General features: G+C 35.5%; 11 protein-coding genes, 1 long non-coding RNA gene and 1 pseudogene across 19 annotated transcripts; 5 read left to right on the top strand and 8 right to left on the bottom strand.

Moving 5' to 3' along the window:
• The first annotated feature begins 19,287 nt into the window (after positions 1 to 19,287).
• On the top strand, positions 19,288 to 23,498 carry LOC123920054. 4 transcript variants are annotated; one of them, XR_006813397.1, is made up of 6 exons: positions 19,288 to 20,535; positions 20,869 to 20,922; positions 21,035 to 21,344; positions 22,046 to 22,081; positions 22,241 to 22,312; positions 23,060 to 23,498. It is a non-coding gene; the product is annotated as an uncharacterized LOC123920054 (long non-coding RNA). The 4 variants fall into 4 exon arrangements; XR_006813399.1 differs by having other exon boundaries at positions 19,299 to 19,798; positions 20,458 to 20,535; positions 20,756 to 20,922; positions 22,046 to 22,312; XR_006813398.1 differs by having other exon boundaries at positions 19,874 to 20,535; positions 21,035 to 21,126; positions 21,263 to 21,344; positions 22,046 to 22,312.
• Positions 23,499 to 40,956: 17,458 nt separating this feature from the next.
• Positions 40,957 to 44,151, bottom strand: LOC123920053 (annotated as a pseudogene).
• Positions 44,152 to 49,935: 5,784 nt separating this feature from the next.
• Positions 49,936 to 99,865, bottom strand: LOC123920051 (receptor-like protein 6). The gene is made up of 8 exons (XM_045972143.1): positions 98,846 to 99,865; positions 98,070 to 98,701; positions 90,772 to 92,121; positions 90,533 to 90,603; positions 89,484 to 89,546; positions 51,245 to 51,315; positions 50,206 to 50,268; positions 49,936 to 49,990 (listed from the first exon to the last, which is right to left on the bottom strand). Exons 1-3 carry the CDS (start codon positions 99,542 to 99,544, stop codon positions 91,683 to 91,685), a joined length of 1,770 nt encoding a protein of 589 aa, XP_045828099.1. The 5' UTR covers positions 99,545 to 99,865; the 3' UTR covers positions 49,936 to 49,990; positions 50,206 to 50,268; positions 51,245 to 51,315; positions 89,484 to 89,546; positions 90,533 to 90,603; positions 90,772 to 91,682.
• Positions 62,826 to 68,024, bottom strand: LOC123920052. Of its 2 annotated transcripts, none has more exons than XM_045972145.1 (9): positions 67,704 to 68,024; positions 67,411 to 67,490; positions 67,243 to 67,315; positions 66,756 to 66,844; positions 66,560 to 66,647; positions 66,341 to 66,445; positions 64,235 to 64,286; positions 63,562 to 63,672; positions 62,826 to 63,065 (listed from the first exon to the last, which is right to left on the bottom strand). In XM_045972145.1, coding segments are annotated over exons 1-7 (462 nt in total). In that variant the 5' UTR covers positions 67,730 to 68,024; the 3' UTR covers positions 62,826 to 63,065; positions 63,562 to 63,672; positions 64,235 to 64,285. The 2 variants fall into 2 exon arrangements, with proteins under 2 accessions (XP_045828101.1, XP_045828100.1); XM_045972144.1 differs by having other exon boundaries at positions 63,562 to 63,667.
• Positions 70,059 to 71,546, top strand: LOC123922277. Its single transcript, XM_045975009.1, has one exon. It carries the CDS (start codon positions 70,059 to 70,061, stop codon positions 71,544 to 71,546), a length of 1,488 nt encoding a protein of 495 aa, XP_045830965.1.
• On the bottom strand, positions 91,129 to 91,608 carry LOC123922276 (putative receptor like protein 25). Its single transcript, XM_045975008.1, has one exon. The coding sequence runs from the start codon at positions 91,606 to 91,608 to the stop codon at positions 91,129 to 91,131; it is 480 nt and encodes a 159-aa protein (XP_045830964.1).
• Positions 99,866 to 102,748: 2,883 nt separating the features above from the next.
• Positions 102,749 to 106,087, top strand: LOC123921863 (adenylate kinase isoenzyme 6 homolog). Of its 2 annotated transcripts, none has more exons than XM_045974565.1 (4): positions 102,749 to 102,892; positions 104,966 to 105,216; positions 105,547 to 105,692; positions 105,796 to 106,087. In XM_045974565.1, exons 2-4 carry the CDS (start codon positions 105,016 to 105,018, stop codon positions 105,980 to 105,982), a joined length of 534 nt encoding a protein of 177 aa, XP_045830521.1. In that variant the 5' UTR covers positions 102,749 to 102,892; positions 104,966 to 105,015; the 3' UTR covers positions 105,983 to 106,087. The 2 variants fall into 2 exon arrangements, with proteins under 2 accessions (XP_045830521.1, XP_045830522.1); XM_045974566.1 differs by lacking the exon at positions 102,749 to 102,892 and adding an exon at positions 103,619 to 103,787.
• A 1,836-nt stretch (positions 106,088 to 107,923) lies between these two features.
• Positions 107,924 to 111,576, top strand: LOC123881750 ((R)-specific enoyl-CoA hydratase-like). 3 transcript variants are annotated; one of them, XM_045930486.1, is made up of 5 exons: positions 107,939 to 108,035; positions 108,572 to 108,900; positions 110,817 to 110,932; positions 111,018 to 111,070; positions 111,173 to 111,576. In XM_045930486.1, the coding sequence occupies exons 2-5, from the start codon at positions 108,625 to 108,627 to the stop codon at positions 111,232 to 111,234; spliced, it is 507 nt and encodes a 168-aa protein (XP_045786442.1). In that variant the 5' UTR covers positions 107,939 to 108,035; positions 108,572 to 108,624; the 3' UTR covers positions 111,235 to 111,576. The 3 variants fall into 3 exon arrangements, with proteins under 3 accessions (XP_045786443.1, XP_045786442.1, XP_045786441.1); XM_045930485.1 differs by having other exon boundaries at positions 107,947 to 108,087; XM_045930487.1 differs by having other exon boundaries at positions 107,924 to 108,087; positions 111,018 to 111,576.
• A 155-nt stretch (positions 111,577 to 111,731) lies between these two features.
• Positions 111,732 to 113,281, bottom strand: LOC123881751 (lamin-like protein). Its single transcript, XM_045930488.1, has 2 exons — positions 113,071 to 113,281; positions 111,732 to 112,143 (listed from the first exon to the last, which is right to left on the bottom strand). The coding sequence occupies exons 1-2, from the start codon at positions 113,249 to 113,251 to the stop codon at positions 111,806 to 111,808; spliced, it is 519 nt and encodes a 172-aa protein (XP_045786444.1). The 5' UTR covers positions 113,252 to 113,281; the 3' UTR covers positions 111,732 to 111,805.
• A 6,182-nt stretch (positions 113,282 to 119,463) lies between these two features.
• Positions 119,464 to 120,944, bottom strand: LOC123919734 (lamin-like protein). The gene is made up of 2 exons (XM_045971721.1): positions 120,764 to 120,944; positions 119,464 to 119,795 (listed from the first exon to the last, which is right to left on the bottom strand). Exons 1-2 carry the CDS (start codon positions 120,942 to 120,944, stop codon positions 119,464 to 119,466), a joined length of 513 nt encoding a protein of 170 aa, XP_045827677.1.
• A 1,866-nt stretch (positions 120,945 to 122,810) lies between these two features.
• On the top strand, positions 122,811 to 125,638 carry LOC123923321 ((R)-specific enoyl-CoA hydratase-like). The gene is made up of 3 exons (XM_045976009.1): positions 122,811 to 123,425; positions 124,238 to 124,353; positions 124,443 to 125,638. Exons 1-3 carry the CDS (start codon positions 123,150 to 123,152, stop codon positions 124,546 to 124,548), a joined length of 498 nt encoding a protein of 165 aa, XP_045831965.1. The 5' UTR covers positions 122,811 to 123,149; the 3' UTR covers positions 124,549 to 125,638.
• Positions 125,639 to 125,918: 280 nt separating this feature from the next.
• Positions 125,919 to 127,110, bottom strand: LOC123922275 (lamin-like protein). The gene is made up of 2 exons (XM_045975007.1): positions 126,993 to 127,110; positions 125,919 to 126,253 (listed from the first exon to the last, which is right to left on the bottom strand). The coding sequence occupies exons 1-2, from the start codon at positions 127,108 to 127,110 to the stop codon at positions 125,919 to 125,921; spliced, it is 453 nt and encodes a 150-aa protein (XP_045830963.1).
• A 2,116-nt stretch (positions 127,111 to 129,226) lies between these two features.
• LOC123924630 (la-related protein 1A) lies at positions 129,227 to 136,764 on the bottom strand. Its single transcript, XM_045977577.1, has 15 exons — positions 136,512 to 136,764; positions 136,079 to 136,403; positions 134,964 to 135,504; positions 134,659 to 134,827; positions 134,369 to 134,459; positions 134,158 to 134,229; positions 132,888 to 133,399; positions 132,338 to 132,407; positions 132,138 to 132,239; positions 131,711 to 132,042; positions 131,020 to 131,163; positions 130,859 to 130,922; positions 130,292 to 130,437; positions 129,982 to 130,086; positions 129,227 to 129,898 (listed from the first exon to the last, which is right to left on the bottom strand). Exons 2-15 carry the CDS (start codon positions 136,337 to 136,339, stop codon positions 129,730 to 129,732), a joined length of 2,778 nt encoding a protein of 925 aa, XP_045833533.1. The 5' UTR covers positions 136,340 to 136,403; positions 136,512 to 136,764; the 3' UTR covers positions 129,227 to 129,729.
• Positions 136,765 to 144,179: the final 7,415 nt, after the last annotated feature.

The following is a 144,179-nucleotide window of genomic DNA, read 5'->3' as shown; positions in this document are numbered from 1 at the left end:
CTTTATCCATTGTACCAGAAAGTACTTTCCCTGGAGCTCACCCAAAATAACAGAACAGGGTGCCTGCTCTGATGCCAATTGAAATTCTGGTATCACTAGAATGATGTTGCCTAAGATGTCCCAACAACTACTTTATGATTAACGTTGTTTCTATTGTTGGCACATCTTATATAACATAAAAAAACTGACAGAAAATAAATAAATGACACAAGTAATTGTTAACCCAGTTCAGCCAACTGCCTACTCTGGGGGATACCAATCCAGGAAGGAAATCCACTAATAGCTCTAGTTACTAAGACCTCCAGCAAACCCTAGGATTTACGTCTTACACTAAGACCTCCAGCAAACCCCTAGTTTACGCCTTATAACCTCGACACTACTCATGCAACTTCTGCCTAGGAACTCCTAGACATGAGATCCCATCTCACTTCCACTCACACAACACAACCTGTGTTGTTCAAACAATGTTAGGAATGATGTGGCGACAACTTGCCAAGACAACACTTCACTTTTGCTTAAAAGCTTCAAGTGAATCACACACGGTAAACTCCGTACTTCAAAGCTTAGGAGTCACCTTAAAATAATAAACTTACTTCTTAACTCGTGTTATAGAATCCACAAGCAAGAATTACAATCAAACAATAAAAGACTCAACAAAGACTCAATATGTGTAACTAATATTTTTCAAAATGAGATACTTAGTCTTGAGCTTGGTCTTCATATATATAATGATTAGGCACGCTCCTCTTTCTTCACAAATGCTCAGACGCTCCTTGAGAATCATAAAGGATGATCTGATACTTTTTCAATCTTCATTAAGGATATATCAAGACTTTCCAAAAGTGTTTAAAGGACTTTATGTGATAGGATAAGTCATCCAGCTATTTCATTAAGTTTGTCTTATCCTTAAAACTCCTGATCAGATCAGATCTTCAATATGCGTGCTCTTAAGTGGATTTCCATATATAGCAGATGCTCTCATAAATGCGCGAGATTTCCTTCAGCAAAAAGGATGTTGTAACATGTTTTCCAACATCTTGTTAGTATATTTGTTTTAGCAAAATTAAGCCTGTTGGGTTTTTGTAAGTTGGCTACATTTTGCAAAAACATATTTTAGCCAAGTGTTGAGACAAGTGTGCTGACCCCAAGTGTTGTGACAAATGTTGTGACACTTTGGAACAACACCTGACTCTGTTCTGCGCGCGCCAGCTGGATGTTATTATTTTCTACTCAATCTTTTGAAGATCTGTTTGAAGAATTATTTCAAGGTTTCTTACAGAGGAAGGCGCACATGTTTAATGTGTTTCATGAGGCAGCTAAACCCTAGTTTTATTTTCCAAAGGAATTATATTTTTGGAAAATATAATTTTGCGGTTCAAAAATATAACTATTGATTTCAGAAATATATCACTGCTGCCGCAATTCTAGAAGCCCTAATTTTGTCTTGAAGCCCAAGTCGTTCTATTACTATAAATACGAAGGCAAGCATATGGTTTCAAGCATCTAAAATCGTGTATTACAAAGCGTGTGTTTTTAGGGATTTTAGAGTGTTAATTGTGAGCCTATCTTGTGTCTCATTGATGCAAGCTTAGGACCTGAGTGTTATTGAGTTGTAAGTGTGAACTTCTCCTAAGCTTTGAAGTACGGAGATTGTTCTATTGTGTTGTGTGGTTTACTCGCAAGCTTTTAAGCAAGAGTGAATCCTAGTTTCTTAGGAGTGTGTCTCCACCTGTTGTGATTGTGAAATTGAATAGCAGCGCTGTCTGTGTTGCTAAGGTGGGAATTGGGACGGGGTCTCATATCTAGGAGTTCCTAGGTAGAAGGGTCATTGGGTAGTGATTAAGTGAGAAGTTGTAAACGGGTGAGTTTAGCTTCGAAGTAATACTGCTGATAGTGGACTTCATTCCTGGATTGGTATCCCCCAGAGTAGGCTTTAGGCTGAACTGGGTTAACAACTCTCGTGTGTTATTTACTTTACTGTTTGTATTGTTTTATGTTATTTACTCTGTTTATAGACAAGTGTTGGCGCACCTGTGACAACATCTGTCTACAACAGACAAGTGTTGCTACACCTTGAGCAACACCTGTCCACTGTGTGCCAGGAATTTCAATTGGCATCAGAGCAGGCACCCTGTTCTGAATTTTAGGGTGAGCTCCAGGGAAATCGTTTCTGGCAAGGATGGACAAAGAAGGAGGCTTTGTTACCAGACCACCTCTCTTGGTTGGCGCTTCAAACTATGACTATTGGAAGTCCCGCATGATGGCCTTCCTAAAACAAATTGATAGCAAGACATGGAAGGCAATTCTGAGAGGATGGACTCCACCTGTGAAGATGGACAAAGATGGTAAACCAACTCTTGAGTTGAAATCTGCTGAAGAATGGTCCAAAGAAGAAGATGAGCTTGCTCTTGCAAACTCAAAAGCATTGTATGCACTATATAATGGTGTTGACAAGCACATATTCAGACTCATCAAAAAGTGTGTCTGTGCTAAGGAAGCTTGGACAATTCTTGAGACTGTTCATGAAGGTACCTCTAAAGTGAAGCTGTCTAAGCTACAACTCCTAACAACTAAGTTTGAGAATCTAAGAATGAATGATGATGAAACCATTCAGGATTTTCACATGACCATACTTGATTTTGACAATCAATTTGATGCCTTGGGTGAAAAGATACCTGAAGAAAAGCTGGTAAGAAAAATGCTCAGGTCTCTACCTAAGAAGTTTGACATGAAAGTCACAGCTATAGAAGAAGCAAAGGATATCACAGATATGAAGCTAGATGAACTGGTTGGTTCACTACAAACCTATGAGGTAGCCACAAATGAAAAGATGGATAAGAAAAACAAAAGTATTGCTTTTGTTTCAAATGCTGAGGAAGAAGATCAACTGAGTGACACAGAATCTGAACAAAGCATCTCTGATGCAATGGTTCTTTTGGGAAAACAATTTAATAAGGTGCTAAAAAGAATGGACAAACGCTCTAAGACAGGTGCAGCTGACATTGGTCGTAACACTTACAGGAATTTCAGAAAACCTGCAACAGATGAGAAATCAGCTCCAAATAAAGGTGTTCAATGCCATGAATGTGAGGGGTTTGGTCACATCAGAAGTGAATGTGGAACCTTTCTGAAGAAACAAAAGAAGGGGTTAACTGTAACTTGGTCAGATGAAGATTCTGAAGGAGAAGCCGATACTGCAAAAGCTATACATGTATTGACAAGTGTTTGCACATCTGACACTGAATCATGTGAAGAAGAACTAACCTTTGATGAGCTTGCTGAATCATATAAAAAGCTGTGTCTGAAGAGTGCAGAAGTCTGCAGAGTCTCTGAAGAGCAAAAAGAGACAATCACCAAGCTGCAAACTGAGAAAGCTGCTAATTTGTCAAGAATCTCTGAATTTAGTACTAAATGGGAAGATAGTTTAAAGATCATTGAGGAACAGAAGGCAACCATCATCAACTTAGAAGCTGACAAGATCAAACAACTAACTGAGATAGCCCATCTGAATGAAGAGGTAACTGAATTAAACTCTCATCTTGAGAATTTAAAGAAGCATGTTCTTAGGCTATTCAAAGGAAGTGATCTAGATGAAATCCTGGAAACTTTGCCTGCCCCTAGTAGATCCAAAACAGGCATTGGGTATGAATACAAAAATGTTAATAGGATTATGGATTACAACAGAGAAGGGAAATTTATGCCTGAGATAAGTAAACAACCGTCTCCAAAAATGCATGACAGGATGTCGTCACACCTGTCTCCTAGACAGCAGAGACAAGTGTTGCCACATGTGGCACCACATCAGCAAAGATGGCAGAGACCTAGGTTTATACCTAGACCAAGAAGCAGGTATCATTCATGGAGATGTCATCACTGTGGGAGAAAGGGGCACATAAGGCCTTATTGCTACAAACTGTATGGTTATCCAAGTGAAATTCCACAAGAATCTGATCAATCCATCACTAAAACAAAGATGGAATGGAAGCAAAAAGATGATGCAACCAATACCAAGGAGTATACAGCTGAAAGCAGTGGGAAAAGTTTGATTGCCCATACATCTCTCAGAGCATCATCAAAAGAAGATTGGTACTTTGATAGTGGCTGTTCCAGACACATGACTGGTGTTGAAAAATATTTAAAAGAAGTAAAATCTTATGCCACAAGTTTTGTGACATTTGGAGATGGAGCAAAGGGGGAAATCAAAGGTATTGGAAGACTTATTGACCATGGTCTACCAAAACTTGAAAATGTTCTCCTTGTAAAAGGACTAGCTGCCAATCTAATCAGTATAAGCCAACTATGTGATCAAGGCATGAAAGTCAACTTTACAAAAAATGAATGTCTGGTCAGCAATAATGAAGGAGACATCCTTATGAGGGGAGTTAGATCAAAAGACAACTGCTACTTGTGGATCCCTCTTGAAGAAGGTAATGTATCTACATGTCTCTTAACTAAAAATGAAGAGGTTAAGTTGTGGCATCAAAAATTAGGACACCTTAACCTGAAGAGCATGAAGAGAGTCATATCAGAAGAAGCTGTCAGAGGACTACCAATTTTACAGATACAGGAAGGAAATATCTGTGGTGAATGTCAGATTGGGAAGCAAACCAAAGTGTCGCACCAAAAGTTGCAACACTTGTCCACCTCTAGAGTTCTTGAGTTACTACATATGGATCTGATGGGGCCCATACAAGTTGAGAGTCTTGGAGGTAAGAAGTATGTTCTTGTTATTGTTGATGACTTCTCTAGGTATACTTGGGTGAATTTCATTAGGGAAAAATCTGAGACTTTTGAAGAATTCAAAAATCTTTGTGTACAACTTCAAAAAGAGAAAGACTGTGGTATTGTAAGAATCAGAAGTGACCATGGTAAGGAATTTGAAAACTCTAAATTTGCTGATTTTTGTGCTGCTGAAGGAATAATTCATGAATTCTCTTCACCAATTACACCTCAACAAAATGGTGTGGTTGAAAGAAAGAATAGAACCTTACAAGAATCTGCTAGAGTAATGTTGCATGCCAAAAATGTTCCTTACAAGTTCTGGGCTGAAGCCATGAATACAGCATGTTACATTCACAATAGAGTAACATTAAGGAAAGGTACTGCTACAACGTTGTATGAACTATGGAAGAATAGGAAGCCTACTGTGAAGTACTTCCATGTGTTTGGGTCAAAATGTTATATTTTGGCAGATAGAGAACCTAGGAGAAAATTGGATCCCAAAAGTGATGAGGGGATATTTTTAGGTTACTCAACCAACAGCAGAGCGTACAGGGTTTTTAACTCCAGAACAAAAACTATGATGGAATCAATTAATGTTGTTGTTGATGACAGTGATACAACAAGTGCAGATCCAGCTGAAGAGACAGATGTCATAACACCTGTCCCAACACCTGATGATGATCAAACTGAACCTGAACCTGATCAACATTCTGAGTCTACTACAGAGGTTCCTAGACCAAACAAGGGACCATCTACTAGAACACAGAAGAATCATCCTCTGGAACTTGTCATTGGAAATCCAAATCAAGGAATTGCAACAAGAAGATCAAAAGAAGCAATCTCCAATTCATGTTTCATATCAAAGATTGAACCAAAGAATGTTAAAGAGGCTTTGACTGATGAATACTGGATCAATGCTATGCAGGAGGAACTAACTCAGTTCAAAAGAAGTGAGGTATGGGATCTAGTACCTAGACCAGATGGTATAAACGTTATTGGCACAAAGTGGGTGTACAAGAACAAAACTGATGAAAATGGTGATATTACTAGAAATAAAGCCAGACTTGTAGCACAAGGATACACCCAGATAGAAGGAGTAGATTTTGATGAGACTTTTGCTCCAGTTGCTCGCTTGGAGTCCATAAGATTACTCTTGGCTGTGGCATGCATTTTGAAATTCAAGCTATATCAAATGGATGTAAAAAGTGCATTCCTAAATGGCTATCTAAATGAAGAGGTATATGTTGAGCAACCAAAAGGGTTTGTAGATCCAAGCTTTCCTAACCATGTTTACAAACTAAAGAAAGCACTTTATGGATTGAAACAAGCCCCTAGAGCATGGTATGAAAGGTTGACTGAATTCCTTGTCAGCCATGGATACAAGAAAGGTGGAAATGATAAAACCTTGTTTGTAAGAGAAGAGAAAGGGAAGCTAATGATAGCTCAGATATATGTGGATGATATTGTATTTGGTGGAATGTCGCGACAAATGGTGGAACACTTTGTGCATCAAATGCAATCTGAATTTGAAATGAGTCTTGTAGGTGAGCTAACTTATTTTTTAGGTCTTCAGGTCAAACAAATGGAAGACACCATATTTATCTCTCAAGAAAAATATGCAAGAAACATTGTGAAGAAATTTGGAATGGAGGGTGGTAGTCACAAAAGGACACCTGCACCTACACACTTGAAGCTTACCAAAGATGAGAAAGGGGTTGATGTGGATCAAAGTCTCTATAGAAGTATGATTGGGAGCTTACTATATCTCACAGCTAGCAGGCCTGATATCATGTTTGCAGTTGGAGTTTGTGCTAGATACCAATCTGAACCCAAGATGAGTCATCTGACTCAAGTGAAGAGGATCTTCAAATATGTCAATGGCACATGTGGCTATGGAATTCTATACTCTCATGGTAATGATTCTACTTTAATTGGATATTGTGATGCAGATTGGGCTGGAAGTGCTGATGATAGAAAGAGCACCTCTGGTGCATGTTTCTTCTTGGGAAACAATCTAGTATCTTGGTTTAGTAAGAAGCAAAATAGTGTGTCTCTATCAACAGCTGAGGCAGAATATATAGCAGCTGGGAGTAGTTGCTCTCAATTGTTATGGATGAGACAAATGTTGAAAGAGTATAGTGTGGAGCAAGATGTCATGACACTTTACTGTGACAATCTTAGTGCTATAAACATTTCTAAAAATCCTATACAACATAGTAGGACTAAGCACATTGATATACGTCATCATTTTATAAGGGAGCTTGTAGAAGAAAAAATTGTTTCACTTGAGCACATTGGATCTGAAGAACAATTAGCAGACATTTTTACTAAAGCTTTGGACGCAAGTCAATTTGAAAAATTGAGGGGCAAATTGGGAATTTGCCTATTTGAAAATCAATAGCAGTTATTGCAAGGAGAGTGTACAGCAGTTACTTTATCTTCCCCCCTACACTCTCTGCACGTTTACAAAGGGAAATCATTACAACATTTATTTTATTTCCAAAACACGCAACCAACTGCTCAACTTCCTGTGTTCGTTCCAAACACAAACAGAACTGCATCTTCTCTCGCTCAAAATCTCTCCAACTTCTTCACCAATTCTGTTCTAATCTTTACATTTCTCAGAAAAACTTACTCAATAATCATGTCTGATTCTGCAAAATCCTCACCAACGAAGAATGAAGGCGTTCCATCACCACAAATGGCGATAAATGCTATTCCTCTCAACACCATACCTGCCACAAGTCCAACGATAAGGAGAAAATCTGTTGCAAAGAAGGATAAATCATCTCGAACAAGTACAAATCCTTCATCTCCCTCCCCTTCAATTAAGAAAACGAAGAAGAAGAGCAAGAAATCGAAGTCTGAATCAAGAAGAAGTTTTACAATGTCTGAACTGCATGTTGATCCACTTCCATCGAGTGGTGTTGCTACTCCTGTCGTAAAAGCTGCAGAGGTTAATGTTGACACATCTGGTAAGAATTCTCTTAATCAAAACCTTAATGTTCCAAATCCTGCTGAAACCCTAGGTTTAGAGAAACCTACTGTAACTGATAATTTGGGGAAAAGTACTCCTAACTCCCCTATTGCTGTTAATACTGATGTTGATGCTGCTACTGAGACTAATGTTGATGTCTCTACTGAGTCGCCCACAAAAATTGACACTGAGACACATGTTATGCCAAGTGCTGCAACACATGGCGATACGCCAAATGTGGTGCCAGATGTTACCACATCTTTGGCACAGGAAAATTTGGTTGACTATTCTGAGTCTGATGAGAGTCCCCCACCTAAGGCTACTGATAAAGAAACTGTTCCTGATAACGCTGTGAATGATAATCCAGAGGTTATACTTGTTAATGAAACTACTACCAGTGATAAGGCTGTCCCTACAAACTCTGAGGCTAGTGTGGCTAGGAGGACTAGAAGTAGGGTTAATAAAGGTGTAGAGACTGCTAGTACACCTGTCCAAACACCCAAACCCTCTAAGGCTGGAAAGGGTACTGGTAAAAAGCCTGTGTATGGACCTCCAAAACCTGTCAGTAAAGTGGTCCCTAGGTCAGAGACCAAGAAAAGAAAAGCTCCTCCAACTAGTGATTCTGATTTTGAACCTGAGACAGATGTTGCTGCATCTGGCAGCACATCTAGGAAGAGTGTAGGAAGGAAGAAGGTTCCCCAATCTGTTCCCTATGCTCCTTTAGACAACATATCATTTCATCTGGAAAATGGTTCTGCAAGGTGGAAATTTGTGTATCACAGGAGGCTGGCTCTAGAAAGGAATTTGAAAGATGATATTCTTGAATGTCCCCTTGTTGTTGAAGCTCTTGAGTATGCAGGTTTGATGAAAACAGTGGTTGGTTTGGACAAGTGCTATGACAGGCTTGTCAAGGAATTTTTGATTAATGTGGCTGCAGACTGTAATGATCCAAAAAGCCCTGAATATAGGCAAGTTTTTGTACGAGGAAAGTGTGTTCAATTCTCTCCAACTGTGATCAATCAATATTTGCAAAGGGATTCTGAAGAAGTGGCTCCTCTGAAAGCCACAGATAATGAAATCTGCAAAGTCCTCACTGGTGGAAAAATTAAAGTGTGGCCAAGCAAGGCAAAGTTGTCTGCAACTTCCCTCTCACCATTCTATGCTGTTTTAAATAGGATTGCTGCCCATAATTGGGTACCAACCACTCACTCAGGTGATATTGCAAGAGGATTGGGTAGGTTCATCTATGCTGTGGGTACCAAGGCCAATTTTGACTATGGAGCTTATTTCTTTCAAGAAACTTTAAGTCATGCTTTAACATATGCTGTTGAGAAACCAGTTGCTTTTCCCACTCTGCTATGCAACATTATGCTTGAACAACACCCAGATATACTAAGAAGTTCTGATGTTCCTTGCAAAAGGAAAGGGGTGTTGGTGATTGAGCAGAGACTGCTGGATGGGACAAATGTTGCAGCAGGTGTTGGGACATCTGTCCAGGCTGGAGTACTCTCTAGGAAGCAGATGATTGCAGACTTGACTGAGACCAGCAGAGCTCTTGAGGCCAGGAAGCTGAAAATAGACCGTGTGATTGAGGCACTCAAGGCTGAGGAAGCTGCTGAAATGGCTGAGGGTGAGCCTGATGGACAAGAAGGAAAAGAGGCTAGTGAGTCTGAGGATGGTTCTGAGGATGTGATGGAGGACTCTGATGAAAGTTCTTCAATCTGATTTCTGATGTTTCCTTATATTTGTTTCTGATGTACTTTTGGTGTTTCTTTTGTTGTTCCTTAATGGGCTAGGCCCTGAATTTCTAGCACCTGTGTGTGCTCTATGGTCTGTAATAACTGCACACTGATATTCTCTATGCTCTGGTACACTATGATTTCCTATTCCTGATGTTTGTCTAAATTGTGGCTAAAAAGGGGGAGTAGTGTGTGTGTGGTCAGATGTTCTCACATCTGGTGACTGTTGACTGTTTTTGCATGATTTGTTCGTATGCTCGTATTGAGGGGGAGTGTGAGTAATATGCATGTACTGAGGGGGAGTAGTGAATATTCTTTCTCTATCTGGTGTGTGTATGCATGAATTCAGGGGGAGTGTGAGTGATATTATCTCTTGATCGCCTGAATGTATTTGATGACAAATGTTGTGCCAAGTGTTATGGCACCTGACTATTGAGTCCACTATCTACTATGACTGAGAATTTATTTTTCTCAGATGCTTATGGGAATTTATTTTTCCTTGTGTTGTTCCATGAGGCTAGTTGTCTTTATTCCGCTGTTGCATTGTCTCTGATACTACTTATCTCTCTTGGAAGTAGTTTTATTATGTGTTACTTTCTTTCCTAGTTGTGTGATCATGTTGACTCGAAGGAAAGGTAATACTGTATCTCTCTATATACTGGTCTAATATTGTTTTAGCCAAAATTTGCCAAAGGGGGAGATTGTTGGGTTTTTGTAAGTTGGCTACATTTTGCAAAAACATATTTTAGCCAAGTGTTGAGACAAGTGTGCTGACCCCAAGTGTTGTGACAAATGTTGTGACACTTTGGAACAACACCTGACTCTGTTCTGCGCGCGCCAGCTGGATGTTATTATTTTCTACTCAATCTTTTGAAGATCTGTTTGAAGAATTATTTCAAGGTTTCTTACAGAGGAAGGCGCACGTGTTTAATGTGTTTCATGAGGCAGCTAAACCCTAGTTTTATTTTCCAAAGGAATTATATTTTTGGAAAATATAATTTTGCGGTTCAAAAATATAACTATTGATTTCAGAAATATATCACTGCTGCCGCAATTCTAGAAGCCCTAATTTTGTCTTGAAGCCCAAGTCGTTCTATTACTATAAATACGAAGGCAAGCATATGGTTTCAAGCATCTAAAATCGTGTATTACAAAGCGTGTGTTTTTAGGGATTTTAGAGTGTTAATTGTGAGCCTATCTTGTGTCTCATTGATGCAAGCTTAGGACCTGAGTGTTATTGAGTTGTAAGTGTGAACTTCTCCTAAGCTTTGAAGTACGGAGATTGTTCTATTGTGTTGTGTGGTTTACTCGCAAGCTTTTAAGCAAGAGTGAATCCTAGTTTCTTAGGAGTGTGTCTCCACCTGTTGTGATTGTGAAATTGAATAGCAGCGCTGTCTGTGTTGCTAAGGTGGGAATTGGGACGGGGTCTCATATCTAGGAGTTCCTAGGTAGAAGGGTCATTGGGTAGTGATTAAGTGAGAAGTTGTAAACGGGTGAGTTTAGCTTCGAAGTAATACTGCTGATAGTGGACTTCATTCCTGGATTGGTATCCCCCAGAGTAGGCTTTAGGCTGAACTGGGTTAACAACTCTCGTGTGTTATTTACTTTACTGTTTGTATTGTTTTATGTTATTTACTCTGTTTATAGACAAGTGTTGGCGCACCTGTGACAACATCTGTCTACAACAGACAAGTGTTGCTACACCTTGAGCAACACCTGTCCACTGTGTGCCAGGAATTTCAAAGCCAATTCAAATATCCAACAAACTCTTTTCAAACTAGCCACAGTCTCTAGTGCTAGAAAACCGAAAGTGTCAAACGCAAGGTATAAACACATGCTGATTGTCAGAGCACGCTTTCTCATGTTTAATCACTTTATTTGCAGCAGCTTTGAGGGTCGTCTGTCTTACAGTAAAATCTGCAGTCGTCAATTTCACAAGTGGAGAAACTCTAATCAAGTCCACACATGCATGTTTTCCTCTTATCCAACCGTATACCCGAACATCGGCTGATCTCAATGTAAATCTCCCTCTAATGGGTCATAAATTCACTTATAATTTAATTTTACTATGCCAATATGTGTTCTTATAATTGTTGTTGTCATCACTGCCTTGTTGGTAAAGCTTAAAAACACAAAAGTGCATAAATATTTTTTTAATAGAAATGGAAAATACTAGATAACATACTACTAGATACTGTAACAATTACCGTGAAAAAAACTATAGTAATCATTATCCTAATCAAATACGCGTGGGCGCGTGGCAACTGGTGTCGTGCATGTCGTGCGTCAAATTGTGTCGTGCTGTATAGCACTACTCATTGTTTGAATAGTTTTTTTTCCTGTTGTTTCACTCTAACTCTTTTCTTTAATTTATTATTTTTTCCCATTTTACAGGTTTCTTGGTTATTTCTTTCCTTTGATTATTTGATCTTTTCAGGTTTGAGGTTTCTTACTATTTGTATATTGCAATCGAAGTTAATTTTTTTTATCATTATTTTTTGTGTTTTGTTTTTACAACCGGTATTTGGTCCATTGGACAACCTATTTTATTTTTCAACAGGATCTAATCTTCAAGTTTGATGAAACTTTAATTTGGAGGATAAAAAAAAAAGACAAAACTGCATTAACTTGTGCCCAGAATCACAGATGGTGCAATATTTTCTTTTTCTGGGACATTTTTTTAATCTGATTATATATTTGGCAGTCCGCACTCTACAAGCTTTCCTATGTTATTTGATATTAAATTGTAAAACTATTGTATTTTACTTTGTCAAAAAAAAAAATAAAAGAACAACAAGTTATTGCATTTTTATATTCGCTGTTTGAAATATATTTATTTGTGATTCGATTTATGGCTTTGAATTTTTTTTATTTCTTAATTATTTGATATTTTAGTTTTCAAACTGTTCCATCAATTGTGTAAAAAAATTCTTTTCCATCAATTGAAGAATGACAGACAACTTGATGTTTTCTTATATAAGCTTAATTGAAATTGTAAGGTTACATAAGATATATTATATATAAAAATTATTCCATCAATTGAAGAATGTTAGACATTTTTGGTACGGGCACAAATTGTTTATTTTGTACTTCGGATAGATATTTGTATTTTTATTTTACATAATTAATTTTATAATATAATATATATTTTAATTATACAAATTACGTTTTGATTAGAATCTTCTAATTTATTTAGTTTTGACAAAAGTAAAACTAAACAAATTCATTAATAATCAATTTCAATAATGCATATTGGAACATCATCATAATATTGAAAAATAGCAATAAATATAGTCACCCATACCAGAGCCACTACATGGACTTTTTTCCTTAAAAACTCTAACGAAGAGTTGTAAAAATAACATAATAAACTACTCCAGGATAAACTCTTCTCTTCTAATTGAACCATACAAAATTAGCTTATATGCATTTATTCAAAACCTGGTCAAAAGACCATAAACGATGTAAACTCTCTCTACACCAAGTTCAAATTAAAATATAAAATGATAAATAATTTTTTTAATTAATAGAAATGAACTGAATGTATATATATTCAGTAACATATATAAGTTTATTATTATTTTTTATAGATATATAAGTTTGATAGATATATAAGTTTATTATAATTTATGAATTTGTGAAAAATCAATTTATTTTTATTACTTTCAACATAAAAGTTTATACTAATTAATAGTTTTTTAACTTAATTTCCGAGACAATTGTTAGTGCTTTAATATTTGTTTCCTTATCAATTTATTTGTAATTAATTTGGTACAATAATTTTGGGAAAATTTGGTACAATGATTTGGTTCATAGTAGTTACTTTTTTACCCTAAAAAAGGAAGCAAAATATATGAATTTTTAATATTGGGATTCGATTAAGTATAATATAGGAATTGTTATTATATGCTTTAACATGGCATTACGACAACAAATAAATAAGGTCATCCGCATACTTATACATTTATTAAAAAAAAGGACAGATATACGCTCGAAATTATTTTGACTTTTGTTTTAATGTTATTTTTAGATGACTTAGAAAGATCAAAATCTATCTATCTATATCTATCTATATATTATATGTTTTAGAGTTTCTCTCTCATGCTCAATTTCGTAGGTGGCGTCCTCTCATTTCTTTTACCGGTCAAAATCTCACGTGGCAATATCTCAATTCATTTTGCTGATGTGTCATTCTTCTATGTTTTTTCCTTTAGTCATTAGTGCTCAATTATAAATATAGAAATTGCTCAATCAACTTTTATGAACAAATGTCTATATTAATATTTTGATACAATTGAAATTTTACATATGAAAACTTTTGATTATTGACCAACTTATTTTTGGAATATATATTGATTAAATTAAATCAATGCTAAAATGTATGGAAATTTCAAAAATTAATGACCAAAAATCTACTATAGTTTCTATATATACGGGTCAAAAATGAAATAAATTTCACAAGTAATTTGAAAAACAAAAATATCAAAATGAACATCTATGGAATACGGGGAGCTATATTTCTATCCATATACCAATATTGGGACCACTTTTTCTTAAAATTTGTACGGAACCTTTATTTATACTCAGGGGTTTATTTTTTTGTAATTTTTACGGAGTTAGATTTCTACAGATGTTTTAATACGAGATTTATTAATACGGGGCGAATGACCTCTTTTCTTTTTTTTTTCTTTTTTTTTTCTATGGGAACCTATATTTCTACACGTATTAATGCTAGATACCTATTTTTTATAATTTTTACTGGGACTTATATTTACACTCATATTAATAATAGTGCATTTTTTTATAGTTACATTTGTTTTTAGTGTAAACTCTGATACACTTACTTATTTACTTTAAAAAGTTGAAATTTTAGTTATTATATATTACTTAACAAAAAATACATTAACTAAAAATAAGAATAGAAAAACTAAAATTAAATTTAGAAAAACTAATATCTCAACTAATTGACTTTAACCTTAATCATATATAATAATAATCTAATTTTTTTATATGATGATCAACGAGATTCTTGCAGAGACTGATGAAGATGACTACGAGGGATAAATAACATGTGGATTGGGAACAGAGGAGTGGATAAAATATTCAAGTTTAATTCTACAATCAGAAAATTGTACTAATTTTGAGTTATAATTCTTTATTTGCAGGTCCATATACGGAAGAACAACATTGTTTGTTATTCAAATTAGGATTAAGTATTATCAATTGATGTTAGAGTTTTAAGTATTTATTTATATTTTTTATATTTTATTGTCATTTTTTTTAATCATATGTTTACTTATTAAAAAAGAATTGTTGTTCATATTATTTTTTATTGGATTTAAATCATGCTTATAAATGTTTTTTTACTATTATTTATAAATAAATGTTGTACTCTATTTTTTTACTCATTATTTTTTTATTTGTCTAATTTTTCATGTGATATTTAACAAATGTGGAATTGAGAAATTGATATGCTTAAAAAAATTTATTCTTAAACTTCATACTTATCAAGTAGAGAAAAAGGTGTCATTGTCTGAAATATAAAAGGAATGAAGTAATTGACTTCATAGATTATTTTTCTATTTCATTTTATTATTCTATTAATTATGGTTTACCTTAACGTGGTTTTTATAATAAAAAAAATACATAGTGATTTGTACCAAACAAAATATTAATATACAGGGGTATTGATAAAAAAAAAACCTACATGGAGGTATTAAGCAAAAAATAACTTACACGGGGTGAGACATACATTTGTAGATTTTATTATATAAAAAATACGATATCAATTGAAAGCAGGGAAAATAACAATGATTTTATATATAAAAAAAAGAATTAAAAGCAATAATATCATGTATTACTTTATTTTTATTCTCCATACATCACTGTAAAATAAACAAATAAAAATAAAAACAAATAGATACATTTTTTAAAATTTGCACATTAACAAATGAGATATGCTTAAAAAAATTATATAATTTTTTTTTTGTGTCAAGCAAATGACAAACAATTCTACTGTTCATTACTTTTAAATAAATAATATTAAAATTAAAATCGCCCCATTTTGCTTCTCAAATGTGAAATTTTTTCATACGGGGACATGAGATAAAATACTCCTGAAGAAAACAAATGTCTAAAGGAGAGAAATGACGATTAAGAACAAATATATTAACCGTTAGATTAATTTTTGCATAATGACCTTTTTTTTATGAAAATGAAAGAACAAATATATGAACATGTGAGTTGGGAACGGGGAGTGGAGTATCACTCTCCATTATGCCATTTCTCCTTAAAATCTCCAAAATTTGGATCTTTTATTATATTTAAATAAACTATTACATTAAATATAAAATTAATTTTACAAATAATTAAAAAAATCACAATATTAAAATTTTAATAATCCATATTTTTCATGTGTGAAAAAAAATGATCTATATTTTTCATAGAACATTAACCCGGGCGATAGCACGAGTAAGTTATACTAGTTAGGGTTTAGAAGCATGCATAACTTAACTCCAAAGACAATTCTTGTCCCTCCCTCAACCATTCTTCACCAATCTCTCTTTCAAATTACCAAATCTGAATGATGAAGTGTTGATTAATGAGTGTTGAGCCCACCGTAGAAGCTAGGATTAGGGTTGTGCAAGAAATGTTAACCCGCCCAAAAACCGACAAATCCAAACCAACTGTAACCGATATGGGCGGGTCGAGTCGGATCTCGGGTATTAAAAAGGCTTAATTCAGTTCTATATGAATTAGTATGGTCGGGTGCGGTTCATAAAAATTAAATTCACAGGTACCCAGACCCGCCCGAAAAGTATTTTATTTAAAGGAAAAGAGCACATACACGTTTGGGAGGTCTGTGAGTCTGTCATAATCCTACTTTCAAGTCTATTGCCTACTACCTTTTCTTTCTTGAGACTCACAATATGTCAAAAGTGTGACAACTTTCAAAGACTTTATTACCATACACTGACACATGCATTTATGATTTATCATATCCTCAATACAAGTGGTACTAAAATTATACTACTAGTGGTATTATAGTGGTTGAGTGGTGAGGTATATCATTACCAGTAAACAAAGTTTTCTTTCATTTTAACTTAAAAAAAAAATGCTTACCGTGTATATTCAATATATGAAGTATTTTCTTTAGATCTAAAAAATTTATTCCATGTTCTTACTATTTTCAATTATCTGCTTACTAGTCTTGCTCCCTTCTACCCACTCAAAGTTGATATAAGAAGACCCAAAGAAGACACTGAATGCGACAGAGCTGATAAATTACATGCAAGTGATTCAAGTATTCAACCTCCCTCCTAACTCTGAATAATATGGTTGGTTACAGTGACATGTTCTTTCTTCTTTAAAGTCATGAGTCAAAATAAAACAACCACTTCTTGTCGCCGGATCCAGATCTAATTTGCAAAGGCTGTCAAAAAATTTTGTTTTGTTTAATTTGTTTCTTACCCGTGTAAAACCATCCGACAAACCCGCTATCCGATCCAACCGCCAACCGCCAACCGCCAACCGCCTAAACAGATCAAGGAAATGGTCAGAAATGGGTGAAGATTTATGTCTCTCGGTTATCGTCGGATTTTGGTTTTACGGCCCGAAACCGCCCAAATCCGACCGATGCCCACCCCTAGCTAGGATGATACGATCATGAGTTCCGTGGAAGGAAACTTATAAAAAATGAACAAAAAATATTTTGGATGAAGATGCTTTGAGCCCAACTTGAAGCCCAATTCACATGATAAGAAGCATCTTTGGGCTGATTTGTGGTATAATAATATTGGACTAAATAAATAATTAAACAATTAAGTCTAATTTTCTTTATTTTTATTGTAATTTTTGTTTTTGGTATTAGGAGGGTGTTTAGATGACATTTAGTTGCTCCCTAGGCTCTCTAGATGCTTCCTAGTGGTGCACTAAGTCATTATAGTGGCTAGTGGGAATTTATAAACATGTTAGTGGAAATTTTCTAAGGCCTATGATGAATGTATGATAGTGGACTGGAAATCCTACTTTGTAAGGATAGGCTATAAATAGAGCTAACATGTACTTCTCAAATAACAACTTGAAGTTTAATCAAATTTGAGAGTTTCTCTTGGGATAACTTTTTCTTTGTTCTCGAGATAAGAACTTTATAGTGTTGGTTCTGCCGGGAGGTCGCACTTATTTGATAATTTTGGTTCTACCGGCAGGTCATATTTAGGGTCAAGTTCCTCTTTTACTTGATAACTTTGGTTCTGCCGGCAGGTCGCGGTTAGCTTCAAGTTCCTATACCTGTTTTTCAAGACGATCCTAAGCAGTCGCTGTTAGAAATAATATAAAATCATTGATATGACTCTATCCTAACACCTTAAGGTTTTAGGATAATCGGTTATTTGACTTGGTATCAGAGCCTCTATGACTAAGTGGTCTAGAGTTCGATCCCCGCTCCCCTCACTTTCTAATTAAAAAGTGGAATTTAAGCATATGATAGGTGGGCCTATGTATTATCCACGCTTCAAGCCCAAGTGGCCTCTTGCGTAAGGGGGCGTGTTAGAAATAATATAAAACCATTGATATGACTCTATCCTAACACCTTAAAGTTTTGGGATAATCGGTTATTTGACAGTCGCTTATCAGTTGGTGTTAGAGCTCCGACTCTTGAAATCAGGTATGATGTATCATCTTTTTATCTCGTTAAAAAAATGGAGGAAGAAACGCATGTTTCCATGAAATATTTGGAGAAGTTATTATTTCGAGAATTTTAAAAATTTCATGAAAAGTTTGATCACATAGAGATGAATTATAGAAAAAATTATAAAAAAAAAATCAGAGAAAAGGAGAGAGAGGATAGAAGAATGAAAAGTGGGGAAGAAATGAAAAAACATGTTTTAAATTTTGAAGTATTTTGGGATAACTTCCAAAATAATGACCGGAAACAAATTGAGGTTGGTTCTCATATTTCAAAGTGGGAAACAAATTGGGATTACTTGGTTGTTTTAGGGACCTACACATATTGTGACATATTTCCATATTTTGATTCGATTGACTGGAAACAAATTGAGGTTGGTTCTCATTTAGGTCTTGATTGTGATTTGTTTGTATTTGGCGGACATATAGGTGCATGGATTGTGGGGATCTGGATTTGCTGCAGTGCATTTTGCACGCAGTTTCACGCGGTTTTGGATCTCAGCCGTTAGATTAAAATCAGACGGTCAAGATTATATATTACTAAAATCAACTGTTTGTAATCTGAACCATTCATTTATGATCGGACGGCTGAGATCCAAAACTGCGTGAAACTGCGTGAAAATTTTACAGCAGGATATCCTGTTCCGGATTGTGGTGCAAGAGATGAAAACTGTTGACGCAAGAATATGCACTGCATTCATCTTGGACTAAGACTCTTACTTTTTCTTTTCATTCTGCTCGGAGATTTTCCCCATTATGCTTTACAAATTGTGGTGATATAGTTGGAATATTTGCTCATGGTGGATTAGTGAAGTTTCATGACAAAGGAGAGCAGCTATAGTATCGCTCCTTTCCTGATCGTCGCATTGGAAGATACGAAATGGTGGTGTATACAGAGTCTCTGCTTTCATTACCTGGTGGCACTGAGGAAGCTTAAGAAGTTGACTAGGGAGGGATAACAAACAAGAAGAATGTGATTATGGAATATTCCCGTTTATCGATATTTATATTGTCTTATCTCTCAAACTACACAAGTGTAAAACAACAAATAGCAAAAAAAAACAGGTGTCATCCTCTAAGGTAGTCCACATAGGATTTCAAGTTTCATGTGTAGACAAAATTTTAACCCCATTTAGGCAATGTTTTCAAATTTGATGATGGAGGGAAAAAAGTGTGAACAAATGATCAAAGGGCCAGAAAAGTGGGTCGAAAATGCAAGGCCCATTGCGTTTAAGCCCAAAACGGACAAAAAAAAAATTGCTGGCAGAAGAAACCATTGAGACGTCGTTTTCTTCCTCTGCTTTGTTTCTTTCTTTTGGCTAAGGTCACTTTCATTTGGAGACAGTTGGAATCAAATTCAAAATTCAATTTCTCCCTCTCTTTCAATATCTAAACTCACATTTTTACTCATCTCTCTCCATCTTCTCTTAACTCCTGGAACTTCTCTCTCTCCATGACTAGAAAGGGTCAAGCTTCCTCTCTACACACAAATTTTCGGATTCATTCATTTCCCCATCTCTTTTGACAAACCCAGCGACGAGAACGAATGATGAAGTAAGGTATGCACCTCAGATCCATATTCGTTTTTGATTTACAGATCATTTTTTTTATTCCAGATCTATTATATTTCTGTTCTTTCAACTTACATGGATTCTGCTAATGAATTTGAGAAAAGGTATGTCATTTGTTCTCTCTCTCTAATTTTCTATTTTTGTTCTTGCCTTGGATTTCATGATTTTTTTTCCTTTGGATTTCATGATTTTTTTTTTTTGCTTTGGATTTCATGACTAATTAAATGCATGTTCAAATTGGGATTTCTTCCTTTCATGTATGTAAAGACTCGAGATTTCTACAATTTTCACTTTGAGCTTGCAGCAAAGTTTGTAGTTACTGGATTTTTCTGTTTTTTTTTTTTTGGTAAATAAGTTTTGATTGTTGGATAACCCCAGTTCCTAATTTTTCTCAATTGATAACAACCTCATTTTATTTTGATTTCAAATTAGCAACTACTGATATAAAATATCCTATCAATTAGTTGTTTCTATCTTTTAGCTAATAATCCCTACATTTTAGAAGTTGTTATTGGGATAATTTAGATGGTTTTCTTCACTGCAATATGATTTGTATTTGTTAAATTTCAGATTTTTTTTTTTTGAAGATTTGTATCAATTTAATTTGTTTTATTTGTTATTTGTAAAGGGATGGTTACTTTTTTTGCTATTTCATTCGTTTTCCATTTATGTAGTTTTTCTTTCTTACTCATAGCAGTTTCATTTTGATGTCCATTTTATGTCTCTTTTTCCACAAAATTGGGAATGATGTGATGTATTCAAGAATTAAGGGTGATATTGTTTATTTAGAGGGTGTACTAAAGGTTATCAAGCTTCTACTGGAATAATGAATCAGATATGGGTAAGTTTACACTTCACATCTTCAAAGTTTTTTTAATTCTGACTGCTACTACTGCCATTGGTTTTGTGTTTTATCTTAAATAAATAATACTTGGTTAGTACCAGTGGAAATTTGGACACTATAGAATGCATGAAAAATAGTTTTTCTTTTGGTTAGTACTTTTTTTTACTTTCAAAACCATGTCAATGACATTCCTTGACTACATTTTTTTTCTCTGCAGCAAAGAAGAAGAGAATAAATGAAGGCTTGAATTATAAATTTTATTTCTGTTGCACTATTTAATAAAATTTCGATTTTCACTTTGTTTTTTTCTTCCTCCATCTCTCTCATAAGGAATGAAGAAGCAGCACACGCACCATGAAGGTGGCGGCAGCCTCAAGCTTCAAAGTATGGGTTTCCAAATCAATTCTATTTTGTTTTATTTTATTTCCTTCAATTTGATGTTGATTGATCATTTCTGATTTTGTTTTCTTTTTGGAATGTTTTATGGTTTGTTCAGGTTCACAAATTAGGGTTTGATTGAGTAAGATAGGTTATGAAATATACAACACTAACTATTGATTTCATGTTCTTTTTATTCTTACATATTAGGTTCTCTTCTCACCCAAATCCTTCTTTCATATTTCATGTATTTCCCCCTTCAATATTTCAATTTCTTTCGTTTTTGAAATCCCTAATTTTATTCAATTGTATTTCTAATCCTTTTTTTTTTCTTTTCCGGCAACAGACAAGTAACAGATTGAAGCGGCAATGGATGGAACCAAACAAGGACACACCGTCGGAACCACTATTAGGAACCGGTTCAAGTGGTATTATTATTATTAATGATTATTTGTTTTTTTAATGGTGTTTTGGTTTGATGGTTTGCTTTGTGACAATTTTAGTTGATGTTAATTTTATTGTTATGTTATTTATAAGCCTAAAAAAAATTAAGAACTTTCAATCTCTCATATTTGAGTATATATGTTTGAAAAGGAGTATCATGCCAATATATAGTAGTTCTCTCCTCCTCCTCCTCCTCACCATTACATGTTTATGTGTATGATTTGACTTTGAACTTGGATAATTGAATTGAAACTTTACCTAACTACTATTTCTTTATTCTTTATTATATTTTGATTTAATTAACATATACGAACCATATAAACCACATGTTTTTGGGATAAGCATTTAAAATACATGTTTTGATTAGTCTCATATCTTATTAGAATCATTCAAGTATTCAAACTACATGTTTTGTGATTTGCTCAAATTATTAGAATGACTAAGTGTTCAAACTACATATTTTGCTAATTTTTTATTCAGTCATTCTCTAGATTTTAAATACATTTGTCTCTCATTAGAGTGTCTTCTTAGATTATAGGAAGATATATCTTATTGAACTATGTATATCTTATTACAATAAGTGTTTCAACTAGATGGTTTGGTTATCTTTTATTGTCAAATATCATTAATTATTCTTTAATTACTCATTTTCTATTTATTTGTTGGTTTGATTACCTTTTTTCAGGGTGCTACCTAAGTCAAGGAAAAAGAATGTGAAATAGTAAGGAGAGGAAAAATTTATGATTTTAAAGTTTCAGAGCTTCTACGGTTAAACTACACAACATTCTTATATTTATTTGTTCAGAATTTTCTTTTATATGAATGTTCTGTTGTGTTTCTGCCTGTTTGTTTTTCTGATTTTTGTCCCTAATTTTTGCAGGATTCATTGCTAAGGTATTGGTTGTTACAAATATGCAGTAGTTGGATGGATCTGAATATGATGATATTGGCTGTAAGTTTAAAATACATCTCTGTACTCGGTAGTTCTTATTTCCTTATTGGATTTGCTATTTACTATAATGATATAAGTCAAATTATTTAATAATAATTGGGAACCTTTATTTTTTATACTGATTTATTTTCTTATTATCTATATATGTTTTATATGATGATTAGCCATTGTGAACACACTGCAGATTTAATTTCGTGGAATGCAGTAAAATATTAGATCCAATTTTATATTTGCAGTTTCAAAGTTGTTTAGGTTTGCTGTTGGAATATCTTTTTGTGGACTTTTACATGTAACATGTAATCAACCCATCAACCCAGGGTAGTTGGCCTTAGTTTAAGGATGAGAATTTGAACTACGTTTTAATTAAGTTTTAAGTTAATATTTGTTTTCTATGTCCCATTTGCTATTTTGTAGTCACAACATGTCTATTTTCTTAATTACCAACTTCATGATAACAAAACAATCTCCATCAATAACACTTTTATTTGGTGCTGGTTTTGATGGACACATAAGTGAGTTTTTATCGTACAAATAGAATGGTCTATTTGAAAATTCAAATTATTAATTGCTTTATGTTTAGAACTAGATTGCATATGTGCATGTATATGACTTATCTCTAAAAACCACGACTCTTAAAATTTTGAATCATTACTGTGTTGCATTTGATTGTTCTCTTACAATTCCTTTTTATCTTATTTCCATTGGAATGGCTTGGTGAAACTTGTGATTTCTTTCTTCTCTGTCCAGACAAGAAAGTGCAGATAGTATATTGGTTCACTACCTTTTGATCTTGAGGTTGGTCATAAGATACTACCAAATATAATTAGGAGTTTTCCCTCAGAATTATCCAAACTAATCGAGAAGGAAGTTGTCAAGTCAATGACCATAATAGAAAACAACTCAAACTGGGAAGGGTTAGCTAATGAAGAGCTTTGCATAAATGACAAGCAAAATAACTTAGATGTGCAGTGTATGGAAACTGATTATTTAGCTATTCTTGACGGCACTTATGTTGGCTACTTTGTTCTCAATTTAGTTGTGTAAGCAAATCTGTTGAGGTGTACAATTTTATTTTTTCAATTTTTAGTGCAACTTATACAGTGGAATTGTTGAGTGAAAAAGATTCTGAGTATATTTTAAAGCTGTTTTAAGTCTTTTCCTAATCTATTTTTGATAATGATGTTAAGATTTCATGTGGTGCGACAAACTATCATAATCCATTTATATGACATTTCATGAATATTCCGATGCATTGAAACTTTTTTAGGCATATATATGATTTACTTCTAATCTTTTTATAAATGATTTTTAGTAGTTAATTATTATGTAGATCCAAACTTTCTTATTATCTATATGTCTGATCCGATGATTAGCCATTTGTGAACATTTTGAAGATTTAATTTCGTACAGTGCATCAAAATGTTAAGTAATATGATCTAAGTTTTAGCATAAATAAATTTCATAAATAAGTAATATATCTCTAAAAAATGCATGGGGGTTGTAAGATTTTATGTAGCTTTTATTATACGCTCTATGTTTTGTGTATCCATTTTGTTTATCCATTAACATTAATATTAATTTTCAAATTTTATATCTGTAAAAAACGCACGGGGACTGTAAGATTTTATGTAGCCTTTATTATACGCTCTATGTTGTGTATCCATTTTGTTTATCCATCAAATTTAATATTAATTTTCAAATTTTATATCTGTAAAAAAGATTTTATGTAGCCTTTATTATATGCTCTATGTTGTGTATCCATTTTGTTTATCCATTAAATTTAATATTAATTTTCAAATTTTATATCTGTAAAAAACGCACGGGAGCTGTATGATTTTATGTAGCCTTTATTATACGCTCTATGTTGTGTATCCATTTTGTTTATCCATTAAATTTAATATTAATTTTGAAATTCTATATCTCTAAAAACCGCACGGGGATTGTAAGATTTTATGTAGTCTTTATTATACGCTCTATGTTTTGTGTATCCATTTTGTTTATCCATTAAATTTAATATTAATTTTCAAATTTTATATCTCTAAAAAATGCACGGGGACTGTAAGATTTTTTTGTAGACTTTATTATAAGCTCTATGTTTTGTGTATCCATTTTGTCTATCCATTTAAGATTACATTAATTTTTTAATTGAATTTATAATTTCATAATGGTACCGTGTAATATGACATATCTTTTACCATAAATAAATTTCAAATTTCGTATCTCTCGAAAATGCACGGGGACTGTATGATTTTATGTAGACTTTATTATAAGCTCTATGTTTTGTGTATCCATTTTGTCTATCCATTCAAGATTACATTAATTTTTTAATTGGATTTATAATTTCATAATGTAACCGTGTAATATGATATATCTTTTGCCATAAATAAATTTCAAATTTCGTATTTCTCAAAAATGCACGGGGACTGTATGATTTTATGTAGACTTTATTATATGCTCTATGTTTTGTGTATCCATTTTTGTCTATCCATTCAAGATTACATTAATTTTTTAATTGAATTTATAATTTCATAATGGTACCGTGTAATATGATATAATCTTTTACCATAAATAAATTTCAAATTTCATATCTCTCAAAAATGCACGGGGACTGTATGATTTTATGTAGACTTTATCATACGCTCTATGTTTTGTGCATCCATTTTGTCTATCCATTCAAGATTACATTAATTTTTTAATTGAATTTATAATTTCATAATGTAACCGTGTAATATGATATATCTTTTACCATAAATAAATTTCAAAATTTGTATCTCTCAAAAATGCACGGGGACTGTATGATTTTATGTAGATTTTATCATACGCTCTATGTTTTGTGCATCCATTTTGTCTATCCATTCAAGATTACATTAATTTTTTAATTGAATTTATAATTTCATAATGTAACCGTGTAATATGATATATCTTTTACCATAAATAAATTTCAAATTTCGTATCTCTCAAAAATGCACGGGGACTGTATGATTTTATGTAGACTTTATCATACGCTCTATGTTTTGTGCATCCATTTTGTCTATCCATTCAAGATTACATTAATTTTTTAATTGAATTTATAATTTCATAATGTAACCATGTAATATGATATATCTTTTACCATAAATAAATTTCAAATTTTGTGTCTCTAAAAAATGCACGGGGACTGTATGATTTTATGTAGACTTTATCATACGCTCTATGTTTTGTGCATCCATTTTGTCTATCCATTCAAGATTACATTAATTTTTTAATTGAATTTATAATTTCATAATGTAACCGTGTAATATGATATATCTTTTACCATAAATAAATTTCAAATTTCGTATCTCTCAAAAATGCACGGGGACTGTATGATTTTATGTAGACTTTATCATACGCTCTATGTTTTGTGCATCCATTTTGTCTATCCATTCAATATTATATTAATTTTTTAATTGAATTTATAATTTCATAATGTAACCGTGTAATATGATATATCTTTTACCATGAATAAATTTCAAATTTTGTATCTCTCAAAAATGCACGGGGACTGTATGATTTTATGTAGACTTTATCATATGCTCTATGTTTTGTGCATCCATTTTGTCTATCCATTCAAAATTACATTAATTTTTTAATTGAATTTATAATTTCATAATGTAACCGTGTAATATGATATATCTTTTACCATAAATAAATTTCAAAATTTGTATCTCTCAAAAATGCACGGGGGCTGTATGATTTTATGTAGACTTTATCATACGCTCTATGTTTTGTGCATCCATTTTGTCTATCCATTCAATATTATATTAATTTTTTAATTGAATTTATAATTTCATAATGTAACCGTGTAATATGATATATCTTTTACCATGAATAAATTTCAAATTTTGTATCTCTCAAAAATGCACGGGGACTGTATGATTTTATGTAGACTTTATCATATGCTCTATGTTTTGTGCATCCATTTTGTCTATCCATTCAAAATTACATTAATTTTTTAATTGAATTTATAATTTCATAATGTAACCGTGTAATATGATATATCTTTTACCATAAATAAATTTCAAAATTTGTATCTCTCAAAAATGCACGGGGGCTGTATGATTTTATGTAGACTTTATCATACGCTCTATGTTTTGTGCATCCATTTTGTCTATCCATTCAAGATTACATTAATTTTTTAATTGAATTTATAATTTCATAATGTAACCGTGTAATATGATATATATTTTACCATAAATAAATTTCAAATTTCGTATCTCTCAAAAATGCACGGGGACTGTAAGATTTTATGTAGGCTTTATTATACGCTCTATGTTTTGTGTATCCATTTTGTTTATCCATTAAATTTAATATTAATTTTCAAATTTTATATCTCTAAAAAACGCACGGGGACTGTAAGATTTTAGGAAGGCTTTATTATACGCTCTATGTTTTGTGTATCCATTTTGTTTATCCATTAAATTTAATATTAGTTTTCAAATTTTATATCTCTAAAAAATGCATGGGGGCTGTAAGATTTTATATAGCCTTTATTATACGCTCTATGTTTTGTGTATCGATTTTTTTATCCATTAAATTTAATATTAATTTTCAAATTTTATATCTCTAAAAAATGCATGGGGGCTGTAAGATTTTATGTAGCCTTTATTATACGCTCTATGTTTTGTGTATCGATTTTTTTATCCATTAAATTTAATATTAATTTTCAAATTTTATATCTCTAAAATACGCACGGGAGCTGTATGATTTTATGTAGCCTTTATTATATTTTCCTTATTATATGGTTGTATTATGTTAATAATTAACATTTGTCTAATTGTTATATTTAAAAAATCTTATGTCATTATTTAATCATATAATCTTAAGTGTTGTATTTTATTAGATAAATTTTATCCTTCTAATCTAATGACAATGTCGTATTATATTTAGTTTAATTTATAATGATATCGGGAAATTATATGAAATTATTTATTAGTTGTACTAACAAACGAAATATATAACCATATCATATAAACAAATTATTCCCCGTGCGTCGGTTCCAGGCTTAGGATTACTCTTTTAGATCCACCAGAAATTTTGAATGTTGGAATCATCGACCAACATGATTAACTCTATTTATCATTTGTTCAGTTTAGCTTATGTTTTAAGAACCATGTGATGTTTTATTATGGTTTGAACCATGTGTTGTTTTATTATATTTTGATTAGTATGAGTTTCAAATTTTACTTTAAAAATCATGTGTTGTATTGTATTATTGATTGACCTATGTCATTATTATTGTACTATTTCGTATTATTCGATTATTTTTAGGTCAATGTTTGATATCTTAATATTATGCCTAATTATTTATCATGGTACTAACAATTAAAATATATAACAAATACTTGCCCGTGCGTTGCACGGGTCGGAAATCTAGTATATGAACACTCAGTATCATGAAGCAGAATATTGAAACTGCAAGAAGACAGAACATATTTATATATTATCTTATAAACACTTTATATGGTCTTATGAATGAACACTTCTCGGCTACTCAAATTCTAATTCACAAATTGTTAAGCTCTGCGGTTCTCTTTCAGCTCTTTAGTGAACATTAAATTTTATTTACTCATTCTTAGTAGGTTGTTCAATCTCTTTTACTTTATCCTTTTGTTGATTTATGCTTGAACGGCTGATTTTAATTTGTTTTGAATGATTGTGTTTGATTTTTTTTTCTTTCCATTTTGGTTGACGGGATGGCTTTATGTTATCTTCGTTGATATTGAGCTAGATGTTTGAATGCTTGTTGTGTTCTATTATGGTTTTGTTATGTAACTTATGTTGCTTACAGAATGAAGATCCAAAAATGATTGGGACCTGGGATAGTGGGTGCTTTCTCCATTTGTTTAGTTACTAATTAACACATCAACTTCATTTAGACTCATCAAATATTGTACATGGTTACAGTCCTCTAATTTATGTGCTAGGATTTCTGATTATGGAGGGTCAGTAGAAAAGAGAGGTTTAGTTGGTTACATGGTTACAGAATTTAAAAACATCAAATGAATAACAGCAATATAAAGTCAGAGCACATTTCGGAAAGTATATACATTGTTGTAAATAGTGTATTATGATTATTATGGATTTTATTCAGTTTTACTTAGCCTGTTAATTAGGCCCATTAGGTATAGCATAGTCTATTTAAACTCTTGAATGATTGTACTCAAATTAATCAATTCTAATGTTAAACCTATTTTATTCTATAATCCAACATGGTATCATGAGCTCCCGATTTTTGGGAAGCGCTTCCGCATAAACCCTAGCCGCCATAAGTGCAATTTTTTTTTACCTTCATCCTTTTCTTTTTTACCTTCGTTGGTTAACATTCATCAACCTGTCTGTCTCGATTTTCATACTTACATTGAACCTATCAAACCTTCATTAACATCATCATAACCGCCTCCAAATTTCGAGTCCAACGCCGTAAAAACCAACCGCATCCACGCCCTCACGCGCCCTCACGCGCGTCTTCTTCACCGGCGCGTGACAACCAGTCGCGTCGCCGTCACTAGCGCGTGTTGTACACGCGCCGCCCTGTTGGCCTCCGTTTTTGACGGTTTTTATGTCAGTTTTCTCGTCTTGACCTGAGCTTTCTGTTGGTGTGTTCAAATAAGTTTTCTGAGATACTCAATTTTTTGGGTATTTTTTGTTATCTCTCGTTGGACTCTCGATCGTTTTTTAGTTGCTCTTTTTTTTCTTCAATGGAAGAAGTTCATGACCCTCCTCCACCTCCACCTCCGCCTCCGGCTGTTCCAACTCCTTTTAATGCTAAGGATTTCGTCATTCAGAAAGGTTATTGGCTTAATGGCGAAAAAAATTATTTTCAATGGTCTCAATTAATTCGTCAGACACTGAAAGGTTGTGATATGATTGACCATCTTGAAGGTGATCCTCCTTTGGTCACTGCTCCTAATTTCCCTTCATGGGATAAAGATGATTCTGTTATTATTACTTGGCTTTGGAACTCCATATCTCCAGAAATTAGTAGAAATTGTATGTACCTCTCTACCGCACGAGCAATTTGGGATTACCTCAGTTGCAGTTATTCCATGAAACAGGATATGTCTGCTTGTTATGACATTAAGAGAAAAATCTTCAACACCAAACAAGGAAATCTTCCGGTCACTGAATATTTTGGGGTTCTCAATACTCTTTGGATTGAACTTGATCAATATCAAAATTTGAAGATGGAGTGCAGTCAAGACACCGTCATTCTTAATGCTGTAGTTGAGAGGGATAGGATATTTGATTTCTTGGCAGGTCTAAATGTTGAGTTTGACCCCATTCGGGTACAGATTTTGGGAAAGGAAAAACTCCCCACTCTTACTGAAGTTTTTTACACGGTTCGTAGCGAAGAAACTCGTCGTCATGCTATGCTTAGCGAGCATCCTCCTGATGTGTCAGCACTCGTCGCCGGCAAAGGACCACAACCATCTTCACCCATATTCTATTGTGAGTATTGCAAAGAGCCTTATCATAACAAGAAAAATTGTTTCAAACTACATGGAAAAGAGGAGGTTCTAAGGCGAAGAAGAGGCTCTCGGAATATGCAACAAAATCGGAATATGCAGCAAAATCAGGCACACATTGCAAAGGGAGAAACAGACTTGTCCTCTTTCAGTTAGGATGACGTTGAACGTTTACAGTCTATTCTTGCTTCTATTAGTAAGCCTTCTGCATCTGGGTCTCTAGCAATTACTGGTAAGAATGTGTACTCCCGATCCTTTACTGTTTGTGGTGTTATCCCCAAAAAAGCTTGGATTCTTGACTCTGGTGCTACTAATCATATGACATTTGATTCCACCTTACTATCCTCCTATACTTCATCTTTGAGTACACCTTATATCACTATTGCTGATGGCTCTAATGCTCGTGTTGTTGGCATTGGAAATATTGACTTACAACCTTCATTTAAGCTGCAATCCGTGCTTCATGTTCCTACACTTTCCCACAATTTAATTTCCATCCATCAGCTTACCCGTGATCTAAATTGTAAAGTAACTTTCTTTGCTTCTCATTGTGTTTTTCAGGACTTGACCTCGGGACAGACGATTGGAATTGCTAAAGAAAAGGAAGGGTTATACTACTTCTCTGAAGAGCCAAATGGTCCAAAGGTGTTGTCTTCCTCTCTCCCGTCTGAATCTTCCTCTTCTGCCGCACAAATTTGGCTCCAACACAAGCGTCTTGGTCATCCCCCATTTTCTATGATTAAGTCTATGTATCCATTATTGTTTTTACGACATTCTGTTGAGTCGTTTAAGTGTGATGTTTGCGAGTTAGCAAAACACCATCGTGTTTCTTTTTCTCCTAGTTTTAATAAAAGTGATGAACCTTTTAATATTATTCACTCTGATGTTTGGGGACCTGCCCCTACCTCCAATGTTTCTGGTGCAAAATGGTTTGTTTCTTTTATTGATGATTGTACCCGATTAACTTGGGTTTTTTTGATGAATGCTAAATCAGAAGTACCGCAGTTATTTATTCAATTTTATAATATGGTCAAAACACAATTTGGGAAAGGTATCAAAAGAATTCGTTCAGACAATGGTAGAGAATATGTCAATCATACTTTTTCTAACTTCACTAGTAAACATGGCATAATCCATGAATTCACATGTGTCGACACCCCTCAACAAAATGGTGTCGCAGAAAGAAAAAACCGTCATTTACTTGAAGTTGCTCGATGTCTTATGTTTCAAATGTATGTTCCCACTTCATATTGGGGAGAGGCAGTTCTTATTGCTATCTATCTGATTAATCGAGTCATATCTCGTGCTTTAGGTAATACCAGTCCCGTTAAATTTATGCTCTCACATTTTCCTTCTGCTCCTATATTACAGAATCTTAAGACTCGTGTGTTTGGTTGTGTTGCTTTTGTTCATGTTCATAAACAATATCGCAACAAGTTGGATCCTCGTGCAGTCAGGTGTATCTTTCTGGGTTACACACCTAACAAAAAGGGGTACAAATGTTATCATCCTCCCAGTCGTAAAATTTTTGTCTCCAAAGATGTCACTTTTCATGAAAATGTGTCGTACTTTTCTCGCCCTCAGTCTCAGGGGGAGAATGTAAATGACTTAGGGTATGAGTCTGAGTTTCTGGTTATGGGTCCTAGTCTCCCTAGAACACATGTCTATGCACCCACTCTTGAACCTGAGTCTATAAGTGTTCCTTGTCCTCCAATGTCTTCTGTTTTGGAGGAATCAACACCTTCAGTACCAACTCGGGTGTATCAGAGAAGAAGTAAACTTGTCCCGCTCCAACAGCAAACTCAATCGTATGAACCGGTGGTAAGCACTGAATGTAACGACCCATTTTTCGTATTCGTATATTTTATTAAATGTATTTTATTTATTAATTGGCTTTTATTATTTTAGTGAGCGACGAATAATTATTTAGCCGAACGTAAGTTATTAGACGCGAGAACCTTGGTTTTGGGCGTGAGAGGCATTGGGCCTAAGCCAATTGGGCTTGGTTCATGACTTTTAGGGAGAGGTATTTAAGGAAAACTTGTCATGAGACTTAGCTCATTTCATGATCTTTTGTCTTAGAAGCAAGATAGAGCTAAGCTAGGGTTTGATCAAGAGAGAAAGCTTGAGCAAGAGAAGGCTTGGATCATCACCAAACTTAAGGTAAGAGATTAGAATTCATGATTCTTGAGTGGCAAGGAGAGGGGAGATTGTCTATGTCTCCATTCCCGAACTCTCCCACTCAATTTCTTTTAGACTTTTGATTAAGCTTTTGTATATGAGTGTGATGTTCTTCATCATCACTTTGTATGTGTTAATCACTAGCTTGATTTCATGAAAAATATGCATGTGTTTGGATCATGTTGAAAAAGTTTATGAAAGTTACTTAAAACCCAAGAAATTGGCATGATTTTGATTATTTGAGGTATTTGGATGTTTGGAAGGGATGATTAATGTTCCTTGATACCATATATGTTTGGAATGGCTGTTTATAAGAATTTATAACATGTTTGGATGAATTTTTGAGTTGATTCAATGTTAAACCGCCTTAGAAAACTCAAGAACAGATTTTCTTTCTGGTGTAGTTCGCTAAGCGACCAGGAGTTCGCTACAGCGAACCTGTTCGCCACAAGTTCGCTACCTGTTCGCCATGTACCTGTAATCCTCTGATGTAGTTCGCTACAGCGAACTGAGCTTCGCTTAGCGAATAAGTTCGCTACCTGTTCGCTACGGCTTCGCTTAGCGAACAGTACTGAACCTGCAACTTCTGTTATTGGTGGTAAGTGTATTTAGGCACTTGTAACATGGTTTAAGGGTATCCTTACAAGATTGTTGATACATGTTGATGCTGTTAATGCTTATTGTTAATCGTTAAATGATTGATAAACGTGTATGCAATAAGTTGTAGCTTAAAGTGAGCAATGTGATGTTTTAACATTAATTTGTAATGTTAAGTGAATGTGTTAGGATTGTGTTCCCGCATTCATAAAAGAGTAGCTTCGAGCTAGAGAATATCATATGGTTGATATGTGTATGCATACATGCATTCATGATTGTATGTGAACATTGGAAACTTGGGTTCCAATAACGAAAATGGATTATGTGTCCATAATGAAGCCGAGGATCGGATTAGATGAATCCATGAGTCCGGAGTTGCTATCCAACAGGATATAAAACTGTGTTGGCTTATCCAAGGGAGATAAGATGGTTCGGTAAGTTCCGACATATCCAGCAAGATATAAAACTGTTCTTGGTCCACCGTTGGTGAGACACCTTGGTACCACATGCATTTAGTTATGTCTAGGGATGGCATGACAGTGAATTAATTGGCATTAGATACCTTAGGGTAAATGCGCATATATTTGATAAATGGTATGTGACATTGTTTGGTTAAATTGTGTTGAACCTTATTAATTGATAATCGTTTAGTGCGATGTTTTGGCGTGAGTTAGAATATGTATGATGTAGTTCGAAAGTGCAAGACCTTTCTTATGCTCGTATGTTATGCGATTATGTTTTTCTAACTCTCTGCTTTGTGTTAATTGCTGGACCTTTGGGGGTTCAGATATTCAGGCTGAGGACTGTGCCGACGTTTAGACTGCTGTTTTAGCTCGGTGTTGAAGTACCTTTTGGTGAGGAGACTTAGCATAGATTACTCCTCTTAGTACTAGCTTTTGGTTAGAGTTTGTAAATAGTAAATGCTCTGGTAATGTAACATCGAGTCGGGGATTACGCTTGGATTTCATCGTATATCGGTGTTACCTTTTTGATATGCTAGTTCTTGTATAAGTGACATCCTTAGGGATGAATATGGCTTATGTATATATATATGTATATATATGCATGCTTGATGTGATTGAATCCGCTGTTGCTTTTCATGTTAAACTTCATGACGCTCTGTGTGTATGCTTGTGTTTTAATTACCGCGTGGCACTCTGCCTTTACACTTGTTGAAAAGTTTTTAAAATTACGTTTTTAAGGGTAGTATGGGTTAGGGTGTTACAATAGTGGTATCAGAGCAGGTCAGTTCGTGTGAACCAATTAGGACTTTTCTTTTCCCCGTATGAGCATGTGTAGGGAACACTGTTATTACTTTATAACGTCTAGTTGTGATTCGTTCAGGAATCATGGCTGCTGCAAGAACGAATGCTCAGATTGCGGAGGCTTTGGCCGCACTCACCAACATAGTGGTTAGAGATCATCAACCAGGAAGAGAGGTAGAGATGAGGTTGGAAAGGTTCATGAAGCAGAAACCGCCAACATTTACCGGAGGTTACAACCCGGATGGAGCTCACAAGTGGCTGGAGGAACTTGAAATAATTTTTGAAGCAATGGATTGTTCCGAGGAAGGGAAGACAACCCTTGGAACATATGTGTTGCGCGAGGAAGCGAACGTGTGGTGGAAGAACGCCAAGTTGAGGCTAGGACCCGGTGGTAGGGCTATACCATGGGCAATGTTTAAAAGAGAATTTTTGGTTAAGTATTTTCCTGTTGATGTGAAGAATAAGAAAGTGGTGGAATTCATGGAGTTGAAACAGGGAAATATGACGGTAGCTGACTATGCCGTCAAGTTTGAGACTTTGTGTGCGTTTAGTCCGCATTACAACACTTTGGAAGCGGAGAACGACAAGTGTGTGAAGTTTGAAAGTGGTCTACGTCCAGACATTAAGCATATGATTGGATTTTCACAGATAAGGGATTTTGCGACCCTTGTGAACAAGAGTAGGATCTGTGATGAAGATGGTAGGGCAAAGGTGAACTACTACAAAGCTGTGAACGACCGAAAAGGGAAAGGACAAGAGCGCGGAAAACCTTATGACAACCGCGGTAAAGGGAATACAAGTGGTGGTAAGAAGCCGGTGAATGGAAATTGTTACAACTGTGGAGAACGGGGTCATATGTCTTATGATTGCCCGAAGAGAGGGGATAGGTGTAAGAATTGTGGAAAGCTGGGCCACAAGACCGAAGTTTGTAGAGGAAAAGTGGTGTGTTTCAACTGTGGAGATGAAGGCCACAAGAGTCTGACTTGTAAGAAGCCCAAGAAGGTGATGGGCAAGGTGTTTGCTTTGAGTGGAGAGGATGCTAGCCTTGAGGACAATCTCATTAGAGGTACGTGTTTCATCTATGACACTCCTTTAATTGCGATTATAGATACGGGAGCGACGCATTCTTTTATTTCTTTGGATTGTGCGAAGCGTCTTAGTATTCCTTTAACGGATATGATGGGTAGGATGGAAATAGAAACTCCTGCTAATGGTTCAGTGATTACCCGACAAGTATGTCGTAATTGTCCCGTAACCATTTTTGATAAGCACTTTGGTATGGATTTAGTATGTATTCCACTTAGTGGTATGGATGTGATTTTTGGTATGAATTGGTTAATCTTCAACCGAATTCATATCAACTGTCGTGAGAAGGCCGTTGTTTTTCCGAAGCCGGAGGAGAACTTGCAATTGATGAGCGGGAAGGAAGTATCGGAAGCGTTGAAAGAACATGCCGAGATGTTCATGATGTTTGCATCATTGAAACTCGAAGGAGGAGTTAAGATAGAAGAGTTACCGATCGTTTGTGAATTCCCAGATGTGTTTCCGGATGATATATCTGACGTGCCTCCAAAGCGAGAGGTAGAGTTTTCTATCGACCTAGTACCTGGAACTAGCCCGATATCAATGGCGCCGTATCGAATGTCAGCGTCAGAGTTGAATGAATTGAAGAAGCAACTTGAAGAGCTGCTTGAGAAGAGGTTAGTTCGACCGAGTGTTTCGCCATGGGGAGCGCCGGTATTGCTTGTGAAGAAGAAAGATGGAAGCATGAGATTATGTATAGACTATCGTCAGTTGAACAAGGTGACGATCAAGAATAAATATCCACTTCCGAGGATAGATGATTTGATGGATCAACTAGTTGGAGCTTGGGTGTTTAGTAAGATCGATTTGAGATCTGGATACCATCAGATTAGAGTAAAGACGGAAGACATACCTAAGACTGCATTTAGGACGAGGTATGGGCACTACGAGTATTCAGTTATGCCGTTTGGTGTGACCAATGCACCCGGAGTTTTCATGGAGTATATGAACCGAATTTTCCATTCATTTTTGGATAGATTCGTGGTGGTGTTCATTGACGACATTTTGATTTACTCAAAATCCGAGGAAGAGCACGAAGAGCACTTGAGAATTGTTTTGCAAGTCTTGAAGGAGAAGAAGTTGTATGCCAAGTTGTCGAAGTGTGAGTTTTGGATGAAAGAGGTGAGTTTCCTAGGGCATTTAATTTCAAGTGGAGGAATCGCGGTAGATCCTGCGAAGGTTGACGCTGTGTCACAGTGGGGAACGCCGGAATCTGTTTCAGAGATTAGAAGTTTCCTTGGTTTAGCCGGTTATTATAGAAGATTCATCGAAGGTTTTTCGAAGTTGGCTTTACCGTTAACCAAGTTGACGAGGAAAGATCAAGCGTTTGTTTGGGATGGTATTTGTGAGGAGAGCTTCCAAGAGCTCAAGAGAAGATTGACTACTGCACCCGTGTTGATTTTACCTGATGCCAAAGAGTCGTTCGTCGTGTATTGCGATGCTTCGAAGTTAGGACTTGGCGGAGTGCTTATGCAAGGGGGTAATGTGGTAGCTTATGCTTCAAGGCAACTGAAGGTTCACGAGAGGAACTATCCAACGCATGATTTGGAGTTAGCCGCAGTGGTGTTTGCTTTGAAAGTGTGGAGACACTACTTGTATGGATCGAGGTTTGAAGTGTTTAGTGATCACAAGAGTCTGAAATACTTATTCGACCAGAAGGAGTTGAATATGAGGCAACGAAGATGGCTCGAATTCTTGAAGGACTACGATTTTGAATTGAGTTATCACCCCGGAAAAGCCAATGTAGTGGCCGATGCATTAAGTAGGAAAACTTTGCATATGTCATCATTGATGGTGAGAGAGTTAGAGTTGATTGAAGAATTCCGAGACTTGAGTCTTGTGTGTGAGGTTACTTCTTCAAGTGTGAAGCTTGGAATGTTAAGATTGACGAATCCTTTTCTTGAAGATATTAAAGAACGTCAGAAATCAGATAAGAAATTGATGGAGAAGATGGTACTCATCAATGAAGGCAAGGAGACCAATATCAAGATTGACGAAGGTGGAGTCATGAGATTTCACGGAAGAGTTTGTGTACCGGATGTACCCGAATTGAAGAGAATGATCATGGAAGAAGGTCACAGAAGTGGTTTGAGTATTCATCCTGGAGTAACCAAGATGTATCAGGATTTGAGGAAGTTGTTTTGGTGGCCAGGAATGAAGAGGCAAATTTCTGAATTTGTTTATTCATGCTTAACTTGTCAGAAATCGAAGATTGAACATCAGAAGCCGTTTGGTTTGTTGCAACCAATGTTTATACCCGAATGGAAATGGGATAGCATTGCAATGGATTTTGTGGGAGGTTTACCGAAGACCAAGAAAGGTAACGAGGTGATTTGGGTAGTGGTAGATCGTCTGACGAAGTGTGCTCACTTCATTGCTATCAGGAAAGGTACTTTGGTGCCTAAGTTGGCCGAGATTTATGTGGAGCAGATTGTGAAGCTACATGGTATTCCAACAAGTATTATTTCGGATAGAGATCCGAGATTTACTTCCAGATTTTGGGAAAGCTTGCAAGAAGCTCTAGGAACGAAGTTGAGGTTGAGTTCAGCTTATCATCCTCAGACAGATGGTCAGTCGGAGAGGACGATACAATCCTTAGAGGATTTGTTGAGAGCTTGTGTTTTGGAGCAAAACGTGAATTGGGATTCTTGTTTGCCGTTGGTAGAGTTTACATACAACAACAGTTACCATTCTAGTATCGGAATGGCACCGTTTGAGGCTTTGTATGGGAGAAGGTGTAGGACACCTCTGTGTTGGTATGAAACTGGAGAAGGTGCAATTCTTGGACCAGAGATTGTACAAGAAACAACAGAGAAGATTCGGATGATTCGTGAGAAGATGAAAGCGTCTCAGAGTCGACAGAAGAGTTATCATGATAAGAGGAGGAAGGACATTGAATTCCAAGAGAGGGATCATGTATTCCTACGAGTTACATCGACTACTGGAGTAGGACGTGCGTTGAAGTCAAGGAAGTTAACATCGAGGTTTATTGGGCCGTTTGAGATTTTGAAGCGAGTTGGGAAAGTTGCGTATAGGATTGCATTACCGCCATCATTGGCGAATTTGCACGATGTTTTCCATGTATCACAGTTGCGCAAGTATGTGTCTGATCCGACACACGTGATTGAATCGGACGATGTTCAAGTGAGGGATGACTTGACCATCGAGACTGTGCCTTTGAGAATCGAAGGAAGAGAAGTGAAGAGGTTGAGAAACAAAGAGATTGCATCCGTGAAAGTCGTGTGGGGAGGACCGGCTGGTGAGAATGCAACGTGGGAGTTAGAAAGCAAGATGAGAGATTCTTATCCCGATCTGTTTCTAGGTAATTTCGAGGGAGAAATTCTTTTAAGGGGGGTAGGATTGTAACGACCCATTTTTCGTATTCGTATATTTTATTAAATGTATTTTATTTATTAATTGGCTTTTATTATTTTAGTGAGCGACGAATAATTATTTAGCCGAACGTAAGTTATTAGACGCGAGAACCTTGGTTTTGGGCGTGAGAGGCATTGGGCCTAAGCCAATTGGGCTTGGTTCATGACTTTTAGGGAGAGGTATTTAAGGAAAACTTGTCATGAGACTTAGCTCATTTCATGATCTTTTGTCTTAGAAGCAAGATAGAGCTAAGCTAGGGTTTGATCAAGAGAGAAAGCTTGAGCAAGAGAAGGCTTGGATCATCACCAAACTTAAGGTAAGAGATTAGAATTCATGATTCTTGAGTGGCAAGGAGAGGGGAGATTGTCTATGTCTCCATTCCCGAACTCTCCCACTCAATTTCTTTTAGACTTTTGATTAAGCTTTTGTATGTGAGTGTGATGTTCTTCATCATCACTTTGTATGTGTTAATCACTAGCTTGATTTCATGAAAAATATGCATGTGTTTGGATCATGTTGAAAAAGTTTATGAAAGTTACTTAAAACCCAAGAAATTGGCATGATTTTGATTATTTGAGGTATTTGGATGTTTGGAAGGGATGATTAATGTTCCTTGATACCATATATGTTTGGAATGGCTGTTTATAAGAATTTATAACATGTTTGGATGAATTTTTGAGTTGATTCAATGTTAAACCGCCTTAGAAAACTCAAGAACAGATTTTCTTTCTGGTGTAGTTCGCTAAGCGACCAGGAGTTCGCTACAGCGAACCTGTTCGCCACAAGTTCGCTACCTGTTCGCCATGTACCTGTAATCCTCTGATGTAGTTCGCTACAGCGAACTGAGCTTCGCTTAGCGAATAAGTTCGCTACCTGTTCGCTACGGCTTCGCTTAGCGAACAGTACTGAACCTGCAACTTCTGTTATTGGTGGTAAGTGTATTTAGGCACTTGTAACATGGTTTAAGGGTATCCTTACAAGATTGTTGATACATGTTGATGCTGTTAATGCTTATTGTTAATCGTTAAATGATTGATAAACGTGTATGCAATAAGTTGTAGCTTAAAGTGAGCAATGTGATGTTTTAACATTAATTTGTAATGTTAAGTGAATGTGTTAGGATTGTGTTCCCGCATTCATAAAAGAGTAGCTTCGAGCTAGAGAATATCATATGGTTGATATGTGTATGCATACATGCATTCATGATTGTATGTGAACATTGGAAACTTGGGTTCCAATAACGAAAATGGATTATGTGTCCATAATGAAGCCGAGGATCGGATTAGATGAATCTATGAGTCCGGAGTTGCTATCCAACAGGATATAAAACTGTGTTGGCTTATCCAAGGGAGATAAGATGGTTCGGTAAGTTCCGACATATCCAGCAAGATATAAAACTGTTCTTGGTCCACCGTTGGTGAGACACCTTGGTACCACATGCATTTAGTTATGTCTAGGGATGGCATGACAGTGAATTAATTGGCATTAGATACCTTAGGGTAAATGCGCATATATTTGATAAATGGTATGTGACATTGTTTGGTTAAATTGTGTTGAACCTTATTAATTGATAATCGTTTAGTGCGATGTTTTGGCGTGAGTTAGAATATGTATGATGTAGTTCGAAAGTGCAAGACCTTTCTTATGCTCGTATGTTATGCGATTATGTTTTTCTAACTCTCTGCTTTGTGTTAATTGCTGGACCTTTGGGGGTTCAGATATTCAGGCTGAGGACTGTGCCGACGTTTAGACTGCTGTTTTAGCTCGGTGTTGAAGTACCTTTTGGTGAGGAGACTTAGCATAGATTACTCCTCTTAGTACTAGCTTTTGGTTAGAGTTTGTAAATAGTAAATGCTCTGGTAATGTAACATCGAGTCGGGGATTACGCTTGGATTTCATCGTATATCGGTGTTACCTTTTTGATATGCTAGTTCTTGTATAAGTGACATCCTTAGGGATGAATATGGCTTATGTATATATATATGTATATATATGCATGCTTGATGTGATTGAATCCGCTGTTGCTTTTCATGTTAAACTTCATGACGCTCTGTGTGTATGCTTGTGTTTTAATTACCGCGTGGCACTCTGCCTTTACACTTGTTGAAAAGTTTTTAAAATTACGTTTTTAAGGGTAGTATGGGTTAGGGTGTTACACTGAAAATGTCCATCCTATAGATAATTCTCATATATCTGATACTTGTGATACTGACCCGAATGATGTACCTCTTGCTTTGAGAAGAGCAAAGAGATCATGTCCCTCCATATATAGACGTCCTACGTATAATTTTGTCTCTTCTAAACAACTCTCACCACAATGTGAAGATCCTATGAAGTTATGTTATGATAAGAAACATTTTGTCAAAGAGAAGCATAAATTAATAAAGGCGGGTTTACCAACACAACAATTCAACCAACGTACTTGCAAGCTTGGAATGCTTGATATCCATTCATCAGCTTGAGGGGGAGTGTTGTAAATAGTGTATTATTATTATTATGGATTTTATTCAGTTTTACTTAGCCTGTTAATTAGGCCCATTAGGTATAGCATAGTCTATTTAAACTCTTGAATGATTGTACTCAAATTAATCAATTCTAATGTTAAACCTATTTTATTCTATAATCCAACATACATAATAAAATCACGAAAATAACATGAAACCAAATGATCACTAGTTTTCTTATTTATATAGCAACTTGAAATAAACACAACATATTAATTTTAAAACAAATAATACATTACTCAAACAGAAAAGTTGAAATTACAAACAAATCGTATCTATATTTTTTAAAAGACCAACATCAAATTAATTCATTCTTCTGCTATTTGCACTGGATCGGTTGTTTCTTCTCTTCAGTCTCATATTAAACATATGTTCAACAAGTCTTGCAAGCCATTCAGGTTTTCCAAAGAAGAATACATTATGTCCTAAGAGCAACCCAGATATTGCCCCACACGCATATCCTATTGCTACTGCTTTCCAACCAAATCCTGATTCCTCTTCATCTTCAGATGTTGAATGTGATGGCCGATCTTCATCCTTTTTGCAAGATTTGGACACTTGGAATCCACATAACATTGTATTTCCTTCAAAAGAATCATTTCCAAATGTATCAAACTGTTGGCCTTTAGGTATCATACCCTCGAGAAGGTTTTGTGAAAGGTTCAAGAATGAGAGAAAATTTAGCTTTGTGAGAGCCATGGGAATCTCACCCTTCAACTGGTTCCTTGATAGGTCCAACCACTCCAAATTTCTCAAATAACTCAATGACTGTGGAATGGTACCTGTGATTCCATTGTTTGAAAGGTTGAGACCTATGAGAGAATTTAATTCACCAATGAGTTGTGGAATTTCTCCTTCAAACATGTTATTTGATAAATCGATAGTTGTAAAAGTAATCAATATCCTTTTTAGCTCCATAGAAAAACCTTTCATTATGACCACCACAGAATCGTTATAGTACAAAGACTTACCCATGTATTGCGAACCAATTTGGCTGTTATTGACATTCATCATTCCTTCAAAGTTCTTAATACACGATGTTGGCAACAGACCACTAAAATTATTGTTAGAGACATCAAAAATACGCAACTTGAGAAATGGATGTTTGGTGCTAGAGCATATGATTGTACCATAAAGTTTATTTGATCTTAAACTAAGTACCTGTAACTCTGTTAGACTTTCTAGCCAATTGGGAAATACATCTTCTATGATGTTGTTACCAAGGTCCAAAACTTGAAGTTTTATGCAATGAGCCAAAGAGTGTGGTAATGGTCCTTCCTCCTTCCAATTGATTTCCATTCAATTTTATAGTCTCGAATCGATTTTGTTTGGAAAAGTTTGTCGGGATGCTTCCATAGAGGTTATTCATTTGCAAATCCAATATTGAAAGCATAGGAAGTGTTCCCAGACATTGTGGGATCATGCCTGTTAATTTGTTGTGTGCCAAATTGAGCACCTCCAGAGATGATGCATTGCAGAATGATGAAGAAATATCTCCTGTGAAGTTGTTATTTGAGAGTAAAAAGTATGGAATGCGATAGGGTGGAACTGAAAGATCTCCTTGCAACTTGTTGAAACTAAGATCAATGTAATAAATGTATTCCAATGAGTTTAAGAGGTTATGAAACCACTTAGGAAAACTATTAATATTACTAAAAGATAAATCTATCTGATAAAGGTAAGGTGATGAGATGGATTCAACTTTGCTATCAATATTGGTAGAAAGAAAACTATTGTGTGAAAGATTGAGAGATTGTAGTCTGTTAAATATTGAAAATTGGTGAAAATCCACGACACCACTCAAGTTTGTTGATGACAAATCTAAGCCGGTAAGATTCTGGATTTCAAAAATTGAATTTGGAAAATGACCATGTAGGTTGTTATTAGAGAGACCCAAATATTGCAGAGAATAAGTTGTGAACTCACCAATGAAATCTGTGAGGTGGTTGTTGCTGAGGTCCAATTCTAACAACGAAGGCAAATAATAGCACCAATGCGGAATTGTTCCACTTACCATGTTAGAACCTAAACCCAAATAGCTCAATTTTGAATGTCTTGTGATTTCATTTGGAATTGGACCAACTAGTTTATTAAATGATAAACCTAAATGAGAAAGCTGAGATAGATGAAAAAATGATGATGGAACTTGGCCTGTTAGTTTGTTAGTGGAAAGTTCTAAATATTCCAGTTTCATTAAATATCCATAAACATTTGGGATCTCACCGTTAAGTTTATTATTAGATAAATCTAAAAAATAAAGATGAGGTAATTGATGAAACAATGATGGTGGGATCTCACCGTTAAGTTCATTACCTGAAAGGTCCAAATATGTTAGTTGGGTGAGGTTCCACAAAGATAGAAAAATCGTCCCATCCAAATTGCACCATGAAAGGACGAAATGAGTAAGAGACTTCAATTGATCAATGGAATAAGGAATTTCACCTGAGAAAGCAATTGAAGATAGGTCCAAGTACCTTAGAGGAGTGCTCCAGTTGGACTTTGGAAGTTGACCAATAAGGTTTTCATTAAATGACAAATATAGTTTTTGAAGGTTGGGTAAAGAGAGGATGTCAGTTGACAAACTTCCTTGCAACCTAGTATATCTAAGACTAAGAGAAACCAAAGAGGATGACAAATTCTTTAGCATAGACAAAGAAATCTCTGTGATTAAGGACAGATCCACAGTATCAAGATAAAGCTCCCTTAAATTAGTAGCATTATGAATGAGTTTCTTCCATGTCAATGGATTCAATTCCATCCAGTTAATGCTAAGATCAAATGATACTAATTTTGACAAATGAGAGATTGTGGAGGGAATATTACCTTGGAAGTTACAATATGATAGATTTAGATGTGTGAGACTCACTAAATCACCAATACCATGAGGCATTGAAGACCAATAAATATTATTAGAAGCCAAGTTGAGTTGTTGAAGGTGTCTAAGCTGGAAGATAGTGCTATTGGGATGTAACTCACCTTCCAAATTGCTGCAACTAAGGTACAGACCAATCACATAATCTGACACGGTGTCACACGTGACACCATCCCATTCGCAACAATATGTACCGTTTTTCCAAGATTCCGTCTTGAAAGAAAAAGTGGAACATCGATGCCAAAAATCAGGTTTAGAGGAAGTGTTGACAAAAAAATGAGTTCTTGAATTGTAACAAGGCAGAGCTGTCATGATGGTTGCATAATGAGAATGTGTAGGAAGTAAAGTTTGTAAGCAACAACAAGGAGAAGAAGTGAATGGTAAAAGAAGGCAATAGAATAAAAAAGGAGGCCATTTAGAGCAACTTGATATTATTTCTTTTTTACCTGATGATGATTTTGGATATACCAATTGATTACCCTCAATTTATTTATATATAGGGAACATAACCTGAACCTGAGCATTGATATAAGAACCAAAGATTGTCTTATTAGAGTTTTGTTTACTAATTTGAGTCTTGGCATGCCTTTGTTTTGTAGTAAGGGATGCTTTTCATCGACCGTATGGTGTCACATGACAATCTTTAAGTTGTGAGTGAGATGATGTCACATGACACCATCCCAACTCACAACAATCTGTTAAGAAGTTACACATTGATTGTGAGATGATCTGAATATGAGTTTTTGAGGTTGCAATTATAGTGATATGATAATTGACAATAACATTAATCCATTCGCATCCATAGAAATGTTTTACCAATTGGTGTATTTTTAAGATAAGTAAGACTTAGATTTTTCAACGGTGTATGTAATACTCAAGTTGAAATTTTGAATGTTCTAACTTTATTTGCATGTGTTTATGACTATTAAATATGCTTGGATCCCTAGTTTATATACTCTGATTTGACCCAGGACCACGCTAGGCGTGAGGGTGGGTGTTGAATATGTAGAGTATATAAACTAGGGATTATAAAAGACTAAATTACCCCTACAATAATAATATAACTATTATTTAACATCTCCCCTCAAACTCACGATGTGTTAACATGGAGCATCGAGAGTTTGTCAATTAAGAAACGAAAACGTTTAATAGAATGCGTCTTCGTGAACAAATCAGCAATCTGCAAGGAGGAAGTAATAAACGGCAAAGTAATGGTACCATGCTGAAGATGATGACGTGTGAAGTGACAGTCTATCTCAATGTGTTTGGTACGTTCATGAAATACAGAATTGTGGGCAATTTGAATGGCACTCTTGTTATCACAATACATAGGAGTTGGTTCAAAAAGAGTCACACCCATATCAAAAAGTAACCAACGCAACCAAACTATTTCAGTAGTGGTAGATGCCATAGCACGATACTCAGCTTCTGTAGAAGAGCGGGAAACAATATCTTGTTTCTTACTCTTCCAAGAGATAAGAGAATCTCCAAGAAAAATACAGAAACCTGTGGTAGACTTACGGTCAGTAGGATTACCGGCCCAGTCAGCATCAGAGTAAGCACGTAGCTCTAAGGAAGAGGATGACGGAAACAAAAGGCTCTGAAATTGAGTTCCTCGAAGATAACGGAGAATACGAAGCACGGCTGCCCAATGTACTGTAGTGGGAGAAACAACAAACTGACTAACAACATGCACTGCATAAGCAATATCGGGTCTAGTAATAGTAAGGTAGACCAAGCTTCCAACCAAAGTACGATACAAAGTAGGATCGGATAGAGGAACCCCATCAGAGGGAACATATTTCACATTCATCTCTAAAGGACTGTCTACTGCTCGAGTATTAGAGAGACCAGCTTGCTCAAGAATGTTTGCAATGTACTTGGATTGCGATAAAAGATAACCCTTATGAGAATAGGCAACTTCAATCCCTAAGAAGTAGCGAAGAGGACCTAAATCCTTCATTTCAAATCTTTTAGCTAACTGTAATTTCAACTCACAAATCCCATCAATATCATCACCTGTAATAATCATATCATCAACATATAAAGAGAGTATAATACGACCATGAGAAGTTGTCCTAACAAATAAAGCAGAGTCATGATCACTAGAGCGGAATCCAAGAGATCTAATCACAGTAGAGAACTTCTCATACCAAGCTCTTGGAGCTTGTTTCAAACCATATAAAGCTTTCTTCAACTTACATACTTCACCCTGATTATGAGAAACACCTGATGGAGGTACCATATAAACTTCCTCCTGAAGATCACCATTTAAAAATGCATTTTTAACATCCATTTGTGAAATATCCCATTGACGAACGGATGCAACAGCAATAAGAGTGCGAATAGTGGTCATTTTGGCCACATGAGCAAAAGTTTCTTCATAATCCATACCATATTGTTGAGAGAATCCCTTAGCCACAAGACGGGCTTTGTAACGCTCAACTGACCCATCAGACTTGGTTTTAATCTTGTATACCCAACGAGACCCAATAGCACGTTTTCCTGGCGGAAGAGGTACTATGTCCCAAGTATTTGTCTTGTGCAAAGCTGCAAGTTCCTCATCCATAGCCTTTTGCCAAAGAGGATCAAGAATAGCTTCTTTATAGGATGAGGGCTCAGACAAACTATGAACAGATGTAAGAAAAGAAGCAAAAGAATCAGAATAAATTGAATAAACAAAATCAGGCAATTGAGTAGACTTACGATCACAAGAAGGATAACGACGAGGTGGTGGTGTTGGTGGTGGAGGTGGTAGAGGAAGTGCAGTAGGAACAACAGTCGTAGGAGGTTGTTGAGTAGCCGATGGAACCAAAGGGGCATATGTATCTGGAGTAGCACTAGTACCATCCCTGCAGTTCTCAAAATTACAGTCACTAGACATATCATTATCGACACCGAAAGGATCAATATTAGTTAGTTCGGACTTGCTAGGAGTATGTGTATCAGACGAAAGAGAGAAAAATGGTATGTGCTCAAGGAACACAACATGACGAGAAACATACAATTTTTTATTTGTAGGGTCATAACAACGATAACCCTTTTGACCATCCCCATAACCAAGAAAAACACATATGGTAGAACGAGGAGACAATTTATTTCGTTCTACTTGTGGGAGAAGAACAAAACAAGTAGAACCAAATACCTTCAAAGAAGAATAATCAGGACTATAACCATACAATTTTTCAAAGGGAGACAAACCTGAGGTGACCGATGACGGAATCCTATTAATAGCATGGACAGCAGTGCGAATTGCTTCACCCCAAAACTCAGTTGGAACAGAAGCAGACAACAAAAGAGAACGAGCAGTTTCAACAATATGACGATGTTTTCTTTCAGCAACGCCATTTTGTTGAGGAGTATCAGTACAAGAGGTCTGATGAATTGTACCATCATAAGCAAGCAACTCAGAGAATTTATTAGAAGTATATTCACCACCTTGATCACAACGAAAACACTTTATAACAGCATTATGTTGAGTCTTAACCATAGCACGAAACATATGATAAATGTCAAAAAACTCAGAACGATTTTTCATTAGATAAACCCAACAATAACGAGTATAATCATCAATAAATGAGACATAATATCGAGATCCACCTTTGGTAAGAGCCGGTGATGGACCCCATACATCAGAATGAACTAAGTCAAAAGGTTGTTTGGACACAGAAGCACTTTTATTAAACGGCAAAGCAGAAAATTTAGCAAGTTTGCAACCGCAACAATCAGAGATATCACTAATTTGCAATTTTCCTAAAGCTCCAGTAGAGGCCAAGTATTTTAATCTAGATGCAGAAACATGACCAAGACGAGAATGCCATAAATAAAAGTTAGAGGATGATAAATTCAATTGAAAAGATGATAAATCAGTGGAAGTAGAACTTGAGGCTGCAATATTTGGAATTCTCAGCTCATCCAGAACATAAAGTCCCCCATGTCTACGACCTTTCCCAATCAACCTCCCTGAATGTGGATCCTGCACATGACAATGAGTAGAAGAAAACATAACAGAGTATCCAGAATCACACAACTGACTAACAGAGGCAAGACTCAAAGTGAGATTAGGAATATAATAAACATCAGGAAGAGACAAATTAGATGTGGACAGCGACCCAATTCCTGCTAATGGCATAGGAGTTCCATCGGCAGTCATAACTGATATGGATGAAGTATGATTTAAAGATAAAAAAGACTTACGATCATATGACATATGATGTGATGCTCCAGAGTCAAGGATCCATATAGAAGAAATACTTGAACAATTAGAAGGGGTCAAACCTTTAATAGAGGAGACAGACGTTGCATGTGGCTGGGTGGCGAGAAATTTTTGGAATTGTTCAGCAAGATCAAACACTCTTGAAGTAGTTTCATATGGATATACATGATCAATATCAATGCCAACGGGAGAAGGAGCAGTCAAACGAGACACAACCATATTATCAAACAATAAAATAAACCAACAAACAATTGCTTCAAATGTAGAAGTCCAACAAATCACCCACAATGTCAAAACTTAACAGAGCCAACCAATAACAAATTCAATAAGCAATATACCAACCAACCAGAGGCATCCAAAAAAGATGAAGGATAATTTTCCAAAATTTCAACAAAGCATCAACAATAGATATGTTTGTACTCACGTGGCTTGGAAAACAACTTCTCTGAACTCCCCTGCTCCAAGCTCTATTGCCTGTGCCGGAGGTGAGAAAGCATATTCCTTCACAATTTAATTCCAAAGCCACAAATGCAAAACACCAAAATAAATAGAAATTTCAGATTCCACGAACAGAGGTTCCACGAACAGAGGTTTCTTTCCAAAATCTATACTTGAGACACAACAAATAAAACCAATAGAAAATAGCCAACAACAAATACACACTTTTATTTATCTTCAAGAAATTGCTAATGGATTAACCAAGCTCTTTGATACCATGTTAACTATTGAGATTATTCAAAAAGAAAAGGAGGCTAGGGTTTTCCATTACAATGAATCAGAAAAACATAAGGAACAAGAGTTACAATAGAGTATATAAACTAGGGATTATAAAAGACTAAATTACCCCTACAATAATAATATAACTATTATTTAGCAATGACAACATATTGTGTCCAAAAGTAGAGACTTGGACTTCTTCAATTGTACATAATGATCAAGTTGGACCTTACTTAGTAGGAAATTTACAGAGAGGAAATTAGGAAATTCGATAATGACCTTATTTAGTAGTCCTCTATATTGATCAAGTTGGACTTCTTCAATTGTACATATAGGCCCTGTTTGGATCGACTTGTTTTAAGCTTATGTGAGCTTATTTATCGATATAAGTCGTTATATTTAGAGCTGTCAAAATGGGCTAGCCCGAATGAGCCGGCCCGCCAAGTCCGATTTTTTCCCGGGCTCGGGCCTTGAAAATCCTTGCCCGAATTATTTCCGGACTTTTTAGCCCGGCCCGATAAAGCCCGATTAAAATATGGGCTAGCCCGAATGGGCCGCGGGCGGCCCGCAAGCCCGAAAAATGTATAATAAAAAAAAAAAAATTAAAAATACATATAAATAATTTGTTTTTGATGATTTGAACTTAGTTTGTAATATAAATTATAAAACACCGTTCGCTACTTAAGTAGCGGATGAATAAAAATAGGGCACCCAAGAAACTCGTAGGTAGCGGATGAGTAAAAATAGGACGTGCGAGAAACTCGTACGTAGTGGATGAATAAAAATAGGGCGTGCGAGAAACTCGTACGTAGCGGATTTGTAAAAATATGGCGCGCAAGAAACTCATAAGTAGCGGATGACTAAAAATAGGGTGCGCGAGAAAGTCGTAGTTAGCGGATGAGAAAAATATGACGCATGAGAAACTCGTAAGTAGTGGATGCGTAAAAATAGGGCGCAAGAAAGTCGTAGGTAGCGGATGAGTAAAAATAGGGCGCGCGAGAAACTCGTAGATAGTGGATGAGTAAAAATACGGCTCAAACAGAAAAGTTGAAATTACAAACAAGCGTATCTATATTTTTTAAAAGACCAACATCAAATTAATTCATTCTTATGCGATTTGCACCAGCTCGGTTGTTTGTTCTCTTCAGTCTCAAGTTAAACATTTGTTCAACAAATCTTCCAAGCCATTCAGGTTTTCCAAAGAAGAATACATTATGTCCTAAGAGCAACCCAGATATTGCCCCACACGCATATCCTATTGCTACTGCTTTCCAACCAAATCCTGATTCCTCTTCATCTTCAGATGTTGAATGTGATGGCCGATTGTCACGACCCAACTCCAATCGTGACCGGCGCACGAACTAATACTAGTCCGGCAAGCCTAATGACCGAATTTAACAAACAATAAATATAATATTTCCAAATCAAAATAAATTCTGTTTGCAGCATATACATCATTAAGTCAGAAGTTTCAAAATATACATGTTTAAATTTATACATTTCAACACAAAAGATTCCTAGACTCAAAATAGCTGCAGATATTCGATCAACTCAAAATATACATATACAAAGTAACATTTCATCAAGGAAGCCTACCAAAAGAATGATACCGACGACTCTCAATATCTGCTAGAAACCCCTACTCAGCTGACTTTGAATCTGAAAAAAAAAAAAAAAAGAAGATGAAGGGGTAAGTCACAAGGACTTAGTGAGAGATAACAACCACTACCAACTAGATGGGAATCACACAAGGCACGAGCATTTGATTTTTAGAAAGCTTGTAACAATTCTTGTAAAGTAGTAATTATGTAATATAAATAATACTCGATTCAAATCATTATAGAGTTTGAAATTGAAATAAGAAAAATATAGAAATCCAATCAAATAAAAAGAAATCATTACGAGAGAATCGAGAGACGGCTCCATCTCGTTGATAGCCCTTTCCTCCTAAGAGCGGCCTTTCACTTAGGGGCGGCTCCATCTAACGGATAGCCCTTTTCTCCTCGATTACGAAAACACATCCTCATCTTTAATTAGGGAGTCTACAGCTCGTTGATAGCCAATTCGTTATGAGAGAATCGAGAGACGGCTCCATCTCTTTGATAGCCCTTTCCTCCTAAGAGTGTCCTTTCACTTAGGGGCGGCTCCATCTAACGGATAGCCCTTTTCTACTCGATATTATATAACTAGGTGCACCTAGGCCGTCGTCATTATAACCGCAATTCTTAAAATACATCTCTTAAAACCATGTTTCACACATTTCTAAAACTTTTGGAAATACATAAAAATCCAAATGAAATTGAAAATATTCCAACCATAAGTAAAGTCAATTCCAATAGAAGAATATTAACATTTTCCGAAAAAAAATATCACAAAACTATATTGCTCTGTATCTCAAAACTCATGTCATAGTATATGCACCCAACCCTCAATTTCAAATCATTTGCTCAATGAATCATGGATAAATCCAAAGAGTATAGTTAAATTTGATGACATCGAAATTATATAATAATGACGAGAAAAATGTTCAAAGGGTGTGTTCCCCAATTTTTATAAATACTTTAACATAGAAAATAAGTAACATAAAATTAATAATAGTAGTTAAAATAAGTAGTAATGATCATCATCAACTCACAACTATGAAGACCGGCTAGTTTTTCTCTCTAACGACTCCCGGAGTAGCAGATAAAGCATCAACTGTCGAATCTGAACATAAGAAAATGTTTATCAAGATTTCAAAGGTCATTCTAGAGTTTTACTAAACATATGTAACCATAAAATCCTCCAATATCTACTCTAATCTCTAACATTAATTTCTAAACCAAACTACATATACCCAAAGATAAATTGTTGAGTTATAAGTGATATATTTACCTCAAAAGTCCCAATAAGTAACTTTCAAAGAGTGGGTACTCATCTCCTCTCTTAGAGCACTAACCCTAATCCCAAAATTATACCCAATACTATTTGTAGAAGTATGAGGAACTTATAATAGAGGTTTGTTAGTTTTCTTTTGAGTGCATGGCTGACATTTGTGTTTGAAAGAAGAAGATGAATAGCAATTGGGGAAATGGAAGAACCGTGAAACAGGGGAGGAAGTAGAGAAAGTGAAAGAAGAAACTAGAATGTGAGAGAATTGGTGGGTGGGGTTGGGTTCGGTGGTTATATTTGGTTTTTGTCCCGTTTTTATTTTTTTATTTAGAAAAAATGAAACGGTGCGTTTCAATCTTCCCCCCTTAAGAAAATTCGTCCTCGAATTTATACTACTAATCTTGATTTTTTAAAATAATGTGGATACTTGTCACACATGACTTATCTTGGTTCTCAAGCTATTACCTCGATAAACAATCTCTACCATAAATTCTTTACTTAAACCATACCCTTTGATCATAAACATATATATCACTTCTTTATCTATTATAGCGGTTAAATCATCAATGTAAAACAAATTCTCGTTTAGTTGTACTTCTTCATAACTAATCACATGAAAGGGTCATAAAGGTATCTCTAGAGCATAGAAATATAAAAGACCATGCAGACTGTTGAGAGATATGGTCGAAGGGCCAAGCGATAAGCTAGAAGTTTTCGAATCTCTACCAAAACTCTAACATTCCAATTAACTTTGAACTAACTTTCCCACTTTTGTCAAACCACAATACACCCTACATTGGCGAAACATATAGGAATACATGTTATCCCACATTGAACCCTAAGGGCGACACCTCTGATTAGAGTAAAAAATAATTCCTACTTCAAGTTGTCATTAAACACTCTTAGATGATCTTAACCTTTTCAATGATATCTTGAATCAACTCTAGGCGCACTAGTTTAGACTAGCCAACTTCAAACCATCCTACCGAAAACATACATTTGCTACATGACCCACACAGACCCTAACCTGCTTTTCACAATCAAGTTCAAAAACAGCTTCTCTACTCTCGCAAACCAAAATAACAAAATTATTTATTTCTTTTTCTTTCTTTTATTTTTTTTATTTTTTTTATTTTATTTCCTTTCCACTCAACATGCTTCCGCTGCGCAACTCTGATTTGTTTGGTAAGTAGTTTGTGACCTAATTTACTCACCTAATTTACTCTCTACTGTTTCAATTTATCAACTCGTGATCTAATAACCCAAGAAACATATAGTAAGAAGTATCGAGAGGTTTAAAAATTGGTCTTCAAGAGCTTATAAATAAAAAATAAAACTTGTTTCATTCATTCTAGAAGTTAATCACCTTGAATGACTATCACAGGGCATCATTCTATTATAACTAATATTCACGTTATATAAACCACCTGCTTCATATTTAATTTACATCTTAATAGTCTACCAGCCAAGCCTAGACATACTCAATCCAAATGTATTCCTAAATCAAGGAATATTAAATTTCAAGTTTAATAATATCCTTATCAAGGCCTAAATTTTACTGATAAATATGTCAATAACCTAGAAGCTACTAACCAATGCAGAGTTAATAGGTGGTTTTCCGCCTGTTTCTATTGCTTAGGAATTCACAGATAAGTAATTTTAATTTTTTTTTTTTTTTTTTTTTTATTTATTTTGGTGACTCATAGGAAAAGGTAGAATTTTGAGACTTGAAAAGAAAATTTTCAATCCTAGTAGGTCTTCAATACAATCTTGATTTGAAAACGCCCAGGTTTATGACTGTAACACCCTAACCCATACTACCCTTAAAAACGTAATTTTAAAAACTTTTCAACAAGTGTAAAGGCAGAGTGCCACGCGGTAATTAAAACACAAGCATACACACAGAGCATCATGAAATTTAACATGAAAAGCAACAGCGGATTCCAATAAAACCAAGCATGCATATATATACATATATATATATATACATAAGCCATATTCATCCCTAAGGATGTCACTTATACAAGAACTAGCATAACAAAAAGGTAACACCGGTATACGATGAAAGCCAAGCGAAAACCCCGACTCGATGTTACATTACCAGAGCATTTACTATTTACAAACTCTAGTCAAAAGCTAGTACTAAGAGGAGTAATCTATGCTAAGTCTCCTCACCAAAAGGTACTTCAACACCACGCTAGAACAGCAGTCTAAACGTCGGCACAATCCTCAGCCTGAATATCTGAACCCCCAAAGGTCCAGCAAATAACACAAAGCAGAGAGTTAGAAAACATAATCGCATATCATACGAGCATAAGAAAGACCTTACACTTTCGAACTACATCATACATATTCTAACTCACGTCAAACATTGCACTAAACAATTATCAATTGATAAGGTTCAACACAATTCAACCAGATAATGTCACATACCATTTATCAAATATATGCGCATTTACCCTAAGGTATCTAATGCCAATTAATTCACTGTCATGCCATCCCTAGACATGACTAAATGCATGTGGTACCAAGATGTCTCACCAACGGTGGACCAAGAACAGTTTTATATCATGCTGGATATGTCGGAACTTACCGAACCATCTTATCTCCCTTGGATAAGCCAAAACAGTTTTATATCCTGTTGGATAGCAACTCCGGACTCATGGATTCATCTAATCCGATCCTCGGCTTCATTATGGACACATAATCCATTTTCGTTATTGGAACCCAAGTTTCCAATGTTCACATACAATCATGAATGCATGTATGCATACACATATCAACCATATGATATTCTCTAGCTCGAAGCTACTCTTTTATGAATGCGGGAACACAAATCCTAACACATTCACTTAACATTGCAAATTAATGCCAAAACATAACATTGCTCACTTTAAGCTACAACTTATTGCATACACGTTTATCATTCATATAACGATTAACAATAAGCATTAACAGTATCAACATGTATCAACAATCATGTAAGGATACTCTTAAACCATGTTACAAGTGCCTAATCACACTTACAAACATCAACAAAAATTGCTGTCACAGAGGCCTTCGCTAAGCGAAGCCTCAGCGAGACATGGCGAACCTCACCAGGAAGTCACCTGCTCATGGCGAGCATTGGCGAGCTTCAACGAACTATTCGCTGAGCGAAGGCTTAGCGAGCCTACGCGAACCTCACCCGGAAGTCACCTGCTCATGGCGAGCATTTGCGAGCTTCAGCGAACCTGTTCGCTACAGCGAACTCCTGGTCGCTTAGCGAACCACACCAGAACAGAATATCTGTTCTTGAGTTATCTAAGGCGGTTTAACCTCAAATCAACTCAAAAATTCATTCAAACATGTTATAAATTCATATAAACAGCCATTCCAAACATATATGGTATCAAGAAACATTAATCATCCCTTCCAAACATCCAAATACCTCTAACAATCAAAATCATGGCAATTACTTGAGTTTTAAGCAACTTTCATAAACTTAACAAAAATGATCCCAACACATACATATTTATCATGGAATCAAACTAGTGATTAACACATACAAAGTGATGATGAAGAACATCACACTCACATACAAAAGCTTATCAAAAGTCTAAAAGAAATTGAGTGGGAGAGTTCGGGAACGGAGACATAGACAATCTCCCCCCTCCTTGTCACTCAAGAATCATGAGTTCTAATCTCTTACCTTAAGCAAAGATGATGATCCAAGCCTTCTCTTGCTCAAGCTTTCTCTTAGCCAAAACCCTAGCCCTTGCTCTATCTTGCTTCTACTCACTCAAACTCAAAGAAATGAATTGTGTAACTATTCATATGTTTGACTTGCTACTTATACTACTTCTCATTTCATGAACCAAGCCCAAATGGCTTAGGCCCATGCCTCTCACGCCCCTTTAAGCCCAAAACAAGGTTCTCGCGCCTAATAACTTACGATCGGCTAAATAATTATTCGTCGCTCACTAAAATAATAAAAGCCAATTAATAAATAAAATAACATTTAATAAAATATACGAATACGAAAAATGGGTCGTTACAATCCTACCCCCCTTAAAAGAATTTCGCCCTCGAAATTACCTAGAAACAGATCGGGATAAGAATCTTTCATCTTGCTTTCCAACTCCCACGTCGCATTCTCACCAGCCGGTCCTCCCCACACGACTTTCACGGATGCAATCTCTTTGTTTCTCAACCTCTTCACTTCTCTCCCTTCGATTCTCAAAGGCACAGTCTCGATGGTCAAGTCATCCCTCACTTGAACATCGTCCGATTCAATTACGTGTGTCGGGTCAGACACATACTTGCGCAACTGTGATACATGAAAAACATCGTGCAAATTCGCCAATGATGGCGGTAATGCAATCCTATACGCGACTTTCCCAACTCGCTTCAAAATCTCAAACGGTCCAATAAACCTCGATGTTAACTTCCTTGACTTCAACGCACGTCCTACTCCAGTAGTCGATGTAACTCGTAGGAATACATGATCCCCCTCTTGGAATTCAATGTCCTTCCTCCTCTTATCATGATAACTCTTCTGTCGACTCTGAGACGTTTTCATCTTCTCACGAATCATCCGAATCTTCTCTGTTGTTTCTTGTACAATCTCTGGTCCAAGAATTGCACCTTCTCCAGTTTCATACCAACACAGAGGTGTCCTACACCTTCTCCCATACAAAGCCTCAAACGGTGCCATTCCAATACTAGAATGGTAACTGTTGTTGTATGTAAACTCTACCAACGGCAAACAAGAATCCCAATTCACGTTTTGCTCCAAAACACACGCCCTCAACAAATCCTCTAAGGATTGTATCGTCCTCTCCGACTGACCATCTGTCTGAGGATGATAAGCTGAACTCAACCTCAACTTCGTTCCTAAAGCTTCTTGCAAGTTTTCCCAAAATCTGGAAGTAAATCTCGGATCTCTATCCGAAATAATACTTGTTGGAATACCATGCAGCCTCACAATCTGCTCCACATAAATCTCGGCCAACTTAGGCACCAAAGTACCTTTCCTGATAGCAATGAAGTGAGCACACTTCGTCAGACGATCTACCACTACCCAAATCACCTCGTTACTTTTCTTGGTCTTTGGTAAACCTCCCACAAAATCCATTGCAATGCTATCCCATTTCCATTCGGGTATAAACATTGGTTGCAACAAACCAAACGGCTTCTGATGTTCAATCTTTGATTTCTGACAAGTTAAACATGAATAAACAAATTCAGAAATTTGCCTCTTCATTCCCGGCCACCAAAATAACTTCCTCAAATCCTGATACATCTTGGTTACTCCAGGATGAATACTCAAACCACTTCTGTGACCTTCTTCCATGATCATTTTCTTTAATTCGGGTACATCCGGTACACAAACTCTTCCGTGAAATCTCATGACTCCACTTTCGTCAATCTTGATATTGGTCTCCTTACCTTCATTGATGAGTACCATCTTCTCCATCAATTTCTTATCCGATTTCTGACGTTCTTTAATATCTTCAAGAAAAGGATTCGTCAATCTTAACATCCCAAGCTTCACACTTGAAGAAGTAACCTCGCACACAAGACTCAAGTCTCGGAATTCTTCAATCAACTCTAACTCTTTCACCATCAATGATGACATATGCAAAGTTTTCCTACTTAATGCATCGGCCACCACATTGGCTTTTCCGGGGTGATAACTCAATTCAAAATCGTAGTCCTTTAAGAATTCGAGCCATCTTCGTTGCCTCATATTCAACTCCTTCTGGTCGAATAAGTATTTCAGACTCTTGTGATCACTAAACACTTCAAACCTCGATCCATACAAGTAGTGTCTCCACACTTTCAAAGCAAACACCACTGCGGCTAACTCCAAATCATGCGTTGGATAGTTCCTCTCGTGAACCTTCAGTTGCCTTGAAGCATATGCTACCACATTACCCCCTTGCATAAGCACTCCACCAAGTCCTAACTTCGAAGCATCGCAATACACGACGAACGACTCTTTGGCATCAGGTAAAATCAACACAGGTGCAGTAGTCAATCTTCTCTTGAGCTCTTGGAAGCTCTCCTCACAATTACCGTCCCAAACAAACGCTTGATCTTTCCTCGTCAACTTGGTTAACGGTAACGCCAACTTCGAAAAACCTTCGATGAATCTTCTATAATAACCGGCTAAACCAAGGAAACTTCTAATCTCTGAAACAGATTCCGGCGTTCCCCACTGTGACACAGCGTCAACCTTCGCAGGATCTACCGCGATTCCTCCACTTGAAATTATATGCCCTAGGAAACTCACCTCTTTCATCCAAAATTCACACTTAGACAACTTGGCATACAACTTCTTCTCCTTCAAGACTTGCAAAACAATCCTCAAGTGCTCCTCGTGCTCTTCCTCGGATTTTGAGTAAATCAAAATGTCGTCGATGAACACCACCACGAATCTATCCAAAAATGAATGGAAAATTCGGTTCATATACTCCATGAAAACTCCAGGTGCATTGGTCACACCAAACGGCATAACCGAATACTCGTAGTGCCCATACCTCGTCCTAAATGCAGTCTTAGGTATGTCTTCCGTCTTTACTCTAATCTGATGGTATCCAGATCTCAAATCGATCTTACTAAACACGCAAGCTCCAACTAGTTGATCCATCAAATCATCTATCCTCGGAAGTGGATATTTATTCTTGATCGTCACTTTGTTCAACTGACGATAGTCTATACATAATCTCATGCTTCCATCTTTCTTCTTCACAAGCAATACCGGCGCTCCCCATGGCGAAACACTCGGTCGAACAAACCTCTTCTCAAGCAGCTCTTCAAGTTGCTTCTTCAATTCATTCAACTCAGACGCTGACATTCGATACGGCGCCATCGATATCGGACTAGTTCCAGGTACTAGGTCGATAGAAAACTCTACCTCTCGCTTCGGAGGCACGTCAGATATATCATCTGGAAACACATCTGGGAATTCACAAACGATCGGTAACTCTTCTATCTTAACTCCTCCTTCGAGTTTCAATGATGCAAACATCATGAACATCTCGGCATGTTCTTTCAACGCTTCCGATACTTCCTTCCCGCTCATCAAATGCAAGTTCTCTTCTGGCTTCGGAAAAACAACGGCCTTCTCACGACAGTTGATATGAATTCGGTTGAAGATTAACCAATTCATACCAAAAATTACATCCATACCACTAAGTGGAATACACACTAAATCCATACCAAAATGCCTACCAAAAATGGTTACGGGGCAATTACGACATACTTGTCGGGTAATCACTGAACCATTAGCAGGAGTTTCTATTTCCATCCTACCCATCATATCCGTTAAAGGAATACTAAGACGCTTCGCACAATCCAAAGAAATAAAAGAATGCGTCGCTCCCGTATCTATAATCGCAATTAAAGGAGTGTCATAGATGAAACACGTACCTCTAATGAGATTGTCCTCAAGGCCAGCATCCTCTCCACTCAAAGCAAACAACTTGCCCATCACCTTCTTGGGCTTCTTACAAGTCGGACTCTTGTGGCCTTCCTCACCACAGTTGAAACACACCACTTTTGTCCTACACACTTCGGTCTTGTGGCCCAGCTTTCCACAATTCTTACACCTATCTCCTTTCTTAGGGCAATCATAAGACATATGACCCCGTTCTACACAGTTGTAACAATTTCCATTCACCGGCTTCTTACCACCACTTGTATTACCCCTACCGCGGTTATCATAAGGTTTTCCGCGCTCTTGTCCTTTCCCTTTTCGGTCATTCGCAGCCTTGTAGTAGTTCACCTTAGCTCTACCATCTTCATCACAGATCCTACTCTTGTTCACAAGGGTCGCAAAATCCCTTATCTGTGAAAATCCAATCATATGCTTAATGTCTGGACGTAGACCACTTTCAAACTTCACACACTTGTCGTTCTCCGCTTCCAAAGTGTTGTAATGCGGACTAAACGCACACAAAGTCTCAAACTTGACGGCATAGTCAGCTACCGTCATATTTCCCTGTTTCAATTCCATGAATTCTACCACCTTCTTATTCTTCACATCCACAGGAAAATACTTAACCAAAAATTCTCTTTTAAACATTGCCCATGGTATAGCCATACCACCGGGTCCTAGCCTCAACTTAGCATTCTTCCACCACACATTCGCTTCCTCACGCAACACATATGTCCCAAGGGTTGTCTTCCCTTCCTCGGAACAATCCATTGCTTCAAAAATTATTTCAAGTTCCTCCAGCCACTTGTGAGCTCCATCCGGGTTGTAACCTCCGATAAATGTTGGCGGTTTCTGCTTCATGAACCTTTCCAACCTCATCTCTACCTCTCTTCCAGGTTGATGATCTCTAACCACAATGTTGGTGAGTGCGGCCAAAGCCTCCGCAATCTGAGCATTCGTTCTCGCAGCAGCCATGATTCCTGAACGAATCACAACTAGACGTTAGAAAGTACTAACAGTGTTCCCTACACATGCTCATACGGGGAAAAGAAAAGTCCTAATTGGTTCACACGAACCGACCTGCTCTGATACCACTATTGTAACACCCTAACCCATACTACCCTTAAAAACGTAATTTTAAAAACTTTTCAACAAGTGTAAAGGCAGAGTGCCACGCGGTAATTAAAACACAAGCATACACACAGAGCATCATGAAATTTAACATGAAAAGCAACAGCGGATTCCAATAAAACCAAGCATGCATATATATACATATATATATATATACATAAGCCATATTCATCCCTAAGGATGTCACTTATACAAGAACTAGCATAACAAAAAGGTAACACCGGTATACGATGAAAGCCAAGCGAAAACCCCGACTCGATGTTACATTACCAGAGCATTTACTATTTACAAACTCTAGTCAAAAGCTAGTACTAAGAGGAGTAATCTATGCTAAGTCTCCTCACCAAAAGGTACTTCAACACCACGCTAGAACAGCAGTCTAAACGTCGGCACAATCCTCAGCCTGAATATCTGAACCCCCAAAGGTCCAGCAAATAACACAAAGCAGAGAGTTAGAAAACATAATCGCATATCATACGAGCATAAGAAAGACCTTACACTTTCGAACTACATCATACATATTCTAACTCACGTCAAACATTGCACTAAACAATTATCAATTGATAAGGTTCAACACAATTCAACCAGATAATGTCACATACCATTTATCAAATATATGCGCATTTACCCTAAGGTATCTAATGCCAATTAATTCACTGTCATGCCATCCCTAGACATGACTAAATGCATGTGGTACCAAGATGTCTCACCAACGGTGGACCAAGAACAGTTTTATATCATGCTGGATATGTCGGAACTTAACGAACCATCTTATCTCCCTTGGATAAGCCAAAACAGTTTTATATCCTGTTGGATAGCAACTCCGGACTCATGGATTCATCTAATCCGATCCTCGGCTTCATTATGGACACATAATCCATTTTCGTTATTGGAACCCAAGTTTCCAATGTTCACATACAATCATGAATGCATGTATGCATACACATATCAACCATATGATATTCTCTAGCTCGAAGCTACTCTTTTATGAATGCGGGAACACAAATCCTAACACATTCACTTAACATTGCAAATTAATGCCAAAACATAACATTGCTCACTTTAAGCTACAACTTATTGCATACACGTTTATCATTCATATAACGATTAACAATAAGCATTAACAGTATCAACATGTATCAACAATCATGTAAGGATACTCTTAAACCATGTTACAAGTGCCTAATCACACTTACAAACATCAACAAGAATTGCTGTCACAGAGGCCTTCGCTAAGCGAAGCCTCAGCGAGACATGGCGAACCTCACCAGGAAGTCACCTGCTCATGGCGAGCATTGGCGAGTGTCATACCCCAAAATTTGACCTCATGTTTAGTGTTATATTATGTCTGATATATTTTTGTTTCAAATATGTATGTTAACCCATTTGGTAGTAAAAAGAGTTCTCAAGACCTTGCAAGTGCAAGGTCAAGGGTTTGAAACCTGTTGGTGCAATTTTGTTTGTTTTTATTTTTTGGTATTATTATTGTTGTTATTTGATGTTACGAATTAAAAAAGGAAAGGGAGTAGCACAGCGCTGCAGTCCGCGTATGAATTACACCGGAAAGGAAAATCCAAATTTCCTTCATCATGTACATTGAAACACATTAAAAAGGGGATGATATTGAATCAAGCAAAAAGAGAAATTTCTCATTCACTCATAAAATCAAATTGAAGAGCCATAATCTCATTCCTTGAGTGATTGGTTAGAGTTATAATTGTTCATTTGCTTATAAATAGCAATCATTCAACACAAAAGAGAGGAGATTTTACACGCAAAAGAAGCAATTCACAGAGAACCAAAAATACACAAAAAAGAACAATAATAACAACAGCAATTAGCAGTGGCTGCGTGTTCTTCTTCCTCACCCTTTGTAACCATCATTAACAACCATTTCCAAAACCATCATTTTTTTCATCCATCACAACCAAAACAAAACAAACAAAAAAGAAATAGAACAGAGAGATGCAGAATAAGAAGATGAATTGATCGAAGAAGAAGAGTGAAAGAGCAAATCCAGTCACCGCCGATCCCAAACGGCACTGCCGAATACCACCTCTGCCGCAAAACAAAGCACAACCGGAATCCCGCATAGCTGCCGCCGTCGCACACAACCGCTGCCGGTTCTCTCTCTCGGTTACGCTCCTTCTCTCTCGCCGGTTATTCTCTCTATCTCTCACGCGTATCTCTTTTCATTCTTTTTACTCTGTTTCTTTTATCAATTGTTGTTATTATTATTATTACTAGATGGCTCCCCGTGCGTTGCACGGGTTCGGCGGAACGTGATTTGTATACCAATCATGGTTGTTATGTGCCGAGGTAATTAGTCATAAGCATATGCAAATTCCTTAGGGGGTATCATTTATATACCAATCATGGATGCTATTAGCCGAAAAAGTTAGTCATGAACATACGGAAATTAACAAAGGGGGACATCATTTACATCGCAATTGAAATTCCATATCCAAAGAACATCGAAATAAAGTACATACCCACGTGAAAAAGACATCAAAATGACTAAAATAAAATGGATTTAATTTAAATACACCGACGGTGTAAAATAATTTTACACCGTCAATTAATACCAACCATGTTTTCCGCCACATCACCCCACTTCAGCCCACTTTCTTGATATGACATGGCAAAATGGTGGTTGTTTATTGGACGATCGTGTAAAACTATTTTACACCGTCGGTGCATATCAATTAAACTCAAATAAAATACATCACCATAACGCCAAATATATTTCAATCATGGATGATACAAAATAAATGTCCAAAAATAACACATGGAAAACAAAATGATAGAGATAGGAATCATAAGTTATAAGTTATAACATGTCAATCTTCCTTATAACATGCAAGAACACCACAAAAGAAACTCTTTCCATAGATTTTACAAATTTTTCTTCAAACTCTTAAATTACTAACTTCATAGGAATCATCTTGAAATCCATCTAGCAACTCCCAAAAATACTATCTACTACAAATCTCTCACATTAAAGCAAGCTGGAAACTATGATTTTGAGAACCTGCACAAAGAAAGAAATCAATTTAAGCTTGCTGTATCACCACATAGGAAGAACATGTCGTGTGACCAAAATTAAAGCCAAACCACTAAACTATGTGCTAACAAAGTAATGTAGTACGCAATCTAATGTGTATTTAGACTATTAGATGACAAAATTTATATTCCTCTCAAATCTCAATATTAGTTAAGCACAACAATGACTACATTTGGCAAACTAATTTCTCTTGGGATGGAGTGGATTATAGATTAATGGAAAACCATATATGAAATTGCAAACAATATATATATATATATATATATATATATATATATATATATATAAGAAATAAAAGGCTTACACTATGAACATTTATTTCAATTAGATAGGTTTGCATAATAAAAGCCTTATATATATACAGATCCAAAAAGCTAACAAACATTCTTATAATAACTAAAAAATTGATTACATATAAGTATATAACAAACCAAAAATGTAAAAGAGTAAAAGACCAACAAACCTTGTTTGTCAAGGGTCTTTTAGGAGGCTTGTAACTTTTCTGGGAAAGCAAGAAAAGTATGGCAACCAAATAGTTGCACACTATGATACAATTGCATTTATCCCATCTGCACTGCACATGTATTAGTTATGCAAAAATTGTCACAAATGGCTTCAACATGCTGTCAAATGCACAGCTAAAAATAGAATGAGTGAAATTCTGGTAATGATATGTAAGCACTTTTATATAAATCCTAATTCATTATTCCTTAGTCACTAAAATGTAGACAAAACCACACAAATGAATAATCTCAATACTTTTATGATGCACATGACAACAATAAAATCTTAAAAATTAGGAAATTTCCTTCACAACAATTATAGTCAAACCCACCATTTATAAATCAGAGACGAAAATTTATGAATTATAATTATTAATAGTATATGACTTAAGGTGAAAATTCTAAAAGTGAATAATGGTTAGTCAAAAGAGTAGTACTCTAGCTATTGAGTTCAATATTTTTGAACAGAAAGGGGTACCTTTGATGTCAGATTCTATTGCGGAGTCGTCATTATCCCTTCGTTTTGTGCTCTGCGTTGCGACTTAAGGTGAAAATTCTAAAAGTGAATAATGGTTAGTCAAAAGAGTAGTACTCTAGCTATTGAGTTCAATATTGTTGAACAGAAAGGGGTACCTTTGATGTCAGATTCTATTGCAGAGTCGTCATTATCCCTTCGTTTTGTGCTCTGCGTTGCGGTAAAATAAAAATGGTAAGTAATTTTCATGGAGATCTTAGTATACACCGGCTGAACTTATCTGCCAACTCTCATAACTTAGCTCAATTTCATGGAGATTTCAAACATGCAATTTCATAAGCTAAAGTATTGCCACAAATCATGAGTACAATAAAATTAAAATCAACATCTATAATTTTCAATAAAGTGTTGAAGGTATGCCTCACATAAACCATAAATTCCTTAGAGGCATGCACCTCACTACAGGAAACTGATTCAAAATATGGATAAACAAAAGAGTGCAGAAATACCAACAAAGTGGCACTTACCATGCCAAAAGAATCACATATAAAATAAAATCAGTTATGTGTGCACAAAAGAATCGGTTACAACAATTTTGATTGTTGAAATAAGAAAATTATAATTAATTAAAGAAAATTCAAATTTCAAAAACTAACCTCTTTGTTTCACTTACTTTGAATTGTGTTATTGAAAACCTTGGTTTCCACTATTGATGTTTGTTCGATAACATATATCAGCTAGAAAGACAAAACTACTAATCTAAATTAAATTAGCTCTAACCGATATCTGTCATCAAACATTATTGGTTTGGTTTGCTGATAGTATATTTGATTTTTTGTTACTAACTCATTTGATTAATGTACCATCATGACAGGTTCGACAAAAATGTTATCTCTTTTGCAAGCGCTAAAATTCAAACCTTTTTTGCTATAAAACAGAAAAACTTATGAGCCAGTCTAGTAAATTTGTTATCTCAATGATACATCTAGTATTGGACTGTTTCTACAAATGTGTTTCTTTAACTTAGTTACATACTTAAAGCATATCTAATGTAGTGATGTGACATGAGCTCAATTAAATGTGTTTTGGGGGGCATTTAGGAATGCATTAAATAAAGGATTAGTAGGTAACCAAATTAGGGTTAGAATGGATATGAAATCCTTACCTACATCGGAGGCTGCCGCTGTTGTTGTGTGTGCTCCCTGTTCACCCATTCACGTCGCCAGGTATGCCAAAAGAAAGCGAGAAAGAAGAGCAATCTAAAAATGTATAAAAAAACAAAACCGCCTTATATTTAGCAAATTAGCAAAGTAAAATGGTTAGCAAATAATTTACAAAACCAAAACCGCAAAAAATTGATCTACTTCTTAAAACCAAGTCTATTGCAAAAGATTCAAAAAAACAAATGATGATAGGAAAAAATTGATCAACTTTGGGAAAATAAGTCTGCATACTCTTGAATACATCACAAGAAACAGGTTAGAGCAATATAATAGTACCTCATCCTCAGTTTCTACCTGAATTCAAAAGATTCATCACATTAATACTCTTGAATACATCACAAGCCAGTGAAGATGTCAGTGTCACTTAACATGTCCATGTTTTCCAGTTTTGGAAGTTGAAACTTCAACTACCTGTGTCCAACACAAACAAACAAACACCACAAAACATAAATCGTTAAAAATCAAAACTATTCAATTTTATCATTAGAATGCTTTCTGCAAAAATTAAAATAAATAAAAAACGAAAAACAGTTTGAAAGAGAGATGAGTTTATTGACATCCACGGAACTCCGGTACCAAGTCCTATAGCCATATCTGCTGCCCACTTTGAGTTTATTGACATCCAAACAAGTCATGCATACCTCTTGATAGTTTCCAATCCGTGTAACGGTTGGATCTGCAGAAACTAAAGCCGGTTCGGAGAGTTTTATTGCTCTGTGTAAATCCTTCAGATGACCCCATTACGGTTTCCTAAGAAATCCTGCACACAGAAGAAACAAAATTAAGAACCCTAATTAGGTCTGTAAAATACAAGTGAGTTCTTATTGGTTATGCCAAGTTTTGGAATCCTTTGTGTTTTACCATATTCATCAAGAGGTGCATCATAGTCATAGCTTGAAGCAATGAAAGGACCACCGACAGTTCTCCCAAAATTTGTTCCACCATGATATTGAAATAAACAAAATGAATGGCCAAGTTCAATATTTAAATACGGTGAACCCTACAAAGTTACACAGTAAATTCAATAAATAATGAAGTTACCATGTAGTAATTGATAAATGATCCCCCTTTTGCATAAATCTTGCAATTGAAAATGCCAACTCTTCAGCAGGTCGGTGAGGTACCGAACCTCCAAACTCGGTAAACCTGCAAGCATAGAAGAGGAACGGAGGCATTGTATAGTCAAGCTTATATTATATCTAGCTTACATTTATCATATTCTTATGGAAACCTAAGAAATCAGAAACAAAGCATCAATACCAGCCAGTCCAAGCTTCTGTCCACATCTTTGGTTTGTAAGCCGTATTTGGAGAGAAATAATCACAATAGAAGCCATTGCAAGTGTTATCTGTACAACATTTTACGTCGAAATTAGACGCTGAAATCCTAGGAAGCATAATAGACTGAATCCAGAATATAAATATTTTCTTAAAATGATAAAGTAAAAACTGATGACTTGTATGAATGTTCCTAAAATATCCTTTTGATGACTTCTCCATCGCAGTTCCACTGCAAGATGCCACATTAGAGGCAGGTTCTGTCATCCTGCATTTAAAAGACAAGAAAGTTGAGAATTTTCTACCAAAACAATATGATAGCAGATAATGATTAACAGCTAGCTACTCAGTTATCATTCCTTTGTTTGGAAAATTCATTTATGTATGTTAACACTAATTAAGCACTCCTCTAAAATCACACAATCATTTCATAATAGATGCAAGGTTAAGAACATAGAGCATAATAAGGAAAAACTTTGTAAATCAAGAACCATACATCTGAAATAAATTATGCAAACTATCTCTCGATATTGTCCACAGACGATTAAAAATCTCATTATCTAATATGCATTTCATACTAAGAAGTTCCTGAATATTTCCATACAAGTTTTTCCTAATTCAAAATTCCTCTAAAATCACACTGTCATTGCATAATAGATACAATACCTTTGATGTTGTTGTGGCATGATCAGTTTGCAATAACAACTTATACCTGGATTTGAGTCTACAAAAAATGAATCTAAGCTCTGAAATTCACTATTAATTACACATACGATGAAACAAAAGCTGCAAAAAAAAATAAAAAAAAAAAAAACTTTGAAGAGAAAAACGAACCTTCTTCTGCTTGCCACCACCAGATTTGGCTGGCTTGGAGGAAGGTGGAGGTCTGAAGGAGCCTTATTCTTCCATGGAGCCTGCAAAAATACAACACAGAGTACCAATTACAGAGATGAAAATTGACAAATTGAGAAAGATGAAATGTAGAAGATGAATTTGGAGATACATCACCATCCACCATAACCACCACACATCACCACCACCTCCAATCTTCAACAAAAAAAAAAGCAACGAAAAAAAAGCAACGAAAAAAAATAAAAATAAAAATAGTATAGAAACTAAGATCAAACCAGATGAACGAAGGAGCAAGAAGCATCACCGTCGCCAAACACCGTCGCCAAACACCGCCACGAAACGCCACCGGAACTCTCTATCACGGCCGGAACTCTCTCTTCCTCACCGGAACTTCCCTCCCCAGAAAATCTTCTCACACTCGGCCACCCCCTCCCTCTGACGAGTGATTGATTTGTAGGTGGTGGTGGGGGTTGTGGTGGATGTTACGGTGGTGGATGAGATGAGGCAGAGAGGAGGGAGAGAAGAGCGTACGAGAGAGAGAGGGAGAGAAGAGAGAGAAAAAAACTTGCCAAATGAAAAAAATTTGGGAACAGAGAAATATATATTTCATTGGGCCCAATGCATGTGTTACATATAGCTAGTAATGTGGATGTTTCTAGTTACCTCATCTGCATCACAACCCACTTGTCATGTGAAGCTTTGCATGTGTGACATATAAATGGTTTCAAAGTTGTATGTGGAACATGATCATTGGGCCAAGACAAGCACATGGTGGCAACACAATTGGATATGAGGCAAGGTGTGAAGCACTAATTGGTTAGCTAATTAGGGTTTCCAATTAGGGTTGCAAAGTTTATCAACCTTTATAGATATATAGATTATTATTATTATTATTATTATTATTATTATTATTGTTGTTGTTGTTTTATCATATCTGTTGGATTGTTTTAGCGGCATGAGTTTCTAAACATGTGATTCACACTCTTAAATACGCCAATAACAACAAAAGACAATTAAAAAATACTATAATAATAAGTATCATTTTATGAGATCATTTCGAAGTAAAACATTTTTTTAATAAAATAAAATTGGATTGAAGATGGGACCGGCGGATGTACATCCGCTCATCTCTCAAATGATCGAACGCTGGCCATGCGCCTTGCCTATCGGTTGTTTGTCTTCCACAACTTAAAATCGATCTCAACTTATCAAACTTCACTCTTTTCGCGTTCATACACGCTCAATTTTATTTTATTTTTTTCCTCAAAAGGGTACCATCTCCCAGGCACGAGTCTTTCCTTTTTTTTTAGTCAAACAAAGTTTTTTGCCAAAGCGCATTAAAAAGTTTTCATAAATAAAATCAACCAACACACAAGCATTTTCTACCAGAACTACGGGGCTTTGAGTTTCCCATCGCACCAGGGAATACGTAGGAGCAGGATTCAACATCTTGTCGAGCCCATTAATAAAAAACTATTTTTTTCCCCTCTTGTAAATAAATCCTACAATTAATAAAAAGCAAGCAAATAAATTAAAACACTCTTTTAACCCTAAAATTAACGAGAAGGTTCCCGTTGAGTACAACGGATGTGAGGGGTGCTAATACCTTCCCCTCACATAATCGACTCCCGAACTCGGAAATGGTTGCGACGACCATCTTCCCATTCTTTCAAAGGTTTTATCGATATTTTCCTTTTCCTTCGGGAATAAATAAAGTTCGGTGGCGACTTTACTGTTTAAGCGAGCGTTTTACGCCCGCACATTTTTCCACCCGCTTCAGCTGGCGACTCCACTGGGGACATAAGAGAGTCAAGCCTATTCTTGTTAGTCTTAGGATTGAGTGTTTTCCGTTTGTTTGCTTGCTTTTTTTGTGTTTCATTATTTTCCATTTGGTCTTGCTTTTATGCTTTATTTGCTTTAATTTCATTTATTTATGTTGTATATATATCAATTGTGGGTTATGATTTGTTGTTTGAGAAAAGCTCTACACCCGAGCTTGAGAAAAAACTTAAGTTAAGTAAGGAGCAAGTAGTATGGGCCCATGGGATGTACATCCCAATCGGTGATATGCGAAAACTCCGCCTAGAGTAGATTTGTTCAAAAAGTCCGTCTGGAATTGGCTAGCCCATCCTCTTGGCGGAATTTTGGACATGGTCGATGACTCTAGGGACCTTGTATAGAACCCAATGACTCCATTTAAGGGACACCCTTCGAATTGGCTAGCCCAATCTCGTGGGGAAATCCTGAATGAGGGCCGCGACCTCGGCGTTCGCCCTTGAACAAAAAACCTTAGAACCTACATGTGAGGGGATTGGGTAGTAAAGATTTAGAATCGGCCTATTGTAGGGAGCCCCCTATTTGGGCTATGTAATCAATTTCCAATCACCCTACAACTTGGACCTTGGGGTCACACCCTAACCTTCTTTTGTCTCATCATGACATGTCATTAAAATCTTTCAGCATGCCTTGAAAAAATTCTGTTTTTGCATATCCATGCATTCTTATGCATTTGCATACATGCACTTACACTTCTAAAACATCAAATTCATCTATCTTACACCTTCATCCTCCTTCGACCATAATCCCATCAACAGGTTTCCCGATACTCAGAAACGAACTTGCTAAGAGTTATGGAACAACAAGAGCAGATTAATACGGCATTAAGAGAGGATGTTGACTCTATAAAAACAACAATGGGTAAGCTCCTCGAGCTATTCCAAAATTTGGTCACCAAGGAAAATACCCCTCAACCGCCAGGGAGTACGGAACGGCCTGAACTCGGCCTTCCCAAAGGCTATACCCCTCCCGAAGAAGGTGACCCAAATCATACTCCTATCATAATACCAGTCACAAATGAGGACCCTCCTCCTCGAGGGGTTTCAATGCTCAAAGAGGCCAGTAGCCAACCTCATCACGCGACCAAAGGTATGGAAGGTTCTGCGGGAAGCCGATCAATGGTTGTCAATACTCACCCAGATGTTGAACCTGCTCAAATGTATCGGGCTTTCGAGGAAAGACTAAAGGCGGTGGAAGGTTTCAGTGCTTATGGGGTCGATGCTATGGACATGTGTTTAGTTCTTGATGTGGTCATCCCTCCAAAATTCAAAGTGCCTGACTTTGAGAAGTACAAGGGTGTCCACTGCCCAAGGAATCACTTGAAGATGTTCTGCAGGAAGATGGCTGCACACGCCACTGATGAGAAGCTTATGATCCACGTGTTCCAAGATAGTCTAAGTGGGGCATCATTGGATTGGTATATGCAATTGGAGAGGACCCAAATCCAGACATGGAAGGATCTTGCTGATGCTTTCCTAAAGCAATACAAATATAACTTGGACATGGCTCCCAATCGCCTACAACTTCAGAACCTCACTCAGAAGCGCGATGAATCATTCAAAGAGTATGCTCAGAGGTGGAGGGAATTGGCTGCTCGTGTGCAACCACCGCTATTGGACAAAGAATTGGTTGACACGTTTATGAGCACTCTGCGAGGCCCATACTACGAGAAAATGATAGGGTGTGTAACATCTGGTTTTGCTGACATGGTGATAATCGGAGAACGAGTGGAAGAGGGGTTGAAGAGCGGTAAAATAAAAAGCGCCTCCAATGGTCAAGATGGGGCAAAGAGGAAGATCGAGGGCGAAACTAATGCCATTGCGGTAGGGACATCACAAGGGCCCACAGCTCAACTACCGTATTTCCAATACCCCTATGTGGCAGCGGTAGCCCAAGGGCAATACCCACAACCGGTGTATCCTATGACTCCAGCTCAGCAAAAGCCTCAAGAACGGCAAAATGGGTACCAACACAAAAACCCACAAAAGAATCAACCTAGTCTTGAAAGAAAGAACGTGCCCTTTGATCAGATGCGCTTTGATCCCGTACCTCTGTCGTATGGTCAAATCTTGTCGTACTTAATTCAAAAAGGATTGGTTGAGCCAAGACCTCTTCCCCCTGCAAAAAAACCATACCCGCCTGGTTTTGATATGAATGTCAGATGTGACTATCATGCTGGGTCACCGGGACATAATATCGAGGACTGTAGGGCCTTCAAGTACAAGGTGCAAGAACTCATCGACCGCAAGTTGCTGTCTTTCGAGGAAGAAGCCGATTCGTAGGTGGTCACCTTCACCCTGACAAGTCCGAGAACGTCAAGGGGCATCTTCAAAGTCGATGGATCAACAAGGAGGCTCATCCCTAGAGTCATTAGGCTTGCCATTTTCAGTTGTAGTTTCTTTCTTGCTAAGAATTGTTTGTACTCTTGACTAGTATTTTTAATAAAATAAGCATGCACGTTTTTGGAATTCATCTTGTCATATTCGCTCTCTTCTTATATCATCACTCGATTTTCCATTTCACTTCTCGCATGTTAACAAACTTAGGAGGAGGATGACGAAATAAAATAACTGAATTTGCTGACTTATGCTTTAATTAGTAAGACCTAACTGATGATGTAAGGCATTGTTTCACCTTCCCAAACACTGGAGATATAAGGAGATAATCCGTAGTTGACCCCTTTGAGCCTGAAGTTGGTGTTATTTCTATTTATAAAAAAACCCTTAATCTTAACCAGGGGCGAGGTAGTTTTTCAATTAATTTGATGATGCATCATAATGCAAGAGACTTAGTCCATCTAATCACTCCAATAAGAGGCTTAATCACATAATTTTCCTCGTGCACATGAAGGAAACAATGGGAGGATAAACAAACAGTTGACGTGGCAGTTACAACCTTCTCAAATCAAAAGTAAAATCTCACAAGAGCTGTTCCAAAAAAAAAGAGCCCGCTAAGTAAATATGAATGAATGAAGAAAAATTGAAAAGATACTTAGGCAAAAGTTAGGGCATCCTGATGGACCACAAATTCAAAAGAAATAGTCCATGCAAAAGTAAGGGATTAAAAGAAAAAAATGGAACAAGCTTGTGAGAAAAAGTGATTGTCACCTCAAAAACTTCATCCGTGCTTCGACCATTGTATCTACCTCGGTCATCATAGCTACCAAAATTCTCTTGCCAACTGAATGGACCCATTGAGTTAATTGAATTTAGGAATGGAGGACATCAAAGGAGATTGGGTGGGTTAAAATCAAATTTTTGAGCCTTATAATCCTTTTTTTTGAAGACCGTGAACCAGACCACGTTATAACCCTCAAAAGACCTAATTGAAGCTAGGTTAACTATGAAAGCATACTCAGCAAAATTGTTGTTAAACTGACTCCTCATGTTTATGAATCATTGCTAATCATTTTCTTTCTATCATGTTCCTTGTAACATTATCCGATTTCAAAAAAACTTGCATGTGAGTTGCATTAAAATTACTTCTCAAAAGAAACAATTTCACTCACAAATCAATACTTAGCATTGAGGAAATTTCAACAAGGGTCTGGTTAAAAGGTGAATCATTTCAAGACACTCCTAACAAGGGGCAAATCACCTAGGGGTCCTGCTAATCAAGAGTACATCCTTATAATCAAGGGGCAGATTATCCGAAAATCTTGTTGATTGAGGCCAAAATGTTTCTAAGGATAGATCAAACCTTCAAAGTGCCAATCAATCAAGGGCACACTTTTCAACATCAAGTATTGAGGGCAGTCTGGGTCAACGATTTAATCTGGGACATGCATTTCAAGGATTCAAATACTGGGGCAACATGTGTTTATCACCCCATGGATGAAGAAGAGTCCTCGCTCACAGTCTGATGCAGCCAAAATACAAGGCTCAAATAAAAAGAGATGTAAAAAAAAAAATGCTCGCTAAGTCGAAAACCCGAAAGGGCAACTTAGGCAATAGAGAGCGTCCCGGTGGACCGAAAACCTGAAAAGGCGGTCCAGGCAAAAATTAGGGGCACGAAAAAAGGAAATATTCTCCCGGTGGACTGAAAACTCGAAAGAGCGGTCCAGGCAAAAGTTAGGGATGTTTTAAAAAAAAAAAGGGCAAAATGAGTTACAATAGGGGCAATTCCTCTCAATGTTTTCAAGCTGCTCAACTAAACTTGGTCGTGCATCAAAAATCATTGAGTTCAACATGAGTGTCGGGGAATCATGCTAGCAAAAAAAAAAAAAAAAAAACCTTCTCAACCCATTCATTCCCCACCATTGGGAAACTTTTCAAAACATTCAAACCATAACCATGCATCAAATCATGCATCATACTGCATCCATTATTTTTTATGAGTCTTGCATCAATCGTGCTTAAATTTCTCTAGCATAAAACAATGCATCAAATTGCATCCATTAGGGCATATCTTAACATGTCGTTCACACATCTAGCATCATACTTGTATTTCAAGACTTCCAAAATTTCCAATAAAAGTGGAACCACTTTCAAACTAGAAGCCCAATCTTCATTGGCAAACCATAATCTCAATCTTCATTGGCGAATCAAAGCCCAATATCAATAAATATCCACAAAGCCCAATCTTCATTGGCAAACCTGAAGCCTAATCTTCATTGGCTACCAATCTTCATTGGTAATTCAAAGCCCAGTCTTCGCTGGCAATTCTTAAAACCAATCTTCGTTGGTAATCAGAATCCAGTCTTCGCTGGCATTTTCCAAAACTAATCTTCATTGGTAATCCAAAGTCCAGTCTTCGCTGGCAAATCCTAAAACCAATCTTCGTTGGTAATCTAAAGCCCAGTCTTTGCTGACAATTCTTAAAACCAATCTTTGTTTGTAATCAAAGTCCACTCTTCGCTGGCATTTTCCAGAACCAATCTTCGTTGGTGATCAAAAGTCCATTCTTCTTTGGCATTTTCCAAAACCAAAAGTCCGATCTTATGCGGCAAACAAATTAAGTTTGATCTTATACAGCAAATCAAAAGTCCGATCATATATGGCAAACCAGAGTCCTACCCAATTTGATGTTTAAGAGTTCCATCCTTATTTGGCGTTTCCAGAGTCCTACCTAATTCGAGAGTTGCGGAATCCTACCCCATGTCGAATTTTAGAGTTCTACCCTATTTAGCATTTTCAGAGTCCCATCCTTATTCGGTTCTTCCAGAGTCCCACACTATTTGGTTTTTTGGAGTCCCATTCATATTTGATATTTTCGGAGTCCCACACTATTTGGTTTTTTTGGAGTCCCATCGATATTTGAAAATTTTCGGAGGCCCGCACTATTTGGTTTTTTCGGAGTCCCATCCATATTTGAAATTTTCGGAGTCCCATCTTTATTCTCGGACTCCTACCTTATTTAGTAACTTAGAGTCCTATCCTCGTTTGGCTAGCAATTTAGAGTCACATCCTCACTGACAGTTTAGAGTCCCAGTTTGGTTGGCAATTTAGAGTCTCGTCATCACTGTCATTTTAGAGTCCCATCATCGTTGGTAATTATGAGTCACATCGTCGCTGACAACTTAGAGTATCACCTTCGTTGGCATTTAGAGACCCGTCTTCATTCACTTTCCCGGACAAAATTCGGGGTCTTCTTGTATTTAACTATCTTTTATCACCATAATGCGATTAAAGATATTTAAATAGGGGCAGCTGTCATACCCCAAAATTTGACCTCATGTTTAGTGTTATATTATGTCTGATATATTTTTGTTTCAAATATGTATGTTAACCCATTTGGTAGTAAAAAGAGTTCTCAAGACCTTGCAAGTGCAAGGTCAAGGGTTTGAAACCTGTTGGTGCAATTTTGTTTGTTTTTATTTTTTGGTATTATTATTGTTGTTATTTGATGTTACGAATTAAAAAAGGAAAGGGAGTAGCACAGCGCTGCAGTCCGCGTATGAATTACACCGGAAAGGAAAATCCAAATTTCCTTCATCATGTACATTGAAACACATTAAAAAGGGGATGATATTGAATCAAGCAAAAAGAGAAATTTCTCATTCACTCATAAAATCAAATTGAAGAGCCATAATCTCATTCCTTGAGTGATTGGTTAGAGTTATAATTGTTCATTTGCTTATAAATAGCAATCATTCAACACAAAAGAGAGGAGATTTTACACGCAAAAGAAGCAATTCACAGAGAACCAAAAATACACAAAAAAGAACAATAATAACAACAGCAATTAGCAGTGGCTGCGTGTTCTTCTTCCTCACCCTTTGTAACCATCATTAACAACCATTTCCAAAACCATCATTTTTTTCATCCATCACAACCAAAACAAAACAAACAAAAAAGAAATAGAACAGAGAGATGCAGAATAAGAAGATGAATTGATCGAAGAAGAAGAGTGAAAGAGCAAATCCAGTCACCGCCGATCCCAAACGGCACTGCCGAATACCACCTCTGCCGCAAAACAAAGCACAACCGGAATCCCGCATAGCTGCCGCCGTCGCACACAACCGCTGCCGGTTCTCTCTCTCGGTTACGCTCCTTCTCTCTCGCCGGTTATTCTCTCTATCTCTCACGCGTATCTCTTTTCATTCTTTTTACTCTGTTTCTTTTATCAATTGTTGTTATTATTATTATTATTATTATTATTATTATTATTATTATTATTATTATTATTGTTGTTGTTGTTTTATCATATCTGTTGGATTGTTTTAGCGGCATGAGTTTCTAAACATGTGATTCACACCCTTAAATACGCCAATAACAACAAAAGACAATTAAAAAATACTATAATAATAAGTATCATTTTATGAGATCATTTCGAAGTAAAACATTTTTTTAATAAAATAAAATTGGATTGAAGATGGGACCGGCGGATGTACATCCGCTCATCTCTCAAATGATCGAACGCTGGCCATGCGCCTTGCCTATCGGTTGTTTGTCTTCCACAACTTAAAATCGATCTCAACTTATCAAACTTCACTCTTTTCGCGTTCATACACGCTCAATTTTATTTTATTTTTTTCCTCAAAAGGGTACCATCTCCCAGGCACGAGTCTTTCCTTTTTTTTTAGTCAAACAAAGTTTTTTGCCAAAGCGCATTAAAAAGTTTTCATAAATAAAATCAACCAACACACAAGCATTTTCTACCAGAACTACGGGGCTTTGAGTTTCCCATCGCACCAGGGAATACGTAGGAGCAGGATTCAACATCTTGTCGAGCCCATTAATAAAAAACTATTTTTTTCCCCTCTTGTAAATAAATCCTACAATTAATAAAAAGCAAGCAAATAAATTAAAACACTCTTTTAACCCTAAAATTAACGAGAAGGTTCCCGTTGAGTACAACGGATGTGAGGGGTGCTAATACCTTCCCCTCACATAATCGACTCCCGAACTCGGAAATGGTTGCGACGACCATCTTCCCATTCTTTCAAAGGTTTTATCGATATTTTCCTTTTCCTTCGGGAATAAATAAAGTTCGGTGGCGACTTTACTGTTTAAGCGAGCGTTTTACGCCCGCACATTTTTCCACCCGCTTCAGCGAGCTTCAACGAACTATTCGCTGAGCGAAGGCTTAGCGAGCCTACGCGAACCTCACCCGGAAGTCACCTGCTCATGGCGAGCATTTGCGAGCTTCAGCGAACCTGTTCGCTACAGCGAACTCCTGGTCGCTTAGCGAACCACACCAGAACAGAATATCTGTTCTTGAGTTATCTAAGGCGGTTTAACCTCAAATCAACTCAAAAATTCATTCAAACATGTTATAAATTCATATAAACAGCCATTCCAAACATATATGGTATCAAGAAACATTAATCATCCCTTCCAAACATCCAAATACCTCTAACAATCAAAATCATGGCAATTACTTGAGTTTTAAGCAACTTTCATAAACTTAACAAAAATGATCCCAACACATACATATTTATCATGGAATCAAACTAGTGATTAACACATACAAAGTGATGATGAAGAACATCACACTCACATACAAAAGCTTATCAAAAGTCTAAAAGAAATTGAGTGGGAGAGTTCGGGAACGGAGACATAGACAATCTCCCCCCTCCTTGTCACTCAAGAATCATGAGTTCTAATCTCTTACCTTAAGCAAAGATGATGATCCAAGCCTTCTCTTGCTCAAGCTTTCTCTTAGCCAAAACCCTAGCCCTTGCTCTATCTTGCTTCTACTCACTCAAACTCAAAGAAATGAATTGTGTAACTATTCATATGTTTGACTTGCTACTTATACTACTTCTCATTTCATGAACCAAGCCCAAATGGCTTAGGCCCATGCCTCTCACGCCCCTTTAAGCCCAAAACAAGGTTCTCGCGCCTAATAACTTACGATCGGCTAAATAATTATTCGTCGCTCACTAAAATAATAAAAGCCAATTAATAAATAAAATAACATTTAATAAAATATACGAATACGAAAAATGGGTCGTTACAATGACCGTTATCCTAACTCTATCAAATATCCATAAAGATGTTAGAGCATTAGTAAACTCAAAAGACATAACCAGAATTTCATAATGCTTGTAGCATATGTAAAGAGTTTTCTTTAAAATAAGACCCCTCTTAACCTTCAACTAGTGATGCCTAGACCGCAAATATATCTTAGACAAAAACACTTAGCTCCTTAATGTTGATCAACTGACTCGTTAATTCAGAGTAACCTATATTTATTCGTTACTACCGTCTTACTCGAATCTCTATACCACACCTAATCACATGGGTTCATCTCTTTTCTTTTCAACAATACCAATGCTTTCGAAGGAAAGGAATTTGGCCGAGTAAAGCTCTTATTTGAGAAAACCTTGTAGTTGTTTCCTTAAAATCTAAAATTCGGCTAGGCCATTCTACGAAGAGGTACAAATGTGAGTTGAAGGTTAGAACCAAGGCTATAGAGAATTCAATATCCCTATCAGGTGGCAATCTAAGAAGTTCTTCAGGAAACTCACACGCTTTTGGAACTATGTATAGTTTTTTTTTTTTTTAATGCTGGAGTCTCGCTGTCTTGGCTTGTTTAGGGGATTTTAGAATTAAGAAGAAACAGTTTAGTTTTAATTAGTAATTACTAATTAGTAATTATATTGTGCTGTACACATTTGATACAAGCAGATATTTGATTTTCAAGTTATGCATTTTTCTTGTGTTCAAAATTTCAGTTTCTGTCAAATTTCACCATGTTTCATCTTTATATGTGATTTTATAATGATTCATCCTTACGAGAATTCTTTGGTAAATTTCTTGACTTATGTAGTCTATGACTATGTACTGGGCATGAGTAAGTTGCAACTGGTTTCAAGATCAGACTTATATTTTAGTTGGTTTTCTATAAGCAAAATGGCTATAGCCTATAGCGGCAATTATATTCATCCCTCACAATCTCTCACTAGCATAGTTAAACTCAACCAATGTTATGATAGTTTCTCTAGCAACTCCAACGCTGCTTTTTTTTTTTTTTCCAGCACAAGTTGAGTAACATGGCAACAATATGTAAAATGGATCTCACTACCTTGTTATAATAGACTTGGGTGAAATGATGGAAGAACGACCAATTCATGACTAGATAATAGTTGTATCGCAACTGCCAAGGACAATCCCTCTTGTTATGTACTACTCGACCACATTGAAAGCACATTTTACCATCTTTGAAAATTTTCAGATTTAAATCAACCACCGTAGAATCAAATTTACTCTAAGGAAATTGAAATTCTGGTACACAGTAGACAAGTGTTGTACACGATGTGCTGACACTTGTCGCAACACTTGTCTTAGCAGTAAGAACAATAAAACAGAGCATTAAAAACATATACTGAAAAGCATAAACGACACACATAATTGTTAACCCAGTTCAGCCTAACAGCCTAATCTGGGGGATACCAATCCAGGAGGAAATTCACTATCAGCAGTATTAATTCGGAGTTAAACTTCCCTGTTTACAACTCCTCACTTAATCCCTACCCAATGACACTTCTACCTAGGAACTCCTAGATATGAGACCCCGTCTCACTCCCCTCAACCTTACAACCAGTAAGGATTTCAATAACAACATAATGGAGACACTCTCCTTGACAAAGATGAAGACACACTTCAATAACATCACCACCTAGCCAACGACTAAGTTCACAATTTGGAGTTGCTTAAAAGCTTCCTCCAAGACAATACTCAACTCATTACCTACAGGTTTCTGAGTGAGGACATAGTGACCATCTCACAACCCGAGTGGTTCACTTTACACCAACTCTCCTAGAGAGTGGCTTAAAGACACGAAACCCTTAAAAGACTACATCTTTAATATTCTATTTTTGCTTCAAGTTTCGGTAAATAATAAGGGTTAGCAGCACCCTTTAAATAGCAGAGCCTCGTGGGCTTTTCATAATGCTTCAGCTCCAATAAATCTTCTAGATGCAAAATATATATTTTTACCAAATCTTTATTTGCATCAAATATTCCTCCCATAAATATATTTGTTGTAAATATATTTTAAAATTAAATCTTCTAATCTTCTGGAAGCACAAAGATTTATTTGAAATAAATCTTTTATATTTTTGCAGCAATCTTCACAAGATATATTTTTGAAACAAATATTATATTTTCTAAAAATATAATTCCTTTAGAAAATAGAACTAGGGTTCAGCTGCCTTCTGAAACACATTGATCACGTGCGCCTTGTTGTATAAGAAACCACGAAATAATTCTTCAATCAAATCTTCGAAAGATTGAGTAGAAAATAAAAACGCTAGCTGGCGCGCGCAGAACAGAGTCAGGTGTTGTTCCAAAGTGTAACAACATTTGTCACAACACTTGGGGTCAGCACATTTGTCTCAACACTTGGGGTCAGCACATTTGTCTCAACACTTGGCTAAAATATGTTTTCGCAAAATGTAGCCAATATACAAAAACCCAACAATCTCCCCCTTTGGCAAATTTTGGCTAAAACAATATTAGACCAGTATATGGAGAGATACAGTATTACCTTTCCTTCGATTCAACATGATCACACAACTAGGAAAGAAAGTAACACATAGTAAGACTACTTCCAAGAGAGGTAAGTAGCATCAGAGGCATGCAATAGCAGGAATAAACACATATAGCCTCACAGAGCAGATAGAGAGAAATAAACTCTCATAGTGGATTCAAAGATAGGAGAAATAAACTCCTATAATCAGAGTACATCCATTCAACAAAAGATCACCAGGGAAAAATAAATTCCCACAAACATAGAACTAGGAAAAATAAATTCCCAGCCACCAGAGAATAAAGCCAAGATGTCTCAGCATCTGTCATCACACTTGTCACTTATTCATACTACCACTCCCCCTGAATTTATGCATGACAGAGCACAAGCATACAATGTAATCAACCATAGGAACTACAACATCCTTGTAATAGCAGAAGCATTCAATCAGAGTGATTAACGCTTAATAGTTGTTGTAGACACACATGTGTGCATTCATAAATAAGCATGTACAAGTTACCCATATTTCTATGAATGTAACTAACTAAGTCACCCATATTGCTATGAATGTGACCTAAATCACCCATATTTCTATGACTGTGATCCTAAGCATAAAAGTCATCCATATTTCTATGATTATGACTAAGCACGATGAATCATCCATATTTCTATGACTATGATTATGATCATGCCCTATGCTACAAATTTAAATGCTTTTTGGAATTCTTGCAACACATCACACAGAGCTGAAGGTAACATTTACTCCACTCAGACATAGGCCTAGAAGATTAACACATCGCAGAAAGAACCGCAACAACATACACACCAGATGTCAGCACATCTGTCCACACATCACGCAGATACCAGATGTCAGCACATCTGTCCACACAGATAGATACCAGATGTCACAGATCACTACTCCCCCTTTTTAGCCACAAATTCTGACAAATAAAGTCAGTGTGCATTAAACAAAAGAATAGAGGCAAAGAGGTACCATAGCAGTATCAGAAGTGCAAGTTACATAACAGAGAGAATTAAACTCTCACAAAACAACCACATAGGGAGAAATAAACTCCCACATACTGAGAAAAATAAATTCTCACACATCAGATCAGGATGTCTAGACATCAGACATGACATCACACATCAGGAGCATAACACTCCCACAACCATCAAGCACACTATCAGAGCATAAGCTAGCAAAACACATTATCAAGCTAGCTACACACTACTACTCCTCCTGAATAGCATTTCTCCCCCTCAACACATGCATATATAACTCACACTCCCCCTCAATACGAGCATAGAAGCATAAGAACATCAATACGAGCATAGAAGCATAAGAACACCAACTTCACCAAATGTAAGAACACCAGTCCACACATTTGTCCACACACACACTACTCCTCCTTTTTAGTCATAATTTTGACAAACATCATACATATCAGAACACAGAGTAGCAAAAACAGAAATATCCAGAGTGCAGATATTCCAGACCATAGGCACATACAGGTGCTAGAAATCCATGGCCTAGCCCACAAAAGATACGGAGAACAAAAGTAGTGGAAAGAGAACATGCGCGCTTTCATCCACAATACCATGACCAAACTCCATAGTTAACACTCATAAAATAGACATTTTCCCCTTGTTTCCACAACATGACAAGAGCATGAGAAAACATTGTTCTTGGAACCAACATGTACCAACCGGCAGAGAAAACAATGTTAGGAACATGTGGTCCGACAAAAGAAATCTATAGTCAGAAGTCAAAGACACTCCTTTTTTTTTTTTTTTTGGCTTTGGAGTGCTTCTGATCTTTCAATCTCAAAGAGTTGTCTCATAATACTCTTAGAGATTACACCCATAAAGGTTATTGGTAGCTTCACCATAAACGTTGTAGCTTGCTTCATAGTTAAAAACATACTCACAAAAAATCCAGCTTCTCATAACATTATCTCCTTCAAAACACAAATTTCTATTTCTAGACATTTTCTTCAAAATGAAACATTCTCTAAGAGGACAGAAGAGATGTCAACTCTCTTCCTGTCAAGTGTCAATGATGCCCAGAACATCATCCTCAATATTTGGCTCATAGTCAACCACATTCTAGCATTTTGGTGACAGATGTTGTACACAATGTTGGAACACTTGAGATAACACGATGTTGAGACAGATGTTACAACATCTCGTACCAGAACAGACAAGTTATTCAACACAGATGAGTATTATTCAGTGTCAATCTCAAGAGACATATACCAAAAGCATCTTCAACAATAGATATATTGTCATCATATAAGAACATCAAACTAGAGGTTTCAGAAACAGGTCTGAAACAATCACTTACCATAGTAGTAATCACCTTTGATCATCACATATCTGAGCATTATCGCATTTGATCATAACACATCTGAACATATATAATACTTCTCAGCAAAATGCACATCCAAACAATCGTACCATGCTAGTTCTCTTTTAGTCACACTTTGAGCAACAACTTTGGTCAAGTGGAAGATCATCAAGATTAGTTTCTTCTACCACATTCAAAACCTTAATACTCCAAACCACCATTAGTTGATCTTCAACCTTATTAGATTGAGGACTCTCAGAACCATATCAGCATAAGTTTGGGGGATTGCAGAACAGGTTTCAACAACACTAACTGGTTGGTCCAGGATGTTTCAACATCCGATATGACATTAGACTTATGTTAGGTTCCTTTGGGGGACTCAACCACAACTTTAGTGAGGGATGACAAGGTGTCAGAACCAACAACCTTGGAAGATGACACATGCACGATTTCAACAATAGTGTCATCAACAACAGCAACATTCATACCAGATTGAAAGTTTCAGAGGTACATCTGACAGATGTTCCAACACTACCCACAACATTTGAACTGACATAACCTTTAACATGAGTAACAACATTTGATTCGACATAAGGGGTTTTGATAGGTTCAAGATACAAACATGTCATAGTATGAGATTTATTGACAACAAAAGGATCACCATTCCTACCATCACTTTTGAGATTCATCTTTTCGTCTTTGTTCTCTATTAGCCAAGATGTAGCATTTACTCCCAAAGACATAGAAATAATTAACATTTGGTTTTCTCCCCTTCCAAAGCTCAGAGAGGGTAGATGAGAACTCATGACTAATTCCTTCAGAGGAGCAGAAGTTAGAGAATTTAGCATTTTCAAATTCCTTCCGATGGTCACTTCTGATCCTGACAATTACACCCTCATTCTCTCTTTGGAGGCGTTGACAAAGGTCTTTTGAAGACATTAAAATAAAATTTACCCAAGTAAATCTGGAGGAATCATCAACAACTACAAAGACATACTTCTTTCGACCAAGGTTGTCAACTTGGATAGGTCTCATCAAATCAGCAATCATCTATTTTCTGGTCATGAACCCAGAACTTTTCGTGCCAGATGTTGCAACATTATGTGAGACATTTGTCCCTTCAACTAGTCTATAGTGCAATGTGAGAGGAGATTCCCTCTTACAGATAACATCAGAGCTGATCAAAATACTAGGATGCTGATCAAGAATAGTACTACAAAGCACATTGGAAATGTTGTTGGCATCTTCACTTAGCATGCTTAGTAGTTTGAAAAATATAAGAGTCAAAATCCCATTTGGTCTTGGTACCAACAGTGTAGATAAAGTTACTCAAGCCTATAGCACTGTCAGAAAACTCTACCTCAGCTTCAGGTTCTTCACTCCTGCCCAAAAACTTATTAATCACATCAGGTGAAAATTCAACACATCTACCCATGTCAAAAACCTTCATGAATTCTTTGCTCAAAGGATCATCACAGTCTTCAGTTTCCTGAGAGCTCTACTAGACTCAATCAAGTCAGTTATCATTTGCTGCCTAGTGAGAGCACCTGCTTTTGCTGGACAGATGTACCAACACCTGCTGCAACATTTGTCCCTGCAAGCATCCTTTGCTCAATATTCAGCTTTCCTTTTCTTTTACAAGGGACATCAGTGTCCACAAGAATATTTGGATGTTGGTCAAGAACAATACCACACAGTAAAGTAGGAAATGCTATGGGTAGAGCAAAAGATTTAGCATGTTCCAAAGTGGCATAAAAGACATAAGCACCATAATCAAAACTGGCCTTAGTTCCAACAACATAAATGAACCTAGCCAATTCTTTGGCTATATTACTGGAATGAGTGATAGGAACCCGATTAACAACAACAATCTTATTCAGAACTGCATATAAAGGAGATAGTTGAGATGCAGAAAGTTTCATTTGACAAGGCCATTGCTTCAGCCTATTCCTAGTGATTGTTCTACAAATATTATCTGTGACTTCCAGCTCAGCTACTTCCTCATTACTTCTTCCCAAAAATTTGTTGATTATAGAGGGTGAGAAGTGAACACACCTTCCTCTCACAAAAACCTGCCTATACTCAGGGTTTTTTAGGATCATCACAATTGTCACCAACATTCACTACAAATCCCCTTACCAGCTTATCAAAACAGTCACCTAGATCAGACACTGTTCTCATCAGACCTTCATTCCTTTCACACTTCTTCTGAATGTGTCACCAAATGTAGCTACACTTGTCTCCCTTTCAAAGTCTGATTTACTAGAAGGGGGTTCTTTCTTTTCAGACTCTTTTTCTTCTCCCAGTAACAGATACATTATTACTCTTTGTCCTTGGTGGACCGTAAAAAGGTTTCTTCCCAACAAATCTTGTCACCTTTCATGATTTAGATTTCTGGACAAGTGTATTGACAGTTGTCACATTTTTACCAGCCCTACTTCTGATTCTTCCTACAACATTAGCATTAGGTGTCTTATCTAGTGACTTGTTACCAGCCACTATATCATTCACAATGACAACATCAGGATCATCACCCACACTTTTGTCAACAGAAGGTTCTTTATCAGCAAACAAAGACCTAATACTCTCATCAGATTTATAGTTCACAACACAGTGATCAGCAGAATTATTACCAGTCATAATTACTTTTGTAGTATTCTCTTTCTCAATAGTATTCATCTGGTAAGAAATATCTGAAACATTATGATCTATTATAGTTTCAGGTGCTGCAGATGTATCAAAATATGTGGCAGTTGCAAGTGCCACAAATGTACCTACACTTGGTACAACATTTGTCTCAGGGATAGTTTCCTTGAGAGTTTCACCAACACAATCACTTGTGGCCTTAGTGGAAGCACCAAAGTCACAATTAACAACAGCAGGGGGACACAAGAGGATCAACCATCAATAGTTAATTAACCTTCAATGCCAGAACATCCACACATGTTTGAACAACACTCTAACCCTTTTACTTAACAAGGACACATCTTGATCACTGTCCTTGCAGAACCACACTCTGTATCATGACCTTTTGAATAGGCAAGATGTCATGCTTAATAAGTGTGAAGTCACTCACAAACTCCAAAACTTCTTAGTTTGCTTAAAAGCTTGACTAAGATTCTGATTATCAGCCCTTTTCTCGAGTGACTTGCAGTAGATAACCAAAGACAATTATCAGACCTCAGTATCTGACAATATTTTGCTGCCCTTACATCCACTACTAGTGGAATCAATAGTCATGCATTGCTAGAGCATACTATTAAAGAAAGATCAGAACCTCCACATTCTGATTCACATAGGCAGATAAGCTTCTTCTGACCATACAACTTGAGCACTCCTATGCATAATTCCAAGCACCTTACATGCCCAACTGTCATCCAACACGATTCTGCATAATCTGCAGGTCAGATGTACCAACATCTGGGAGCACATCAGTCCCCTTCTCAGGTACCATAATAATAGATCCTTTATCAAGCTTACACAGGAAAAGCAAAACACACATCTGCACTACCACTTACTTGGATCAGAAATAAACTCACCCAAGAAGTCAACCATAAGTTTCTAGTGTCAAAATAAATCCAACAAGATTCTGCATACTGCTGGTCAGATGTAGCAACATCTGGGACGACATCAGTCCCCTTCTCAAGGAACACACCAAGAGATCCTTTATCAAAGCCACTGGAAGTTGGCTTTTAGGGTTAGAAGCAAAAATAAATTGCTCACAACTTCGTTCAGATCTCTCTTCAACAAACTCATATATGAGTGCCTTTATGAGTGGACTTGAGATCACCCTCAAGTATCGTTGGCATCTCCAACAAGTTAGTTGAACCTCACTAGAGGAGAACAGAGTGTAGCACACTCAAAACCACCAGGAGTTTTCCCATCATATATGTATGCAGCGGAATTCAAACCAGAAAACTCCTCAACAAACTTCAGGCACACCATAATGACCTTTGCACAAACTCCACACTTCAGGTGCAACAGGTTAACATAGGTTTGAAAATAAATCAAACCATACAGAAGCTCAAACATCAAAGCTATACATCGTGCCATGAATAGTCCATCCTCCACTTCTAGGGACCATTCAAACAAATATGAACTTCTTCAAGTCCAAACAACTTTTCAGTATTCCTTACTTGTTCATAACCAGAAAGTATCTTCCCTAGGATCTCACCCAGATACAGAACAGGATGCCTGCTCTGATACCAATTGAAATTCTGGTACACAGTAGACAAGTGTTGTACACGATGTGCTGACACTTGTCGCAACACTTGTCTTAGCAGTAAGAACAATAAAACAGAGCATTAAAAACATATACTGAAAAGCATAAACGACACACATAATTGTTAACCCAGTTCAGCCTAACAGCCTAATCTGGGGGATACCAATCCAGGAGGAAATTCACTATCAGCAGTATTAATTCGGAGCTAAACTTCCCTGTTTACAACTCCTCACTTAATCCCTACCCAATGACACTTCTACCTAGGAACTCCTAGATATGAGACCCCGTCTCACTCCCCTCAACCTTACAACCAGTAAGGATTTCAATAACAACATAATGGAGACACTCTCCTTGACAAAGATGAAGACACACTTCAATAACATCACCACCTAGCCAACGACTAAGTTCACAATTTGGAGTTGCTTAAAAGCTTCCTCCAAGACAATACTCAACTCATTACCTACAGGTTTCTGAGTGAGGACATAGTGACCATCTCACAACCCGAGTGGTTCACTTTACACCAACTCTCCTAGAGAGTGGCTTAAAGACACGAAACCCTTAAAAGACTACATCTTTAATATTCTATTTTTGCTTCAAGTTTCGGTAAATAATAAGGGTTAGCAGCACCCTTTAAATAGCAGAGCCTCGTGGGCTTTTCATAATGCTTCAGCTCCAATAAATCTTCTAGATGCAAAATATATATTTTTACCAAATCTTTATTTGCATCAAATATTCCTCCCATAAATATATTTGTTGTAAATATATTTTAAAATTAAATCTTCTAATCTTCTGGAAGCACAAAGATTTATTTGAAATAAATCTTTTATATTTTTGCAGCAATCTTCACAAGATATATTTTTGAAACAAATATTATATTTTCTAAAAATATAATTCCTTTAGAAAATAGAACTAGGGTTCAGCTGCCTTCTGAAACACATTGATCACGTGCGCCTTGTTGTATAAGAAACCACGAAATAATTCTTCAATCAAATCTTCGAAAGATTGAGTAGAAAATAAAAACGCTAGCTGGCGCGCGCAGAACAGAGTCAGGTGTTGTTCCAAAGTGTAACAACATTTGTCACAACACTTGGGGTCAGCACATTTGTCTCAACACTTGGGGTCAGCACATTTGTCTCAACACTTGGCTAAAATATGTTTTCGCAAAATGTAGCCAATATACAAAAACCCAACAGAAATGTTACTTATCTTTATGTCCTAGGATCTAATCTACGATTCTGCACTGTTCCCCAAAAGTTCGTCTACCAGAACTATCGCTCTTACGATACTGATATTTGTTGTTCCTAATCACCAAATATAACTTCACCACCACGATAAGAATAATATATGATCATTCAACTCATTCCTTGCAAAAATCTTGTCTATTACTTCACTTACCTTTTGTTGTTGCTTAATAGTAAGTGTCAATCTTGAAACCTCAGTAAAATAGTACAATTAAACCAACCACAAATCTAAATAAATATTCTCTTAATCGTTTAATGAACCCATGGACACACATCCTTCTTAAAGTAGGGTGAGGAGTGTGGCTTGAAAGCTATGTAAAAAATGGACATTGTACTCTGTAACTAACATGTTTTCAATATGTTTCGATCGCTCATAATTGTAAGCTAATCTATCTCTAACAGTTTCTAGAAGAAAACGAGCCACATACAATTGAGAAATCTCACTCCATGCGAACGAAGGTGATCCCTATTGTTTCATTGTGTAAGTGTATTAAACTAGTTATATATCAGACCATCTACCTTAAATGATGTCAACTTCACCGCCCTTAAATCTAAGCATCCTAATGCCTTTTATAATCTCTTTAGACAGTCAATGAATTTTAGTGGATCCCCACGCACACTAGACTTGGAAAAAGTAAAGGTTTAAGTTTCATGAATTTCCCTATATCGACATTAATCTCTCTAGATGGGGTTATTGCCTAGTACTCACCTTGACTAACTACTTGTGACCCATCAAGATTTATTTGTCTTAGAATATCTTGCTACTTCTCAACAACAATCACAACAAGTTGTTGCAATACCTATATCAATCTTTGTCTTCCTCTGGGAACCTCAACACTAACTACTACTGCAACCAAGCCACGTTCGTCGACAACGAGTACGACTGAATCACGACCTCTTTGACTAGGGTTTTAAGGTTGGAAAGTAAACGTATAAGGAACAAACTTCGCTTCTAGTGGTGATCCTAGTGTTGGGTGATATACTCACTAAACGAAAGGAAATTTACCGAATATTAGACAAGACGACAAACAGAGTGAGACAAATCAAATACCAAAAGAGAGATGATAGGATTGGACAACAAGTGAGATAGAGACTACCATAGAGTACTAATAGCTTCTTGCAAGTAAATAGTGCCGCGGTTCACAATTTACTAGCAAAAATCTATTATCACTCTACATCTGCAGTTATTTGGACCTACAATCGAGCTCTGATACCAACTTTGTCACGACCCAACTCCAATCGTGACCGGCGCACGAACTAATACTAGTCCGGCAAGCCTAATGACCGAATTTAACAAACAATAAATATAATATTTCCAAATCAAAATAAATTCTGTTTGCAGCATATACATCATTAAGTCAGAAGTTTCAAAATATACATGTTTAAATTTATACATTTCAACACAAAAGATTCCTAGACTCAAAATAGCTGCAGATATTCGATCAACTCAAAATATACATATACAAAGTAACATTTCATCAAGGAAGCCTACCAAAAGAATGATACCGACGACTCTCAATATCTGCTAGAAACCCCTACTCAGCTGACTTTGAATCTGAAAAAAAAAAAAAAAAAAAAAAAAAAGAAGATGAAGGGGTAAGTCACAAGGACTTAGTGAGAGATAACAACCACTACCAACTAGATGGGAATCACACAAGGCACGAGCATTTGATTTTTAGAAAGCTTGTAACAATTCTTGTAAAGTAGTAATTATGTAATATAAATAATACTCGATTCAAATCATTATAGAGTTTGAAATTGAAATAAGAAAAATATAGAAATCCAATCAAATAAAAAGAAATCATTACGAGAGAATCGAGAGACGGCTCCATCTCGTTGATAGCCCTTTCCTCCTAAGAGCGGCCTTTCACTTAGGGGCGGCTCCATCTAACGGATAGCCCTTTTCTCCTCGATTACGAAAACACATCCTCATCTTTAATTAGGGAGTCTACAGCTCGTTGATAGCCAATTCGTTATGAGAGAATCGAGAGACGGCTCCATCTCGTTGATAGCCCTTTCCTCCTAACAGTGGCCTTTCACTTAGGGGCGGCTCCATCTAACGGATAGCCCTTTTCTACTCGATATTATATAACTAGGTGCACCTAGGCCGTCATCATTATAACCGCAATTCTTAAAATACATCTCTTAAAACCATGTTTCACACATTTCTAAAACTTTTGGAAATACATAAAAATCCAAATGAAATTGAAAATATTCCAACCATAAGTAAAGTCAATTCCAATAGAAGAATATTAACATTTTCCGAAAAAAAATATCACAAAACTGTATTGCTCTGTATCTCAAAACTCATGTCATAGTATATGCACCCAACCCTCAATTTCAAATCATTTGCTCAATGAATCATGGATAAATCCAAAGAGTATAGTTAAATTTGATGACATCGAAATTATATAATAATGACGAGAAAAATGTTCAAAGGGTGTGTTCCCCAATTTTTATAAATACTTTAACATAGAAAATAAGTAACATAAAATTAATAATAGTAGTTAAAATAAGTAGTAATGATCATCATCAACTCACAACTATGAAGACCGGCTAGTTTTTCTCTCTAACGACTCCCGGAGTAGCAGATAAAGCATCAACTGTCGAATCTGAACATAAGAAAATGTTTATCAAGATTTCAAAGGTCATTCTAGAGTTTTACTAAACATATGTAACCATAAAATCCTCCAATATCTACTCTAATCTCTAACATTAATTTCTAAACCAAACTACATATACCCAAAGATAAATTGTTGAGTTATAAGTGATATATTTACCTCAAAAGTCCCAATAAGTAACTTTCAAAGAGTGGGTACTCATCTCCTCTCTTAGAGCACTAACCCTAATCCCAAAATTATACCCAATACTATTTGTAGAAGTATGAGGAACTTATAATAGAGGTTTGTTAGTTTTCTTTTGAGTGCATGGCTGACATTTGTGTTTGAAAGAAGAAGATGAATAGCAATTGGGGAAATGGAAGAACCGTGAAACAGGGGAGGAAGTAGAGAAAGTGAAAGAAGAAACTAGAATGTGAGAGAATTGGTGGGTGGGGTTGGGTTCGGTGGTTATATTTGGTTTTTGTCCCGTTTTTATTTTTTTATTTAGAAAAAATGAAACGGTGCGTTTCACCGATCTTAATCCTTTTTGCAAGATTTAGACACTTGGAATCCACATAACATTGTATTTCCTTCAAAAGAATCATTTCCAAATGTATCAAACTGTTGGCCTTTAGGTATCATACCCTTGAGATGGTTTTGTGAAAGGTTCAAGAATGAGAGAAAATTCAGCTTTGTGAGAGCCATGGGAATCTCACCCTTCAACTGGTTCCTTGATAGGTCCAACCACTCCAAATTTCTCAAATAACTCAATGACTGTGGAATGGTACCTGTGATTCCATTGTTTGAAAGGTTAAGGCCTATTAGAAATTTTAAATCTCCAATGAGTTGTGGAACTTCTCCTTCAAACATGTTATTTGATAAATCAATAGTTGTGAAAATATTCAATATCTTTGTGAGCTCCACATAAAAACCTTTCATTATGACCACCACAGAATCTTCATAGTAATAGGACGTATGGATGTATTGCGAACCAATATGGCTGTTGTTGACATTCATCATTCCTTCAAAGTTCTTAATACATGATGTTGGCAACAGACCACTAAAATTGTTGTTAGAGACATCAAAAATTCTCAACTTAGAAATGGATGTTTGGTGCTAGAGCATGTGATTGTACCATAAAGTTTATTCGATCTTAAACTCAGTACTTGTAACTCTGGTAGAATTCCTAGCCAATTGGGAAATACATCATCTATTATGTTGTTACCAAGGTCCAAAACTTCAAGTTTTTTGCAATGAGCCAAAGAGTGTGGTAATGGTCCTTCCAATTGATTTCCATTCAACTTTATAGTCTCGAATCGATTTTGTTTGGAAAAGTTTGTAGGGATGCTTCCATAGAGGTTATTCATTTGCAAATCCAATACAGAAAGAGAAGGAAGTGTCCCCAAACATTGTGGGATCATGCCTGTTAATTTGTTGTGTGCCAAATTGAGCACCTCCAGAGATGATGCATTGCAGAATGATGAAGAAATATCTCCTGTGAATTTGTTATTTGAGAGTAAAAAGTATTGAATGCTGTTGCAAATTGCCTTGAAAACGTGAAGAAAAACAACTCAAGTCTGCTGTTTTCCGCCCCGGGCGGAAAACCTGTGTTCCGGGCGGAAATTTGAAGCAGGAAAAGGGGTGCTCACTGTTTTGCCGCCCCAGGCGGAAAACTTGGTGTCTCAGGCGGAAGTTTCCGCCCCAGGCGGAAAAAGCTGTGTTTCAGGCGGAAATCGCTGCAGAGTATTTAAAGGGTCACGTTTTCTGTTTTTCATAACAAGTTTTTAGGGTTTCTGAGGCCAACATACAAACTAGGGTTAGAAGAGTAACATCTTGGGAACACTCTAGGGTTGGGTAATCATTCTATCACCTTGGGAAACACTTTCATTGAAATCTCTTGGTCACGGGAAGAGATTTGGGAAAAGGGTAGAAATAGGATAACTCTATTTTCTTGTAACTCTTTTGAGAATCTCATTGTAATCAAGGAACAAAGTTTGATAGTGGAACGGAGAGCTGCTCTCTCCCCCAGAGTAGGTCACATTGACTGAACTGGGTAAACAATTTATTGTGTCCTTTTCTTTTCTCGCCGTTTATCATTACTTGTGATTATTATTGCCGTTCGCTTATTTTGATTGCTTAATCGTATTTGCTCCACACATCAAGATTATTATTGGTGTGATTTTTATCGAATTCACAACAATTGGCGCCCACCGTGGGGCAAAGGATCAAACGAATTAAGTATCATGGGTTCTAAGTGGGACATCGAGAAGTTCACCGGGAGTAACGACTTTGGGTTGTGGAAGGTGAAGATGAGGGCAATATTAACTCAACAGAAGTGTGATGAGGCGCTTCTAGGAGAGGCACACATGCCTGCTACTTTGACACCAGCAGAAAAGACCGAGATGAATAATAAAGCACTGAGTGCGATTATTTTGTGCCTTGGGGATAAGGTGTTGAGAGAAGTAGCGAAAGAAAAAACAGCTGTGGCTATGTGGACCAAGCTTGATGCGTTGTATATGACGAAGTCTTTGGCACATAAGCAGTGTTTGAAAGAACGGTTATTTTTCTTTCGTATGGTGGAGAATAAGTCGGTAATGGAACAACTATCGGAGTTCAATAAAATTATTGACGATTTGGCGAACATTGATGTGAACCTGGAAGATGAGGACAAAGCGTTTCACCTGTTGTGTGCTTTTCCCAAGTCTCTTGACAATCTCAAGGATGCATTGCTATATGGCAAAGAAGGCACTATCACCTTGGATGAAGTCCAATCGGCCTTGAGAACCAAGGAGTTGACTAAACTCAGAGATATGAAAATTGATGATAGTGGAGAAGGCTTGAATATTGCAAGGGGGAGAAGTGAAAACAAAGGGAGAGGAAAAGGGAAGAAACACAGGTCCAAGTCTAGGGCAAAGGGTGATGGTGGTGGCAAGTTCAAATGTTACCATTGTCATGAACCAGGTCATTTCAAGAAGGACTGTCCCGAGAGAAGGGGTGGTGGTAGTTCGTCAGTTCAAATTGCCGCTAGTGAGGAGGAAGGTTATGAGAGTGCAGGAGCACTAACAGTTACAAGTTGGGAACCTGAGAAAAGCTGGGTCATGGACTCAGGGTGCTCATATCACATTTGTCCAAGAAAGGAGTACTTTGAAACCTTGGAATTTAAAGAAGGTGGAGTTGTCCGTCTCGGTAACAATAAGGCGTGCAAGGTTCAAGGTATGGGTACTATCCGTCTCAAAATGTTTGATGACCGTGATTTCCTTTTGAAGAATGTGAGGTATATTCCCGAACTTAAGAGAAATTTAATTTCCATAAGCATGTTTGATTGGATGAAGTCCAATCGGCCTTGAGAACCAAGGAGTTGACTAAACTCAGAGATATGAAAATTGATGATAGTGGAGAAGGCTTGAATATTGCAAGGGGGAGAAGTGAAAACAAAGGGAGAGGAAAAGGGAAGAAACACAGGTCCAAGTCTAGGGCAAAGGGTGATGGTGGTGGCAAGTTCAAATGTTACCATTGTCATGAACCAGGTCATTTCAAGAAGGACTGTCCCGAGAGAAGGGGTGGTGGTAGTTCGTCAGTTCAAATTGCCGCTAGTGAGGAGGAAGGTTATGAGAGTGCAGGAGCACTAACAGTTACAAGTTGGGAACCTGAGAAAAGCTGGGTCATGGACTCAGGGTGCTCATATCACATTTGTCCAAGAAAGGAGTACTTTGAAACCTTGGAATTTAAAGAAGGTGGAGTTGTCCGTCTCGGTAACAATAAGGCGTGCAAGGTTCAAGGTATGGGTACTATCCGTCTCAAAATGTTTGATGACCGTGATTTCCTTTTGAAGAATGTGAGGTATATTCCCGAACTTAAGAGAAATTTAATTTCCATAAGCATGTTTGATAGTCTAGGGTTTTGTACTAGAATTGAACGTGGGGTAATGAGAATTTCAAATGGTGCATTAGTAATTGCTAAAGGGTCTAAAATTAATGGTCTTTATATTTTAGAAGGTTCCACCGTTATTTCTAATGCATTAGTAACTAGTGTAGAGGCTGCAGATATAACCAAACTATGGCATTTGAGGTTAGGGCATGTCAGTGAGAGGGGTTTAGTTGAACTAGCTAAACAAGGTTTGCTAGGACAAGAAAAATTGAACAAACTAGAATTCTGTGATAACTGCACATTAGGCAAACAACACAAGGTGAAGTTTGGGGTGGGAGTGCATAATTCTAGTAGACCATTTGAGTATGTTCACTCGGACCTTTGGGGTCCAGCGTCTGTTTCCACTCATGGGGGAGGTTCATATTTTCTTACTATGATTGATGATTATTCTAGAAGGGTATGGGTTCACATAATAAAGAACAAAAGTGACACCTTTGAAAAATTTAAGGAATGGCATACCTTAATAGAAAATCAAACAGGAACTAAACTGAAAGTGTTGAGAACTGACAATGGCCTGGAGTTTGTTTCAGAGCAATTTAATGAGTTTTGCAGGAAACTAGGTATAAAGAGGCATAGAACCGTTGCATACACACCGCAGCAGAATGGTCTGGCTGAAAGGATGAACAGGACCCTGCTGGAGCGCGTGAGATGTATGCTGTTGGGAGCTGGATTACCCAAAAGTTTCTGGGGAGAGGCAGTTAACACTGCTGCATATTTGATCAACAGATGTCCATCAACAGGAATTGATCTAAAGACACCTATGGAGGTTTGGAGTGGCAAGCCGGCAGACTACTCTAACTTGAAAGTCTTTGGAGCTTTAGCATTTGCACATGTCAGGCAAGATAAGCTTGATGCTAGAGCTGTGAAGTGTGTCTTCATTGGTTATCCCGAGGGTGTGAAAGGTTACAAGCTGTGGAAGATGGAGCCTGGAGGATCAAAGTTTATCATAAGCAGGGATGTCACTTTTGATGAGACCCGGATGGGGATGAAGTGCAAAGACCTGGAGAAAAGACCAGAAACGGGGGTGGAGAAAATTCAGTTTGAGGTGGAGCCTTCCATTGATGAGAGGGAAAAGGAGGATGAGACTCAAGTACCTGATGAGAGTGGAAGTGATGAAACAACTGTTCCTGACTATCAGCTAGCAAGAGATATGGAGAGGAGAGTTATTCGTCCACCTAATAGACTCGGTTATGCTGACCTTATTTGTTATGCTTTGAATGCAGCTGAAGAAGTGCAAGACTCGGAACCAAAGAACTTCAGGGAAGCATCAGAAAGCATAGATAGTCAAGACTGGCTGAAGGCAATGAATGAGGAAATGCTTTCATTGGAGAAAAACCAGACTTGGAAGCTTGTGCCATTACCTAAAAATAAAAGGGTAGTTGGTAGCAAGTGGGTGTTCAAAAGGAAAGAAGGTATACCAGGGGTCGAAGCACCAAGGTATAAGGCGAGACTTGTAGCAAAGGGTTTTACTCAGGTAGAGGGGATTGATTACAATGAAATCTTCTCACCGGTGGTGAAACATTGTTCTATAAGGGTACTTATGGCTATTGTCAACATGTATGATCTTGAGTTAGAACAGATGGATGTGAAGACCGCATTCTTACATGGAGAGTTAGAAGAAACTATCTACATGCAACAACCTGAAGGTTTTGTGGAAGACAATTCTAAAGTATGTCTGTTGAAGAAATCTTTGTATGGGTTGAAGCAGAGTCCGAGGCAGTGGTATCGTCGGTTTGATGATTTCTTATTGAAGACTGGATTTGTGAGAAGCAACTATGACAGTTGTGTGTACATGATGAAGAGGAATGAGAAAGTCATTCTCTACCTCCTTCTTTATGTAGATGATATTCTTATGGCAAGTTCTGACAAGCATGAGATTCAAAAGCTCAAGGAGAAATTAAATGGTGAATTTGAGATGAAGGATCTTGGAAATGCGAAGAGGATACTTGGTATGGATATCTTGAGAGACCGGAGTAAAAGTGAGTTGTTCTTATCTCAGCATGATTATTTGAAGAAAGTGGTGGAGCGGTTTAGAATGACAGATTCTAAGGTAGTGAATACACCACTTGGTCACCATTCAAAGTTGTCGATAAAACAGTGTCCTCAATCCGAGGATGAGAGAAAGAAGATGGAGAGTACTCCCTATGCAAGTGGGGTTGGAAGCATCATGTATGGCATGGTTTGTAGTAGGCCTGATTTATCATATGCAATAAGTGTGGTAAGTCGGTTTATGGCAAATCCGGGCCAAGTTCATTGGCAAGCTTTGAAGTGGGTTCTGAGGTATTTGAATGGTTCTTTGAAGGGTGGTCTGAAGTACACAAGAACTGATCCAGGAAGAGATGCCTTGGAGGGATATGTGGATGCGGACTATGCAGGTAATATTGACACTAGAAAATCCTTATCGGGTTTTGTGTTTACATTGTTCGGTACAGCGGTAACGTGGAAGGCCAATCAACAATCTGTTGTAGCCTTGTCAACAACTCAAGCAGAATACATAGCTCTTGTTGAAGGGGTCAAGGAAGCCATATGGTTGAAGGGTATGATTGGAGAAATGGGGATTAGTCAAGGGTGTGTGAAGATACATTGTGACAGTCAGAGTGCCATTCATTTGGCAAATCACCAGGTGTATCATGAAAGGACAAAGCACATTGACATCCGGTTGCACTTTGTAAGAGACATGATTGAAACAAAAGAGATCATGGTACAGAAAATTGCATCAGAGGAGAATCCAGCTGACATGTTCACCAAATCGTTACCTAGAGCTAAGTTCAAGCATTGCTTGGACTTAATTAACTTCGTTGAAGAGTAGACGGAGGTTGGAGAGAGCAGCACGGTGGTTGATGGGAAGTTGACATCACCATCGTTTTAAAGGCAAGGTGGAGATTTGTTGCAAATTGCCTTGAAAACGTGAAGAAAAACAACTCAAGTCTGCTGTTTTCCGCCCCGGGCGGAAAACCTGTGTTCCGGGCGGAAATTTGAAGCAGGAAAAGGGGTGCTCACTGTTTTGCCGCCCCAGGCGGAAAACTTGGTGTCTCAGGCGGAAGTTTCCGCCCCAGGCGGAAAAAGCTGTGTTTCAGGCGGAAATCGCTGCAGAGTATTTAAAGGGTCACGTTTTCTGTTTTTCATAACAAGTTTTTAGGGTTTATGAGGCCAACATACAAACTAGGGTTAGAAGAGTAACATCTTGGGAACACTCTAGGGTTGGGTAATCATTCTATCACCTTGGGAAACACTTTCATTGAAATCTCTTGGTCACGGGAAGAGATTTGGGAAAAGGGTAGAAATAGGATAACTCTATTTTCTTGTAACTCTTTTGAGAATCTCATTGTAATCAAGGAACAAAGTTTGATAGTGGAACGGAGAGCTGCTCTCTCCCCCAGAGTAGGTCACATTGACTGAACTGGGTAAACAATTTATTGTGTCCTTTTCTTTTCTCGCCGTTTATCATTACTTGTGATTATTATTGCCGTTCGCTTATTTTGATTGCTTAATCGTATTTGCTCCACACATCAAGATTATTATTGGTGTGATTTTTATCGAATTCACAACAAATGCGATAGGGTGGAACTGGAAGATCTCCTTGCAACTTGTTGAAACTAAGATCAATGTAATAAATGTATTCCGATGAGTTTAAGAGCTTATGAAACCATTTGGGAATTTTCCCATGAATGTTATTATTGGAGAGATCTAATGATTGGAGATTTGGTAGTCGTGCAAGGAACTTAGGAAAACTATTAATATTACTAAAAGATAAATCTAACCATGCAAGGTAAGGTGATGAGATGGATTCAACTTTGCTATCAATGTTGATAGAAAGAAAATTATTGTGTGAAAGATTGAGAGATTGTAGTATGTTAAATATTGAAAATTGGTTAAAATCCACAACACCACTCAAGTTTGTTGATGACAAATCTAAGCCGGCAAGATTCTGGAGTTCAAAAATTGAATTTGGAAAATGACCATGTAGGTTGTTATTAGAGAGACCCAAATAATGCAGAGAATAAGTTGTGAACTCACCAATGAAATCTGTGAGGTGGTTGTTGCTGAGGCGCAACACTAACAACGAAGGCAAATTATAGCACCAATGCGGAATTGTTCCACTTAACATATTAGAACCTAAATCCACATGGCTCAATTTTGAATGTTTTGTGATTTCATTTGGAATTGGACCAACTAGTTTATTAAATGATAAACCTAAATTAGAAAGTTGAGATAGATGAAAAAATGATGATGGAACTTCGCCTGTTAGGTTGTTAAGGGAAAGTTCTAAATATTCCAGTTTCATTAAATATCCATAAACATTTGGGATCTCACCGTTAAGTTTATTTTCTGAAAGGTCCAAATATGTTAGTTGGGTGAGGTTCCACAAAGATAGAGGAATCGTCCCATCTAAATTGCATTCTTGAAGGTATAAATGAGTAAGAGACTTCAATTGAGCTATGGAATAAGGAATTTCACCTGAGAAAGAAGTGGAAGAGAGGTCCAAGTACCTTAGAGGCATGCTCCAGTTGGACTTTGGAAGTTGACCAATAAGGTCGTAATTATATGACAAATCTAGTTTTTGAAGGTTGGGTAAAGAGAGGACGTCACTTGACAAATTTCCTTGCAATTCAGTGGATCTTAGACTAAGAGAAACCAAAGAGGATGACAAATTCTTTAGCATAGACAAAGAACTCTCTGTGATTAAGGACAAATCCACATAATCCAGATAAAGGTCCCTTAAATTAGTAGCATTATGAATGAGTTTCTTCCATGTCAATGGATTGAGTGATATTAATTTTGACAAATGAGAGATTGTGGAGGGAATATTACCACTGAGGTATGAGTTTGACACATTTAGATGTGTGAGATTCACTAAATCCCCAATACCATCATGCAATGAAGAAGGGAAAAACAAATTAAAAGCCAAGTTGAGTTGTTGAAGGTGTCTAAGCTGGAAGATAGTGCTATTGGGATGTAATTCACCTTTCAGATTGTTGCAACTAAGGTCCAGACCAATCACGTAATCTGACACGTTGTCGCACATGACACCGTCCCACTCACAACAATCTGTATTGTTTTTCCAAGATTCTGTCTTGAAAGAAAAAGAGGAACAACTAGGTCCATGTCATCGGGTATATTATCAGGTGTAGATGATGAAGTGTCGACAAAAAATGAGTTCTTGAATTGTAATAAAGCAGAGCTGTCATGATGGTTGCATAATGAGAAAGTGTAGGAAGTAAAGTTTGTAAGCAAGAGCAAGGAGAAGAAGTGAATGGTAAAAGAAGGCAATAGAATAAAAAAGGAGGCCATTTAGAGCAACTTTGATATTATTTCTTTTTTATTTGATGATTTTGGATATACCAATTGATTACCCTCAATTTATTTATATATCAACTTTGATATTATTTCATTTATATAAGAGTGCTATTGTTTTGTAGTAAGGGAGCACTTCAGTAGAAGGAGTTTTTGTGGTTGCAATTATAGTGATATGATAATTGACAACAACATTAATTCATTAGCATCCATAGAAATGTTTGGTGTACTTTTAAGATAAGTAAACCCAAAATTTTTGAACCGTATATAATATTCAATTTGAAATATTTTTGAATGTTCAAACTTTATTTGCTGGTGTACGTATTTGACAACTTATTGTGTCCAAAAGTGGAGACTTGGACTTTTTCAATGGTACATAATGATCCTTTAGGAGGAATTTTTGTGGTTGCAATTATACTAGAAAATATTACACAGTTTCAAGAACTCCTTAATTTGCTCAACTTAGTCTGCAGTGATAAATTGACAATGGAAGTTTACAAAAGTTATATATGATTAAAAAGATTCATAAAAAGATAAAAACTATGAACAATAAGATAGTTACAAGATGTTGCAGATGTTAGAGGAAGAAGGTTTAAGATATAAAGCGGAATTCAAAGCTCATAATGTTCAAATTCCACTAAGCTATAGTCGCTATTTAACAACATTTCGTACTGAATAGTGTATTGCAAAAAATAGAAATTGAAAATGCGCTACACAGCCATAGACTCGACAACTCTGGTTTTCAAACCAAAAGTAAAAATGCAGACTTAAATGCAATTTTGTGAACATAAAAAGCAATCATAACAACATTTTATATGTTGGTGAGAATAACAGAGAGAGATATTGATATACCCTTGCATACTTTGCAGTCAACCAACCCCCCCTTGCATGCTTGTTGTGTTCTATTAAAAGTTGCTTCAACCTGTGTTGGTAATTCAAGGAGTAGGTCAATAAGTTTTACAAAGAATTTATATATTTTTAATTACGGAATCGGACTAAGAGGATTTCAATTCCATTTCCATAGAGCAGATCCAGTATGACAGTAGACTTTCGTGCTCTTTCTATCTATTTAAAATGGCCGAGAGTCGCTCAAGCGAGCAGGCACGTAAAGGGCAGCAAGCGCCTTCTACCTTCCGAAAGTAAAAGTGTTTGAAGTTGAAAATTGGAATCCATGTCTTATCCAATGAGACATGAGAACAATTAGCTCTATTACTATTTTCTTATGACTTAATTTGAGTGCAGTTTTTAACTTGTATAGCACGTAAAATGCACTCAAATCATGTAAATTTGTAAGAGTAAACCAATTTAATTTCTATTTCTATGAATCGATAATTTAGTATTTTTTTTTTTTTTGCTGACAAAGGATAATTTAGTATGTTAAATTTACAAATAGGAGTCAATTAATTAGAGGTTTTACAACTATAGAAATGCTGCAACATTAAAATTTTAGATAATGAAATTTACCATCCATGTATTCAGACTTACATATACTACTTTAAATAGTCTATTGTTTGTAGACAAACATTGAACCTAAAATTGTAGTATTACATTCAGAAAAAAAAGAAAAAGAAAAAAAAGAAGACTAATTAAATTATTGTTCAAACTATTACACATCGAGGATGTTCCTTAATTCATTGGAATAAGCTTTGAATACGGATGAAGCTAGTAAGAGGAGTGGAGCTGTAGATTTAGAATGTGGAGGATTGATTCGTGGTAGTAATGGCAACTGATTGAGTGGTTTCTAGAAGAATTTAGGGTGGTATACGCCTTATATGGCAGAATTGTGGGGGCGTTTTGTAGGGGTGGGGAAAAAAACCCAAAAACTAAACCGAATTGCAAAACTAAACCGAACCAAACTAAAAAAACTGAACCATAACTAACAGTTCGGTTCGGTTCATGGTTATCAGTTCGGTTTGGTTTGGTTTGGTTTAATGGTTTAGTTATTTTTAGTGAAAAATTAGTTATGATTTGGTTTAATAAAACCGTAAAACCGAACCACTTTAACAGTTCGGTTCAGTTCAGTTCGAAAGACAAACAATTTAGTTCGGTTCGATTTTCTTCGAAAACCGAACCATGCCCACCCCTAGCGTTTTGGAAGGTCCGAAGTTAGTTTGGAATTTTTATTTTTGAAATATTGAATTATCTATTGATTCTAAATTGTGGTGTAGTGAGCATTTTACGGAGTAATAAAAGATGTGAGTGTAACTGGCTGGAGACTTATACGAAAAATTTGTGGACTGCTATCCATGGATTGGGAGGTGAAGATTTATCATGTATATCGTGAAGCTAGCTCATGAGCTGATATTCTTGCTAACATGGGATGCGAGCACGATAATGATGATGATATGGTTGAGTTGTGTTGCTTGACTTAACTCTATTTTTGGTCTCTTTTGTTAAAAATAAAAATAAAAATCAAAGACAAGTTGACGTGACAAATTTAAGTACAAACTTATCTATTTTAGGGTTTTGTTTGGATAGACAAGATATTTACGGCTTATAACACAAATGCTTATCATGACAAGCGCTTATACATAAGCTCTTTGTTTTTGTTTGTATATACTATAACTTATAAGATACTCTCTATTTTCAATTATTTTAATTTTTTCCATTATTAAAATTTTTAAATATTTTGGGGTGCATAAAAGTAATTTCACCTTATTTAATGTCACACTTTTGCATTTATATTTTTAAAATTATATAATAATGAAAAAAATAGAAATAATAGAAAATAGAAAGGATTTCAACTCATGTTAGAGAATTTTAAAAAATAAGTCAAAAAGGCAAATTAAAATTTTTTATTTTTTTTAAAACTTAGTAGTATCTAGTCTTAGGATCAATCAATCCGACGGAATCAATCCCACCACTCACTTAAAGAGGCCATTTAAAGTCAGAGTTTTTTCCCCTCCATATAAATTAGCCCACCAAAATTGATCCGGGATCGACCAAATTCAAATCTTTTTTGTTTGTTTGTTTATTTATTTATTTGGTTTGATCTCTATTTTCTCTCTTCAGTAGCACTGCCCGCCCACACCCGCTGCCAAAGTTAAACCTCCGCCGTCTCCTTCTTCTTCATCTTTTGGTATGCTCTCTGCTTCCTATTCACCTTTTCAATTTTTCCTAATTTCCTGTTAAATTTATTGTGAATGAAGCCTAATCTGTTTTTTCATGCAATTGTGGATTGAAATATCTAATTGATTGGTTGAATTTAAGTTTTTCTCTGTCCAATTTCAATTTCCCTCTGAACCATGTTTGGCTTATTTGCTTAGTTTATATGATATGATATAAAGTTCTCTTGTATCTTCATTTTTTATTTTGTAATGTATTAGGCTAATTTGTCATGGGTTTTGTAGTGTTTAATATATATATATATATATATATATATATATAGGGTCATGAGAACTGGTGCCCCGGGGCAGAGGTTAAGGAAACCAAAAAAAGTGATTTTTACAGACGGAGGGTCTTTTTTAATTGACTTATTTGTGCTTATTGCCTGACATAAGTTTTGTGAGACTGTTTGAATTGACTTATTTGTGCTTATTGCCTGACATAAGGTTTTTTCAACTTATTTTCGTAAGTTTTCTAATATAGCTTATGAAAATAGCTGGTAGCAGTAGCATATATAAAAACAATTTATCTTTATTTTATCCTTTGCTACGAAAATAGCTTATGTAATCTTATGCATATGCCTTCTTATGATAAGCGCTTTTGCTATAAGCTGCAAATAAGTTGTTTATCCAAACAGGCTCGGAACTTACATACAGTCTCTAAACCTACAGAAGTGTTTTATTTATAAAATACCTGACCGGTGTTATCCATTGCGGATGGTGGAAAGCCAATAAACCATCATTTTAAGCTCTGCTATTTCTGCCATAAAATGTCATAGCGCTTCCATTCTTCGCAAATTGGCATGACGGTTGTTAAAAAATCTGCCATTACAATCCATGATGGGTGATATAAATTACTTTTAGTTTAGGGTATGTGTCTTTACTCTTTATGTCTTTACTCTTTGTGGGTTAAGAGGGATTAAGGTTAGCTTTGTAGATGAATTTTATTTTATCAATTTTGTTAAGACAACAAAATTGGAACATTGGTATTTAACCATATCATTGGCTGATCTTGCGGTTTGGCTAAATCGAATGCTTAGGCTTGCCTAGTATTTCATTAGATAGGGATACTGACCTGAAAGAAAATCCAAGCACCATACAACTGACTCGACGGTAGGAACCACTGTTAAAATACGCATAATGGAATGGTAAAATCTCAGCCTAGCTAGCAATTTTGTCCCTTTAGATTCTTCGAATGTCCATACCCAAATATTTTCTATTCCACACCAGTGTTCAAGCGATTCTTTTGTATCTGATTTCTTTTGTTTAAAATGTTTGGTCTATTCTCTATATGTTTCTGTTCCGCTTTGTTTTTCATGTCACTTTCATTTAACTGTGTGCTTTGATGAAGCACGGACACTGGACACGAGACACGGACACTGACACGTCGACACCGATAATAATTTGAGAAAATGACATAATTAAGTGTAATCATAAGTGTCGGTGTCGTGTCGGTGGGACGCGGCTAATCTGAGTGTCCGTTCTTCCTACTGCTTTCACAAACAAAATTCCATAAGCCATAAAGGTCTCGGGCGTATCTTTGAATTTATTGAGCTGCAGTAGTGCAATATATTTAGCTTTGTTGATCGGTAGCAGATTAAATGAACTAGTTTGCCAATACCAAATTTCACATACTTTGTACCCTATACATTCACTCTTATTCTATCTATTGTTGCTTTATGCCATTATTCAACCTCTCGATACCTTGATGATACTTAACAACTTTTGCTTAGAACACTCATGAGAGTCTGAGACACTGTTTACTGTTATATAAATATATAATAAATAATTACACACATTAGTCTCATCCTTACTTTTACGGTATGATTATCCAGCTACCAATACTATTAATTTCCAATCATAGTGAGCAGTTTTACAAGTGAGGCTACTTTTTGTTTTTTACTTACAGGGAATGTTTTCACATTGTTATTACAATCTTGGCATGACAAAGTTCATACATTTTTGTTTTTACAATGATCAATACTTTATAGTGCATTTTTGAAAGATTTGTCTGTGTCTGAAATTGAACGGATCACTTTATAATGCAGCAATCCTCGAAAGTTTGTTCAATATCTTCATTGGTAAGTGTACTGTAGTCATGGCTCAAGAAAATGGCATGAGAAAGAAGCCAAACATTTTGGTGACTGGTACACCAGGCACAGGAAAGACAACCATGTCAACAGCTCTGGCTGAAGCCACTCAGCTCAACCACATCAAAATTGGAGATTTGGTTAGAGAGAAGAACTTGCATGATGGTTGGGATGATGAGCTTCATTGTTACATTCTTAATGAAGATTTGGTAAGCTACCAATTTATATACTTATCATTCTTGCATTGTTATGTTTGTTGTTGTTACCGGCGGAGCATTGTGTATATAAAAATTTAAATTCAAATTGTTTGCCCATCCACTAAGCCCCTAAAATTCATGTTGTTATTCCTCTAACATGTTATCCTTTTGCATCCTTCCTTAACCATTCCCTTCCTTCACTATTGTTGATAATGACTCTTCAATATTTTTCCATAATATTTACTAAATGATGAACTTTCAGTTATACCGTTGTGATAAAAGACTGTTGTTGGTTGTGTATGTAGTTTTAACTTAAGTGTATGTTTTTCTTGGTTTTTGTAGGTGTGTGACGAACTTGAGGATGTTATGGAAGAGGGAGGGAACATTGTGGATCATCATGGCTGTGATTTCTTTCCTGAGCGATGGTTTGATTGTGTGGTTGTACTCCAAACCGATACCTCCATTTTACATGACCGTTTGAGCAAGAGGTACGAGAGCACTTCTTGCTGTTGTTGTTGAATGTTTATTTTGCAATTCTATTGTATGTTTTGGGCTTTCAGCATTAACTTACTTTCTTCTTCTCTGTGACAGAGGATACCTAGATTCAAAGCTTTCCAACAATGTTGAATGTGAAATCTTTCAAGTTTTGCTTGAGGAGGCTAAAGAAAGTTATGCCGAAGATAAAGTTGTTTCATTGAAAAGCGATACCATCGAAGACATTGATAGAAATATTGCAACTCTGACAGACTGGGTTAGAAATTGGACCGTCCCAGTTTAGGGGATCACATGCCTGAATCTACTGTATTTTTGACATTTATGTTATGGGTTTTTAATTAGACAAATGAAAGTGTATTCAAAATTTACCTGGTTTTTCATTAATGAAGTGAATTGTCGTTAGTTAAGGAAGGTTTAAAAATACTTGATGGAATGGAGTTATGAAAGAGTTGATGAAAAATTCTTGTAGTTGATGGAACAATGAATAGCTTTTCACTAACCACCCATCTTTCAACCACATTTAGAGCTGTCAAGTGGTCCAACCCATTCGAGCTAGGGTAAGTTTGGGTTGGGCGAGCTCTAGCGCAGTCTAGTTCGTAGTGGCTTGCAAGCTAGGGTAAGTTTGGGTTGGGCGAGTGCTAGTGCAGTCTAGCTCGTAGCGGCTTGCAAGATAAACAGACTGTCGATCTTAGAAGAGAGAATAATACTGGCATAGATAGTAGACTCGTTTGGGTTAACCTTGCTTGAAGTTACACCATACCTTACAAATAAAGATGCGAAAGTGAGATATTCCTTCCCTAAAAATCATGATCTGAGAGGAATGCAAACAATATTAATTTGAAGTAAAATTATAATATTAATTAATGTTATGTTCAAACAAATTATCCTTAAAAAAAAGTTGGGAAAAATTAAGCAATGCATATTAATCTGGTTCGGCTGGTCAGTTTTAACATAAAGTGGTTCCGGCCCTCTCTCGATCGCAGTTGCGAGGGATCGAACAGTGGTCCTTCCTACTAAGTTCAACGTCAATCATCATTGAACCAAGTAACGATTGATTAAAAATTCTTTGCCTTTAGTAAAAAAAAAAAAAAAAGCAATGTCATTATCTTATACCATACCATTGTATAAAAGGAACTTAAACTCCAAAGTTAAATGTTTAGATTTGTCAACAAATCTTAAACGCCGAAATTGTTAGGTGATATGTCATAAATGAGATTTGAATCTTGGTCTCTATTTTGTGTTAGTTTTCAATAACTTATCATTTCATCTATGTACCGAAAATAATTGGCCAAATTTTTTTTGGGTCAATGCGTCTTTGGCCAAATTTTTTTTGGGTCAATGCGTCCTTAATAACGCACATTTATTTTTTAAAAATTAAATTTGTATCATAATTGAAGAGAATTTGAAAAAAAGTAACCAAAAAAAAAGAAGAGAATTTGAAAACACTTAAGAAAATTTAGCGGCTATAATTTCACCTTTTTAAGATGAATAAGTGGAAGTATATGGTTCAAAATTTCGAATCTCAGTTCCTGAATATTTCATGCAAGATGTTTTCTCTTCCCACCCCCTTGAATTTTCAATTTTGCCCTAGAAAAAACTTCGGTTCTTAGAAACCGAAGTTTTTTTTTGCCTTGAAAACAAATTTCGGTTTCTAAAAACCGAAATTTACTCTGAATTTGCACTAGTAAAAATTCGGTTTCTGCGAACCGAATTTTTCTGCAAGGGCAAAATTAAAATATTTGGGGGTATAAAAGATTCATGGCGAGAGAAAATATCTTCATGCAATGTCATTATGCACTTGGCTATGTTCATAGAGTCAATCCTTTTTCAAATATAGATATAAATTTAAATTCACATAAAAAAATTAAATTAAAAAAAAATATATATATATATATACTGTAATTGAGTAAAAACACGTAATGATTAAACTAAAATTCAAATAAATTTAGATAACATAGTAACTTTTTTATCAATACATAGGATAAAAAAAGATTTTGCGCGTGAATTTTTCATAATACCAACAATACTTTTGAGTTTTTTTAGCAGTAAAAATTTTTTATTAACAAACTCACTATAACATAAAACATGTTTTTTTTTAATATTTTTTTTACATAAATTTACATAATAGACGCGCGGAACGCGCCCTGGCCGCAGGTCAACTTAAACTCAATTTTTTTATGTACCAAAAAAATTCAAATATAACTAAGAATATAACGAGGTGCATAATCAAATAATTGTTCTATTTTCTTATGTCTATCTTGAGCGCCAATTCCCCTTTCCATCCTCTCTGCTTCCTTTCCATAGTGTGAACAATTTTGCCGACTTTAAGAACTCGGGTTCTTCAACCATTAATCCTTTTCTTCCATTCACAAAACCCAATTTTTACTGGTGAATTGAATTCAATTGTCTTCAACTCTTATCATGCAGCTTAACTGTTTGTTAAAATGCTTCAAACAATAATCCTAAAAGAATGTTGCTTTTTGTCTTATTTTGTGTGTTTGCCCAAGATACATGCATTTTGCATCCAACAATTTCTATATATTCTCATACCCTCCATTGAGTTGCTACATCAAACAATTGAAATTAGTTGCCTTTATTTATAAGTTATGACTAGTAGAGTTGATAGAATTTATTATTTACTACAAGCTTGAGGAGGCTAGTAACACACTTTCCAAAACACTCGTTTATTGGTTAAAATTCATATGGTTCTACTAAATCATGTGAGTTCCATATAAATTTGGTGGGACTCGTGAACTTTAACCAATAAACGAGAGTGTGTTGCTAGCATTATTCTTATTACCACGATTATTACTATTATTTTAGTTGGTTTTCAATTGTGGAAATATTAAGCTGTACTTATCTTCATTTTCAGTTAGTGAGGGACAGCATCAGGGAATTGTTTTGTTGAATTGAGCCTTTGCAAGAATGCTCTTCAGGAGTTTACATTCTAGCAAAATTCAGTATCTGAGACGAAGGTGTTTTTCATCTGCAACTGCTCCTCATGTGCTTAAACTTGGGGATGTGTTGAGAAAGACAAGGATTTTTACTGAGGAAGATGTACTTCAGTACTCTAAGGTGAGTCATGATTCTAATCCTTTGCACATGGATTCGGCTGCTGCTCAAAATGTTGGATTTGACGGTCCGCTGGTACATGGGATGCTTGTTGCTTCACTTTTTCCTAATATCATCTCATCACATTTTGTAAGTTCCATATATGCTAACCGTCTCTAGAAATGTTGATAACACTGCTAGAAATGATACAGCCATGTTTGGATAAACAAATTATGCACTTATAGCATAAACACTTATCATACATGTGCTTATGTATAAGCTATTTCTATAACTAAAGATAAAATAAATGCAAATTGTTTTCATATAAGCTATCAGCTGATTTCATAAGTTATTACAGAGAGCTTCTGCAATTAAGTTGCAAACAACTTATGGTTATGTCAATAGTGCATTCTTGCAAACAAGTGAACAACTAAGAGCATTCCTACAAACAACCTATCACATAAGTTGTTTCCATAAGCTCTCTCAAACAGTTTCACGAGTGGTTATGTCAATAGATAAACTCAATTAAGTCAATCCGAACAGGTTCATAAATCGACAATTTAACAAACTAATTTACAGTGAACAAATAGATTATTCAGGATAGAATAAAGATTTTACTATACTAGGTTGTGAATGAAACAGACCCCTGAGCAAATGCCTATTAGTAACCTAGAGAGTTTGAACTATATGAGTACATGTACACTGTTTAAAGAACCATCCTCGAATATAAATAGCAAACAAGAGTAGGAAAAAATATTAGAGACTTTTTTTAGGAAAATGGTCACTATTAAACCTAAAGTTGATTCTTAGACTTAAAACCCCTTGCCCTTAATAACTTCTTTCAGTCAACTAGAGTATTAGACACTTGTTAGTAGAAAACTATGATGAAAAATAGTGAAGGATGAAGTGTAAAGGATACTATTAGAATTTGAGTATTGGGCCTAACTCATCCTTACAAAACCGGCTTATAATGTGAGGATTGCCTCTAGTATATAAACACTTAGTCAGGCCATCTCTCAACCGATGTGGGACTCTTAACACACCCCCTCACGCCCAGCACTATTGGACTTGGTGCGTGGATATAAACGGTAGGTGGCCCGAAAACCTGATAACAGGTGGCCCAACGGATCGTGGAGACTCTGATACCATATTAGAATTTTAGAGGCCTATACTCAACCACAAAAGCTAGCTTGAGAGTTGAGATTTGCACTACACTTATAAAGGTTATCTTTGCTATATCTCTAGCCAATGTGGGACTTCTAACACACCCCCTCACGTCCAGAACTGAACAAGCTGGAACGTGGGATCAACAACAACGGGTGGCCCAAATATGGGAGGTCTCCACAACAAACAACAAATGGATCTAGGATAGGCTCTGATACAATATTAGAATTTGAGTATTGGGCCTAACTCATCCTTACAAAACCGGCTTGTAATGTGAGGATTGCCTCTAGTATATAAACACTTAGTCAGGCCATCTCTCAACCGATGTGGGACTCTTAACAGATACGATGTACAATTGTAATGTGCACTGTTAGTGATGTCCAAATAAGTAATATAAGTCCTTCCTCTTGTTATGAAGATTAAAATGTGGCATTATAAATAGAATGTTCGAGATACATGTAATGTAAATAGGTATATTTATGACTATTTTTATGCAGGGTGTGAACATGTGCATTCATGGATAAAAGACTTAGGGCCTATCTACTGGCATTAATACTCGCGAGACACTTTGAGATAGCTTATGATATGTTCATAAGCTGTTTTCAGCTTAATTTTATAAGCTCTAGGATAGCTTATGAAAATAGTTTGACTTTATTTTAATTTTTGTTACAACAATAGCCTATACATAAGTGCTTATGCTATAAATACTTTGATTAAGTTGTTTATCCAAGAAGGCTTTACTATTCAATTGCTTAAATGATATGGGTATTGTGAATTGAGGCAATAACATGAGGTCCTTCACTCTAGTTCTTTGATGACTATTTTCATAAAGTTTTTCCCTTTCTTCCCTGGTACCTTCATTTTTCTAATATTATAGAAAATTATTATGGATAATTGTGTAGCCTGCAGCTGTCTATGCATCTCAAACCTTGAATTTTAAGTTACCAGTCTATATTGGAGATCAGGTTGTTGGTGAAGTACAAGTAACTAATCTAAGAGTAAATAAAAACCGATATCTGTAAGTCTTGACATCACTGTCTTGTGCTGTTTTTTGAATTGACAGTGATTTCCTTTCTACTCATTTGTTTGTTAATGTTATTCAGTGCAAAGTTTAAGACAAGGTGCTTCAAGAATGGAGAAATTCTTGTCATTGAAGGTGAGGCATTGGCTTTGTTACCAACCCTTGACTATAGAGCTGTGGAAGTATAACAAGCAATAGAAGCCAATCACAATGTTAATCATGAATGCCTTTTCGTAGGAAGCATCGGACATACCAGTAAAAAGCTTTTGATCTTTCTGATTCGGATGCAATTGAAATGACTCATGCTTGATTGTTTCATGTCCGCAATTTTATCATGTTTCGCAACAGATCACTTTTTCTGTGCAACTCTGAATCAAGTAGCAGAAAGAGTATAATCTATGTCTAGGATAAACCTTTGTGCATTTTGTACCCTTTAACGCCAATGGTTTTGGAATAGAAGTTTATTGTATTAGTGAGCAAGGCTTACCTTAATTTCGCAGCCATTCTAGTTTTTGTTTTTAAGATGTAGTATTATATGATGTGATGAGATATTGAAATATGACTTAACATTTGTGTAAAATCTGTATATATTTGTTGCTACATAGATATTAATATCAACACAAACTAATGTAAATTCATGATTTGCTGCAAAAAAATATTTCATGGATAATAAACTAATAGTTCACCCCTTATAATGGATGATATTCAAATCAAAGCTACAAAGAAAATTAAAGTAAAAATAAAAACCACCTCTTAATAAAGTTTGAAAACTCCATAGTTCAGTCTACCACACAAATAAAAAGAAAACCAACAAATATCAGCTGACACTATAGCTAAATTCAATTTATGCCAAATTCTAATATCTGAAATTTATCCCAAGAAGTTGGTGCACAACAAGATTAAGATGAGCACCATAAGTGAATGGTAGATATTAGAAGCATCTAAAGCAGAAGCACCACTTTTGTGAGATTTAGGTGCAGGAGCTGGTGCAACAGAATCTTTAACATGAATGGCAACCTTCAACCCGTGCCAACAGTAACCTCCTCCACTTATAAAGTAATAAGTCTTCTTATTTGTCAGCTGAAAAACGTCTCGTCCGGCGCCTCCGGTTACATTCTTAATGAATCCTGCATCTATGCAGTTTTCATAACTTGTTTTGTTCACCTCTAGCACATTGAAATAGCGTTTATCTTTTTCATATCCAAAGTCTTGCAAAACATAAGAAAATAAGTCATAGTAAATTAATTTACAATAATGAAGAGATAAATCATCATTTAATTAAATCATTAGTATGCAGCAAAATTATAGAAGAAAATAAGTAATGAACAATCCAAGAACTGTAGAAAGTAATAGTAATAATAGTGCCAATATATAGCCATCAACTTCTGCATTTTCATTAGGTTTTTACATGCCTTCATTGAAACTTGGGTTTATGTTTGATATAATTGATTATGAAATTTTAGTATTGAGAAATTTGACCTTTCAAATTGATGAAAATTCATTGTTTTATGAAATTCAAAATCATCAATTAGTTTTTTGGGTATGTCAAGTTAGTCTCTGAAATTGTCTCAGAGATTGATGTGATTAAACAATTTTCAGTTTTTGAGATAATTTTAAAATTTTGTTAGTCTCGAATACTAAACTATATTGTCTGACCCTACAATATTAATGTTATATTGGTGATTAGATCGTTCGGAAGAATAAATGATATTTTCATTGCACCGCGGTGTGAATATTGAGATTTAGGGTTTAAGATTTATAGGAGCACACATAATAAAAAGTTCAAAAAACAATTGAAAAACAAGGAAAAAAAGTTGTTCAAAATTGAAGAGTTTAGAATATGGATTAATTTGAATTCTCATCTTAATTTTGTTTTTAGGATTGAAATTAAGGAACAAATCCAAAAACAAGAACACAAGACAAACAAAAATGAAAACTCTTACAAAAAAATTAAAGCTACAAGATCAACCGCTAAATCTAAATAAATAAAAAAGATGTCTCAGACACGATATTCCTATTCTAAATAAAAGAAAAAACAAATTTTACTAAACTATCCGCAATCAGATTAGTCTCCTCCAATGAACATGAATAAGATAATAAGTAGAAATCAAACAAAAATGAAAAAGAAAACTTACATAGCCAATCATTCAAATGAAAGTGCTGATTCAATGACCAATTGGTCAAGTTATTACCAAGTACCCATCCACTACCCTTACTACCTCCAACATAGATTAAATCAGATTTTGCCATGTTCCACATCATAGCACTCATCATCATCATCAACAACATATTTTTTGTAGAACTCAAAATCTCCATATTTTTACTTTTTAGTCACACCCTCTATTTTGTAAACAACTATAAGGGTTAATTATATAAGGTCCTATATAGAGATTGTTGTATTGTACATTGTATGTATGTAGGGATCTGAATCCAATGTATGTCACGTTTTAGGAATTAATAAAGCAATCAAATCGTTTCCAAAATTTTGTAATTGATTTTGGCATTGGAAAATGATATTTCAACGCATATTTTTAAACAAGAATACGATAAATATATACGTATTTGTGCATTTTTTGATGTTTATAATATTTTTTGCACTCCTCGAAAACCGTGCATAAAGGGGAACAAAATACCATGTTGTATTTTTGTTATTGAAAATGTGTTTAAATAACACATCTCGCATTGGCATTATACACGTTGGCAAGTATTGGTTGTCAATTAGATCACAAAATAACATATTTTTTAGACACCTCACACCGTACACTTCATCAATCTTTATACGCAGTTCGAAACATGTGAGAAAATATTACTACCTCCGTCCCTAATTAAAAGACTTGTTTGACCACTGCACGTACGCCAATGCACAATTTTGATCACTAATATCTTTAATTTTCTATTAGTAAAAATTATAAAAATTTAATATTTTGAAAATACTCATCAAAACAAATCGAACAAGATCTTATATGCTAATATTTACATTTATATATTATTAAAAAAATATGGTCAAAACAAGGTAAATGAATAGTATATTTTTGACAAACAGAGTCTTATAATTAGTGGCGGAGGTAGTAAAATAACAAAAAAAAAATAGGTAGGTTGTATTGGTATCGTATTTTTGTCTAAATTTTATGTTGAAATATTTGTTTTTGTTACTATTATTACTACCAATAAGTAACACTTTAGTTTTAGTATATCTATATATATATATATATATATATATATATATATATATATATATATATATATATATATATATATATATATATATATCTGCATATTTCTCATAGTTTTATTATTCTGCCTGTCTCGTATTGGTATGATGATGACAAATGAAGAAACTGTATATCACCATTACCAATAATCATGAACATGAACAGAAACAACTAGTTTACCATGTTTTTCTCAGTTACAGGGGCTATGAAACCCGACACACCTTCATCTCTTCAAGGCTTTGAGCCATGAAGATTTCAAAACCTTCATGCAGGCCGGAGAATTGTTGACCAGCCAAGTTGCAGCCTCTTCTTCTACTGACAAAGCATTGGAAGGGTGCAATCTTGATTCTATATATTGTCTTGATGAGCTTGTCAAAATAGTTGAGTGTCATAAGAGGATAAACCAACAGGTTATCCCAATCTTCTATAATATTGAACCTTCCTGTGTAAGAAACGGGACTGAAAGCTATGGCAAATCTCTTGATAAGCATGCACGGAGGTTTGGAGAGGACCATGAGAGGTTGCGAAAATGGCGGTCAGCTTTGCACAAAGTTGGCTGCATGAGCAGATGGCATTTTAAACTATTTTTGGTGTAGACCGGGTATCTCTGCACGCAACTGCTTTGTGGGACCCAAATGGGTGGCAAACTCTTCCTAAGAGTTTTAACACTATTGCATGCCCAAGTCAGGGGTCGATCTCAGGACCTTGGTAGATGGCATTTTAAACTATGGTACGCTGTTTCTCAAATTTTTACATTTTTCCCTACGTGTATATAAGTGTTATTACTTCCTCTTTCTCATTATAAATGTCTCATATTTAAGCTGTTTATTTGTTTTTAATTATTAATTGTATATTTTAATTCATAAAGCAATTTAGGCATAATGAATTTAAAGGCCTTGAACTGTAGGAGTAGGAGCGTTGAACATGAATTTATTCAAGACATAGTGAATTATGTTTACTGTACTCTTCCCCGTTACCATGTTTTTCTTAGTTTCCGAGAACAAGATACCCGCTACACTTTTTCGGGTTATCTCTACAATACTTTGAATCACGAGGGATTCAAACTCAACAACTTCATGAAGGATAGTGGGTGTAGGGAGGAGGGGGATCAAAGTTCACACAGTCTCTTATTACAACAATTGAAAATTCAAGGCTTTCGATCATCGTTTTCTCTGACAACTATGCATATTCCTCCTCGTGTCTTGATGAACTTGTCATCACCATCATTGACTGACCTTATGAAAAAGAACAACTGATTACTTGTTTGGCCTATTTTCTACAAAGTGGAACCAACATAAGACATCGAGAAAAACAATAAACACCATCCTTCATGAAGCGGGTACAATAATACAAGTTCCTTTATATTTTTGCAGGGAGGAATATGAGTACGAGGTTGTCGAAAAAATTGTGAAAGCGGCCATTTTAAGTTGAGATGCTTGTAGTCACTTCCATTACCAACTACTATATAGTCCTTGGTTGTTGGGACTGAATCATACAATGATCACAAATGCGCGCGCGCACACTGTGGTTAGGCTCAAGGCGCGCCTAACACAATTCACACACACAAAATTTCTGAAAATGAAAGAATGAATAAAATTGGGGAAGATGAAGGAGAAAGTAGTATTTTATTATTTACACACTTATTAACAAAGTCACAAACAAAACAACGCACTTGTTAAAATAATTGGAATTTGGTCTGGTTTATTTTACGATTTTCTATTATTTTCTATTTCTTAAAATTAGCACAGTAATAAATTTTTTTTTTGCAGGAACCGAGTCTCAAATCTAGGTGATCTCACTTATCCTTCTTTTTAACGAGGAAATAGGCCCCTCCAATGATAGTTCCGGCCCATCATCGACTCCAGAGAATTCGTTCGAAATTTGAGTCTTAATATGGAGCCATTTTCTAATACGGAAGAGGGCACTTCGGCTCGACATTCTATCCCAAGCGGGACCGTATCTGTTGTCCAAAATGCTAGCTTGGAAGCGTCGATGCGAAATTGCATAGTACAACTCGAGCTGGACAGTAGCCCTTACTTGCTAGATAAGGCAAAGGGGGAGTACTGGTGGAATTTACTGCAATTAAATTATTTGACAAAAAAATAATTTAAATTTTGATTACATCTTCAATTCTATCATGAAAAATTCTAGTGAATGTCAAATATCCCCCTTGAAATTTTAAAATTCGTCAAATATCTTCCTGAAATTTGAAAATAGGCAAATACCCCTGAAACTTTAAAAAGTCAATCAAATTACCCCTGGTATTGACTCTGACTGGTAGTGTCGTGGGCAATTTAATTGACTTTTTAAAATTTTAGGGGGGTATTTTTCTATTTCCAAATTTCATGAGAGTATTCGACGAATTTTAAAATTTCAGGGGAATATTTTATAGTTTACTCCCCACATAACCAAGTAGTCATAACTCAAATTTCAAGCATCGGGAGATTGGAAGGTTGAACAACATCTGAGTTAATCACCGTTAACTCATCAGAAAATGTAATTTAATTTTACCTTTTTTATTTATTTATTGCTTATTTGTTTTGAATTGTATCAACTTCTGACATGCAGCTTAGCTGTTTGTTAAAATGCTTCAAACAATAGTTCAAGGGAATGTTTCATTTTGTCTTATTTTGTGTGTGCCTGTTATACATGCATTTTGCATTGACAATTTCTATTTATTCTCATACCTTCCAATGAGTTGCTACATCAAATCAAACAACTGAAATTAGTTGCCTTTATTTATAACCACTAGAGTTTGATAGAATTTATTATTACTGCAAACTTGAGGAGGCTAGTAACACACTTGTTTATATGGTCCTTAAGAAGTCCCGCATTAGTTGCAAGATGACCTGAATATATGTTTATAAAGTAGAGGCAATCTTCACCTTACAAGCCGGTTGTGTAGGGTTGAGTTAGACTCAACTCCCTGAGAATACATTTGATGGGACTCGTGATGAATTATAACCAATAAAAGAGTCTGTTGAAAAGTTTGTTAGAGTAGAGAGTGTGTTGTTAGCGTTACTCTTATCGCTATGATTACTGTATTATTTTAGTTGGTTTTCATTTCTGGGAATATTAAAGCTATGCTTAGCTTCATTTTCAGTTAGTGAGGCACAGAATCTGGACTTTGTTTTGTTGAGTTGAACCTTTGCAAGAATGCTCTTCAGGAGCGTACATTCTAGCAAACTTTAGTAATTTGAGTCCAAAGTGTTTTTTCATCTACAACTCCTCCTCACGTGCTTAAACCCAGGGATGTCTTGAAAAAGACAAGGGATTTTATTGAGGAAGATGTACTTCGGTACTCCAAGGTGAGCCTTGATTCTAATCCCTAGCATAAACATTTATCATATATATATGTGAGCTGTTCAATTTTTTTTACTATACTGGGTTATGACAGTAACAGACCCCTGAGCAAACTAATTTAGAGTAAACAACTAGATATTCAGGATAGGATTTTACTATACTGGGTTATGACCGTAACAGACCCCTGAGCAAATGCCTATTAGTCCCAAACCTAGAGAGTTTGAACATATGAGTACACTGTTTAAAGAACCATCCTCTAATATAAATAGCTAACAAGAATAGGAAACAAAAAAATTGGACTTTTTCATGTAGATCAGTATTTAGGAAAATGGTCACTGTTAAACCTAAAATTGATTCTTAACCGTTGCCCTTACTAACATCTTTCAGTCAACCAGAGTATTAGACACTTGTTTGTAGAAAACTATGAGGAAAAATAGCGAAGGATGAAGCGAAAAGGATAAGAAGTGATATTGTAATGTGCACTGTTATTGATGTCCAAATAAGTAATATAAGTCCTTCCTCTTGTTATGAAAATAAAAATGTGGTATTATAAATAGAAAGTTCAAGATACTTATAATGTAAATTGGCATAATTATGACGATTTTTGTGCTGCGGGTGAAAATGTGCATGCATGGATAAAAGACTAAGGGCTTGTTTGGGTTGACTTATTTGAGCTTATCTACCGGCATTAATACTTATGAGACACTTTGGGAGAGCTTATGATATGTTCATAAGCTGTTTTCAGCTTATTTTATAAGCTCTAGGATAGCTTATGAAAATAGTTTGACTTTATTTTAATTTTTGTTACAACAATAGCCTATACATAAGCGCTTATGCTATAAATACTTTGATTAAGTTGTTTATCCAAGAAGGCTTTACTATTCAATTGCTTAAATGATAGGAGTATTGTGAATTGAGGCAATAACATGAGGTCCCTCTCTAGTTCTTTGATGACTATTTATGTAACGTTATCCTCTTTCTTCCCTGGTACCTTCATTTTTCTAATATTATGGAAAATTGTTATGGATAATTGTGTAGCCTGCAGCTGTGTATGCATCTCAAACCTTGAAGTTTAGGTTACTAGTCTATATTTTTCTAATCTAAGAGAAAATAAAAACCAATATCTGTAAGTCTTGACATCACTGTCTTGTGCTGTTTTTTGAATTGATAATGATTTTGTTTCTACTATTTGTTTGTTAATGTTATTCAGTGCAAAGTTTAAGCCAAGGTGCGTCAAGAATGGAGAAATTCTTGTCATTGAAGGTGTGAGGCGTTGGCTTTGTTACCAACCCTTGACTATAGAGCTGTGGAAGTATAACGAGCAATAGAAGCCAATCACAATGTTAATCATGAATGCCTTTTCATAGAAGCATTACATACCAGTAAAAAGTTTTTGATCTTTCTGATTTGGATGCAATTGAAATGACTCATGCTTGATTGTTTCATGTCCGCAATTTGATCATGTTTCGCAATAGCTCACTTTTTCGGCACAACTCTGAATTAAGTGGCAGAAAGACTATAATCTATGACTAGGATAAACTTTTGGGCATTTTGAACCTTTTAACACTAATGATGTTGGAATAAAAGTTTGTTGTATTAGTGAACAAAGGTTTACCTTTAATTTCATGGCAATATTTTTTCTAATTTTGTCTTTAAGATGTAGTATTATGATGTGATGAGATATTGAAATATGGTTTAAAGTTTGTGTAAAATCTGTATATATTTGTTGCTACATGCTATTAAACTCAACACAAACTAATGTAAATTCTTGATTTGCTGGAAAAGAAAATACACGGATCATAAACTACACTTCACCCCTTATATTTTTTGTAAGTAATAATGGATGAAATTCAAATCAAAGCTAAAAAGAAAATTAAAGTACAAACTACCTCTGAATAAAGTTTGAATACTCCATAGTTCAGTCTACCATCACACAGACAAAAAGAAAACCAACAAATTATAAGCTGATACTATTGCTAAATTCAATTTATGCCAAATTCTAATATCTGAAATTTATCCCAAGAAGTTGGTGAACATCAGGATTAAGATGAGCACCATAAGTGAATGGTAGATATTAGAAGCATCTAAAGCAGATGCACCACTTTTGTGAGGTGCAGGAGCTGGTGCAACAGAATCTTTAACATGAATGGCAACCTTCAACCCTTGAAAACAGTTACCTCCTCCACTTAAAAAGTAATAAGTCTTCTTCTTTGTCAGATGAAAAACGTCTCGTCCGGCTCCTCCGGTTACGTTCTTAATGAATCCTGCATCTATGCAGTTTTTATAACTTGTTTTGTTCACCTCTAGCACATTGTAAGAGAGTTTGTTGTTTTCATATCCAAAGTCTTGTAAAACATAAGAAAATAAGTCAATCATTGGTGAAAATAAAAGATAGGTAATTAATTTACAATAATGAAGAGATAAATTATCATTTAATTAAATCATTAGTATGCAGCAAAATTATAGAAGAAAATAAGTAATGAACAATCCATGAACATAGGTATGTAGAAAGTACTAGTAATAATAGTGCCAATAGCTGTCAACTTATGCATTTTCATTAGATTTTTACATGCCTTAGCTTCATTGAAAGCTTGGGTTTATGTTTGATATGATTAATTATGAAATTTTAGTATTGAGAAATTTGACCTTTTAAAATTGACGAAAATTCATTGTTTTATGAAATTCAAAATCGTCAATTAGTTTTTTGGGGTATGACAAGTTAGTCTATGAAATTGTCTCAGAGATTGATGTGATTCAACAATTTTCAGTTTTCGAGATAATTTTAAAATTTTGTTAGTCTCGAATACTAAATTGTATTGTCTGACCCTATGATATTAGTGTTATATTGGTGATTAGATCTTTCGGAAGAATAAATGCTATTTTCATTGCAGTGCGGCGTAAATATTGAGATTTAGGGTTTAAGATTTATAGGAGCACACATAATAAAAAGTTCAAAAAACAATCGAAAAAAAGGAAAAAAGTTGTTCATAATTGAAGAGTTTAGATCATAGTAGGGATTAATTTGAATTCTCATCTTAATTTTGTTTTTGGGATTGAAATTAAGGAACAAATCCAAAAACAAGAACACAAGAGAAACAAAAATGAAAACTCTTACAAAAAAAAAAATTAAAGCTACAAGATCAACCGCTAAATCTAAATAAATAAAGAAGATGTCTCAGACACAATAATCCTAACCTAAACAAAAGAAAAAACAAATTTTACTAAACTATTCGCAACCAGATTAGCCTCCTCCAATAAACATGAATAAGATATAATAAGTAGAAAACTAACAAAAAAGAGAAAGAAAACTTACATAGCCAATCATTCAAATAAAATGTCTGATTCAATGACCAATTGGTCAAGTTTCTACCAAGTACCCATCCACTACCCTTACTCCCTCCAACATAGATTAAATCAGATTTTACCATGTTCCACATCATAGCACTCATCATCATCATCATCAACATATTTTTTGTAGAACTCAAAATCTCCATATTTTTATTTTTCAGTCACAGCCTCAATTTTGTATACAGCAATGTTGTATTGTACAATGTAATACTATATATAAGAGATCTGAATCCAATTGATGGTGTCACGTTTTAGGAATTAATTGAGAAATCAAATCGTTTCCAAAATTGTAGGAGTAATTTATTTTGGCATTATGTGTTTGGAAATTATTAATTAAGGGTGAGTTTGATGCGTTAAGTAACACAACACATTACAGCGAACAAACTTTTATACTACCTCGGTCCTTAAATGCAAGATAGATTTTTTCTTTGTATACTTTCAAATTTTCTAAGTGTATTAATTATTTTATTACTAATATATCCTAATTAAAATACATATTTTTTTACGATATAAAATAAATATTTTAGAAAAATAATAATTTGTTCTCTTTGTTAAATGATAAAATGATAAAAATAATATCAAATGTCACAACCCACTTTCTTAATATCCTCAATTTTTTTGTTTAATTAGTAAAATGATCTCTTAAAGATATTTTTGGTTTTAGATTGGTAAAAAATCTCCGAATAGGTCCTTTAAATACATATTCGTTAATCAGTTTGGTCCCTAAAAAAATGTCCGAATAGGACCAAACTGATTAACGGATATGTCTTTAAGGAACCTATTCGAATATTTTTTTCATTAAGTGACTTATTCAGACTTTTTTTTTTTAAAAGATGTTAGAAGCAGGGATGGATTCAAAGGGGGGCAGGCAGAGGCCAAGGCCCCCCCTCCCCCTCATATATGTATTGAAATAATAAAAATGTTTTTAAATTTGTCTATTATTAGTAATGTTTTGGACAAATTGACTAATACAAAACATATTTGAGGACCAAACTAACAAACAAAAGATAAATTTGAGGGTTTGAGAATCAAAATAACTAAAAAAAATATATGTTTAAGAGTCAAAATAATTGTTCTTATTTTCGGCCCCCCGTATAGTAAGTTTTTGGATCCGTCTCTGGTTAGAAGTCCCACATTGGCTAGAGATATGATAAAGATAGCATTTATAAGTATAGTGCAAACCTCAACTCTCAAACTAGCTTTTGTGGTTGAGTATAAACCTCAGAAATTCTAATAAGGGACCAATGTGGAACCAAAAATATATTTAAGGGTTCATTTTACTAATTAAGCCCAATTTTTTCAATGAAGTCTTATGGAGTTATTAATTGAACAATTTTTAAGCACCGATAATCGCTTTATCAAGAAAAGAATGCCAATTGCATTTGACTAATCACTACATGTAATTCCACCTTTTGTTTTATTAGTTTTTTGCTTTGAATTGAACTCAATTGTCTTCAACTCTTGTAATGCAGCTTAACTGTTTGTTAAAATGCTTCAAACTATAATCCTGAACGAATGTTGCTTTTTGTCTTATTTTGTGTGTGCCCATGATACATACATTTTGCATTGAACAATTTCTTTATATTTTCATACCCTCCATTGAGTTGCTACTTCAAACCGTTAAATATGCTTGGATCTCAACCCCAAAAGCTAGCTCAAAGGGTGAGGTTGCCCTCACATATTTATACACTTCACATCTCGGAAACCTAAGCAATGTGGGACTTCAAACAAATTCCAACAACACAGACTACACATTCAACACCCACCCTCACGCCTAAGCGTGGTCCTAGGTCAAATGCCCACATTGCAGTCCTTAACCCGGCTCTGATACCATGTTAAATATGCTTGGATCTCAACCCCAAAAGGTAGCTCAAAGGGTGAGGTTGTCCTCACATATTTATACACTTCACATCCCGGGAACCTAAGCAATGTGGGACTTCAAACAATCTCAAACAACACAATAACACATTCAACACAAACAACTGAAATTAGTTTCCTTTATTTATAACTAGTAGAGTTGGTAGAATTTATTATTTACTACAATATAAGTTCAAGGAGGCCAGTATCACACTTTCCGACACACTCGTTTATTGGTTAAAATTCATATGGTCCTACTAAATCATGCGAGTTTCATATAAATTTGGCGGGACTAGTGAACTTTAACCAATAAAACAGTTTGTTGACAAGTGTGTTAGAGAGTCTGTTGCTAGCATTATTCTTATTACTACAATTACTACTACTATTTTATTTGGTTTTCAATTGTGGGAATATTAAGCTATGCTTATCTTCATTTTTAGTTAGTGAGGGGACGGCATAAGGACATTGTTTCGTTGAATTGAGCCTTTGCAAGAATGCTCTTCAGGAGTTTACATTCTAGCAAACTTCAGTATCTGAGTTTGAGGTGTTTTTCATCTGCAACTTTTCCTCATGTGCTTAAACCTGGGGATGTCTTGAAAAAGAGTAGGGTTTTTACTGAGGAAGATGTACTTGAGTACTCCAAGGTGAGTCATGATTCTAATCCTTTGCATACCGATTCGGCTGCTGCTCGAAATGTTGGATTTGAAGGTCCACTGGTACATGGAATGCTTGTTGCTTCGCTTTTTCCTCATATCATCTCAGCACATTTTGTAAGTTCCATCCTAACCCTCTCATTAATTTTGATAAGCATGTTAGAATAAAGATTTCAGAAGACCGGGATGTGAATGAAACAGACCCGTTTCAGGACCCGAGCAAATACATAGTATTAGTCTCATACCTATATGATACACTATTTTGAAAGAACCATGATCTAATATAAATAGCTAAGAAGACTAGGAAAAAAATTTGGAAACTTTTTTTAAAGATCAAATTTTATATATATTGTAAAATATTTAGGAAAATGGTCACTTTATTTGTGCTTTATGCAGGAGAAATTTCTCCAACAAAGTACAGCTTTTGGAAACATAGAGTTGATTCCGAGGTTTAAAAATGAAAACCCTTTGCGTCGACTAGAGTATGAGATACCTATTGGTAGAAAACAATAACAAAAATGGTGAAGGAGGAACTGAAACGAATAAGAAGCGAAATTCTAATGTGCAATGTTAGTATTGTCTAAATAAGAGGTATAAGTGCTTCCTCTTATTAGAAAAGTTAAAATGTTGCATTATAAATAGAAGTTTTAAGATACATGTAATGTACATGATATTCGTAAGTCTGCTTTATATCCACAATTTAAAAATATCTGCTTGGGTTCACATTGCATATCAGTGTAAAACTAGTTTACACTTGTGGTGCATATCCCATGAGTAAAAGACTTAATATTCAATTGCTCGAATAATATTGTGAATTGAGGCAATAACACGAGATCCTTCAAGCTAGTTCCTTTATGATAACTTTCATAGAGTTTCTTCCTTTTCTTCCCTGGCCCCTTCACTTTTCTAATATTAGAATAATTGTGTAGCCTGCAGCTGTGTATGTATCTCAAACCTTGAATTTTAAGTTACCGGTCTATATTGGAGATCAGATTGTTGGTGAAGTACAAGCAAATAGTCTAAGAGAAGATAAAAATCGATATCTGTAAGTCTTGATATCATATTACTGGCTTGTGCATATTTTGAATTGGTAATGATTTTGTTTCTACTCATTTGTTTGTCATTGTTACTCAGTGCAAAGTTTAAGACAAGGTGCTTCAAGAATGGAGAAATTCTTGTTATTGAAGGCGAGGCATTGGCTTTGTTACCAACCCTTGACTATAGAGCAGCGGAAGTATAACGAGCAATAGAAGCCAATCACAATTCCAAACCGTTAATCATGAATGCCTTTTCATAGAAGCATTAGGCATACCAGTAGAAAGTTTTTTCTGATTCAGATGAAGTTGAAATGACTCATGCTTGATTGTTTAATGTCCGCAATTTTATCATGTTTCGCAATAATTCACTTTTTCTGTGCAACTCTGAATCAAGCAAAACCGGTAGTTTCTTGGTCACGACCAGTTAAGGCTAAAGTTCCATTAAAGAGCTTTTCCACGTGGTAGAACCTCCTCAGGGAATATAAGGTTTTCATGAGGCTGATCTTGAACCGCCATCCACGCACGAATACTGAGACTAGGATAAACGTGACTATGAAGCACCAACACCAAAATCTGACATGACATGGACACGCAATTTGGATCCTCAGCAGCCCCTTTCTCTGCTGCTCTCTCTGCTGCATTATTTCAGGCTTTCAGCCCATCAGATTAATCAAACGACAGTGATATAACACAACAAAATTGCCCCAATTTTTTTCTATGTGTCGTCTTCTTCTTCTATCTTCTTCCATTCTATCATCTTGATATTCACACGAATCTTCACCTTAATATTCAGCCCAATACTCTTTTTCCAAATCTTACAATATTTTCTTCACAACAATGCCTTTTATCCAATTTTATTCAACATCTTGATACTCTGGCTTTTGACTTTCATTGCCAATTAATTGGGAAACTTCAATAACATAAAGAACAGAATACTCAGTCAAGCAGGGGCAACAGAAGAATAGGCCTAATACGGTTTATGTAACTGCAGTAGGCACCGCAGCAGACAAGTTTGCTGCCGAGGATCCGGATCGACAGACACGTCGATACTATAAAATATAGGACACCGGCACCGCTATATATTTAAATGTCGGACACCAACACGTGACGGACACTGCGGCACGTCTAATGTAGAGGTGTCCGTGCTTTATAGATTAGTGAGAAAGGTTTACCTTTAATTTCACGGCAATATGTTTTCTAATTTTTGTGTTTGCAAATGATTGGCATGAAACCAAGAATATGTTCTCTAATCATTCTTTATTACATTGCTTTTAAGATGTAGTCTTATAATGTAATGAGATATTGAAATATGACTTAACGTTTGTGTAAAATCTCTATATATTGGTTAGTACAAAGCTATTAAAATCAACAAAAACTAATAAAAAAAATATTTCATAGATAATAAACTAACAGTTCACCCCTTATAATGGATGACATTCAAATCAAAGCTACAAAGAAAATTAAAGTGAAAACTCCATAGTTCAGTCTACCACACAGAAAGAAAAAAAACCAATAAAATATCAGCTCATACTATAGCTAAATTTAATTAATGCCAAATTCTAATAACTGAAATTTATCCCAAGAATTTGGTGAACATCAAGATTAAGATGAGCCCCACAATTGCATGGTAGATATTAGAAGCATCTAAAGCAGAAGGAGCACCACTTTTGTGAGATGTAGGTGCAGGAGCTGGTGCAACATTATCATTAACATTAATGGCAACCTTCAACCCTTGCTTACAGTAATCTCCTCCACTTATAAAGTAATAAGTCTTCTTCTCTGTCAGGGGAAGAACGTCTCGTCCAGCGCCTCCGGTTACGTTCTTAATGAATCCTGCATCTATGCAGTTCTCATAACTTGTTTTGTTCACCTCTAGGACACTGAAATAGCGTTTGTCATATCCAAAATCTTGCAAAACATAAGAAAATAAGTCAATCATTGGTGAAAATAAAAGATGGTAAATTAATTTACTATAATCAAGAGATAAATTCTCATTTAATTAGTTAAACTGCTGATTTAAAATATAATTAAATCGTTAGTATGCAGCAAAATTATAGAAAAAATAAGTAATGAACAATGCTTGATCATATGTATGTAGATTCGGATGTAATTTTCAGTTTTCGAGATAATTTTAAAATTTTGTTAGTCTCGAATACTAAACTATATCGTCTGACCCTACAACATAAGTGTTATATTGGTGATTAAATCTTCTCCAAGAATATATGTTATTTTCATTGCACGGCGGCCTGAATATTGAGATTTAGGGTTTAAGATGTATTAGAGCACATAAAATACAAAATTTCGGAAACAATTGAAAAAAATGGACAAAGGTTGTTCAAAATCAAAGTGTTTAGAAAGCATGCATTAATTTGTATTCTCATCTTAATTGTCTTTTTTTGGAATTCAAATAAAAGGACAAATCCTAAAACAAGAACAAAAGATCAAACAAAAACAAAAACTTTTTAAAGTTAAAGCTACAAGATTATCATATAATTAAAAAAGATGTTTCAAACACGGTAATCATGTCATAAACATAAAAAACCAAATTTTACTAAACTATCCGCAATTAGGTTAACCTCCTCGCAATGAACATGAATAACATAATAAGTAGAAAACAAACAAAAAAAAGAGAGAAAAAAAAACTTACATAGCCAATCATTCACACGAAAGTGCTGATTCAATGACCAACTGTTCAAGTCATTAGAAGGTATAGGGTCCCATCCAAACATACTCCCTCCAACAAAGTGTTCCTCAGATTTTGCCATGTTCAACATCATAGCACTCATCATCAACATCAACAACATATTTTTTGTAGAACTCAAAATCTCCATATTTTTCTTTTTTAGACACAGCCTCTTTTTTTTATTTTTTTTTTGACAAGACACAGCCACTATTTTGTATACAACTAAAAGGGTTATGTATATTGTTATATTGTACAATGTAGTACTATATAAAGAGATCTGAATCCGATTAATGGTGTCACGTTTTAGGAATTAATAAAAAAAAAATCAAATCGTTCCAAAATTATAATTTATTTTGGGATTATGTGTTGTTTGGAAATTATTAATTAAGAATGCATTTGATAAGTTAAAGAGTAAGTACTCTATTAGGCTTATATAAAAAATAAAAATAAAAATAAAAACGAGTAAGTATTGGATACCAGTATAATACAGTACTTGTAAGTTGTAACCCAAAAAAAAAAAGTATAATACAGTACGATACAACACACGATAGAACAACACATAATAACCTTTTATAATATTGAACAATTTTTTATCTTATATGATGTTTGGTGAATAAAATGATATTTTAGTATTTTAGACAATTTGTACTTGAGACAAAATGTTGTGTTTTGTTTTAATGATAGACAAAAAATATAAATTTTTGTCCAGACTTTTGTCTTCCAATTTGTCCAATCCCTAAAACAGTTTTACAATCAAACACAATACAATTGGAGTTTTCATGTCCGGTCTTTTATTTATTTTTTTAGCAGATGAAATACATGCTAAATACTAATATAGAAGTTTTTATTTTTGCGTAAGCATATCATTAATATTTTATTTTTGGTACAATATCATTAATATTTACTAATTCTGATTTTATTTTTTTTTCTTACAATATTTTTAGTAATGATCGATAAGTTTTTTTTTTAGCGATTTTTATTATACAAAGGTTTTACTTGATACAGCTGTCAAATCTTTTACTACTAATTTTATTTGAATATTAATACCTTTTATTACAATTAACTATTTTAATATCTCCTAATTAACCCCAAAAAAACTATTTTAATACCTAATTCAGTAAAAGAGAACAGTGAGTCTTATCACTTACCGTCAATCTTTGGATAATCCAGCAATCATAAATTATCATCATTTAATACCTTAATCTCTTCATTTTTCCGCCTAAATTGGTATCACATTAACATTCCAAATAATATCATATTCATATCTAAAAATAAATCTCTGACAGCTTAGACGCGAAACCTAATAAAATGAATTTTGTATCTAACAAAGCTTAACTCAGTCCTTATTTTTCAATCCTAAGAAAATAAAATCAACCTAGTTTTTTTAATTTGAAAAGAGATTCAAGAAAACAAAAATCTTTCTTTATTAAAAAAAAAAAAACTAATATTAAACAAATTCATGCAAGTTACTCCCTCTGGTCCTATATATAAGGAACACTTTGAAATATATTTTTTGTCCTTTTTATAAGAAGCACTCTTTAAATGTATTCTTTATTAAATAGATAATCTCTTATACGCTTATTAAATTGTATAAAATGCAACATATTTCAATGTTATATATTAATTACACAAACACAAACACATTCCCAAATCTCAAGGTTAGTTTTGGAATAACACAACATTTTTAAAAAAATTAATAAAAAAAAAAAGCCTCCTTAGTATGTGCGTTTTTCTCAATGTGTTGCTTATCGGAGGGAGTATTTGAAAAAACAGCATTAATGACTGATCGCATTTGTTAATCAATATTAGTCCTACCATCCTTTATGTCAAACAGATGATATTTCAACTTAAAATTTATGAAAGGACATTATTCAAGTTATTTGATCATTCTACGAGATAATATAAGCATACATTATTTTTAAAATATGTGAAAGGACTATTAGCAGCATCATTCATTGAAAAAACATTGTTGAAAGCTAGGTATTAGCTCTCTATTGCCCGATATATTGAATATCGTGTGTAACTTGCGTGTTACAATTACTGCGGCGAATCCATATCCCAATTTTCTCATAACCGGCGAGTTGATAAGGATGATGTTCAATCACATCCAATCAAGACACTAAATGCCAATGGTTGTTAAGCCATAGCATTTTGGCGCGACAAAAATAATTACACATGAAATGATTGAGCACTTTAGGTTACAATAAGAAGATGATAACTCTTATTGGTCACAAATTTGGCAAAGGTATATAGTACAAAGTACAACAACCTTTTTCTCTCATTTTCACCACCATCAAAATTCAAAGACAAAGATCCTCTTCCTTCATCTTATGTTTGTAATGTTGACAACAACTTTCTAAGTCTATGATCTTATCTATATGTACACAACATTTGGAGACAAGAAAATGTGTCTCCCCAAGTCTATAAGATCCATCAAAGATAATGATGAAGTGTATACCATATAGAATAATCCATCGAAGAAACTTTGAAAAGACTTGGCAATCACCAATCAATCTCAACCTATATAGAACAAACAAAAGGATCTTTCCTTTTTTTTTTCCCATTCATTCAAAACCAAAAAAGCATGCCGCTACGCAAACTCATATTGTCAATGTTGTTAGAGTGAATTTCCTTTCAAAATTGTGGATGCCATCAAAACTTTTGTGTGCCATGTGTATTTACTACTATTTTAGGCATATTGTCACTCAACCTTAATTGTGTCAGCTTTCGCTGCTGCTTTTGCCGCATTCTTTTCTTTTGCACGGAAATCCTCCAAACTTCGATATTCTTCATTGAGCAACCTCTCCAGTTCAGGATGTTTATGCAATAGTTCTTTTTGGTTACGCATCTTGCGATAGTGGTGAAACGCCCTGTCAATGCCGTGAATAAAATTAGTCCCAAGAGTGATGATAGTGTGAAGTGAAGGGCTAAAAAGTGAGTAAATCGATTTTACCAATATTTTTCCAGGCCATATAGATTGCCTTTTTGGTAGAAATCCAGTGTAAACTGTTCGAAATCCTTGTACAACTCATCATTAAATTCCTTCTCCAAACCATAGCTGAACAAGGAATTAATCAAAAAACAGATTAATGAAAAAGGGCAAACAGATAATCAAAAAGCAAGTTAATGAACTTCTAATATTATAAACAATAGATGAATATATGAAAATCAATCCTTGATATTAGTGTGGACCAGAAGATGAAATCTAAATGAAGATTCTATAGCTTCTCAAGCACGAGAAGAGCAAAATTTGAAACTGTTACCTGTAGAACCTGAAAAGGCACTCTATGCCATAATAATAATTAGCAGCTGCATCTTCCTTTGCTAACTTCTTAAATTCTTCATACATAGAAGGAACAAACATGTCTCGAAGAAAGTAGCACCAGAACCTGTATAAAGTATTCATTTCCTGCATACAAACACAAAAGGAGGTACGGAACCTGCCAGAATAAGCAAGTGTATGATCGAAAGAAAATAAAATTTGAGAAGATATAATGCTAAATTTGCAAATAATATGAAAAATGTACAGGCTCAATGCAAAAATCGTTCCAAGAACTCGAGTTCGAATCCTGACTTGAACGATCTTTGGCCAGACTTCACTTACCGCCCGACCGAACTCCGGATTACCAGGGCTCCATTCCCCTGAATACCGGAGGGTTAAGACAAAAACATTGCAAAAATGAACAATAAAAGTAACTAAAACAGAAAGGAGCGTTAGTATTGAGAGAATGAGTTCAATATGTGTACTACCAAAGTAGTCACAACTTTAATTTTACTTTTCGACCTTTAAAAATAATATCCTTCATAGAAAGTTATGAAATAAAGTTCACCTCACTGCAGCCAATTCCAAGTTTCTTTCTATCATTCAAGCATTTTTTATGATATTTTAGGTACCTGAGAAGAAAATAATATGAGAAAATATGAAATGTAAGATATCCTATAACCTGTTAGTGCTCATGCACAAATGCAGTAAGTTTGCGTTATAACTTACTTCTGTTGTTTGAAACCATTTTCTTCTAAGAGCTGGTGACTTGGATGCTGAAAAGGAGGAAAAGGCTTTGGCATTGAACCTACAGGTGGACTGGTTCCAGGAAGACCTCCATGAGGTGAACTACTTAATTTGGAAAGCATGTGACTGCAAAATTAAGAAAATTAATGGAAATAGCATTCCAGCAATCAAACAAAACAATTGACTCGTCATTTCATTTAGCACAGCCAAAGTATATGGCACACTCTATGAACAAAAAATTACTTCATGTTCTTTTTTTGATAGAATAGTTTAAATTTCATACATTGTCAGTGTAAACAAATTTAAGCCATCAACAAATCACAACCACTGGTATGCATGACTTTAGAAATAGGTATGATTAAATTCAAATATTTTTAATGATCTAAATGGTTATGGTTGATTTTTTTACACAAACATATAAATTTGAGTTAAAGGGTCATGCGACAGTGTAAAATTGTTTTACACTGACAACCAATAAGAACTCATAATTTCGCCACTTCCTACAAAGAATTTCAAATTACGCTTAAAGATGTGGCATAACTTGGAAGAATAGTGGACTCTCGTTGGATGTCAACGTAACATCGAAAGTGCATGTCTTTTAAACTCTAACTTTTTTTTTCGAAATCCATAATTTATCAACACTCCTGTAAAGAAAAAATCATTCTGAACTGACCTGTGATTTTCAGGAGGCGTCGAAGAAAAGAAAAAACCAACTGAACTACTAGGTGGGCTTTCAGATATAACTCCATGAGAGTTACGACCAGTTCCGTGATTTCTAAAATTGCTCGAGAAAAAACGCTGCTGAAGGGAAGAGTGTTGCTTGTGATGGGCTTTTTGTTTCCTTCGAGAAATATTGTTTCCAGATTCTTCAGGACTTCCAACAACAGCATTTTCGCCTGCCTTTATATTTGATGCTCCTGAAGTATGGCTTGCAGATTTCAAGTTTCGTTCTCTGTTATCAGAGTTATTCTTTCTACGATTCGACCGTCTATTATGTTTTAGTTCCTGTTGAAAGTTGGATGGAGCAACTAAAAATTAATAAGATGAAAAATGATGCACAATATCAATTATAGACTGAAAAATAACAATGATGTCTCAACCTGCTCATAAAAGTAAAGTCCGTCGTTTATTGCAGAAGCAAGCTCATTGGAAATAGGTTTTGATTCTTTACTACCACCAGTTTCCTTTTTAGGATCACCATTCTGTGCATAGAAATAAAAAAAAAATATATATTAAATCTAATTATTAGTTATTGTGAGGAAAAATTAAGCATATGAACTTAAGTTATCAACAGCCATACCTGAGTAACGATTACAAGTCTCTGAACATCCTGTTCAATGACAGCCATCTCATCATCTTCGTCATCAATCCTTTAAGGTAACAAAATCCATCAGATGAATGTTCAATCAAATGCGAACAAATGCTTAAAGACAATGACATTAAAAACACCTAATATTATTCTATAGTGGATGCCGAAAAGTAAAGAAAAGTATTTTTAACATTTCAAACATAAGATGTTAACATGACTGTATCAAAGAGGGGGAAATTAGGAGAGTATTGCAAAGTATGTGTTAGAGAGTGTGTTGGTACTTGCTAGCACTCTTCTTTCAATTAAAGTTTCATCTCCCGGCCCCCTTTAGGGTAACAACTATTTAAAATACCATGTCATCGACAACCCTGTTATTCATATAGTACTTGACACTAAAGAGCACATCATAGTGTAAGCAACCACAAAAAAAACTTATCTAAAACAGACATCCATTTGAATAGATTTATACAGAAATATGTTGTCTTATATTAGGCATATTACAGATGAACCTTAAAAGTCGGAACTAAGAACTATAAAGTACCTTCTAGTAGAAGAAAGCTCAATCTTCTTTGGCATCTTCTGCCCAAGCTCTATCTCTTCATCAAGCAAAAATGTACCAAAATCATCAGCCGAATCATCCATGTTTCCAGTCTCATTGAAATCGGCTACTTTGCGCTCAGGTTCTTGTGGACGGCAGAAGAAATTAATACGGGCTGTGTTAATATTTTTGCTCGTTACTGCATGTGATATATCGTCAGATTGATGAATGTCGGTATCTTGTTTTTGGTTCAAATCAGAAACTTGAAATGTATCTTTGTTTGACTGAATCTGTTCAGTCAAAGTTGAACTATGAGCAGCATCTGTTGTAAGAGTTGCTTCAGAAGACTCTTTTATGTTATCTCCAACAGCATCACTATTCTGACATGAATTGTCGGTAGCCTCTACAAGTTGGTCCTGTTGAACCTGAGCCCCTGATGATCCTGAATTTCCTGAATTTCCTGAGGATGCTTCAATCCATTTTGACCAATTGTCACGTTTCCTTATCTTCTCACCCTAAAAATATAAAAATTGCAAGGGAAAAGTTAGAAAATGAAGCAAAACTTTAAAACAAAACTAATGTGTTGCTAATATGTCTCCAGATTTTGTTGCCCTTTATGCTGTGGCAACTTAAAGTTGGCTCCAAAAGTACGAAGGTGTTATTGTGTATAAACGTATAGTATACATATAAGTAGTTCTAAGATTTCAAGGCTAAACAGATTTCCAGCTTCAACTCCACAATTCATCTATGATTCAACTGTCATAGTTATTAATATTGGATAGTGGTGCATAGCTGCTGATAAAAATTGGATGCAGAATCGGCTTCTCCAATCAGCCGCATTGTTCTCATTCAACCATCTTCTCCTTTCAGAAAAACGGCATTCGCACCCCTTAACCCCTACTGTTGTAACCACTACTTCTGCAACCCCTAAAATCTGGAACACAATTCCCCCTTCTTCTGCACTTCACCCTACATGCACACAACCGCCTCCACTCTTTCAATCGCTTTCGTGTTGTCTTCAAATATAGGATCCAAGCTACATAACCTACCTCTGCAAAAGATGTCACAACGACTCTTTGTTGCCGACCGAAAGCATTTTTGTTGCTATAGTGGCCGTAACACTAGACGGCAACAAAAAAAACCTGGATTGCAGCCACTTGTGATGCAAGCATCTAGAGTGAATGAGAAGCTTAAGAAATAAACTGTACTCCAGATTAAATGAGAAGCTTAGAAACCAAACTCAGAAAAGTAAAATAACACGCAAGAATATTACCTGCACTTCCACTTTATCGGAACTCTGAAGCACATCAATGATGAATGGTATGTCTGTGCTCATCCTCTTGACCTACAACAAGACAATTCGCATCATAATACAAGGAAGGAAATGGTAAACTGGAATAACATGGATTACATAACTCTCAAGCACATAGCATACAGCTGTAAATTATTAAGAAATTGGGAGGCAAAATATGTTTTAGACATACCCTTTTAAAACCAGCAACAGTGGCGATGGGAACCCATCCTTGGTCATCCATCAAGGCAATAAGATAAGGGTCACTGTGCAGATTTTCATCACTGCCAAAAGAAGGCTCAGAAGTCAGCAGTTTGACATCAATCGATACATCATACTCATAATATAGATGAGCAGATGTGAGACGAAGATAGACAAGAAACATTTTATCACGTTAGGTATTTAGGTCAGATATTAACTCGTAGCTAAAACATCAACATCAACAAAGATAAAGAAGCCAAAGTCAACAATTTAACTGATTACCTAAAATAATACTCAATCTGTTTGAGAATGCTAGTTCCCAAAGATGAAGTTTCCGGAGTCGGTGATTGAGGTGCTGAATTAACAGGAGGATAGGGAGCAAAGTGCCGCGGAGGGGGGCCTCTGATGGAACCAGGGGGTGGCATCGGGACACACCATATAGGTGCATGTCCTATCAAAGATGAAAATTGGATTAAATAACTAACCAATGAAGAATTGAAAAACAGCTAAGAACTGAACTGAGGATGCATGTATTGTAGTTGCAAGAACATGTCATTAAATAGAAGATTGTGAATTGGAAATTTTACCTGGGAAGCTAGGACCAACCATGTACCCTGGAGGTGGACCATAAAATGGAGGTCTTATAAAGGGCCTTGGACCCATACCGTGTTGCATGGGAATGTTTCCTCTGGGAGGAAAAGGTCTTTGATGATGCCAACCATGATTCACATGGTCACCTTGTTCTTGAATATTTGGTCTTCCATTCGGATAATTAACATACGGATTTGGATCCCCTTGCACTGGAGGCTGGACATTTTTGCCATCAACAACATGAGCAGGTGGAGTAAAACCCTGTCCTGCTCCAGGGGATACAGGCTTCACTAGAGGATTATCACCACTCGGATAAGGTCCCGGACCAGGCGGATAAGCATATGCAGGAACAACAATGTGAGGCGGAGGTACCATAGGATGAAAAAATGGATGAATAGGCGGCTGATGATGATGAGGCATCGCAACAGGAACAGGAGCTGCGCCATTTGTGTTATTGTTACGCTTAGGGCCTGGCTTTTGATAACGCGGTGATGGCAGCTTATGCACCGGATTGAAGTTTCCAGAACCATTTGACTTCTGTTGAATCACAGATCCATACACAGAAAATCAGGCAAACAATAAATAAATAAATAAAAAACATTAAAAATATCAAATCCACGGCTAAGAACATTGTAGAATACATCTTATATATAAAAATCTGTCAAACAAACTTCATGACTCCAATGTTTTTACTCCTTATTTACATAGCATCATACGTTAATGTTAATCAATAATTACAATTCTTATGCTAGCAATATTTGAGCTAAAATCATGTAATGTAAAACACAATAATAACACAAACATGTTAATCTTAATCAATAATTTGAGCTAATATTTGAGCTAAAATCATGTAAAACATAATAATACAAACATGTTAATCTTAATCAATAATTACATACCATCACATGTTAATGTTAATCAATAATTACAATTCTTATGCTTTACAATATTTGAGCTAAAATCATGAAAAACATAATAATACAAACATGTTAATCTTAAACAAACAAACTCAATCAAAATTATATTATACATATTAACAAGATATGTTTATTCAATTACATTTGATTCATCAAACCATAATGCTATTAATTACAAAGAAAAACAAACAAACCTGAACAGAATGAGGCCTTGGAGCAACCTCACCAACATTTGGCACAGAAACTGCTGCATCCTCAACCTTAGAAGAAACAGTTTCAACATGATTCTTTGGTTTTGGAGTTTGAGCATCAGAAAGAGCTGGCCAAGACTTAGTACCAACCATCAAAACAGGAACATCAACACTTTTCCCATCAAGACTAGGTCTCTTCCATGGAGACTTAGGAGCATTAATCTCCTTTTGATCTTCACCAATCTCATTATCAGCAATCACCATAATTGATTTTCTCTCACCAATCCAATAAAAATCCCTAATTTTTTTCACCTAAACCCTATAAAATCTAAACCCCAGTTGACAAATTATTCAAAGATTCTAAACAAAAAAATCAAATGGGTATTCAGAAATTGACTTAAAAAGTGAAAAAATAGGAAAAAGATTGAAACTTTACTTGTTAAATGGAATCAATGATGCTGAAAACAGGAATCAATTGATGAATCAGTGAAAAAATTGAAGTGGGTATGTGTGAAAAAGGGTTCTTTATTGATGAAAGAGAGAGGGGTGAGGAGTGTGGCAGTAGAAACAATATTAGGGTTTGTGAGGAGAGAGTGATGTGAAGTGATGTATTGTTGGGTTTGAGACTGTTGCAAATGTTAACAGACGCCAACAAAAACAACAAAAGTGTGTGTGCTCCGGTAACTCTCACCAAAATTTGAAGGACAAATAAGTAAAATATTTGCACTTTTCTCGATTCTACTTATTTCACCTACAAAGTACTTATTGTATTTTACCCTTAAAATATTAAAATAACCGTTAAATTATAACGTTAAATTCGACATCAAAAGATAATTAAAAAGGAACAGGTGTAGTGTATCGTTAAATAGATAATTTTGTTTTTGTTTATATTTTTATTATGCGTATTCATTTTATTTTTTTTATATTCTCTTTATAATATTTTTATTGATTTTTTTTTTAAATTATTGACTAAATTTTCTACAATCTTTTTATTGTTTTTGTTTTGTTCCTATTTTTATGCATAAATTCATATATAATTTTTTTATAAGATCATATATAATATTTTTAAATTTTCTATAATATTTTTATTGTTTTTGTTTTGTTCATATTTTTAAGCATAGTTGATATATAATCTTTTATTCTTTCTGCTAATTTTTCTTAGATAAGGATAAATTAATAAACCTGATAAAAGATAAATTAATAAATTTGGTAGCAATCAGTTTTATTATATTAATTAAAAGGATTTTTTTTAATAGAATTTTAGTGTTGTTTGTTACTTTCTCTATAGATAAAAAAAAATATATATTCTATACTATATATATAAAGAGGACATAAAAAAAATTGAGCAACAAAAATCTTTTATTAATAAATTCATCATAACATAAGGCATGTATGTTTTTTTAGCAGCAAAAAAAATTTATTAACAAACAACAAACTCACCATAACCTAAAACATTTCTTCTTTTTTTACATAAGTTTGCATAATAAACACAAACTGCGGCGGAACGCTAGTTAAATAATAAAAAAAAATTAAGGGGTTTTGTTAAAAGAATAAAAAAGGTTAAGGAAAAAATTATTATTCAATATTTTTTAAAAAAAAAAACATTAGGTAAATATAATGATAAGAGAGATTGAGTTTTTTGCGTGTGTTTGATCTTCTAAAAAATAAGGGACTGGACATGACAATTTCTACTATATTGTGTTTGGTTTTAAAACTATTTCTGGTACTAGACAAACTGCGGCCAAGAGACAGGACAAAAACTGAAATTTTTGTCCCCACAAAATCACGGGACAACTTTTTATCCTCTGCACATGTTGTCTAAAATATTAAAATAACATTTTGTGCTCCAAACATCATCCAACACAAAATTTATTCAATACTTTAAATGTTTGTCATGTACTATTCTCTCTTACATGTACTGTTCTGTACAGTATTTATATTTTGTAAATCATACGTACCTTAAAAAAAACTAACAATGTTTAGTTTATGTTGAAACGTCATGCGGTGAGTCCAACAAAGTCATATCTTGCATCATAAAGGAATTTTTTTTGTTACATAAAGAGAAGATCATAAAAGGATGATATCGTCAGAAAGGTGAATCTCATGTTCTAAAGAGTTTGACAAATTTTGGTATAAAAAACAGTCAAAATTGTTAATATATCCATGACTTGATTTCTTTCTATAAGTAGATCTGACTCTTTTAAATTGACCGATAACATCAGCACTTAAATAACAAATCAAAATTAGATAATGACTATTCCATTCGCGTTAGGGTTTACGTCGGTATGAACAGTTTTCGCCACGAACGAACCAAATTATTTGGCTATAGAAAAATTAAAATTAGATATTATAAGTATATTATAAGGTTATAACAAATTATTTAAAACAAATAGAAAATACTAAACAATGCTCCTGAGGCTCTAGTTATTTAACGGCGAACCTCTAGTGATTAGTTTTTAATGACTTTTGGAGAATATGATATATTAACAAGATTGAACCTCTAGGAATCTAGTGAACCTCTGTCTAAATGAAAATTGAGTAATATTGTTTTTATATTTTTATATATATTTTTGTTTTAATATATTTTTATATATAATAAGGCACAATTGTGATCTTCTCTCGAGCTAGATTGACTGTCGTTGATAGACAAGGAAGTTTTGTCGCAATTAAAACACAATTTGGAACATTATCGAATATGGTGAAAGTAAGTGATAATGGTGATTTCTTTTCTTTTTTATGTTAAAAATAGAGATAACGATTAAGGAGATAAATAACACTTTTTTCACGTACATGACAATGACGGTAAGAACACATTTAGGAAACTAGACAAACCCTTGATGGAACAATACAAACATATGGAGGAAGTATATGTCCATGTGAGAACTTCTGTTTATATCAAGGTTAAGTAATTAAGTTACAATGCAATGAGATGAGAAATCTTCCTTTTTTAAAAAAAATTTGAACTTCAACTTTAACGACTATTTTCAATGTTGTAACCAAAAAAAAAAAAAAATTATTTTCAATGTTGATATGAGTGTATTCTATCTACCTCATATGTAAGTAAATTTTATCTTTATAAGTTCATGGTTCAGATAATATGTTAATAATTCAATTAATCTAAAAAAAACTGTTTATACATGAAACTGAAAGAAGAACATAATTGTTGATAGTTAGCAACCTGAGGTGAGTGAGAAACTGATTGCGGATTGAAGATGAAGTGGCGCGTAAACAAAAATAATACAGATTTAATTTTACTATATTTTAGCTACATTTGTTATTTTCTTTTACTATCTTTTAGTCCAATTTGTTATTTTTATATTTTAGCTAGATTTATTATTGTTTTTCCTACTATTAGCAAGTTAAATTACTGTAGCCTTGAGGCACACTTTTTTTCATTGAATATTTCGAGAGTTGTTTTCTCTTTCTCATGGACTTCAGGTTTGGTGAATTCCAAATTATTTATGTTTTCTAATGAATTCCATAAAATTGGTGGATTACGGAGCTTTATAAAGAATTAACGCTTGTTGATCCTTCTCACTTCTGACTGTGTCAGAAACAAATTTAATGGAACATCACATTCGACATCATCCTAGTGATGATATGAGAAAACCTTCTCCCATTTTCTATGTCATGTCAACGATTTGGTGTTCGGACGAAAGGGATTTTATCTCATCTTATGCGTCTACTATAACTCTATAAGTATAGTAAATTTACAAGAGTGATATTTTTTTATTGATTGAAACCTCCGTTTAAATGAGTATACTCTGGATACCAAAAAAAAAAAACTATACTCACTCTTTTTTTTTTTTTTTTTTGATAATGTTACTCAGTCTTTATATAGTAGAAAAATAAACATTTTAGTAAAAATTGTGTAAACCTCATAAAGCATAATCTTCTTTTTTTTTTTAAGCAACCTCATAATCTATTTATTTTACTCTCTTTTTTATAAGCAAATAAATTAGATTGAGATAATCGGTCCTTTCAGGAAATTACAAGTAGAATCTCGTACACTCCCTTTTAATGAAACGCGACCATGACACTCATAACACTCAGATGGGATGGTGCTGATTTCTTCAAACTTTTTTTTTTTCAATAAATTTCTTCAAACTTAATCAAGGTTATGTGTTTGATATATGACTTGAGCAAACAACAATGTTAAAATTCTTAAGGAACATTTGCTACTCATTGTGTCTACAAAACTCGAGGAATTAGTCTTTACATCTGGACACAGAGCATATTCAATTTACAAAGAAAAAAAAACTCAACCCTGACAACATTTTAATATTATCAGCTAATTATAACGTATTTGCTAACTTTCCATTGAAAATAATGTAATTCCTCGTGAACCAAATACTCTACGAAGTAGCTAACCACATCAAATGAGATAATTTCTTTGTATGTTTACCTTTTACCAAATGTTAAAGGCAACAAAGTTTTTCACTGCATCCATACTTCACACAAGGAGAAGCCAATCAAACCAAGTATAAATAGAATCTCATACCTCATTGCCAAAAGACAAGAAAAAAACAAATGATCAGGAATTTCAATTTCATTGATGCACGGTCTAGTTCTATGTTTTGTCCGGGCCTTGTATAGTTTCTTTTGGTTCTTGTATTATTTGACTCTAGTATAATATTATTTGGTCGTTCTTGGCACGTCTTGTGCTAAGAAGACTTTATATATATATATATATATATATATATATATATATATATATATATATATATATATATATATATATATATATATATATATATATATATATATATTATTTTGTCTTGTTAAAAAAAAAAACATTGAAGCACATTACACTCCATTGTTGATGAAGATCTCTATGAACAATTTTTTGTCCAAAAGAGTATCACAAACCTTTGTAGTAATGTAACATGTGTTAATAACATAACATTGTAATACTAACAATTATTATTGGTTATCAAAAAAAAAAAAAAAACTTATAGTCAATTTTTTTTTTACAACCAAAAACTCATGCCATTTCTTTATAAATTAAGTGTTCAATACAAGTAGGTATCGACTAGACCAAAAAACGACCTCTCTAGCAAGTGTATGGACAACCGTATTTGCAAGTCACCTTATAGACTTCACATCAAAGTCGTTACGAATGGAGTAATGGATAACATACTTCTAATATTACAAACCATGCAGCTAAATTCCAACACACTGGTACGCAAGAAACTAATAGCTTCAACTACAATTTGTGAATTTGTCCGCGCTACTGCACAAATCCCCAAGGCATTCTGCTATCATGGTTGAATTTTGTGTGCTCTAACAGCTTCTAATCGTGCAGATTGCCATGCTCTCCTGCTCTCGTCACAACCAAACAGACAATGCCAATCACTTTCATTTTCATTTTCACATGTTGGACAATTTAATGGGCAAGGTACAAACCTCTCCTTCAACCATACTCTTGTCGGTAAACACTCCTTACATATACGTCAAATCAAATGCTTAGCTTTCGGCGGCGCGTGTGCTCGCAGCCACTGTTGGATTGAGCAACAAAATATATGTTGATTTTACACTATAATTACCATTTATATTACCTTGCCAAATCAATTTATCTTCCTCTACATCATCAAATAAGGGAACATCAAGTATGGAATTTGCAATATTCGATGGAAATAACAAATTAATCTTATCACTCATACTTTCCCGTTTGGCCGCATAAGTTTGTTAACACACATATTTTTTTGGAAAACTTGGTATCCGGCCTAAGACCGACTAATCCAAGGGACCAATCCCACCGCTCACTTGCGGGAGTCCCATTTAAAGCCAGATCTTTTTTTTGCTCTGTATAGACTTAGCCCACCGAAATTGACACCAGGGGGAATCGAACTTGATACCTTGAGAGAAACATACTCCAAGAACTCAAACCAACACCACTAGATCAACCTCAAGTGGGTTAGTTAACACACGTATTATACAATATACACACCTTGTTCTTGTGGTGAATGCATCCATAGACCCTCCTCTTTCTTTAGCCAAGATCCATTCATTACTTTTTGTGTCATCTCCTATCCTCCACCAACCATTCATGAGAACATGTCTCCATTTCCAAATACTTCGTCATGAGTAGTTTGCGTTATTTCCAAGCTGTGAATAAAAAAGGGAGGATTTAGGAAAGTGTTGGAAAATTATGACATAGAATTATCTAATATAAAGAATTGTTAGTATAATAATATAATCCAACTTATAAAATAAAATCGAGAATAAGAAGAACTAATCGAATTTGACTGAGGCGTGTAAATGCATTGGAGTTAAGAGTATTTCGCCACCACAGGTAAGTTACCCGGTGCAGTTGGTCTCATAGCTAATACCAGAAAACTTAGTATTATTCTATTTTACTAATATAATTTGTTGTCTCCTTATATTATTCTGTTCATTCGCTGCCCTTAGCCAAGACATCCCCATGTATATATATTCATGACTATCTTCTAATAAACCAATTTGACGTTAACAAATTATTGCATAAGCTAAACTGAAAAATCCTATTAATTATGATTGAATTAGCTAGTTGTGCACAAGTATATAGGAGGCATTTTGACCAAGCAATAAAATAAGTAACGTACATCAAATTATCAAATCATTAATATATATTTTATAACTTTAAAATAAATTAAAAGATATAAAATATCCTACGGAAAGTACCTTGCTTTGTAAATTTTTGTCACAAGAGTATCCGGTTTCAACATGAAATTCCAACATTGCTTAGCAACCATCACCATGTTGAATAAGTGTAGGTTGCGAAAACCCAAACCTCCAAACCCTTCCGGACATGTCATTCTATCCCATGGCAACCATTTAATTCCTCTGTTATTTGTTCCTCCTCCCCACCAAAACGAGTTGATCATTCTTTCTATCTCCTTTATTATTGTTTCCGGTATTAGGTATACACTCATAACATAAGATAAAATTGCCTGCAAAATAGATTTAACCATTACCTCTTTGGATAGTGCTCTACCTCTCCATGAGTTTATCTTCTTCCATATACGGTCTTTCACATATCCAAAAGTGTCCTTACCTCTTCGCACCATTGAGGGTAAGCCTAGATAGTTTTCGGTTCCGAGCACGTGTCTACTCCCATCATTCTAGAAAGATCCTCTTGTGCCGCCGTGCTTAAGTTCTGAGTAAAAGACTTTGGATTTTGACATATTAATTTCTTGTCCCGATGCTTCCTCATAATAAGTCTTCAAAATGGTCATCAAGTGGTTAGCTTCTTCTAAATTGGACCTGCAAAATAAGAAACAGTAATCGGCAAAAAGTAGGTGGGACACTAGAGGTGCCCCCTCTACACACCGTGTAGGTCGTTGCATGCCACTGAACGCTTTACGAGTGTAGACAGTCCTTCAGTCACTAATATAAATAGGTAAGGAGAAATATGATTTCTTTGTCTCAAACTTCTTTGCGGTATGATAGGTCATGTTTTTTCAAAATTCACTAATATCGAATAGTTCACCGAGCTCACACATAGCATCATCCAATGTATCCAATTTTAGGCAAATCTCAACCTTTCGAATATCCCCCTCAAGAAACCTCATTCCACCTTATCATAAGTCTTACTGATGTCTATTTTGAGTGTCAGTACTCCTCTTGACCCCCTCAACTTTCTTTTTAGCGCATGGATTACATCTGCATTAAATTTATTTAATTTTTTTTTTTACTAAATAGTCAATTTTCTTTTATTTACATAACATTGCATCAAATTTTACCTTGTCTTTTTAAGGAGCGAGAATCAAATTTTACCTTGAAGTTTATAGCACGCAATTGACTCAAATAATGTGCATCAACCACTTACACTATATCTAGTGATATCTTATTGTTTCTTTCAGGTGAGAGTTTCCATTTGATTTTCGGATGTAACATTTGAATCTTGTAACTCAATGTTTTTGCCTGTAGTATGCAATCAACCTCTACACTCTTGCATGATATTCTTAAGGTTTTGTTGTGCCTTCAAAAAAAAAATTGTAACTTTCCCAAGTTGTATACATAGGGTGCAAATGGTAGAGGTCACTACGAAGTCCAAGGAATCATTACGGGCTTAAAACTCTCAAAATTTCAGATCCAACCATTAGTATGTTATAATTTGTAA

The sequence above is a fragment of the Trifolium pratense genome, linkage group LG4 (genome assembly GCF_020283565.1).
Source record: "Trifolium pratense cultivar HEN17-A07 linkage group LG4, ARS_RC_1.1, whole genome shotgun sequence".
Classification (NCBI taxonomy): domain Eukaryota; kingdom Viridiplantae; phylum Streptophyta; class Magnoliopsida; order Fabales; family Fabaceae; genus Trifolium; species Trifolium pratense.
Note: the sequence above shows the minus strand (reverse complement) of the source record. Positions and strands in the feature narration are given on the sequence as shown.

Excerpts from the sequence above, each read along its gene's own strand:
- LOC123922277 (XM_045975009.1), top strand. The coding sequence starts at position 70,059 with ATGGAACAACAAGAGCAGATTAATACGGCATTAAGAGAGGATGTTGAC.
- LOC123924630 (XM_045977577.1), bottom strand. The coding sequence starts at position 136,339 with ATGGTGATTGCTGATAATGAGATTGGTGAAGATCAAAAGGAGATTAAT. Across the intron at positions 131,164-131,710 it reads ACGCCTCCTGAAAATCACAG|TCACATGCTTTCCAAATTAA; the intron begins GTCAGTTCAGAA and ends TTAATTTTGCAG. Across the intron at positions 130,438-130,858 it reads TTGGAATTGGCTGCAGTGAG|GAAATGAATACTTTATACAG; the intron begins GTGAACTTTATT and ends GTTTGTATGCAG.
- LOC123920052 (XM_045972145.1), bottom strand. The coding sequence starts at position 67,729 with ATGCTTCTTGCTCCTTCGTTCATCTG. Across the intron at positions 67,316-67,410 it reads GTGGTGGCAAGCAGAAGAAG|ATTCATTTTTTGTAGACTCA; the intron begins GTTCGTTTTTCT and ends TTCAGAGCTTAG. Across the intron at positions 66,446-66,559 it reads ACAGAAGCTTGGACTGGCTG|GTTTACCGAGTTTGGAGGTT; the intron begins GTATTGATGCTT and ends CTATGCTTGCAG.
- LOC123922275 (XM_045975007.1), bottom strand. The coding sequence starts at position 127,110 with ATGGCAAAATCTGAGGAACACTTTGTTGGAGGGAGTATGTTTGGATGG. Across the intron at positions 126,254-126,992 it reads TCGTGTGAATGATTGGCTAT|ATTTTGGATATGACAAACGC; the intron begins GTAAGTTTTTTT and ends ATGTTTTGCAAG.
- LOC123881750 (XM_045930486.1), top strand. The coding sequence starts at position 108,625 with ATGCTCTTCAGGAGTTTACATTCTAGCAAAATTCAGTATCTGAGACGA. Across the intron at positions 108,901-110,816 it reads ATATCATCTCATCACATTTT|CCTGCAGCTGTCTATGCATC; the intron begins GTAAGTTCCATA and ends ATAATTGTGTAG. Across the intron at positions 110,933-111,017 it reads GTAAATAAAAACCGATATCT|TGCAAAGTTTAAGACAAGGT; the intron begins GTAAGTCTTGAC and ends AATGTTATTCAG.
- LOC123919734 (XM_045971721.1), bottom strand. The coding sequence starts at position 120,944 with ATGGAGATTTTGAGTTCTACAAAAAATATGTTGATGATGATGATGATG. Across the intron at positions 119,796-120,763 it reads TTATTTGAATGATTGGCTAT|ACTTTGGATATGAAAACAAC; the intron begins GTAAGTTTTCTT and ends ATGTTTTACAAG.
- LOC123881751 (XM_045930488.1), bottom strand. The coding sequence starts at position 113,251 with ATGGAGATTTTGAGTTCTACAAAAAATATGTTGTTGATGATGATGATG. Across the intron at positions 112,144-113,070 it reads TCATTTGAATGATTGGCTAT|ACTTTGGATATGAAAAAGAT; the intron begins GTAAGTTTTCTT and ends ATGTTTTGCAAG.
- LOC123923321 (XM_045976009.1), top strand. The coding sequence starts at position 123,150 with ATGCTCTTCAGGAGTTTACATTCTAGCAAACTTCAGTATCTGAGTTTG. Across the intron at positions 123,426-124,237 it reads ATATCATCTCAGCACATTTT|CCTGCAGCTGTGTATGTATC; the intron begins GTAAGTTCCATC and ends ATAATTGTGTAG. Across the intron at positions 124,354-124,442 it reads GAAGATAAAAATCGATATCT|TGCAAAGTTTAAGACAAGGT; the intron begins GTAAGTCTTGAT and ends ATTGTTACTCAG.
- LOC123920051 (XM_045972143.1), bottom strand. The coding sequence starts at position 99,544 with ATGTGCGACAACGTGTCAGATTACGTGATTGGTCTGGACCTTAGTTGC. Across the intron at positions 98,702-98,845 it reads CATATTTGGACCTTTCAGAA|AATAAACTAGTTGGTCCAAT; the intron begins AATAAACTTAAC and ends GGTTTATCATTT. Across the intron at positions 92,122-98,069 it reads CCAGTTCCACCCTATCGCAT|TCAATACTTTTTACTCTCAA; the intron begins TTGTTGTGAATT and ends TTGCAACAGCAT.
- LOC123922276 (XM_045975008.1), bottom strand. The coding sequence starts at position 91,608 with ATGAATGTCAACAACAGCCATATTGGTTCGCAATACATCCATACGTCC.
- LOC123921863 (XM_045974565.1), top strand. The coding sequence starts at position 105,016 with ATGGCTCAAGAAAATGGCATGAGAAAGAAGCCAAACATTTTGGTGACT. Across the intron at positions 105,217-105,546 it reads ACATTCTTAATGAAGATTTG|GTGTGTGACGAACTTGAGGA; the intron begins GTAAGCTACCAA and ends TGGTTTTTGTAG. Across the intron at positions 105,693-105,795 it reads CATGACCGTTTGAGCAAGAG|AGGATACCTAGATTCAAAGC; the intron begins GTACGAGAGCAC and ends TCTCTGTGACAG.